Source organism: Somniosus microcephalus, chromosome 4 (genome assembly GCF_052327205.1).
Source record: "Somniosus microcephalus isolate GS21.2 chromosome 4, FLI_Smic_1.0, whole genome shotgun sequence".
NCBI lineage: Eukaryota > Metazoa > Chordata > Chondrichthyes > Squaliformes > Somniosidae > Somniosus > Somniosus microcephalus.
Window position 1 is genome coordinate 76546356 of NC_140990.1, and position 144179 is coordinate 76690534.

At 48.2% G+C, this 144179-nt stretch overlaps 2 protein-coding genes across 3 annotated transcripts; one reads left to right on the plus strand and one right to left on the minus strand.

The window, feature by feature from the left end:
- Positions 1-28124: 28124 nt before the first annotated feature.
- On the minus strand, positions 28125-73553 carry LOC147119273 (uncharacterized). Its single transcript, XM_085984063.1, has 3 exons — positions 73545-73553; positions 38501-39481; positions 28125-29801 (listed from the first exon to the last, which is right to left on the minus strand). Exons 1-3 carry the CDS (start codon positions 73551-73553, stop codon positions 28656-28658), a joined length of 2136 nt encoding a protein of 711 aa, XP_085840189.1. The 3' UTR covers positions 28125-28655.
- Positions 73176-88666, plus strand: LOC147119274 (uncharacterized). Of its 2 annotated transcripts, none has more exons than XM_085984958.1 (2): positions 73176-73868; positions 84874-88666. In XM_085984958.1, the coding sequence occupies exon 2, from the start codon at positions 85238-85240 to the stop codon at positions 85832-85834; it is 597 nt and encodes a 198-aa protein (XP_085841084.1). In that variant the 5' UTR covers positions 73176-73868; positions 84874-85237; the 3' UTR covers positions 85835-88666. The 2 variants fall into 2 exon arrangements, with proteins under 2 accessions (XP_085841084.1, XP_085841083.1); XM_085984957.1 differs by lacking the exon at positions 73176-73868 and adding an exon at positions 84211-84299.
- The last annotated feature ends 55513 nt before the right edge of the window (positions 88667-144179 follow it).

The following is a 144179-nucleotide window of genomic DNA, read 5'->3' on the forward strand; positions in this document are numbered from 1 at the left end:
TTAGGCCAAAAGTTGAGGCTAACTTGGAGGCCTTAGTCAAGAATGGAGTCCTGCAGCCTGTGAGCATGAGCAAATGGGCCACACCCATTGTTCCTGTCCTGAAAAAGGATGGATCTGTTCGAATCTGCGGGAATTTTAAAGTGACTATTAACCCAGTGCTGTCTGCGGAACAGTACCCTCTTCCCCTCATTGATGATCTTTTTACGGGCCTGGCCGGAGGGCAAATGTTCAGCAAAATAGACTTATGCCAGGCTTATCTACAAATGCATGTTGATGACAAATCAAAGGAGCTGCTGACAATTGTGACACACAAGGGGCTATACAGGTACTGCCACCTTCCATTTGGAGTTACGTCAGCCCCTGCTCTATTCCAAAGGGCAATGGATCAGATTTTGAGTGGACTGCCAGGAGTCCAGTGCTACCTGGACGACATCCTTGTCACTGGGACAAATGAGGAGGATCATCTTCTGAACTTGGATGCGACACTACAACGACTGAAAGAGTACGGACTCAGAGTTCGTAAAGACAAATGTGAATTCTTCCAGTCTTCAGTTGAGTACCTGGGGCATGTGATTGACACTACTGGTGCCGTCAAAGGTCAAGGCGATCGTGGAGGCCCCAGCACCCCAGAATGTGAGCCAGTTACGTTCATTTCTGGGGCTACTTAACTACTATGGGAAGTTTATTCCAGACTTAGCAACATTGCTGAAGCCGTTACATCAGTTGCTATGTCAAGGCAAAACATGGAAATGGACTGAACTGTGCAACGAAGCTTTCGCCCAAGCAAAGAAAGCATTGCTGAAATCGGAGGTCCTGACACACTTCGACCCAAAGCTACCCATGCAGCTAGCATGTGATGCATCACCATATGGTGTGGGAGCAGTCATATCCCATATCATGCCTTCTGGGGAAGAGAAACCTATCGCCTTCGCATCACGCACCTTGAACAAGGCCGAGAGTAACTATGCGCAGATCGAGCGCGAGGCCTTGGGAATCATTTTTGGAATTCCAAAATTTCATCAGTACCTGTTTGGGAGAAGGTTCACACTCCTGACGGACCACCGTCCATTGACTTCAATCTTCGGGCCCCACACCAGAATTCCGTCTCTCGCTGCAAGCAGGATGCAAAGGTGGGCTTTACTGTTGTCAGGACACACATACGACATCAAATATCACAAATCAGACTTGCACGGCAACACAGACGGTCTCTCGAGGCTACCCTTGCCTGTTACTCCCCCAGAGCCTCGTCAGATAGACATCTTCTACTTTAGACAAGTGGAGGGAGCACCTGTCACTGCAGTTCAGGTGTGAAGGTACACCCGCAACGATCCAGTCCTGTCTGAGGTAATGGACGATGTCATTCGAGGGAGAGCTATAGGAGATTCTCCTAGTTTGAAACCTTACGTTTCAAAAAGAAATGAGCTCTCCGTCCAGGCAGGTTGTCTTCTTTGGGGACGCCGTGTCATCATTCCGCCACCTCTGAGGGAACCTATACTGCAACAACTTCATACAGGCCACAGTGGGATGGTTCGGATGAAGGAAATGGCAAGAAGCTACTTCTGGTGGCCAGGTCTCGATGGGAATATTGAGGAGAAAGCCAAAACATGTTCCCCATGTCAAAGGGTCCGGAATGTTCCACAGCTGGCAACCCTACACCCCTGGGATTGGCCTGCAGAAGTGTGGCAGCGAGTACATGTGGACTTCGCCGGTCCTTTCGAAGAGAAGATGTTTATGGTGGCTGTAGATGCTCGTAGCAAGTGGCCGGAGGTTGCTCTGATGAGGTCTACCACGGCAGAGAAAACAATTGAGAAACTTGGTGAGATGTTCAGCAGTTATGGCTCACCGGAACAACTCGTAAGTGACAACGGTCCACAATTTGTATCACAGGAGTTTGCAACCTTCCTGCATGTGAATGGTGTCCAACACATCAGGTCTGCGCCCTATCATCCCTCTACTAACGGCCAGGCAGAAAGGTTCGTGCAAACTTTGAAGCATGCCTTGAAGGCATCGCAAGGTCAGGGCTCAATCCACCAACGTCTGAACAGCTTCCTGTTGTCCTACAGGAGCGAGCCGCATGCCACAACCAAAACTTCCCCCGCTTCGCTCATGATGAAGAGGCAGTTGCGGACATGTTTTGACTTACTCAAACCTCCAAGGGCAGAGCAGGTTGTCCATCGTCAATATCAAGCTCAAGTTGAAAAGAGAGAGAAAAGAGCCAAGGAGAGACGGTTTCACCCTGGAGAGCACGTCCTAGCTCGAAACTACAACACTGGACCGAAATGGGTTCCTGCTACGGCGATCGCGCAGACGGGCCCTGTGTCTTACACGGTTGAGACTGCTGAGGATGTCGTCTGGAGAAGACACACAGATCAACTGTTGCTAGGAGCAGAGACAGCCACAGAGGCTTCAACGGCTGGTTGGCCTGAACTGTTTCCGAATGATACCGCAAACCAGCATCCTTTGCCACAGTGCTCTTCTCCAACACAGGAAGTCAAAGAGACTGTTCCACCTGTGCAAATTCCTGACTTTCGACTGACACAGGCACCTTCTCCATCTAGGCCTGTGTCAATGCCTACTTCTGTGGAAGCCAGCGATGACCACCGGTATCCTGTCAGAGAGCGGCGGCCTCCAAGACGCTTGGCACTGTAGGCTTAGTGACTTACCCACAAGACTGGGGCAGAATAAACCCCAGGGTAAAGTCAGGGGTTGAGGCAGTCTACCTCTACCCTAGGTTCGTTGAGTGCATTGAAAGTAACTTACCTGTTGAGGAATAATGTGGACCTTCCATTTAAGAGGGGAGGAAATGTTATGTATTGTGTGTTCTATTGTGTGTTCTCCTCCCACCTGTGGTGGCGCTGTCACAGGAGATAAATGGTTGGGTGTTCTCGGTTAAGTTTAGCTCTCTTTGTTCGGAACTTTCCAGAACTTCCTTTCCTTCCAATAAAGCATTTTATGTTTGAATCTCTGAGTTCTGAGTTCTAATTGTGTCTAGGTAGAAAGGTACCGACACAACACTCTTGTATTGGAGAATCAAGGAGGAGGGAGATTTAAAACATACTATTACCGCACTTAATCGTCACATAACTATTTATTTCAAAAAATAAAGCACAGTGATTTGAAAAGGAAAGAATTGCATTTATAAAGAGGCTTCTGTGACCTCAGGATGTCCCAAATAGTTTACAGACAATGAATACTTGTGTTGTGTTACAGGGGGTCCAGGGAATTTTTATAACACAGGAGGGGCCTCAGAGAACCCCTGATCTACATTGTCCCATCAAACACTCACAGGACAGGTACAGCACGGGTTAGATACAGAATAAAGCTCCCTCTACACTGTCCCATCAAACACTCCCAGGGCAGGTACAGCACGGGTTAGATACAGAGTAAAGCTCCCTCTACACTGTCCCATCAAACACTCCCACGGCAGGTACAGCACGGGTTAGATACAGAGTAAAGCTCCCTCTACACTGTCCCATCAAACACTCCCAGGACAGGTACAGCATGGGTTAGATACAGAGTAAAGCTCCCTCTACACTGTCCCATCAAACACTCCCAGGGCAGGTACAGCACGGGTTAGATACAGAGTAAAGCTCCCTCTACACTGTCCCAGCAAACCCTCTCAGGACAGCTACAGGGGCGTGTTACCGATACCTCCCCTGGATACCAAGGCTAGGCGATGCGCCCTGGATGGTATGGGGAGCTGGGACTTGTCCATGAGAGTAACTGACCGTTTGAGAACTGAAATAATCTAGAATAATGATCTGGTGTTAGTCGTGGCTCAGTGGGAGCTCTCTCTCTCTCTCTCTCTCTGTGTCTCAGTGGGAGCACTCTCTCTCTCTCTCTCTCTCTCTTGTCTCTGAGTCAGGAAGTTGTGGGATCAAGTCCACCTCCAGAGACTTGAGAGCACAATCTAGGCCAACACTCCAATGCAGTACTGAGGGAGTGCGGCACTGAAAGAGGTGCCGTCTTCGGATGAGACGTCCAAGCGAGGCCCCATCTGCCCTCTCAAGTGGACGTAAAAGATCCCATGATGTTATTTCGAAGAGCAGGGGAGTTCTCCCTGGAGTCCTGGCCAACATTTCTCCCTGAATCAACATCACTAAAACAGATCATCCGGTCATTATCACATTGCTGTCTGTGGGACCTTGCTGTGCGCAAATTGGCTGCTGCATTTCCTACATTACAACAGTGACTGCTCTTCAAAAGTACTTCATTGGCTGTAAAGTGCTTTGGGATGTCCTGAAGTTGTGAAAGGTGCTGTATGAATACAAGTCTTTCTTTAACAAAGGAGAAAAGGCCCAAAATGGGACAGTCGGTAACAGGACATCGATTAGTCTCCTCTTATCTTAGAGACGCCAAGGACTCGATACAAAGTGTGTTTGAAACAAAGCAGATTTATTTGACTTATTTCCAGAATATTAAACTCCAGCCCAATTAGAAAGGTTACTAACATCAGCAGTCCAAAGATGTGCGGGTTAGGTTGATTGGCTATGATAAATTGACCTTAGTGTTCGGGGGATTAAATACGTGGGGTTACGGGGATAGGGTGGGATATGTGTTGGTGTAGGGGTTACGGGGATTGGGTGGGATATGTGTCGGTGCAGGCTCGATGGGCCGAAATGGCCTCTATCTGCACTGTGGCGTTTCTGTGATTCTTCTGTGATTCTGTGAAACAAACCCCAACTGTCAGAATGAACATGGTTCAGTCCTGGATGTGATTAACAGCAGAAATAACAGCAGAATCGAACCCCTGGAGTCACTTGTAAACTCGCTGGTGTCTCAGCAGGTGGGATCAATGAGTGAATCCCTTCCCACACACAGAGCAGGTGAACAGCCTCTCCCCAGTGTGAACTTGCTGGTGTCTCAGCAGGGTGGATTACTGAGTGAATCTCTTCTCACACACGGAGCAGGTGAACGGCCTCTCCCCAGTGTGAAATCGCTGGTGTCTCAGCAGCTGGGAGCTGTACAGAGCTCTGGTTAGAACCCATCTGGAGTATTGCGTTCAGATCTGGGCACCGCACCTCAGGAACGATATATTGGCCTTGGAGAGGGGTTGCGGCGCAGATTCACCAGAATGATATCGGTGCTAAAAGGGTTAAATTTCTTCAAAAAACTCAAGCAGGTTTGCAGGACGTGACACACCCCACGTAACGTCAGGAGGCGGGTCATTGTCTCCGAGGCAGCAGGGGAGTCACAACCACAAACTGAGGCGGGCAAATGGAATCTGCCGTTTGCTGCATCAATGTGTCTGGCTCTGTTCCATGGAGGAGCCGCCAGATTTCCAGTTTCACCCACCCCCGCCCTCCAATCTGCAAGCTCCCTGATAGCCCTGGTTTAGCAGTTGGACAGATGAGACCCAGCCATCAAAATGGCTTGGTCCTCTCGCCTCGGACATTTGACAGGCAGCACCATCGCACCGCTCGCCCGATGTCCACCCAGAATGAAAATCAGCCCCAAGAAGTCTAATCTCAGCAACGTCAAACACATCCAAGATCTCCGATCAGCTGCAAGAGAAGGATCGACATTCCATTCTTGCCCATGTGCCAGTTGCAATTGAGCCTTTCTTTGAAAATGAGCCTGACTGAATGATCTGCTCTGTGGTGTTTAATGGACTTGAGAAGCCAATCATATTTGGAAATATGAAACTGAACCCTGTATTTATTGAAAATATCAAATCTACCTTATTCAGCTGACTGACGCATCTCAATGGCAAGAGCATTGCGATAATAAAGGTTTGCAAATCCGAGCTGAATTTGATATCTCCAATAAAATCAACCTCAATGTTTCACAAGTCCGAGATGTTCCAAGAGTTTTCAATGCAGAGGACCAGACTGGATGATGATAAATATTTGGACATCTCCAAGCACACTGCCTGACACTAGATTGTCCTCCACATTACAAGCTGTCTTATCCTCTTCAGCAATGCACATCTTCAAATGAGAGAAAAGGTCGTCGCGTGTCTGGGTTTCTTCCTGCACAATGGACCTCCAGTTTGTTCCCATTTGCTCACTGCATGTGAAGAGATCACTGCTTTGCTGTCAGATCACAGGCCAAATGTCAGAATTAAAGCAATTGTGGTGATAAGAGTAGCTGGAACATTATTAAGGATCAGAAACAAACTATTGTCAGGAGAAATTTGCTTGGGTTGTGTTTGGAAACAGCAGGGGGTGATTTTAACCTCACGCACCCGGCGGGAAACTAATGCGATCAGATCGGCCGCTTGTTTTACACCCCGCCCGATTTCACTTTCGACTGAAATCATTGGAGAGCAAAATCGGGGAAGGTGTAAAACGGGCAGGAAAGTCAATCCCGTCAGGTGGGGGAGGTTCAAGTTACCCCCAGTATATCTGAACTAGAAGGACAACTACTAAAAATGGCCAAAAGGACAATAAAATAACGATGGAAACAGCCTGAGCAGTTCCGCAGCAACAGGAATCCCCAAATGGGAAGCTTTCTGCTTTTTAACCTCGTACACTATTTATCTACAAAGTACATCTCTAATTATCATCAACAGCAAGCTGCAATATCACTTATTGGAATATGATTGTTTGACTAAGTAAGAGTTTAGCCAAAGAACTACCTGCAGTTATTTTACAAATATAGTATTTTCTTACTTTAAGCAAATCCTTTGAATTTTCTTTTGCCGTTCACTTTTTGTTGTGTGTTTTTTTCTCTTTAGGCCCCTGCACACAACCAAGCATTCTCAGCTGAGGGAACAGGTGGGCAGCTTGCTCTGACCCTGCCGTTCTACTGTGACCCGTGGGATCTCACCCTCCAAATGTACTTCCTTGTGGGGACACGCTCACTTTCTGTTGACCCCCCTCTTCCCGACAGTCCAGTGGAGATTAAGGATTTGCAGTGTGAGGGAGAATGGGCAAAAACCCACATCCCACCATTCTTTGTTTTTTTTAAAATTCATTGATGGGATGTAGGCGTCACTGGCTAGGCCTGCATTTAGTGCCCATCCCTAATTGCCCTTGAGAAGATGGTGGTGAGCCGCCTTCTTGAACCGCTGCAGTCCATATGGTGTAGGTACACCCACAATGCTGTTAGGAAGGGAGTTCCAGGATTTTGGTCCAGCGACAGTGAAGGAACGGCGATACAGGTCCAAGTCAGGATGGTGTGTGGCTTGGAGGGGAACTTGTAGGTGGTGATGTTCCCATGCGCCTGCTGCCCTTGTCCTTCTAAGTGGTAGAGGTTGCGGGTTTGGAAGGCGCTGTTGAAGGAGCTTTGGCGAGTTGCTGCAGCGCATCTTGTAGATGGTACACACTGCAGCCACAGTGCGCCGGTGGTGGAGGGAGTGAATGTTGAAGGTGGTGGATGGAGTGCCAATCAAGCGGGCTGCTTTATCCTGAATGGTGTCAAGCTTCTTGAGTGTTGTTGGAGCTGTACTCATCCAGGCAAGTGGAGAGTATTCCATCACACTCCTGACTTGTGCCTTGTAGATGGTGGAAAGGCTTTGGGGAGTCAGGAGGTGAGACACTCGCCGCAGAATTCCCAGCCTCTGGCCTGCTCTTGTAGCCACAGTATTTATATGGCTGGTCCAGTTCAGTTTCTGATCAATGGTAACCTCCAGGATGTTGTTAGTGGGGGATTCAGCGATGGTAATGCCATTGAATGTCAAGGGGAGATGGTTAGAGTCTCGCTTGTTAGAGATGGTCATTGCCTGGCACTTGTGTGGTGTGAATGTTACTTGCCACTTGTCAGCCCAAGTCTGAATGTTGTCCAGGTCTTGCTGCATATGGACACGGACTGCGTCAGTATCTGACGAGTCTCGAATGGTGCTGAACAGTGTGCAATCATCAGCGAACATCCCCACTTCTGACCTTATGATGGAGGGAAGGTCATTGATGAAACAGCTGAAGATGGTTGGGCCTAGGACACTGCCCTGGGGAACTCCTGCAGTGATGTCATGTGATTGAGATGAATGACCTCCAACAACCACAGCCAACTTCCTTTGTGCTAGGTATGATTCCAACCAATGGAGAGTTTTCCCCTTGATTCCCATTGACTTCAGTTTTGCTAGGGCTCCTTGATGCCACACTCGATCAAATGCTGCCTTGATGTCAAGGGCAGTCACTCTCACCTAACCTCTTGAGTTCAGCTCTTTTGTCCATGTTTGGACCAAGGCTGTAATGAGGTCAGGAGCTGAGTGGCCCTGGCGGAACCCAAACTGGGCGTCAGTTAGCAGGTTATTGTTGAGTAAGTGCCACTTGATAGCACTGTCGACGACACCTTCCATCACTTTGCTGATGATTGAGAGTAGACTGATGGGACGGTAATTGGCCGGGTCGGATTTGTCCTGCTTTTTGTAGACAGGACATACTTGGGCAATTCTCCACATTGCCGGGTAGATGCCAGTGTTGTAGCTGTACTGGAACAGCTTGGCTAGGGGCGCAGCTAGTTCTGGAGCACAAGTCTTCAGTACTATTGCCGGAATGTTATCAGGGCCCATAGCCTTTGCAGTATCCAGAGTCTTCAGCTGTTTCTTGACATCACGTGGAGTGAATTGAATGGGCTGAAGACTGGCATCTGTGATGCTGGGGACCTCAGGAGGAGGCCGAGATGGATCATCCACTCAGCACTTCTGGCTGAAGATAGTTGCAAATGCTTCAGCCTTGTCTTTTGCACTCACGTGCTGGGCTCCACCATCATTGAGGATGGGGATATTTTTGGAGCCTCCTCCTCCTGTTAACTGTTTAATTGTCCACCACCACTTTGTTGAGCTGGCATGCTATGCCCATCTCCGTTAATGACTGCTGATGTTCTTCAGTTTTTTGAAGCAGAAACAGTGTCCACAAAGAGCTACTTGTGCTTCAAAAGACTCGAGCCGCTTGGCCAAACAGCCATGTGGACTTTCAGTCCAAAATATAATCCATCGATCGATCGCTCACTCATTTCATTCATTTAGTAACGGCAGATTTTACTATCTTACACCACATTCTGTGCATTTAAGATAGTATCTGAGGACTATCTGAATTGATGTTGATAAATTATTGGGAGGGTAGAAGTGGTGCGATGCTCAACACTAAGAGTCGGACTGTTTCTGATTCACCAATTGAACACTTTGCTCTCACCAACGTGCGCGGTCCCTTTAAATGTGCTGCGCGGTTTCTCTCCCAGCGGCAGGAGCTGGTGAGCGGCCTGCGCGGGGCCTCACCATTGCTGCGCCACCGTGCAGCCGCGCACCTTAGGGGCAACATTGGTGTGCGGCCCTCAACAGCTCACCACAACTTGTTAAGTGGCCCTCCAGCCCCAATCACTGCCCAGCCCTGCCTGAAACCATATTTAACGGGATTCTGCCTCCTGACGGAGCTGGGAAAGATTTTGCCATTATTACCACAATTGAGCACCTTTTTCTTTTCCAAAGATCTCTGAGCTTCTCTAATGGCTGCTTTTATCTCCCTCAATTGTGGGTAATATTTCTCTCTATTCTCCTGTAAACTGAATTCCTCTTGATCTCAACTGGGTTCAATGTAAGATAGTTCAGTGAGTCAGGCATCATTCATCCCTAGACCTACGCTGGCCAGTGAAACCCCAGTTATTTCCTTAGTAAGGATTCCACTGGTTCCTTGCCATATATTTGTCAGGATACCGAAAGCCAGCTTTCTTACAGTCCACTCCTGGAGGCTCCACTCCCTGAGCCTACAACCTTCAGCAGGGTCAGTGGTGGAGTTCCACAGCAGGAGTGAACCCAACTGTCAGAATGAACATGGTTCAGTCCTGGATATGATTAACAGCAGCATTAACAGCAGAATCCAACCACTGCAGTTACTTGTGAACTCACTGACGAATCAGTAGGTGGGATGACTGAGTGAATCCCTTCCCACACACGGAGCAGGTGAACGGTCTCTCGCCAGTGTGAACTCTCTGGTGTCTCAGCAGTCTGAATGATCAAGTGAAGCCCTTCCCACACACTGAGCAGGTGAACGACTTCTCCCCAGTGTGAACTCGCTGGTGTCTCAGTAGGTGGGTTGAATTCGTGAATCCCTTCCCACACACAGAGCAGGGGAATGGCCTCTCCCCAGTGTGAACTCGCTGGTGTGTCAGCAGATCCGTTTTGCTTTTAAAGCTCTTCTCACAGTCAGAACATTTAAAAGGTCTCACATTGGTGTGAACAAGTTGGTGTTTCAATAAGTGGGATGAAGAAGTGAATCCCTTCCCACACATGGAGCAGGGGAACATCCTCTCCCCAGTGTTAACTCGCTGGTGTGTCAGCAGATCCTTTTTGCTTTTAAAGCTCTTCTCACAGTCAGAACATTTAAAAGGTCTCATATTTTTGTGAACAAGTTGGTGTCTCTGTAGTTGGGATGACAGAGTGAGTCCCTTCCCACACACGGAGCAGGTGAACGGCCTCTCCCGAGTGTGAACTCGCTGGTGTGTCAGCAGGTCACATGACTGAGTGAATTCCTTCCCACACACGGAGCAGGTGAACGGTCTCTCCCCGGTGTGATTGTGTCGATGAATTTCCAGCTCAGATGGGTAATTGAATCCTTTCCCACAGTCCCCACATTTCCAGGGTTTCCCCCCGGTGTGACTGCGCTTGTGTTTCGCCAGGCCAGAGGATCGACTGAATCCTCGTCCACACACACAACACATGTACGGTTTCTCCCCGCTGTGAACAGTGCTTTTTGCTTCCATGTTATGTTTGATGATATTCAGGTCCTGATGAATAGAGTGACTCTGTCAGATCTTGATGTGATGTTTGAGTCTAATTTCCTGTCTACAAATCCTGCCCTTCGAATACCCTATAAAATGAATACAAAACAAGAAAAAGGGAGTGTGAGAGAGAACCCACAAAAACACAAAGACCGGTGGTGAAATTGAGCTCAATGAATCTGGGAATTTGTGGGGCCAGCACTAGAATAACAAGTAACGATAAAAGCTGCCGGATTGTCATTAAAATCCCAACTGGTTCACTAATGTCCCTCAGGGATATGGGGATTAGGCGGGAAAGTGAAGTTGAGGTCAAAGATCAGCCATGACCTTATCGAGTGGTGGAGCAGGCTCGAGGGGCCATATGGCCTACTCCTGCTCCTAATTCTTGTGTTCTTATGGAAGGGAACCTGCCACCCTACCTGTCCCACGACTTCTACCGCCTAGAAGGAAAAGGGCAGCAAGTGCATGGGAACACCATCATCTGCAAGTCACACACCATCCTGACTTGGACATAGATTGCCGTTCCTTCATTGTCACTGGTTCACAATCCTGGAACTCCCTCCCGAACAGCACTGTGGGAGCACCTTCACCACACGGACTGCAGCTGTTCAAGAAGGTGGCTCACCACCACTTTTCAATGGGCAACTAGGGATGGGTAATAGATACTGGCCTTACCAGCGACACCCACACCCCAAGAATGAATAAAAAAATCTATATCTGTAAAATAGATTAAAAGCCTTTACAGAAATACTTGTTCCTAAAACAATACTCTTTTACATTGTAGGGACAGTGTCTGTTTAACAACCTAATCTCCCCCAGAATCCACCTCCCCTGACAGTCCCACATTGGAAATTGTTGGGTCCTCCTGGGCTCAGAAGTACTGGGGGTTAAACCCAACAGCTTCTCCTCCATCTCCACTCCAGCTCAAACTGAAGCAACAAAAAGACCTACACAGGCGGCCAGGGACCGACTTCCGCATCCAGCGCCCGCCCTGATACAAGCCGGCTCTGGATTACATAAGAACATAAGAAATAGGAGCAGGAGTAGGCCAATTGGCCCCTCGAGCCTGCTCCGCCATTCAATAAGATCATGGCTGATCTGATCCTAACCGCCAATCCACTATCACAGAACCATCTCCTGAATCTAACAGAATTAGACACACGAAATAGGAGCAGGATCAGGCTACACGGCCCCTGGGCCCACTCCGCTACCCACAGGGCCATGACCGATCCGAACCTAGACTCATGTCCAAATTCCTGCCCGCTCCCCGTAACCCTTAATTCCCTTTACTTCTAGGAAACTGTCTATTTCTGTTTTAAATTTATGTAATGATGTAGCTTCTACAGCTTTTTGGGGCAGCATATTCCATGGACCTACCACCCTCTGAGTGAAGCAGTTCCTCCTCATCTCAGTTTTGAAAGAGCAGCCCCTTATTCTAAGACTATGCCCCCTAGTTCTAGTTTCACCCATCATCGGGAACATCCTCCCCGCATCCACCCGATCCAACCCCTTCACAATCTTATATGTTTCAATAAGATCGCCTCTCATTCTTCTGAACTCCAATGAGTAGAGTCCCAATCTACTCAACCTCTCCTCATATGTCCATCCCCTCATCCCCGGGATTAACCGAGTGAACCTTCTTTGTACTGACTCGAGAGCAAGTATGTCCTTTCTTAAGTATGGACACCAAAACTGTATGCAGTATTCCAGGTGCGGTCTCACCAATACCTTGTACAACTGAAGCAATACCTCCCTATTTTTATATTCTATCCCCCTAGCAATGAAAGCCAACATTCCATTGGCCTTCTTAATCACTTGCTGCACCTGCATACTAACCTTTTGAGTTTCGTGCACCAGGACCCCCAGATCCCGTTGTACTTCAGTACTTTCCAGTTTCTTGCCATTAAGATAATAACTTGCTCTACGATTTTTCCTGCCAAAGTGCATAACCTCACACTTTCCAGTATTGTATTCCATCTGCCAAATCTCTGCCCACTTACTTAGCCTGTCTATGTCCCCTTGCAGGTTTTTTATGTCCTCCTCACTCACTACTTTCCCTCCCATCTTAGTATCATCTGCAAACTTTGATATGTTACACTTGGTCCCCTCCTCCAAATCGTTAATATAGATTGTAAAGAGTTGGGGACCCAGCACTGACCCCTGCGGAACACCACTAGTTACTGATTGCCAGTCTGAGAATGAACCATTTATCCCAACTCTCTGCCTTCTGTTAGATAGCCAATCCTCTATCCATGCCAGAATATTACCCCCAATCCCGTGATTTTTTATCTTAAGCAAAATCTTTTGTGTGGCACCTTGTCAAATGCCTTTTGGAAGTCTAAATACACTACGTCCGCTGGTTCCCCTTTATCCACCCTATATGTTACTTCCTCAAAGAACTCCAGCAAATTTGTCAAACACGACTTCCCCTTCATAAAACCATGTTGACTTTGTCCTAATAAATTATGATTATCCAAATGTCCTGTTACTGTCTCCCTAATAATGGACTCCAAAATTTTACCTACCACAGATGTTAGGCTAACCGGTCTATAGTTTCCAGCCTTCTGTCTACTGCCCTTTTTAAATAAGGGTGTTACATTAGCAGTTTTCCAGTCTGCCGGGACCTTTGCCAAGTCCAGGGAGTTTTGGAAAATGATTACCAATGCATCCACAATCCCTACTGCCACTTCCCTCAAGACCCTAGGATGTAAGCCATCAGGTCCAGGTGATTTATCCGCCTTGAGTCCCATTATTTTACCGAGTACCACTTCCTTAGTGATTTTGATCATGTTTAGCTCCTCCCCCCCTTTAGCCCCCTGTTTGTCCAGTGTTGGGATATTCTTAGTGTCTTCTACTGTAAAGACTGATACAAAATATTCATTCAGTGTTTTTGCCATCTCCATATTTCCCACCATTAATTTCCCGGTCTCATCCTCTAAGGGACCAACATTTACTTTAGCCACCCTTTTTCTTTTTATATAACTATAAAAACTCTTACTATCTGTTTTTATATTTTTTGCTAATTTACTTTCATAATCTATCTTCCCTTTCTTAATCAATCTTTTTGTTATTTTTTGCTGTCTTTTAAAGTTTTCCCAATCATCTATCCTCCCACTAGATTTGGCTACCTTATATGCCCTTGTTTTTAGTCAAATACTATCCTTAATTTCTTTACTTAGCCACGGATGGCTGTCTTTTCTTTTACACCCTTTTCTTCTCAGTGGAATATATATTTTTTGGAAGTTGTAAAATAGCTCCTTAAATGTACACCACTGATCATGTATCATGTTACCCTTTAATCTATTTTCCCAATCCACCCTGCCCAATTTGATTTGTCCAATTAATATGATAGTTAAAACCCCCCCATAATTATTGATGTTCCCTTATTACAAGCCTCAACTATTTCCTGATTGATACTCCGTCCAACAGAGTTGCCACTGTTCGGAGGCCTATAGACTATGCCCACTAGTGTTTTTTTCCCCTTATTATTCCTTACCTCCACCCAAACTGTTTCATTATCCTGATCTTTTGACCCAATATCATTTCTCTGTATTAGTGATTCCTTCCTTTATTAACATAGCCACCCCACCTCCCCTTCCTTCCTGCCTGTCCTTCCTGATCGTTAAATAACCTGGTATGTTTAATTCCCAGGCATTGTCACCCTGCAGCCATGTTTCTGTAATGGCCACAAGATCATACCCATATGTAGTTATTTGTGCCATTAACTCGTCTATTTTGTTACGAATGCTACGTGCGGCTCTGCTGTGTCGATCCAGTTGTGGTTTCTCCTGTCCAGGTTTCCTGGTGCCGCACTCATCAGTCACATGACAACCCATTGTTAGCGGAAGCGCGTCATCCTCGGTCCCAGGGACCGCCTCAGGAGGAGAGAAGATGGCCGCGCATGCGCTGTGCTGCAGGGGGAACTGGTCTGTCTTTCCTCTACCAAGATGGCGGTGCATAACCCGGCCCTGTCACCGAGAAAAGCCTCACAGCTGCCGTCCGGTGGAACATAGACCGGGCCGCTGGATCTCATTCAGGCCTGAGGCCGTTCTCCAACTTTATAAACCCTGCGGCGCAGCCTACCCGCAGTTTATTAATCTCCCGACCCCGCTCCCGCCGACCTGCAGCTCCGCCCGGTGAGGGACACGTGACCCGGGCCCACGGCCTGATTGACGGGAGCTTCCGACCAATAGGGAGCGAGCGGGGCGGGGCTGGAGGAGCGAGCCGGCGGCGGGTCCTCCAACCAATCGGGGAACCCGAGGGCCGGGACTAGCGCCGACTGATTGTCTGATCCGCAGGGCAGCGAGTTTCTCCAGTCCCTTGTTCGGGGCCAGGGGAGGCTGTGGGCCTTTATTCCCCTTATTGGACACAAGGCTCTTTGTCTCACAACACACTGGCTCAGGTTTTAATAGAGACTTTTTAAATTCATGAATAAAAGCAGATAAACCCCGTGCTTCTGAAGAATAAACTTTTTAATATTTGGGAGTAAAAGAACAAGTTTTTTTCCCTCTGGGGAATTTATTAGTTTCAGGAAACAACAACAACAACCACTTGTATTTATAAAGCGCCTTTAATGTAGTAAAATGTCCCAAGGCTCTTCACAGGATCGTTATAAAACAAAATTTGACACCGAGCCACATAAGGAGATATTCGGGCAGATGACCAAAAGCTTGGTCAGAGGTAGGTTTTAAGGAGCATCTTAAAGAAGGAGAGGTAGAGAGATGGAGAGGTTTAGGGAAGGAATTCCAGAGCTTAGGGCCCAGGCAGCTGAAGGCACGGCCGCCAATGCTGGAGCGATTAAAATCGGGGATGCTCAAGAGGCCGGAATTAGAGAAGCGCAGACATCTCAGGAGGTTGTCGGGGCTGGAAGAAATTACAGAGATGGGGGGGGCGAGGCCACGGAGGGATTTGAAAACAAGGATGAGAATTTTAAGGATGAGACACTTGAGGAAAAGCAGGGAGTGGGGGAGGGTCAAGCACTTATGGGACAGGGTCGCTGATTCTGTTCTGCGACAGTTACTGGGACAGACTGTATCTCCCCCTCTCCTCCACACAGGGATTTGTGGTAGTTAAAGGGACAGTGATTCTCCTTGTTCTGTGAGATTGTAATTAAAGGGACACTACTCTGAGGTGGCTGCGAACTTTTAGTGTTGCCAGCCTTTCTAAAACATCTTCCTGTCTTTGAGGATCTGTGTGAACTCGCTGGTGACTCAGCAGGTTGGATGAACTCTGAAACCTCTTTGCACAGTCAGAACATTTAAAGGGTCTCTCATCGGTTCTGGGGCAGGAGGGATCTGGTTAACAGTGATCACAATATCAGTAGGTTTAAAGTAGTTATGGAAAGGGACAAAGAAAAATCAGTGGTGAACATACCCAGCTGGAAGAGAGCCAATTTCAGTGATTTGAGAAGGGATCGAGCACAGGTGGACTGGAAACAAAGATTGTCCAGGAAAACAGTGAATGACCAATGGCAGGCCTTCAAGGCTGAGATAGTTCGAGTACAATCCAAGCATATTCCCATAAGGAGGATAGATGGGCCATCCAAAGCTGGAGCTCCCGATGACAAAGGATGTAGAAGTTAGAATAAAACAGAAAAAGGAGGTTTACAACAAATGTCAGGTACAGAATACAGTCAAAAACCAGGCAGAATACAGAGAGTGTGGGGGAAATTGAAACAGGATATAAGAAGGGCAAAGAGACAATATGAGAAAAGATTAGCGGGTAACATAAAAGAGAACCCAAAAATCTTCTATAAACATGAAAAGTAAAAGGATAGTTAAAGGAATGATGGGGCCGATTAGGGACCAAATAGGAGCTCATCATACGGAGACAGAGGGTGTGGCTGAGGTACTGAATGAGTACTTAGCATCTGTCACAAAAGAAGAGGATGAAGTTAATGTCGCAGTAGAGGAGGGGGAGTAGAGAAATTGGATAAAAATGGATAGAAAGGAGGTGCTAAATAGGTTGTCATCACTCAAAGTTAACAAGTCACCCGGTCCAGATGGGATGCATCCTAGGTTGTTGAGGGAAGCTAGGGTGGAGATAGCAGAAGCTCCGACCACAATCTTTCAATCTCCCTCAGATATATGGGAGTGGTGCCAGAGGACTGGAGGATTGCAAATGTTACACCCTGTTTAAAAAAGGGGAGAAGGATAAACCTGGTCACTACAGGCCAATCAGTCTAATGTCAGTGATGGGTGAACGACTAGAGACCACTGTCAAGGACAAAATTAATTCTCACTTGGAGAAGCATGGGTTAATAACAGGCAGCCAGTATGGATTTGTTAAAGGTAAATCGTGTCTGACTAACCTGATTGAGTTCTTTGATGAAGTAACAGAGGGTTGATGAAGGTAGTGCAACAGATGTTGTATATATGGACTTTCTAAAGGCATTTGATAAAGTACCACACAAGAGACTTACTCGGAAAATAGAAGCACAGGGAATTAAAGGGCTGATGGTAATTTGGGTATATAATTGGCTAAGGGAGAGGAGACAGTGAGCAGTGCTGAGGGATGTTTTTCTGACTGGAGGGAAGTATGCAGTGGGTTCCCCCAGGGGTCGGGATTAGGACCATTGCTTTTCTTGTTATATATAACTGACCTGGACTTGCGTACAGGTGTACAATTTTGAAGTTTACGGATGATACAAAACTTGGCAACGTAGTAAATAGTGAGCATAGTAGTAGCAGACTTCAGGAGGACAGAGACAGACTGTGAAATGAGCAGACACAAGGCAGATGAAATTAAATGAAGATAAGTGTGAAGTGATGCACTTTGGGAGAAACAACAGGGAGAGGCCGTATAATCGAAATGGGACTATTTTGAGGGGGTGCAAGAGCAGAGGGACCTGGGGGTCCATATTCACAAATCTTTGAAAGAGCCATGGCAAGTTGGTGTGGCGGTTCAGAAAGTGTATGGGATACTTGGCTTTGTAAATAGGGCCACTGAATACAAAAACAAGGAAGTTACACTAAACCTTTACAAATCACTAGTTAGGAACATAGGACAGGAGGAGGCCATTCAGCCCCTCGAGCCGGTTCTGCCATTCAATGAGATCATGGCTGATCTGCGATCTAACTCCATACACCCGCCTTTGGCCCATATCCCTTAATACCTTTGGGTAACAAAAACCTATCAATCTCAGATTTAAAATTAACAATTGATCTCGCATCAATTGCTGTTTGCGGAAGAGAGTTCCAAACTTCTACCACCCTTTGTGTGTAGAAGTGTTTCCTAATTTCACTCCTGAAAGGTCTGGCTCTAATTTTTAGACTATGCCACCAGTCCTAGAATCCCCAACCAGCGGAAATAGTTTCTCTCTATCTACCCTATCTGTTCCCCTTAATATCCTGAAAACTACGATCAGATCACACCTTAACCTTCTAAATTCTAGGGAATACAACCCTAATTTGTGTAATCTCTCCTCGTAACTTAACCCTTGAAGTCCGGGTATCATTCTGGTAAACCTACGCTGCACTCCCTCCAAGGCCAATATATCCTTCCTAAGGTGTGGTGCCCAGAACTGCTCACAGTACTCCAGGTGTGGTCTAACCAGGGTTTGTACAGCTGCAGGGTTTTGGCCTCAGCTGGAGTCTTGTGTACAATTCTGGGCACCACACTTTAGGAAGGATGTCAAGGCCTTGGAGAGGGTGCAGAGGAGGTTGACCAGGATGGTACCAGGGATGAGGGACTTCAGTTATGTGGAGAGATTGGAGAAGCTGGGATTGTTCCCCTTACTGCAGAGAAGGTTAAGAGGAGACGTAATAGAGGTGTTCAAAATGATGAGGGGTTTTGATCGAGCAAGTAGGGAGAAACTGTTCACTCTGGCAAGTGGGTTGGTAACCAAAGGTCACAGATTTAAAATAGTTGCTAAAAGAACTAGAGGGGAATGAGGAGAATTGTTTTCACACAGAGGGTTGTTAAGATCTGGAACGCACCATCTGAAAGGATGCTGGAATCAGGTTCCACAGGAACTTTCAAACGGTAATTGGATGTGTACTTGAAGAGGACTAGTTTGCAGAGTTCTGGGGATAAAGCTGGGGTTTGGGACTAAATTGGACAGCTCTTTCAAAGAGCCGGCACAGACACGATGGGCCGAATCACCTCCTTCTGTGCTGTTAGATTCAATGATCAGTGTGAAGACGCTGGTGTCTCTTAAGGTTCTTAGAGCTTTTAAAGCTCTTCCCACAGTCAGAACACTGAAAGGGTCTCTCGTCAGTGTGAACAAGCTGGTGTGACAGGAGGGTGGATGACTCAGTGAATCCCTTCCCACACACGGAGCAGGTGAACGGTCTCTCACCAGTGTGGACGAGCCGATGTCTCTTCAGCTCCCCAGAGCTTTTAAATCTCTTCCCACAGTCAAAACATTTAAAGGGGTTCTCTCCAGTGTGAACTCGCTGATGTACCAACAGGTTGGAGGACCGAGCGAATCCCTTCCCACACATTCGATGGAATCTGGAACAGTACCCATGGATTGGAGGGTAGCTACTGTTACCCCACTATTCAAAAAAGGTGGTAGAGAGAAAACTGGGAATTATAGACCGGTAAGCCTGACATTGGTAGTGGGGAAAATGCTAGAGTCCATTCTAAAAGATGTCATAGCAGAGCACTTGGAAAACAGTGACAGGATCGCACAAAGTCAACATGGATTTACAAAAGGTAAATCGTGCTTGACTAATCTACTGGAATTTTTTGAGGATGTAACTGGTAAAATAGATAAGGGAGAACCAGTGGATGTGGTGTATTTGGACTTTCAAAAGGCTTTCGATAAGGTCCTGCATAAGAGATTAGCGTGTAAAGTTAAGGCACATGGGATTGGGGGCAAGGTATTAACTTGGATAGAGAACTGGTTGGCAGACAGAAAGCAAAGAGTTGGAATAAACGGGTCTTTTTCCGAGTGGCAGGCAGTGACTAGTGGGGTACCGCAGGGATCGGTCCTTGGACCCCAGCTATTCACAATATATATTCATGATCTGGATGAGGGAACTAGATGTAATATCTCCAAGTTTGCAGACGACACAAAGCTGGGTGGGCGTGTGTGCTGTGAGGAGGATGCCGAGAAACTCCAGTATGATTTGGACAGGTTCGGTGATTGGGCAGAAGCATGACAGATGCAATATAACGTGGATAAATGCGAGGTTATCCACTTTGGTGTCAAAAACAGGAAGGCAGATTATTATCTGAATGGCAATAGATTGGGAGAAGGGGAAGTGCAACGAGACCTGGGTGTCCTTGTGCACCAGTCGCTGAAGGTAAGCATGCAGGTGCAGCAGGCAGTTAAGAAGACAAATGGTATGTTGGCCTTCGTAGCGAGAGGGTTCGAGTACAGGAACAAGGATGTCTTGCTGCAGTTGTTCAGGGCCTTGGTGAGACCACATCTTGAGTATTGTGTGCAGTTTTGGTCGCCTTATCTGAGGAAGGATGTTCTTGCCATGGAGGGAGTGCAGCGAAGATTCACCAGGCTGATACCTGGGATGGCAGGAATGACGTATGAGGAGAGATTGTGTCGATTGGGCTTATACTCGCTGGAGTTTAGAAGAATGAGAGGGGATCTCATTGAAACTTATAAAATTCTGACAGGACTAGACAGACTAGATGCAGGAAGGATCTTCCCAATGGTCGGGGAGTCCAGAACCAGGGGTCACAGTCTAAGGATAAGGGATAAGCCATTTAGGACAGAAATGAGGAGGAATTTCTTCACCCAGAGAGTGGTGAACCTGTGGAATTCTCTACCACAGAAGGCAGTAGAGGCCAATTCATTAAATATATTCAAGAAGGAGTTGAATATATTTCTTAAGGCTAAAGGGATCAAGGGATATGGGGAGAAGGCAGGGACAGGGTACTGAATTTGGATGATCAGCCATGATCTCATTGAATGGTGAAGCAGGCTTGAGGGGCTGAATGGCCTACTGCTGCTCCTATCTTCTATGTTTCTATGAAGCAGGTGAACGGCCTCTCTCCAATGTGGAGGCGCTGGTGTCCCTTCAGCTCCCCAGGGCTTTTAAAGCTCTTCCCACAGTCAGAGCATTTAAAGGATCTCTCGTCAGTGTGAACAAGCTGGTGTGTCTGCAGGGTGGATGACTGAGTGAATCCCTTCCCACAGTCAGAACGGTTAAACGGCCTCTCATCAGTGTGAACAAGCCAGTGTTGCTTCAGATTCCTGGTGCTTTTAAAGCTCTTCCCACACTCAGAACACTGAAATGGTCTCTCATCAGTGTGAACTCGCTGGTGTCCCTTCAGATCCTGGGGGCTTTTAAAGCTCTTCCCACAGTCAGAACACTGAAATGGTCTCTCATCAGTGTGAACTCGCTGGTGTTGCTTCAGTTTCCTGAGGCTTTTAAAGCTCTTCCCACAGTCAGAACACTGAAATGGTCTCTCCCCAGTGTGAACTCGCTGGTGTGTTTGCAGGTGGGGTGAACAAACAAATCCCTTTCCACACACGGAGCAGGTGAACGGACTGTCCCTGGTGCAACTGCGGCGTTGAACTTCTATTGCAGACGGGGAACTGAATCCCTTCCCACAGTCCCCGCTTTTACCCGGTTTCTCCCCGGTGTGACGGTGCACATGTCTCGCCAGGTCAGGCGATCGGCTGAATCCGCGTCCACACACCGAACACGTGTGCGGTTTGTCATCGCTGCGATCGCTGCTTTCTCCTTCCATGTGCAAAGGCCGATGATATTCAGGTCCTGATGAATCCAGCGACTCTGTCAGATCTTGACGTGATGTTTGGTCTGAGCTTCCCGCTTCTATAACCCTGTAAATTGAGTTCAGAAAAGGATCAGAGGCAAAATGTTGTTTAACTTTCCCCTGGGTATCACAGGCGGCTGTAATACCCACAAGCCCCCACGCTGCAGAAACCGCTCTGTTGACTCTGAGTCCCGCGCATGTGGTCATGGCCCCCGCGCTCTCCCTCCTGCTCCATAATCGCCTGTCCCGATTGGTCCACAACGCGCATGCTCAGTGCACAAAACCCCGCGGTTGGAACATCGGGCGCGCATGCGGAGCCACAACATCTGGTATGCGTGCGTGGCTCAGGTGGGGGGCGAGTCGGTATTTCGCCTCAGCCGCCAGGGAGGTGCGCATGCGCAGGACGACCCAACGTTCTTCCTGTCAGCAATCACTCCCTCGTTTCTTTAATAAAAACAGAAAATGCTGGAAATACTCAGCAGGTCAGGCAGCATCTGTGGAGAGAGAAACAGAGTTAACGTTTCAGGTCGATGACCTTTCGTCAGAGCTGCTTGTTCTTTAGTGTCAGCCAGTGATTCAGTTGGTAGCACTCTCGCCTCTGAGTCAGAAAGTTGTGGGTTCAAGTCCCACTCCAGAGACTTGAGCACAAAAATCTAGGCTGACACTCCAGTGCAGTGCTGAGGGAGTGCGGCACTGTCGGAGGTGCCGATTTTTGGAGCAGACGTAAACCGAGGCCCTGTCTGCCCTCTCAGGTGGATGTCAAAGATCCTATGGCACTATTTCAAAGAAGAAAAGCAAAGAGCGGGCATGAAAAAATATTGGCAAGGAAAACAAGTGGAACCTATTCGGGACTATAAAGGTAACCTGTGTGTGGAAGCGGAAGACATGAATATGGTTCTTAATGAATACTTTGCGCCTGTTTTCACAAAAGAGAGGGACGATGCAGACATTGCAATCAGGGAGGAGGAGTGTTGCAGTGGGGAAAGAGTTAAACTGACATCGCTGGCAGTTTCACTGAATGGTGTAATAAAGACCATACTTTGCAGTAGTAAGATTTTTCTAAGTTGCTGAATTGGCAGTTGAGATAACATAGCCGGACATGGAACCATAAGAGGCCGAGAGGATGTAAGTTCTGTTCTGGCAGGAAAGTAAAACAATGAGTTGGAAGTAAAAGAGGCCGAGAGAGGCAGGAAAGGAGGACAATGAGTACCCCATCTGGCATAAACACCGGTCAGAGGTTTTACACACTGCTTGACATATACTTTTCCGATAATAAAGGTGGTACTTTCATGTAACGCGGCATAGGCAACCAATCAGTGAAGATGCATGTGGGCCAAGGTCCAATCGGGTGGCAGGAATGAATTGTGCATGAGATGGCCATGTGTATTGTAATGTATAAAAATGCAGTGTTTGCTGTACCAATTTGGAAAGGCCTGGCTAAGACAGAGCAGACTGTTTCCCCACCGGTGCAATAAAGACAACTTGACTATCGATCTAAAACCTTGTGTCGAGTGTTGGTTTAAAATACTCCACAACAATTGGCGTCACGAACAGGATTTGAACCTGTGCGGGGATAGACAGTATACATGGACCAGGGTCCCGCAGGGGTTCCACAATTGTCCAAATATATTCCACCGTGTACTGAGTCAAGCCTTAGACGAGTTAGACCTATCAAAGTACCAGAGCGCCCTACTCCAATATATCAATGACATAATGATTGCATCAGAGGATGCCAAAGGACACATGGGAGCATTACTAGCCACCCTCCGGACACTTCAGAAAGCTGGCTTTAAATTGAACCCCCGAAAAAAGGCACAGGTTGGACTGTCCAAAGTAAAGTATCTGGGGCACGAAATGAGCCAGGGGTATAAGGCCCTCCCGCAGGAAGGAAAGGCAGCCATAAAAGACATGCCAAGGCCAGTGACGGTCCGGGGAGTGAGGAAAGTGTTGGGACTGTTTAACTACTGCAGGGATTTTATATCAGACTTTGCAGGGAAAGCAGAGCCGATTCAATGGTTAGTTAAAGGGGGAGACCCGCCACTGATAAGATAGAATGGGAATCGGAGCAGGACGAGGCTTATGCAAAATTAAAAGCAGCCCTGACGTCCACACCCGCACTAGGATTGCCAAATATAGTCAAACCATTCCATATATATTATAGTATAGATGGGAACTTCTATAATGCTGTAGTCACCCAAGAGTACGGGGGAGATATGAGGCCAATTGCCTATTACTCCACCCAACAAACCCCAATGGCTAAAGGAATAGCGAGATGCGTGGCAGCCCTCGACTGCGCCGCATGGGCAGTGCGGATATGCGAGCCCGTCATTATGTCAGGACAGCTGATATTACACACACAACACACAGTGTGGACCTGCTAAACACAGGCAAAATGAAGGTTGTATCAGACAGAAGGAGGGCAGCTTGGGAAGCAGTATTGATACCCAAGGACAGATCAGTCCAGATTATAAGGGAACATAGAGTCAACCCCGCAGAGGGAATGCTATCAGAGGGTGAGGCACACGAGTGTCAGTTAGTAATCGAAGAAGAGGTCAGAGGAACCGTATCAGAATCGCCCCTTGAAAATCCCGAAAACACCTTTTATGTAGACGGATCTCGCCGATATATAAATGGGGAGCCACACACGGTTGGGCAGTAGTATCCGAGAACGGAGAAACAGTCGCAAAGGGAGGGCTTGAAGGAGGAACCTCAGCTCAGGTAGCAGAACCAGTGGCTCTCACGGAAGCATTGAAATTGGCAAAAGGAAAACGAGTAAATATATACACAGATAGTGGGTATGCGTTTGGGGTAGTGCATGATTATATGATAGCGTGGAATAGGAGAGGATATGTAACCTCCGGAGGAGGACAAATACAGCATGAGGAGGTAGTGAGAGACCTAGTAGAAGCGGTAAAAGGAGAAGAGGCAGCAGTGATTAAAATAAAGGCACACCGCAAGATAGTGAGCGAGCAACAAAAAGGAAATATGCTAGCTGATCAGGCAGCAAGAGCAGCAGGTAGAATAACAGCAGAGGAAGTGAACATTAAAAGAATCCAAGAGGAGACCGAAATGGAGGAGCAGGAGCAGTGGACAAAGAGAGGCGCAGCCAAAGGTAGAGATGGAATATGGAAAAAGGATCACAGGGTGACCGGACTGACATCATATGAACTCATGACTGGACGAACAATGTGTCTGCCGGAAGGAGTAGCATCTGGTAGCGAGGGACTAGGACCCTTAAAAGATAAAATTAGGAAATACGTACAAACATTGGATAATCAATTGAAAGAGCTCAAACAAGAAGTTAAAGAACAACAAGACATCAGAGATAAAAATACACAAAAGCAGGGGGCCTCGGAGCCCCTACCCAAGGTGGGAGAGCAGGTATTTGTTAAAATATTGCCAGAGATTGGGATTCTCACCTAGATGGACCGGACCATTTGAGGTTATCATGACCAGCGATACGTGCGCATGTATAGATATGAGGGGAAAGGGTAGATGGAAACATTGGACCCAATTAAAACGGTACAACAATAACCCATCTGATCTTAAATCCCACAGGAACAATGGAATAAACACCGGAGATAAACTAACCTCTGGTGACGACCAGACCTTTGTTTAAATTACAGATAAACATGGATCCCGTAAGATGGATTATCATAACTACCCTGATGACAGCATTTATAAGTCCAAATAACGGGCTGGAAGAAATGGACTGCAAGTTAAGATCCCCTAATGGCGACTTCACGGGAGGCTTCATCATATCACAGTTACGAGTGTGAAAAACAAGGGAAAGGATGTTACAGGTGTAACGGTACCTGGGTGAACTTGGATCAACAACCATGCGGACCCTGTAGGATGACAAATGCCAGCAATATGGTAAGATGTAATAGACACTGGCAGGTGTTGAGTCAAGTAAGGGGAGGATATGTCCTGAGCTGCGCAGACAATGTTATAAGATGGACTATTGTACACGGTGTTACAACACCTCACCCGACAACAACAAGGATCACACCACAAGGAGTAACCCTAGAACCAACAACACCCCCAATCACAACGACACCTGAAGAACGAAGGTGTCCGAAATTGACGTCTGGACCTGAAAATGGACTGGTGCTATTTACTGAGGGAGAACAATTGTATGGTAACGTGAGACACGAAATTGTACCGGTAATGAACTTAACCATGTTACAATGGCCAGGATATTGTGAAAGGTTTACTAAAACTAGAGAATTGTATGCATATATGATGAAGAATGTAATTAACCAAGCTGCTGATCCGACAGGGGCGACTAGTTTTAGGGGACATGCTGCATTCCACCAAAGGATTAAGAGGAGCTTAGGAACCGATATACTCACGGGAATAAACACGGGGACATCATTCATTAATGCCCTAGATATACAAGGAGTCCAAAGTAGTGTGAAATGACTACAAAGGGTAATACAGCAGATTTTAGAGAAGGAAACTGGTTTGGTTCGACAAGGATCAGAGTTGGGAGGACACACGATAAGGAAATTACTCGAGGGAATCAAGGTTATAGAGGACCATGCCAGCATTATCAACAAACTAAACCATAGAGATGAGGAACAGGCAAAAGACGGGGTAGGGAGAGGCTTGTGTCATGCCTATGGCCAATGGATCACCAGACAGTTAAAACATAATCTGGCACAGACACAGCGAGGCAAGGTACCAGACTGGATTAACAGCACACAGCTCTTTGGCCTGAGCGAGAATCCAGGCCCTCTGAGTGCTTGTACCCTCAAAGGGATGACCAGGAGAGAGGTAAAAAGTATTCAAGGTGTGACGTCACCACAAAACAGGTAGGTGATTGGTTGGAGTATTTCTCTCATTTTAAAACTTTAAGTCTGTGGTTTAAAATACTCCACAACACTCTGTATCTAACCCATGCTGTACAACACACCTTATTACATTAATGGGCATATAATTGGCAAATGAATTTCAACACCAACAAATGTATTACAGTTTGGTAAGAAAAATGAGGTCACATATTACTTGGAAAATAAGAATCTAAATGGAGCACAAATACACAAATCACTAAAAGTTGCGACACAGGTTAATAAGGCCATTTAAAAAAAGCAAACCAAGCACTAGGGTTTATTTCTAGAGGGATAGAATTGAAAAGTAGTGAAGTTATGCTAAACCTGTATCGAACCTTGGTTAGACCACACTTGGAGTACTGCGTACAGTTCTGGTCGCCATATTATAAAAAGGATATAGAGACACTGGAGATGGTGCAGGGAAGATTTACAAGGATGATACCAGAAATGTGAGGGTACACATATCAGGAAAGGATGAACAGGCTGTCCCATCAAACAAGAGGGGTGACCTAATAGAGGTCTTTAAAATTATGAAAAATTTTGATAGAGTGGACACAGAGAGAATGTTTCCACTTGTGGGGAAGAGCATAACTAAAGGCCATCAATATAAGACAGTCACCAAGAAATCCAATAGGGAATTCAACAGAAACTTCTTTACCCAGAGTGGTGAGAATATGGAACTCGCTACCACAGGGAGTGGTTGAAGTGAATAATTTAGATGCATTTAATGGGAGGCTAGACAAGCAGATGAGGGAGAAGGGAATAGAGGGTTATGCTGATAGATTTAGATGAGGAAAGACAGGAGGAGGCTCGAGTGGAGCATAAACACCGGCATGGACTGGTTGGGCCGAATGGCCTGTTTTTGTGCTGTATATCCTGTGTACCTGCCCTGGAAGTGTTTGATGGGACAGTGTAGAGGGAGCTTTACACTGTATCTAACCCGTGCTGCACCTGCCCTGTGAGTGTTTGATGGGACAGTGTAGAGGGGGCTTTACTCTGTATCTAACCCGTGCTGTATCTGCCCTGGGAGTGTTTGATGGGACAGTGCAGAGGGAGCTTTACTCTGTATCTAACCCGTGCTGTACCTGCCCTGGGAATGTTTGATGGGACAGTGTAGAGGGAGCTTTACTCTGTATCTAACCCGTGCTGTACCTGCCCTGGGAGTGTTTGATGGGACAGTGTAGAGGGAGCTTTACTCTGTATCTAACCCGTGCTGTACCGGCCCTGGGAGTGTTTGATGGGACAGTGTAGAGGGAGCTTTACACTGTATCTAACCCGTGCTGTACCTGCCCTGGGAGTGTTTGATGGGACAGTGTAGAGGGAGCTTTGCTCTGTATCTAACCCGTGCTGTACCGGCCCTGGGAGTGTTTGATGGGACAGTGTAGAGGGAGCTTTACACTGTATCTAACCCGTGCTGCACCTGCCCTGTGAGTGTTTGATGGGACAGTGTAGAGGGAGCTTTACTCTGTATCTAAAATTTTCCATTCCTCCACAATAACATCCAGAACCTCAAGGACAATAAAACTTCACTCATAAAGTAACAGAAAACCATCAGCTTCTCTCCTGGACACACATATTGAGGACAGGGAATGTCTGTAACAAGTCATCAAGTAGTTCTCGTCTTATCTTAGAAACAAGGACTCAATAGACTGGGTGCTTCAAACAAAGCTGATTTATTTATACAGAATATTAAAACCCTAATAACTGGGCTGGATTTTAACATTAACAAGCCCCAGTAGCCTGAATTAACATGGTTCAGTCCTGGATGTGATTAAAGGCATCGGAAACAGTGGAATCGACCCACCGCAGTCACACTGTGGACACTCTGGTGTGTCAGCGGGTGGGATACACCAGGGAATCCCTTTCCACACACTGAGGTTGACTCTAAAGATTGGGAGTCCCAGGATTTCGGATACCAGATAATCAAGCTCACAGGAACACAAATTGTCTCTCCAGGCTTTATTAAGAGCGCTGCATAACACAGATCGGGTGATAATTCCCTCAATCTGGAGAATAGAAGTACAGTGGATTAAGTGGCCTGTTCTTATACACAAGCTTGGTTACTGCGAGAAGGATACGCTGATAGGGTTAACTGAAGTAGGGTGGGAGGAGGCTCGTGTGGAGCATAAACACTGGCATGGACCAGTTGGGCCGAATGGCCTGTTTCTGTGCTGTACATTCTATGTAACACCATGAACAGTCAAATCAAGGGAATCATTAGCACAACAGTTTGAAAGATTAAACAGCAGTACAAAATTTATAAAACATTCATCTATTCCACATTCATGTCACCCCAGCTGTCTCAGGGCCTTGCGTTACAGAACAGTGTGAACAAGCTTGTGTCTCAGCAGGGTAGATGACAGTGCGAATCCCTTCCCACACACGGAGCAGGTGAATAGTGTCTCCTCAGTGTGAACTTGCTGGTGTATCGTCAGATCCCGGGGGCTTTTAAAGCTCTTCCCACAGTCAGAACATTTAAATGGACTCTCTACTGTGAACAAGCTGGTGTGCCTGTAGGTTGGATAACCGAACAAATCCCTTCCCACATGCGGAGCAGGTGAATGGCCTCTCTTCAGTGTGAGCTCGCTGGTGTACCCGCAGGCTGTATGACTGAGCAAATCCTGTCCCGCACACGGAACAGGTGAACGGTCTCTCCCCAGTGTGAACTCGCTGGTGTGCCAGCAGATTCGAGGACACAGCGAATCCCTTCCCACACACGGAGCAGGTGAACGGCCTCTCTCCAGTGTGAACTCGCTGGTGTATGCGCAGGTTGTATGACTGAGCGAATCCCTTCCCACACACGGAGCAGGTGAACGGCCTCTCTTCAGCATGTAGGGGCTGGTGTTGCTTCAGCTTCTGAGAGCTTTTAAAGCACTTCCCGCAGGCAGAACATTTAAACGGTTTCTCATCAGTGTGAACAAGCTGGTGTCTCAGCAGGCTGGATGACACAGCGAATCCCTTCCCACACACGGAGCAGGAGAACGCCTTCTCGCCAGTGTGAACTTGCTGGTGTGTCCGCAGGCGGAACGAATAAGCAAATCTCTTCCCACATACGGAGCAGGTGAATGGCCTCTCCCCTGTGTGTATTCGCTGGTGTATCAGCAGGTTGGATGACTGAGTGAAATGCTTCCCACACATGGAGCAGGTGAACGGTCTCTCTCCAGTGTGAGTACGCTGGTGTTTCATCAGATCCCGGGTACTTTTAAAGCTCTTCCCACAGTCATAACAGTTAAACGGTGTCTCATCAGTGTGAACAAGCTGGTGTGTCCGCAGTTGGGATGGATAAAGAAATCCCTTCCCACACACGGAGCAGGTGAACGGACTGTCCCTGGTGTGACTGCGCCGATGAACTTTCAACAAACATGGGGAACTTAATCTCTTCCCGCCGACCCTACCTTTACCCGGTTTCTCCCCGGTGTGACGCTGCACGTGTCTCGCCAGGTCAGGCGATCGGCTGAATCCAAGTCCACACATGGAACACGTGTGCGGTTTGTCCACACTGCGATCGCTGCTCTCTCCTTCCATGTGCAAAGGCCGATGATATTCAGGTCCTGATGAATCGAATGACTGTCTGATTTTGAGGTGATGTTTGGTTTGAGCTTCCTGTCTGTAAATGCTCCAGTTCTAAAACCCTGTAAAAGGAGTTAAGGGGGTAAGAGGGAGAATGTTGTCCCATGTCGCCCTTTCCCAGCCCAGGGGCAGTGAAGCTGATTTTCAGGCCCCAGCTGCTGCACAGAGTGGTTGAAAGGATCAAGAGTAATGGTGGCTGCACTCCCCACAAGCCCCCGCGCTCCAGAAAGCACTCCGGCCGCCGCGCTGAGTTGTGGCTGACACCGCGCATGCGCCCCATGGCCCCGCCCTCTCCTGCTCCACAGGCGCCCGGCCCGCACCGCGTATGCTCAGCACACCCCCCGCCCGAGAGTCCGGATCACCGGCGGAAAGTGAGTTTTATCAGGATTTTTTAATATATAGCGGAGAGAAGCGCGGGCGGGGAGATAAATAAAAAGAAAACACAAACCGGGCCGTCCCAGCGTCCTCCCGGCACCGAGCGCAGCAGATTGAGCGGCCGCAGACCCTTGTCTTCTGCAGGGAGCCGAACTGGGGCACGTGATCAACACCACGCCGGTGACTGACGGGAGCTCCGACCAATAGGGAGTGGGCGGAGCTTGGAGGACTGAGGTAGCGGCGGGTCCTCCAACCAATCGGGGTGCCCGAGGGGCGGGACTTCCGCCGCCTGCTTCTCCCGCTGCTGAGACAAGTGGAATGCAGCAGAGGGCGCTCTTCTGAGTTTGGGGCTCAGGCATGTTAGTGGAGCAGTGCAGAGGGAACTATACTCTGCACTGGGTTTTACTCCCTCAGTACTGCACTGGAGGGGCAGCACAGAGTTTTAGACTCGAGTCTCTGCAGTGGGACTTCAACCCACAACCTTCTGACTCAGAGGAGAGAGCGCTGCCGCCTGAGCCACGGCTGACACTCTGTATTTAACCCGTGCTGTACCTGCCCTGGGAGTGCTTAAGAACATAAGAAATATAGAAGATAGGAGCAGGAGTAGGCCATTCGGCCCCTCAAGCCTGCTCCGCTATTCAGTTACAGACCGGTAAGCCTGACATCGGTAGTGGGGAAAATGCTAGAGCCTATTATAAAAGATGTAATAGCAGAACACTTGGAAAGCAGTGACAGGATCGGACAAAGTCAACATGGATTTACAAAAGGTAAATCGTGCTTGACTAATCTACTGGAATTTTTTGAGGATGTAACTGGTAAAATAGATAAGGGAGAACCGGTGGATGTGGTGTATTTGGACTTTCAAAAGGCTTTCGATAAGGTCCCGCACAAGAGATTAGCATGTAAAGTTAAGGCACATGGGATTGGGGGCAAGGTATTGACTTGGATAGAGAACTGGTTGGCGGACAGAAAGCAGAGAATAGGAATTAATGGGTCTTTTTCTGAGTGGCAGGCAATGACTAGTGGGGTACCGCAGGGATCGGTCCTTGGATCCCAGCTATTCACAATATACATTAATGATCTAGATAAGGGAACTAGATGTAATATCTCCAAGTTTGCAGACGACACAAAGCTGGGTGGGCGTGTGTGCTGCGAGGAGGATACCGAGAAACTCCAGGATGATTTGAACAGGTTGGGTGATTGGGCAGAAGCGTGGCAGATGCAATATAACATGGATAAATGCGAGGTTATCCACTTTGGTGTCAAAAACAGAAAGGCAGACTATTATCTGAATGGCAATAGATTGGGAGAAGGGGAAGTGCAACGAGACCTGGGTGTCCTTGTGCACCAGTCGCTGAAGGTAAGCATGCAGGTGCAGCAGGCGGTGAAGAAGGCAAATGGTATGTTGGCCTTCATAGCAAAAGGGTTTGAGTACAGGAGCAAGGATGTCCTGCTGCAGTTGTACAGGGCCTTGGTGAGACCACACCTTGAGTATTGTGTGCAGCTTTGGTCACCTTATCTGAGGAAGGATGTTCTTGCCATGGAAGGAGCTCAGCGAAGATTCACAAGGCTGATCCCTGGGATGGCTGGAATGACGTATGAGGAGAGATTGGGTCGATTGGGCTTATACTCGCTGGAGTTTAGAAGAATGACAGGGGATCTCATCGAAACTTATAAAATTCTGACAGGTCTGGACAGACTAGATGCAGGAAGGATGTTCCCGATGGTCGGAGAGTCCAGAACCAGGGGTCATAGTCTAAGGATAAGGGGTAGGCCATTTAGGACAGAGATGAGGAGGAATTTCTTCACCCAGAGAGTGGTGAACCTGTGGAATTCTCTACCACAGAAGGCGGTTGAGGCCAAGTCTTTAAATATATTCAAGAAGGAGTTAGATATATTTCTTAGAGCTAAAGGGATCAAGGGATATGGGGAGAAAGCAGGGACAGGGTACTGAGTTTGGATGATCAGCCATGATCTCATCGAATGGCGGAGCAGGCTCGAGGGGCCGAATGGCCTACTCCTGCTCCTATCTTCTATGTTTCTATGTTTCAATAAGATCATGGCTGATCTTCTACCTCATATCCACTTTCCTGCACTATCCCATATCACTTAATATTTAAAAATCTATTGATCTCTGTCTTGAATATACTCAACGACTGAGCCTCCACCGCCCTGTGGGGTAGAGAATTCCAAAGATTCACCGCCCTCTGACTGAAGAAATTTCTCTTCCTCTCAGTCCTAAATGGCCAACCCCTCATTCTAAGACTGTGACCCCTGGTTCTAGACTCCCCAGCCATCCTCCCTGCATCTACCCTGTCAAGTCCTGTAAGAATTCTGTATGTTTCAATGAGATCACCTTTCATTCTTCTAAACTCTAGAGAATATAGGCCGTGTCTACTCAATCTCTCCTCAGAGGACAATCCCCCATCCCAGGAACCAGTCTGGTGAACCTTCTTGCACTCCCTGGGTTACCTGGGCTGGAGCGCTTCAGCTATGAAGAGAGACTGGACAGGCTGGGGTTGTTTTCCTTGGAGCAGAGAAGGCTGAGGGGGGACCTGATTGAGGTGTACAAAATTATGAGGGGCATAGATAGGGTAGATAGAAAATAACTTTTCCCCTTAGTAGAGGGGTCAATAACCAGGGGGCATAGATTCAAGGTAAGGGGCAGGAGGTTTAGAGGGGATTTGAGGAAAAACATTTTCACCCAGAGGGTGGTTGGAATCTGGAACTCACTGCCAGAAAGGGTGGGAGAGGCAGGAACCCTCACAACATTCAAGAAGCATTTAGATGAGCACTTGAAACGCCATAGCACACAAGGCTACGGACCAAGTGCTGGAAAATGGGATTAGAATAGACAGGGCTTGATGGCCGGCGTGGGCTTGATGGCCGGCGTGGACACGATGGGCCGAAGGGCCTCTTTCTGTGCTGTATAACTCGATGACTCTATGGCTATGATTCCCTCTATGGTAAGTATATCCTTCCTAAGATAAGTTTGATGGGACAGTGTAGAGGGAGCTTTACTCTGTATCTAACCAGTGCTGTACCTGCCCTGGGAGCGTTTGACGGGACAGTGTAGAGGGAGCTTTACTCTGTATCTAACCCGTGCTGTACCTGCCCTGGGAGTGTTTGATGGGACAGGGTAGAGGGAGCTTTACTCTGTATCTAACCCATGCTGTACCTGCCCTGGGAGTGTTTGATGGGACAGTGTAGAGGGAGCTTTACTCTGTATCTAACCCGTGCTGCACCTGCCCTGGGGGTGTTTGATGGGACAGTGTAGAGGGAGCTTTACTCTGTATCTAACCAGTGCTGTACCTGCCCTGGGAGTGTTTGATGGGACAGTGTAGAGGGAGCTTTACTCTGTATCTAACCCGTGCTGTACCTGCCCTGGGAGTGTTTGATGGGACAGTGTAGAGGGGGCTTTACTCTGTATCTAACCCGTGCTGTACCTGCCCTGGGAGTGTTTGATGGGACAGTGTAGAGGGAGCTTTACTCTGTATCTAACCCGTGCTGTACCTGCCCTGGGAGTGTTTGATGGGACAGTGTAGAGGGAGCTTTACTCTGTATCTAACCAGTGCTGTACCTGCCCTGGGAGTGTTTGATGGGACAGTGTAGAGGGAGCTTTACTCTGTATCTAACCAGTGCTGTACCTGCCCTGGGAGCGTTTGATGGGACAGTGTAGAGGGAGCTTTACTCTGTATCTAACCAGTGCTGTACCTGCCCTGGGAGTGTTTGATGGGACAGTGTAGAGGGAGCTTTACTCTGTATCTAACCCGTGCTGTACCTGCCCTGGGAGTGTTTGATGGGACAGTGTAGAGGGAGCTTTACTCTGTATCTAACCCGGGCTGTACCTGACCTGGGAGCGTTTGATGGGACAGTGTAGAGGGAGCTTTACTCTGTATCTAACCCGGGCTGTACCTGACCTGGGAGTGTTTGATGGGACAGTGTAGAGGGAGCTTTACTCTGTATCTAACCCGTGCTGTACCTGCCCTGGGAGCGTTTGATGGGACACTGTAGAGAGAGCTTTACTCTGTATCTAACCCGTGCTGTACCTGCCCTGGGAGCGTTTGATGGGACAGTGTAGAGGGAGCTTTACTCTGTATCTAACCAGTGCTGTACCTGCCCTGGGAGCGTTTGATGGGACAGTGTAGAGGGAGCTTTACTCTGTATCTAACCCGTGCTGTACCTGCCCTGGGAGTGTTTGATGGGACAGTGCAGAGGGAGCTTTACTCTGTATCTAACCCGGGCTGTACCTGACCTGGGAGCGTTTGATGGGACAGTGTAGAGGGAGCTTTACTCTGTATCTAACCCGGGCTGTACCTGACCTGGGAGTGTTTGATGGGACAGTGTAGAGGGAGCTTTACTCTGTATCTAACCCGTGCTGTACCTGCCCTGGGAGTGTTTGATGGGACAGTGTAGAGGAAGCTTTACTCTGTATCTAACCCGTGCTGTACCTGCCCTGGGAGTGTTTGATGGGACAGTGTAGAGGGAGCTTTACTCTGTATCTAACCCGTGCTGTACCTGCCCTGTGAGTGTTTGATGGGACAGTGTAGAGGAAGCTTTACTCTGTATCTAACCAGTGCTGTACCTGCCCTGGGAGCGTTTGATGGGACAGTGTAGAGGAAGCTTTACTCTGTATCTAACCAGTGCTGTACCTGCCCTGGGAGCGTTTGATGGGACAGTGTAGAGGGAGCTTTACTCTGTATCTAACCCGTGTTGCACCTGCCCTGGGGGTGTTTGATGGGACAGTGTAGAGGGAGCTTTACTCTGTATCTAACCCGTGCTGTACCTGCCCTGGGAGTGTTTGATGGGACAGTGTAGAGGGAGCTTTACTCTGTATCTAACCCGTGTTGCACCTGCCCTGGGGGTGTTTGATGGGACAGTGTAGAGGGAGCTTTACTCTGTATCTAACCATTGCTGTACCTGCCCTGGGAGTGTTTGATGGGACTTCGTGTTCCGTTCTGGGCACCGCTCCTCAGGAATGATATACTGGCCTTGGAGGGACGCAGCACAGATTCACCAGAATGATACCGGAGCTGAAAGGGTTAAATTATGAGGACAGGTTGCACAGACCAGAAACATAGAAACATAGAAGATAGGAGCAGGAGTAGGCCATTCGGCCCCTCGAGTCTGCTCCGCCATTTAATGAGATCATGGCTGGTCATCCAAATTCAGTACCCTGTCCCTGCCTTCTCCCCATACCCCTTGATCCCTTTAGCCTCAAGAAATATATCCAACTCCTTCTTGAATATATTTAATGAATTGGCCTCAACTGCCTTCTGTGGTAGAGAATTCCACAGGTTCACCACTCTCTGGGTGAAGAAATTCCTCCTCATCTCTGTCCTAAATGGCTTACCCCTTATCCTTAGACTATGACCCCTGGTTCTGGACTCCCCGACCATCGGGAACATCCTTCCTGCATCTAGTCTGTCTAGTCCTGTTAGAATTTTATAAGTTTCATTGAGATCCCCTCTCATTCTTCTAAACTCCAGTGAATATAAGCCCAATCGACCCAATCTCTCCTCATATGTCATTCCTGCCATCCCAGGCATCAGCCTGGTGAATCTTCGCTGCACTCCCTCCATGGCAAGAACATCCTTCCTCAGATAAGGTGACGAAAACTGCACACAATACTCAAGGTGTGGTCTCACCAAGGCCCTGTACAACTGCAGCAATACATCCTTGCTCCTGTACTCAAACCCTCTCGCTATGAAGGCCAACATACCATTTGCCTTCTTAACCGCCTGCTGCACCTGCATGCTTACCTTCAGCGACTGGTGCACAAGGACACCCAGGTCTCATTGCACTTCCCCTTTTCCCAATCTATTGTCGTTCAGATAATAATCTGCCTTCCTGTTTTTGCCATCAAAGTGTATAACCTCGCATTTATCCACATTATATTGCATCTGCCATGCATCTGCCCAATCACCCAACCTGTCCAAATCATACCGGAGTTTCTCTGCATCCTCCTCACAGCACACACGCCCACCCAGCTTTGTGCTGTCTGCAAACTTGGAGATATTACATCTAGTTCCCTCGTCTAGATCATTAATATATATTGTGAATAGCTGGGGTCCGAGGACCGATCCCTGCGGCACCCCACGAGTCACTGCCTGCCACTCAGAAAAAGACCCGTTTATTCCAACTCTTTGCTTCCTGTCTGCCAACCAGTTCTCTATCCAAGTCAGTACCTTACCCCCAATCCCATGTGCTTTAACTTTACACGCTAATCTCTTATGCACGACCTTATCGAAAGCCTTTTGAAAGTCCAAATATATCACATCCACTGGTTCTCCCTTATCTATTTTACCAGTTACATCCTCAAAAAATTCCAGTAGATTAGTCAAGCATGATTTACCTTTTGTAAATCCATGTTGACTTTGTCCGATCCTGTCACTGTTTTCCAAGTGCTCTGCTATTACATCTTTTATAATAGACTCTAGCATTTTCCCCACAACCGATGTCAGGCTTACCAGTCTATAATTCCCCGTTTTCTCTCTACCACCTTCTTTGAATAGAGGGGTTATATTAGCTACCCTCCAATCCATGGGAACTGTTCGAGAGTCCATAGAAATTTGGAAGATGACCAGCAATGCATCTACCATTTCGAGGGCCACTTCCTTAAGTACCCTAGGATGTAGATTATCAGGCCCTGGGGATTTATCGGCCTTCAATCACGTCAATTTCCCTAACACCATTTCCCTACAAATACTGATTTCATTCAGTTCCTCCGTTTCATTAGAACCTATGTTCCCCGACATCTCTGGGAGGTTATTTGTGTCCTCCTTTGTGAAGACAGAACCAAAGTATGTATTTAATTGGTCTGCCATTTCTTTGTTCCCCATTATAAATTCCCCTGATTATGACGGCAAGGGACCTACGCTTGACTTCACCAATCTTTTTCTCTTCACATATCTATAGAAGCTTTTACAGTCAGTTTTTATGTTCCCTGCAAGCTTACTCTCATACTCTATTTGCCCCCTCTTAATTAATCCTTTAATCCTCCTTTGCTGAATCCTAAACTGCTCCCAATCCTCAGGTTTGCTGCTTTTTCTGGCCAATTTATATGTCCTCTCCTTGGATCTTATGCTATCCCTAATTTCCCTTGGACTAGGCTGGTATTCCCTCGAGTATAGGAGATTAAAGGGGTGATCTAACTGAGGTGTTTAAGATGATTAAAGGATCTGATAGGGTAGAGAGAGAGAAACTATTTCCTCTGGTGGAGCTGTGGGGAGTCCAGAACAAGGGGGCAGAACCTTAAAATTAGAGCTCGACCGTTCAGGGGTGATGTCAAGAAGCACTTCTTCACACACAGGGTAGTGGAAATCTGGATCACACTCCCACAAAAAGCTGTTGAGGCTGGGGGTCAATTGAAAATATCAAAACGGAGATTGATAGATTTTTGTTGGGGATGGGTGGTGAGGCTTATGGAACCAAGGTGGGTAGATGGAGTGAGATACGGATTAGCCGTGAGCTGATTAAATGGCGGAATAGGCTCGAGGGGCTGAATGGCCCCGTCCTGTTCCTTCCCCACCCTGTGCAGATTGTGAATCTCTATCACCTGTTGTAGAGGTGAGTAAAAGGGATTTTGTCCATCTGTGACCAGACTATAACCACAAGCCCGTCTGGGTATCACACCTATACGGTCCGTGAGGTTATTATTAGATTCACACCCAGATGTTGTGCCTTTACTTGTCTGGCACTTCATCCCATAACACGGGTACAGGGGCTCAGTAATGTTTCATTCATCAGAAAAAGACAAAATACAACATACTGGTCAGTTTAACAGAATCTCATCATAGTTATGGGGCCATAAATATAAGACAGTCACTAATAAATCCAATAGGGAATTCAGGAGAAACCTCTTTACCCAGGGAGTGGTGAGAATGTGGAACTCGCTACCACAAGGAGCAGTTGAGGTGAACGGCATAGATGTATTTAAGGAGAAGCCAGATAAACATAGGAGGATATGTCGGAAGAGGCTCGCGTGCAGCATAAACCCTGGCATGGACCAGTTGGGCCGAATGGCCTGTTTCTGTGCTGTACATTCGATGTAATAACATGAACAGTCCACCGGCACACTCGAGGCCTTCTGTGACCGGTGGGTACCGGAGGGACTGGCGTGCATCATCACCACCGAAAATAGAATTTTAATTTAATTTAAGTTTCCTTTAAACTTTTGTTGTTATGGTACAGGTTTTATTGGTTGTGATAGGCAATTGCCTGTGATAAGGGGAAAAAGAACATTAACAGTCAAATCAAGGGAATCATCAGCACAACAGATTGAAAGATTAAACAATAGTACAACATTTATAAAACATTCATCCATTCCATGTTCATGTCACCCCAGCTGTCTGCAGGGCCCTGCGCTACAGAACAGTGTGAACTCGCTGGTGTCTCAGCAGGTGATTGGAGTGTTTAAAGCTCTTCCCACAGTCAGAACATGTAAAGGGTCTCTCATCAGTGTGAACTCGCTGGTGTTTCAGCAGTTTATTGGAGTGTTTAAAGCTCTTCCCACAGTCAGAACATGTAAACGCTCTCTCATCAGTGTGAACAAGCTGGTGTCTCAGTAGGTTGGAGGACAGCAAGAATCCCTTTCCACACACGGAGCAGGGAAAACGCTTCTCCCCAGTGTGAACTCGCTGGTGTCTGGTCAGAGCCCCAGAGATTTTAAAGCTCTTCCCACAGTCAGAACATTTAAAGGGTCTCTCATCAGTGTGAACAAGCTGGTGTTGCTTCAGGTCCCCGGTGCATTTAAAGCTCTTCTGACAGACAGAACATTGAAATGCTCTCTCATCAGTGTGAACTCGTTGGTGTGTGGTCAGAGCCCCAGATCTTTTAAAGCTCTTCCCACAGTCAGAACATTTAAAGGGTCTCTCATCAGTGTGAACAAGCTGGTGTGTCAGCAGGGTAGATGAATCAGTGAATCCCTTCCCACACACAGAGCAGGGAAATGGCCTCTCCCCAGTGTGAACACACTGGTGTCTGGTCAGAACCCCTGAGCTTTTAAAACTCTTCCCACAGTCAGAACACTGAAATGGTTTCTCATCAGTGTGAACAAGCTGGTATCTCAGCAGGTGAGATGGATAAACAAATCCCTTCCCACACACGGAGCAGGTGAACGAGCTGTCCCTGGTGCGACTGCCCCAATGAATTTTCAACACAGATAGGGAACTGAATCCCTTCCCGCTGTCCCCACCTTTACCCGGTTTCTCCCCGGTGTGACGGTGCACGTGTCTCGCCAGATCAGGTGATCGGCTGAATCCGAGTCCATACACAGAACATGTGTGCGGTTTGTCATCGCTGCGATCGCTGCTTTCTCCTTCCAAGATATTCAGGTCCTGATGAATCGAGCAACTCTGTCAGATCTTGAGGTGATGTTTGGTTTGAGCTTGCTGTCTGTAAATGCTCCACTTCTAAAACCCTGTAAAAGGAGTTGAGAAAGGGGGTAAGAGGGAGAATGTTGTCCCATGGCGCCCTTTCCCAGCCCAGGAGCAGTGAAGCTGATTTTCAGGCCCCAGCTGCTGCACATGTTGGTTGAAAGGATCAGCAGTAATGGCGGCTGCAATCCCCACAAGCCCCCGCACTCCAGAAAGCGCTCCGGCCGCCACGCTGAGTTGTGGCTGACACCACGCATGTGCCCCATGGCCCCGCCCTCTCCTGCTCCACAGGCGCCCGGCCCGCACCGCACATGCTCAGCACACACCCCGCCTGAGAGTCCGGATCACTGGTGGAAAGTGAGTTTTATGAGTTTTTTTTTATATATAGCGGAGAGAAGCGCGGGCGGGGAGATAAATAAAAAGAAAATACAAACCGCACCGTCCCAGTGCCCTCCCGGCACCGAGCGGAGCGGATTGAGCGGCCGCAGCCCCTTGTCTTCTGCAGGGAGCCGGACTGGGGCACGTCATCAACTCCACGGCGGTGACTGACGGGAGCTCCGACCAATAGGGAGAGATCGGACGGCGCTCGGAGGACTAAGGTGGCAGCGGGACCTCCAACCAATCGGGGTGCCCGAGGGGCGGGACTTCCGCCGCCTGTTTCTCCCGCTGCTGAGACAAGTGGAATGCAGCAGAGGGCGCTCTTCTGAGTTTGGGGCTCAGGCATGTTAGTGGAGCAGTGCAGAGGGAACTTTACTCTGCACTGGGCTTTACTCCCTCAGCACTGCACTGGAGGGGCAGCACAGAGTTTTACACTCGAGTCTCTGGAGTGGGACTTCAACCCACAACCTTCTGACTCAGAGGAGAGAGTGCTGCCGCCTGAGCCACGGCTGACACTCTGTATCTAACCTGTGCTGTACCTGCCCTGGGAGTGTTTGATGGGACAGTGTAGAGGGAGCTTTACTCTGTATCTAACCCATGCTGTACCAGGCCTGAGAGTGTTTGATGGGACAGTGTAGAGGGAGCTTTACTCTGTATCTAACCCGTGCTGTACCTGCCCTGGGAGTGTTTGATGGGAGTGTAGAGGGAGCTTTACTCTGTATCTAACCCGTGCTGTACCTGCCCTGGGAGTGTTTGATGGGACAGTGTAGAGGGAGCTTTACTCTGTATCTAACCCATGCTGTACCTGCCCTGGGAGTGTTTGATGGGACAGTGTAGAGGGAGCTTTACTCTAACATAAGAACATAAGAAATAGGAGCAGGAGTAGGCCAGTCGGCCCCTCGAGCCTGCTCCGCCATTCAATAAGATCATGGCTGATCTGATCCTAACCGGCAATCCACTATCACAGAACCATCTCCTGAATCTAACAGAATTAGACACACGAAATAGGAGCAGGATCAGGCTACACGGCCCCTGGGCCCGCTCCGCTACCCACAGTGCCATGACCGATCCGAACCTAGACTCTCATGTCCAAATTCCTGCCCGCTCCCCATAACCCTTAATTCCCTTTACTTCTAGGAAACTGTCTATTTCTGTTTTAAATTTGTGTAATGATGTAGCTTCTACAGCTTTTTGGGGCAGCATATTCCATGGACCTACCACCCTCTGAGATACTCTGTATCTAACCCGTGCTGTACCTGCCCTGGGAGTGTTTGATATTGACACCAGGTGCTGAGAATGTTAAAATGTTCCTTTCCCCATAATGACATCCGGAACCTCGATGAGCAGAAAAATTCACCCCACGAAAGTAACAGAAGCTTCTCCCCTGGACACGGACATTGAGAGGACAGGGAATGTCTGTAACAAGTCATCAATTAGCTCTCGGCTTACCTTAGAAACAAGGACTCAATCGACCGTGTGTTTCAAACAAAGCTGATTTATTTATACAGAGTTTTAAAATCCAGTCCAGTTATTGGGGCTTTAATATCCATGAAATATAAGATGGCCACTAATAAATCCAGGAGGGAATTCAGGAGAAACTTGTTTACCCAGAGAGTGGTGAGAATGTGGAACTCGCCACCACAAAGAGTAGTTGAGGCTAAAAGCACAGATGCATTTAAGGGGAAGCCACATGAGTGTGTAAGGAATAGGAGGATATGTTGATCGGGTTAATTGAAGTAGGGTGGGTGTGGAGCATAAACACCGGCATGGACCAGTTGGATTGAATGTCCTGATTCTGTGCTGTACATTCTATGTAACACCAAGAACAGTCAAAAGAAGGGAATCATCAGAATAACAGTTATATAATTTTTTGGATATATATAAATGACCTGGATATTGGAATACAGTGTAGAATTTCTAAATTTGCTGATGGCACCAAACTTGGGGGTGTGGCAAACAGTGAGCATGATACCAATCGACTGCAACAGGACATAGAAAGGCTAGCAGAATGGGCAGACAAGTGGCAGATGGAATTTAATACAGAGAAGTGTGAGGTGATGCATTTTGGCAGAAGGAACAGGGAGAGGCAATATACACTTAATGGCACAGTTTTAAAGAGTGTGCAGGGACAGAGGAGCCTGGGAGGTAATGTGCATAGGCCCCTGAAGGTGGCGGGACATATTGAGAGTGGGTAACAAAGCATATGGGATCTTGGGCTTCATAAATAGAGGTATTGAGTACAAAAGTAGAGAAGTTATGCTGAACCTTTATAAAGCGCTGGTTAGGCCACAACTGGAGTTTTGCGTCCAGTTCTGGTCACCATACTTTAGGAAGGATGTGAAGGCCCTCGAGAGGGTGCAGAGGAGATTTACCAGAATGGTTCTGGGGATGGGGGATCTTAGCTACAAGGACAGGTTGGAGAAGCTGGATCTGTTTTCATTAGAGCAAAGGAGGTTGAGAGGTGATTTGATAGAGGTGTACAAGATTATGACGGGTTTGGATAGGCTAGACGGGGAAAGGCTGTTCACACTAGTTGATGGTACAAGGACTAGGGGACACAGAATTAAGGTTTTGGGCAAGAGATGCAGGGGTATGTGAGGAGAAACTTTTTTACACAGCGAGTGGCGAGGACCTGGAACTCGCTGCCGTCGGAAGTGGTGGAAGCGGAGACACTAAATGTTTTCAAGGGGAGACTGGATAGGCACTTGAGGGAAATAAACTTGCAGGGCTACGGGGATAGAGCCGGCACGGACTCGATGGGCCGAATGGCCTCCTTCTGTGCCTCTATGACTCTATGTGGTTGCTAAGGATCACACTGGGGTCCACCAGCTCCCACATGCTACAGCTGCAACACATCACTTGCCCAGCCATCTCTATTGTATTTTATTTAACTGATTAGGTTTTCAAGTTTTGAAATACCCAATTGTCTATTAATAGTTTTTAATCTAGGTAATAGAAACATAGAAGATAGCAGCAGGAGTAGGCCATTCGGCCCCTCGAGCCTGCTCCGCCATTCAATGCGATCATGGCTGATCATCCAAATTCAGTACCCTGGCCCTGCTTTCTCCCCAAATCCCTTGATCCCTTTAGCCTTAAGAAATATATCTAACTCCTTCTTGAATATATTTAATGAATTGGCCTCAACTGCCTTCTGTGGTAGAGAATTCCACAGGTTCACCACTCTCTGGGTGAAGAAATTCCTCCTCATCTCTGTCCTAAATGGCTTACCCCTTATTCTTAGACTGTGACCCCTGGTTCTGGACTCCCCGGCCATCGGGAACATCCTTCCTGCATCTAGTCTGTCCAGTCCTGTTAGAATTTTATAAGTTTCAAATATGATATCCTTGTTTAATTTATTAAATGTAGTTATAGGTCTTTACTGTAACTTAGCCCACAGTCCTAATTAAACCCTAGTTGTTTATATATTTTTTAATGTATCAAGCAGCACCTCTCACCCCCACCTCATCGAATTCGCTCACTCACCCAATTCCCAAGTTAAGTACTCTGTAGAAGCAGTACCCCGTAGAACTGGACTCCATGCTACTTACCTCCCAAACATTTCTCCTTCCACACTGAAAAGGCCGATGAATTTCAGGTCCTGATGAATGGAGTGACTCTCTGAGATCTTGATGTAAAGTTTGGTTTGAGTTTCCCCGTCTGTCAATCCTGCCCTTCTCACAGCCTGTGAAAGGAGTTTACAAAAGCCATCACTGAGAGTCCAGGACAGAAATTCCCAACATTCTCTCCTCCTGCTCCCTGGCCCAAGGGGGCCGCGCATGCACCCCGCTGCACACTCGGCCTCTCAAGATGGCGGCCGTTGAGCCGGTCCTGTCACCGGGAGAAAGCCTCGCAGCCGCCGCCCTGCTCGGGGCAAACGCGGGACCCGTAGGTTTTTATTCGGGGGCTTGAGGCCTACACCAGGTGTTTATAAAGCCTCCCCGCCGGTTCCATTACTCCCCTGCGCCCCTCCGCCTCCCCGCTCCGGAATCTTCTCTCCGCCTTCCGCCGCCATCAGCCGATTGGCAGCACTGACTGCGCATGCACAGGACCCGCCCGACCTCAACCCGCGCCTGCGCACCAGGCCCCTGCAGCATTGATAGGGCTTATTCTACCACACGGAGCATTCTGGGGAAGAGCCACCGCCATTGTCTCAGCCGGCTGAGGAGCGCAGAGATACATTTAGAGCAAGCAATAGGAGGAAGAGGAGAAAATCAATGGAAGTTGATTTCAGACACCGGGATGAGCCGCGCGGCGTCCATTGGAGCAATGCTTGGATACACTTAGCACATGGGCAACTAGCACAATTTTAGAAAGAGTTAGAAGATGAGATTAAATTGTTAAAGTTGATTATTCTATTAAAAAAATTAAGTGGATGATTAGCATGGGCTAGATACAGATTAAGACTCCCATTGTCCCATTAAACACTCCCAGGACAGGTACAGCAGGGATGAGATACAGAATACAGATACAGAATACAGCTCCCTCTACATTCATGGGATGTGGGCGTCGCTGGCAAGGCCAGCATTTATTGCCCATCCCTAATTACCCTTGAGCAGGTGGTGGTGAGCCGCCTTCTTGAACCGCTGCAGTCCTTGTGGTGAAGGTACTCCCACAGTGCTGTTAGGGAGGAAGTTCCAGGATTTTGATCCAGTGGCGATGAAGGGTCGGCGATACATTTCCAAGTCAGGATAGAGTGTGACTTGGAGGGGAACTTACAGGTGGTGGTGTTCCCATGCACCTGCTGCCCTTGTCCTTCTAAGTGGTAGAGGTCGTGGGTTTGGGAGGTGTTGCCGAAGAAGTATTGGCGAGTTGCTGTAGTGCATCTTGTAGATGGAACACACTGCAGCCACAGTGCGCCGGTGGTGCAGCGAGTGAATATTTAAGGTGGGGTGCCAATCAAGCGGGCTGCTTTGTCCTGGATAGTGTCGAGCTTCTTGAGTGTTGTTGGAGCTGCACTCATCCAGGCAAGTGGAGAGTATTCCATCACACTCCTAACTTGTGCCTTGTAAATGGTGGCAAGGCTTTGGGGAGTCAGGAGGTGAGACACTTGCCACAGGATACCCAGCCTCTGAACTTTGGAATTCTCTTCCCCAGAGAGCTGTGGAGGCTGGGTCATTGAATGTGTTTAAGGTGGAGATAGACAGATTTTTGAACGATAAGGGAGTCAAGGGTTATGGGGAACGGGCAGGGAAATGGAGTTCAGGCCAAGATCAGATCAGCCATGATCTTACTGAATGGCGGAGCAGGCTCGAGCGGCCAAATGACCTACTCCTGCGTCATATGTTCTTGTGTCTCTGATGCTGCGCTTGCGCCCTAGGGCCCCGCCCTCTCCTGCTCCACAGGCGCCCGGCCTGCACCGCGCATGCTCAGCACCCACCCTGGGCCCCTGTCAATTATCCTCCCCTGCGCCTGCGCGCTGGGCCCGAGCTCCAGGCTGCCGCGCGGGGCTTTCTTTGTTAAGTCAGTGTTGGTGAAGAGCCGCAGTCAGTGAGGGAAAGTGAGTTTTGCGAGGGGGTGGAGTGAACCGCAGCATGTGATCGCGGAGCCTGTGAATGACGGGAGCTCTGACCAATAGGAAGAGCGTGGGCGGAGCCGACTGGCGGCGGGTCCTCCAACCAATGGCGGCGTGGCAAGGGGGCGGGGCCTCCTCTCCAGCTCAGGTGCGCTGGGGCCGATTGTGACGCGCTGTCCCCAGGTGAGAGCAGCTCAGTCAGCACAGAGCTGGGGCTGGAATCTGGGAGAGGGGCCGCAGGCAGTGGGCCTGGCAAAGGGACAATCACTGATTGAATAATGAACAGGGGTAAGGGGACACTAACCTCACATCAGATATATATTAATGAATACTTTACATCTGTTTTCACAAAAGGGACGATGCAGACATCGCAATCAGGGAGGAGTGTGAAATATTAGATGAAATAAACATAGTGAAAGAGGAAGTATTAAGGGGTTTAGTATCTTTGAAAGTGGTTCATAGAAACTTGAAACATAGAAGATAGGAGCAGGAGTAGGCCATTCGGCCCCTCGAGCCTGCTCCGCCATACAATGCGATCATGGCTGATCATTCAAATTCAGTACCCTGTCCCTGCCTTCTCCCCATATCCCTTGATCCCTTTAGCCTAAAGAAATATATCCAACTCCTTCTTGAATATATTTAATGAATTGGCCTCAACTGCCTTCTGTGGTAGAGAATTCCACAGGTTCACCACTTTTTGGGTGAAGAAATTCCTCCTCATCTCAGTCCTAAATGGCTTATCCTTAGACTGTGACCCCTGGTTCTGGACTCCCCAGCCATTGAGAACATCCTTCCTGCATCTAGTCTGTCTAGTCCTGTTAGAATATTATAGGTTTCAATGAGATCCCCTCTCATTCTTCTAAACTCCAGTAAGTATAAGCCCAATCGACCCAATCTCTCCTCATACGTCATTCCTGCCATCCCAGATATCAGTCTGATGAATCTTCGCTGCACTCCCTCCATGGCAAGAACATCCTTCCTCAGATAAGGCGACCAAAACTGCACACAATACCCAAGGTGTGGTCTCACCAAGGCCCTGTACAACTGCAGCAAGACATCCTTGTTCTTGTACTTGAATCCTCTCGCTACGAAGGCCAACTTTGCCTTCTTAACCGCCTGCTGCACCTGCATGCTTACCTTCAGCGACTGAAGCACAAGGACACCCAGTTCTCGTTGCACTTCCCCTTCTCCCAATCTATTGCTGTTCAGATAATAATCTGCCTTCCTGTTTTTGCCACTAAAGTGGATAACCTCGCATTTATCCACATTATACTGCATCTGCCATGCTTCTGCCCAATCACCCAACCTGTCCAAATCATACTGGAGTTTCTTGGCATCCTCCTCACAGCACACACGCCCACCCAGCTTTGTGTCGCCTGCAAACTTGGAGATATTACATCTAGTTCCCTCGTCTAGATCATTAATACATATTGTGAATAGCTGGGGTCCTAGGACCGATCCCTGCGGTACTCCAGTAGTCACTGCCCACCACTCGGAAAAAGACCTGTTTATTCCAACTCTTTGCTTCCTGTCTGCCAATCAGTTCTCTATCCAAGTCAGTGCCTTGCCCCCAATCCCATGTGCCTTAACTTTACACGCTAATCTCTTAAGCGGGACCTTATCGAAAGCCTTCTGAAAGTCCAAATACACCACATCCACTTGTTCTCCCTTATCTATTCTACCAGTTACCTCCTCAAAAAATTCCAGTAGATTAGTCAAGCACAATCCCCAGGCCCGGATGAAATGTATCCCAGACTGTTAAGAGAAGTAAGAGAGGAAATAGCAGAGGTTCTGACCATTATTTTCCAATCCTCTCTGGCTACAGGTGTGGTGCCGGAGAACTGGAGGACTGCTACCGGGGTACCATTGATTAAAAAGAGAGAAAGGGATAGACTGAGTAATTACAGGCCAGTCAGCCTAACCTCGGTGGTGGGAAAATTACTGGAAAAAGTTCTGAGGGACAGGATAAATCTTCATTTAGAAAGACACGGATTAATCAGGGACAGTCAGCATGGATTTGTTAAGGGAAGGTCGTGTCTGACTAACCTGATTGCATTTTTTGAGGAGGTAAGGAGGGTAGATGAGGGGAGTGCGTTTGATGTTGTCTATATGGATTTTAGCAAGGCTTTTGATAAGGTCCCACATGGCAGACTGGTCACGAAAGTAAAAGCCAATGGGATCCAAGGCAAAGTGGCAAGTTGGATCCAAAATTGGCTCAGAGGCAGGAAACAAAGGGAATGGTCGAAGGGTGTTTTTGTGACTGGAAACTGTTTCCAATGGGGTTCCGCAGGGCTCAGTACTGGGTCCTTCGCTTTTTGTGGTATAATTCAATGATTTGGACTTGAACGTAGGAAGTATGATTAAGAAGTTTGCAGATGATGCAAAAGTTGGCCGTGTGGTTGATAATGAAGAAGAAAGCTGCAGACTGCAGGAAGATATCAATGGACTGGTCAGGTGGGCAGAACAGTGGCAAATGGAATTCAATCTGGAGAAGTGTGAGGTAATGCATTTGGGGAGGGCTAACAAGGCAAGGAAATACACTATAAATGGTAGGACACTGAGAAGTGCAGAAGATCAGAGGGACCGTGGAGTGCATGTCCACAGATTCCTGAAGGTAGCAGGACAGGTAGATAAGTTGGTTAAGAAGGCATACGGGATACTTGCCTTTATTAGCTATGGCATAGAATATAAGAGCAGGGAGGTTATGCTTGAACTGTATAAAACACTAGTTAGGCCGCAGCTAGAACACTGCGTACAGTTCTGGTCACCACATTACAGTAAGGATGTGATTGCACTAGAGTGGGTGTAGAAGAGATTTACGAGGATGTTGCCTGGTTTGGGGAATTTTATATATAAGCAGAGATGGCTGGGGTTGTTTTCTTTGGAACGGAGGAGGCTGAGGAGAGACCTAATTGAGGTGTATAAAATTATGAGGGGCCTAGATAGAGTGTATAGGAAGGACCTATTTCCCTTAGCAGAAGGGCCAATAACCAGGGCGCATAGATTTAAAGTAATTGGTCAGAAGTTTAGAGGGGATTTGAGGAGAAATGTTTTCACCCAGAGGGTGGTGGGGGTCTGGAACTCACTGCCTGAAAGGGTGGTAGAGGCAGAGAACCTCATCACATTTAAAAAGTACTTGGATATGCACTTGAAATGCCGAAACCTACAAGGCTACGGACCAAGTGCTGGAAAGTGGGATTAGGGTGAATAGCTCTTTGTTGGCCGGCACGGAGAAGATGGGCCGAATGGCCTCCTTCTGTGCTGTAAATTTCGATAATTCATTGATCATCCCATTCCCAAGCTGACTCTGTGTTAACACCTCAGACGAGCCGTCCCACGTAGGGTGACTCCCTCAACCTGTTCTCCCGGTTACAGAACCAGTTTGTCTCTCTCAGGAATGCCCATGGCTCTGTTGTCTGTGCACCAACTCACTCGTGACCTCACATGTTGCAACAAGTCTGCTGCCTGAGCAGTTTGCAGTGTTATTAGGTCTGTGGGTCTCTTAGCAACCACCTCCCTTATCTAGGCAAAGGGCTCATCTCCTGACTTTTGGTGTTATCATTCCAAACTTCAGCATTCTCTGTCTTTTAGCTTCAACCTGTCTGTGTCCACCCAGTGACAACACTGAGCTCCTCCCTCCAACCACTGACACTCGCCCTCTTGCTGAGAAAGAAAGACTTGCATTTATATAGCGTCTTTCACAACCTCAGGACGTCCCAGAGTGCTTTACAGCCAATGAAGAACTTCTGAAGTGTAGTCACTGTTGTATTGTAGGAAACGTGACAGCCAATTGGTGCACAGCAAGCTCCCACAAACAGCAATGTGACAATGACCAGATAATGTATTTCAGTGATGTTGATTGAGGGATAAATATTGGCCCCAGGACACCGGGGAGAACTCCCCTGCTCTTCTTCAATGTAGTGCCATGGGATCATTTACATCCACCTGAAAGAGCAGACGGGGGCCTCGGTTTAACATCTCATCCGAAAGACGGCACCTCTGACAGCGCAGCACTCTCTCAGTACTGGAGTGTCAGCCTAGATTTTTATGCTCAAGTCTCTGAACTGGGACTTGAACCCACGACCTTCTGACTCAGAGGTGAGAGTGCTGCCCACTGAGCTAAAGTGCCTGGCGCTAAGCCAGCTGGGATACTTGACATAGGATTACATCAGAATACGGCACAGAAACAGGCCATTCGGCCCAACCAGTCCATGCCGGTGTTTATGCTCCACTCGAGCCTCCTCCCGTCATTCCTCATCTAAATCTATCAGCATAACCCTCTATTCCCTTCTCCCTCATCTGCTTGTCCAGCCTCCCCTTAAATGCATCGATACTGTTCGCTTCAACCACTCCCTGTGGTAGCGAGTTCCACATTCTCACCACTCTCTGGGTAAAGAAGTTTCTTCTGAATTCACCATTGGATTTCTTGGTGACTATCTTATATTGATGGCCTCTAGTTATGCTCTTCCCCACAAGTGGAAACATTCTCTCTGTATTCACTCTATCAAAACCTTTCATAATTTTAAAGACCTCTAGTAGGTCACCCCTCAGCTTTCTTTTTTGAAGAGAAAAGAGACCCAGCCTGTTCATCCTTTCCAGATATGTGTACCCTCGCATTTTCTGGTATCATCCTTGTAAATCTTCTCTGCACCCTCTCCAGTGTCTCTATATCCTTTTTATAATATGGCGACCAGAACTGTACGCAGTACTCTAAGTGTGGTCTAACCAAGGTTCGATACAGGTTTAGCATAACTTTACTACTTTTCAATTCTATCCCTCTAGAAATAAACCCCAGTGCTTGGTTTGCTTTTTTATGGCCTTGCTAACCTGTGTTGCAACTTTTAGTGATTTGTGTATTTGTACTCCGAGATCCCTTTGTTCCTCTACCCCACCTCGACTCGCACCCTCCAAGTGATAAGTGACCTCCCCATTCTTCCGACCAAAATGTAATATCTCACACTTATCTGTTCAGCCTTGGTCACTCTGCAAAAACTCTGAAATGTTTAATAATGAAATCAGGGAGTCAAAAAAGCTCAGGTGAGGCAGTTTAAAAAGACAGTCCCTGACCAGAGATTGCTGGATGCTGACACTCGGTGCTCACGAGGATAATGTCCCATTCCCCAGGCACGGACATCCAGCACCTCGATCACAGCAAAAATTCACAAAACACTGGCAATATAACTTGGAGCAGAGACGGTTAAGTGGAGCTGTGATCGAGGTGCTCAAAATTATGAGGGGATTTGATTGAGCAAACAAGGAGAAGCTATTGTCACTGGCAGGAGGGTCGGTAACGCGAGGACACAGATTTCAGATCATTGACAAAAGAATCTAGAGAGGAAATGAGGAGACTTTTTTTTACACAGCGAATTGTGATGATCTGGAATGCGCTGCCTGAATGGGAGGTGGAAGCAGATTCAATAGTAACTTTCAAAAGGGAATTGGATAGATACTAAAAGCAGAAATTTGCAGGGCTGTGGGGAAAGAGCAGGGCAGTGGGACTAATTGTATCGCTCTTTCAGAGAGCCGGCACCAGCACGATGGGCCAAAAGGCATCCTACTGTGCTCTATGATTCTATAACATCAGCTTCTCTCTGCTCACTAGCACTGAGAGAACAGGGAATAATTTTTAAATCAAGCCCAGTTATTGGGGGCTCTTAACATTAACAAGCCCCAGTTGCCTGAATTAACATGGTTCAGTCCTGGATGTGATTAAAGGCATCAGAAACAGTGGAATCGACCCACCGCAGTCACACTGTGGACACTCTGGTGTGTCAGCGGGTGGGATACACCAGGGAATCCCTTTCCACACACTGAGGTTGACTCTAATGATCAGGAGTCCTAGGCCTAGAAATTCAGTTGGGCACGCCAGCCGTTAGCGCCTTAGGAGGAGTAGATCTCGAGCGCTAGGCGCTTAGCGCCCGGGCGCAGCGCGATCTGCGCCTCGCCCCAACTTCAGTACACATTTAGCGCCGGCGCAAAGTCTTAGCGCGCGCCCTGCTGCGCGCGCAGATCATGACGTCATTTCGGCGTGCAACGCCCTTTGTGCGCCCCGAACTGGAACTTCACTCGCGCCGGCCTATTGTGCGCCGGGCGGCCCTAACGACTGTGAAGTGGAACGGTACACAGCCGAGGCGGGCCGCGGGGAGCGCTAATTAAAGGGCACTTACCCTGCACTATAAAGGCCAGCCATTTTGCAGCATTCACTCTTGTGCAACGGTTTTTTGGAGAGAGACCAAGGAGGAGAGCTTACTGGTTTGGACCAACACTAGGACAGGTATTTTTGGCTCAGGCCAGAGCTTAGCAATTATCTTTGCCTTCATTGAGAGCTCAGTGTTTGCCAGCATATAATGGGGGCTGCATTGGGTGCCAACACTGACTTTCAGCCTTATGCCAGAAGGGCTTACAGACGCTGTGAGAGAGTGGCAGCCCTGGCTAGACGCAGAGGGGGCAACAGGCGTCGCCAACTGAGGCCTTACCCACCCAGGGTATACCGCCAGCAGTCCTCCTATCTGACCACGTCTGCCGCGATGTGTGTTAGGAGGCTGCGATTCAGAAGGGAGGTGGTTGCAGACATCTGCCAGCTGCTTCACAGAGATCTGCAGCCACAGCTGATGCGCAGGACGTCTCTGTCGGTGGCAGTGAAGGTGACGGTGGCTCTCAACTTCTATGCCACCGGCTCCTTCCAATCCGCTGCTGGGGACATCGCTAACATCTCCCAGTTCGCCGTGCATTGCTGCATCCGCCAGGTGACCGAAGCCCTTTTCAGAAGGAGACATCAATTCATCTCCTTCCCCATGACCCTGGACAAGCAGCAGCAGCGTGCAGTGGGATTTGCAAGAATAGCGGGCTTCCCCATGGTGCAGGGCGCCATTGACTGCATGCATGTGGCTTTGCGGGCACCTCTGGAGCATGCCGAGGATTACCGCAACCGGAAGGGCTACCATTCCCTCAACGTACAGCTGGTGTGTGACCACAGGCAGCGCATCCTAGCTGTCAATGCCCGCTTTCCAGGCAGCAGCCACGATGCCTTTATCCTGCGACAGACAACTGTGGCTGACATGTTCCAGGCACAGCCTCACCCAAGAGGATGGCTTATCGGAGACAAAGGCTATCCTTTGTGTACCTGGCTCATGACCCCGCTCCGCGCGCCCACGACCCCTGCTGAAGAGGCATACAACGAGAGCCATCAAGCGACGAGGAACATCATAGAACAAACAATCGGCGTCCTCAAGCAACGGTTCCGCTGTCTCGATCGCTCCGGGGGAGCCCTCCAGTATTCGCAGGAGCGAGTCTCCCAATTCGTCGTCGTTTGCTGCATGCTGCACAACCTGGCTATCCGCAGGACTCAGGCACTGCCACCTCACGTTGGACCACCACCTCAGGAGGAGGAGCAGGAGGAGCATGAGGAGGAGGAGGACGAGGAGTACCAGCCCAGGAGGGAGGCACAAGGTCCAAGGGCCGCCCGTCGGCGGCTTATTGAACGTCACTTCTAGGCCCCCTGTCAGGGAATGGCTTGTGCCAATGAAAGAACATGATTGCAGCCGCTCCGCAAGCCCTCAGCCGGTTAAGGCAACAAACACTTCAAAGATCAAACATGGACAATGTTAATAAATAAAATGCTTTATTGTACAAACTCAGGGCCCTTCCCACGTGAAAACCAAAAACAGACGAAACCCCCAAAAAACACTCAAACACATTACTCGCTCCCACAACCTGGAGAGGATTAACAAAACAGTGCAACTAAAATGGCCGTCATCCTCGGCCTTCGTAAAAAACAAACATCACATCCTCGGCCTTCAAAAAACAGACATCCAATTCTCGGCCTTCAAAAAACAAACATCCAATTCTCGGCCTCAAAAAACAAACATCCAATTCTCGGCCTCAAAAAACAAACATCCAATTCTCGGCCTTCAAAAAACAAACATCCAATTCTCGGCCTCAAAAAACAAACACAACTGGCCACACATTTGACTTTTTGGCCCGCTAGGGCGATGCCTTGGCCATCTTTGTGTGGCCCCTGCCCGCCCTGCTGCTCCTCCTCAAAGTAAGGCCATTGGCTGCTGCAAGGCTGGGGGCAGGCTCCAGAGGGGCACATGTCGTGACGGCAGATGCCCTTGGGGGTCGGCCTAGTCGAGGTCTGGCCGTCGAGCGGGCGGCTGTTGAATGCTGCAGCTGTGGCTGGCCAGCATCAGTCGCTGCAGCAGCTCCTGGCAGCTCCACTGGGGGAGTGGCAGTGGCGGCTGGAGGAATGGGGGCAAGCTGGCGGATGGCAGGCGCTCGCTGGTCGCCTGAGACACTGGCACTCGCCCGGGCCAGCACTGCAGCATGCGCACCAATCTGCCGAGGGACAGACCGCTGTGCTGCTGCAGCGCGCCGGGTGCCCTGGCGATGCCTGGCTGACACAGCGAGTGTGGCAGCAGTGAGTGCCCATGTTGACCTGTTCAGTGACCTCATCAGAGCACCCAGTGACTGCATGGCACCACTGATCAGCTGCCCACTCGCTGCCTGAGCTGCCCCGAATGCCGCCCGACTCGCTGCCTGCTCTGCCCCGAATTCCGCCAAACTGATGGCCTGTGAGGCCCCGACGTCGGTCACACTCCGAGAGAGGGACTCGATGGCCTCAGGCAACCGTGCCACTACCCCCATGAGCTCCGTGTGCCGGCGCTCCGAGTCCGCGGACAAGTCCTCGAGGCGTTCCATCTCCTCGGCGAAGACCATCTCCGGACTGGAGGCCGGACTCTCCCTCTGGGGAGAAGGCCGCCGAGCTGGCGACCCTTCCTGCGTTGCTGGACGCCGCTGGGCCCAGCAATTGGACTCCCCTCCGACCCTTCCCCCCTCTGGGGAGAAGGCCGCCGAGCTGGCCGACCCTTCCTGCATTGCTGGACGCCGCTGGGCCCAGCAATTGGACTCCCCTCCGACCCTTCCCCCCTCTGGGGAGAAGGCCGCTGAGCTTCCACCCCCCTCCCGCGTTTCTGCAGGCCGCAGGTCCCATGAGCTCCCCTCCCCTCCGACACTTCCGCCACGCTCCCCTCCAGGGAAGACGTGTCCCCTACATTCGCATGGGTTGCCGCGGCTGAGGGTTCCCCTGATGGGCCGCCTTCCTCTTGCTCCTCCTCCTCCTCCTCTTCTGAGGGTCTGTCACTGGCAAGTTCAGGGACCTCCTCCTCACCATCTGAAAGCAGGAAGGCACAAGCTTTAGAGTGAGGAGAGGGCGTCAGCGAGGGATGCATGAGTGGTGGCATTCAGCGCATTGGTCGGACAGTGGCAAAGGATGTAGATCTGATGCGCAAGTGGGACGAGAGAGGTCCAGAAGGTGATGTCCTTACCATTGGTGCCCAGAACAGGGTCGGCATCTCCACATGCAACGGGGCCAATCACCCGGCCACCCATGATGCGCTCCACGCGATGTTGCAGCTCGGTGAGCGGCTGGATCTGGGGTCGGCCTCCCCCGGTCGCAGTCCGGCTCTTCTTATTATTGGCCAGCTTGGCCTGCAAGAGAAAGGACGGCCTCTAAGTACAGTGTGTAGCCCTGATCTTGTGTGCACTGCCTCCCATGGTGGAATAGCCTGGCCAGTGTGTCACCCTGATCTTGTGTGCACTGCCTCCCATGGTGGAATAGCCTGGCCAGTGTGTCGCCCTGATCTTGTGTGCACTGCCTCCCATGGTGGAATAGCCTGGCCAGTGTGTCGCCCTGATCTTGTGTGCACTGCCTCCCATGGTGGAATAGCTTGGCCAGTGTGTTAAGTGCAGAATGTGCAATTGATGTTCATGCCTGTCCCATAGCTGCTGGATGAGGGCTGGCCATTAGGGCTTTCAGGTCCCTTTGCCCATAATGTGAGGTGCACATGCAAGGATGAGGAGGTCACTGGAAAGGGTACTCACCCTGACAATCCGCGTGAGGTCATTAAACTTTTTGCGGCATTGGACACCGGTCCTGGGGACCTCGCTGTTGGCTGACACCTTGCTGGCGACATGCCTCCAGGCTCTCCGGTAGACGCGGATCGGCGCCTTCCTGCCATTGTCCGGGTACAAAATATGGCGCCTCTTCTCCACACCACCAACCAGCACACTCAGATCACGCTCTGAGAAGCGTTGCGCACGTTCACGGGCCTTCTGCATGGCTTCAGGCGCTATTTGGGTCCAGCAGCAGTGTTCAGGCCTAGCTGGAGGGCTCCACTATCCAGGGCGTGGCAGCAGACCAAGTCGACCCTTCCCCCTTAAGAGCTGGCCGGCGCCAGGGTGTCTGCTGTCAATCACGAGATGGCTGCACCTGCGCTGCGCCCGGCCTCGGCGCTATCGATCACCACCTCCGGCTTAGCGCCCAAAGAGAGGCGTCCAGCAGCAGTTTTAGCGCTCGCCCGAACTCCTAGGGCGAAGCTAATGAATACTGGAGAAGTGGCCTCGATTTGGCGCCGGGCGCAAACTTTAGCGGCCGCCCGACTTTACCGCCCCAAAAGTGGCTACAATGAATTTCTAGGCCCTAGGGTTTCAGATACCAGATAATCAAGCTCACAAGAACACAAATTGTCTCTCCAGGCTTTATTAAGAGCGCTGCATAACACAGATCGGGCGATAATTCCCTCAATCTGGAGAATAGAAGTACAGTGGATTCACGCGCGATCTTCTCGAGTCTGTTCCAACTGACAACGGCTTAAGTGGCCTGTTCTTATACACAAGCTTGGTTACCGCTCAGGAAATGGGATTGTTTGGACCCGTCTGTTGACGGCCTCCTGAACTCCTGCTAATTCAGGGAATTTAGTCCATCTGTGACCAGACTATAACCACAAGCCCGTCTGGTTATCACACCTATACGGTCCATGAGATTATTATCAGATTCACACCCAGACGCTGTGCCTTCAGTTGTCTGGCACTTCATCCCATAACACGGGTACAGGGGCTCAGTAATGTTTCATTCATCAGAAAAAGACAAAGTACAACAACATACTGGTCAGCTTAACAGAATCTCATCATTTTTATGGGGCCATAAATATAAAAGTCACTAATAAATCCAGGAGGGAATTCAGAAGAAAGTTTTTTACCCAGAGAATGGTGAGAATGGGGAACTCACTACCGCAAGGAGTGGTTGAGGTGAACAGCACAGGTGGATTTATGGGGAAGCCACACAAGGGAGAAAGGAATGGGAGGAGATGTTGATCGGGTTAATTGAAGTAGGGTGGGTGTGGGGCATAAACACCGGCATGGACCAGTTCGGCCGAATGGCCTGTTTCTGTGCTGTACATTCTATGTAACACCATCTAAGGATAAGGGGTAAGCCAGTTAGGACAGAGATGAGGAGGAATTTCTTCACCCAGAGAGTGGTGAACCTGTGGAATTCTCTACCACAGAAGGCAGCGGAGGCCAATTCATTAAATATATTCAAGAAGGAGTTAGATATATTTCTTAAGGCTAAAGGGATCAAGGGATATGGGGAGAAGGCAGGGACAGGGTACTGAATTTGGATGATCAGCCATGATCTCATTGAATGGCGGAGCAGTCTCGAGGGGCCGAATGGCCTACTCCTGCTCCTATCGTCTATGTTTCTATGAACAGTGAAACAAAGGGAATCATCAGCACAACAATCTTAAAGTTTAAACAGCAGTACAAGAATTTATAAAACATTCATCCATTCCATGTTCATGTCACCCCAGCTGCCTACAGGGCCCTGCACTACAGAACAGTGTGAACTCGCTGGTGTTTCAGCAGATTCGAGGACCGAGTGAATCCCTTCCCACACACGGAGCAGGTGAACGGTCTCTCCCCGGTGTGAACTCGCTGGTGTCCGTTCAGATTCCTGGAGCTTTTAAAGCTCATCCCACAGACAGAACATGTAAGTGGCCTCTCCCCAGTGTGAACTTGCTGGCGTCCACTCAGATTCCAGGAGCTTTTAAAGCTCATCCCACAGACAGAACATTTAAACGGTCTCTCATCAGTGTGAACTCGCTGGTGTTGCTTCAGATCCTCAGAGGTTTTAAAGCTCTTCCCACAGGCAGAACAGTTAAATGGTCTCTCATCAGTGGGAACTCACTGGTGTGTCAGTAGGTGGGATGACCAAGTGAATCCCTTCCCCCACACGGAGCAGGTGAACGGCCTCTTTCCTGCTCTCTCCAGCTGGTGTCCCTTCAGCTCTTGGGACATTTGAAAGCTTTTCCCATAGTCGGAATGTTTCACCGGCCTCTCCCCAGTGTGAACTCGTTGGTGTGCCAGCAGACTCGAAGACCGAGTGAATCTCTTCCCACACACGGAGCAGATGAGCGGTCTCTCCCCAGTGTGAACTCGCTGGTGTCCGCTCAGATTCCTGGAGCTTTTAAAGCTCATCCCACAGTCAGAACATTTAAACGGCCTCTCATCAGTGTGAACTCGCTGGTGTGTCAATAGGTGAGATGACTGAGTGAATCCCTTCCCATACACGGAGCAGGTGAATAGCCTCTCTCCAGTGTGAACTCGTTGGTGTCTGCTCAGATTCCTGGAGCTTTTAAAGCTCATCCCACAGACAGAACATGTAAATGGTCTCTGATCGGAGTGAACTCGCTGGTGTTGCTTCAGATCCTCAGAGGTTTTAAAGCTCATCCCAAAAACAGAACATTTAAATGGTCTCTCATCAGTGTGATATCGCTGGTGTGTCAGTAGGTGGGATGACCAAGTGAATACCTTCCCACACACACAGCAGGTGAATGGCCTCTTTCCTGCTCTCTCCAGCTGGTGTCGCTTCAGCTCCTGGGACATTTGAAAGCTTTTCCCACAGTCGGAATGTTTCACCGGCCTCTCCCCAGTGTGAACTCGCTAGTGTGCCAGCAGATTCGAGGACCAAGTGAATCTCTTCCCACACATGGAGCAGGGGAACGGCCTCTCCCCAGTGTGAACTTGCTGGTGTCTGCTCAGATTCCTGGAGCTTTTAAAGCTCATCCCACAGACAGAACATGTAAATTGCCTCTGATCGGAGTGAACTCGCTGGTGTCCACTCAGATTCCAGGACCTTTTAAAGCTCATCCCACAGTCAGAACATTTAAATGCTAGTACGATAGCAAAATACTGCAGATGTTGGAAATCCGAAATTTCAACAGAAAATGCTGGAAAAACTCAGCAGGTCAGGCAACATCCGTGGAGAGAAATTTGAGTTGACGTTTCGGGTCGAACCCTTCCTCAAAACTGGAAAGAAAATACAATAGATCGAAGGCAGGGCTGCGATCGGACAAAAGAAGTAACAGAAACAAAAGTAGTGAAAAAGACAATAAAAGGTATTCAAAGCTAGACGAGATGGTAATAGGCTGAGATTAGGTGTGCAGTGTACTGGCAGGGCAAGAGATAGCTGCCAGGTGTGAGAGAGAAACAAAAGGAAAGGGGGGGGGGAAAGGAGTGGAAAAATTACGAGAAACAATGTAATAGGGGCCGAGGTTATGATCTGAAATTGTTGAACTCGATATTGAGTCCGGAAGGCTGCAGAGTGCCTAATCGGAAGATGAGGTGCTGTTCCTCGAGTTTACGTTGAGCTTCCGTGGAACAATGCAAGAGGCCAAGGACGGTGAGGTCCGAGTGGGAATGGAGCGGTGAATTATAATAACAGGTGACCGGAAGCTCGGGGTCACCCTTACGGACTGAACGGAGGTGTTCCGCAAAGCGGTCACCCAATCTGTGTTTGGTCTCCCCAATGCAGAGACCGCATCGCGAGCAGCGAATACAGTATACTAGATTGCGAGAAGTACAAGTAAATCGCTGTTTCACCTGGAAGGGGTGTTTGGGGCCCTGGACAGTGGGAAGGGGGGAGGTATAGGGGCAGGTGTTACATCTCCTCCGCTTGCACGGGAAGGTGCCAGACAAAGGGGAAGGGCTGTTTGGGGTGATAGAGGAGTGGACTCGGGTGTCTCGGAGGGCGCGGTCCCTACGGAATGCTGAAAGGGGAGGGGAATATACGTTTGGTGGTGGGATCACTTTGGAGGTAGCGGAAATGCCGGAGGATGATCCGTTGAATGTGGAGGCTGGTGGGGTGAAAGGTGAGGACAAGGGGAACCCTATTGTGGTTCCGGGAGGGAGGGGCAGGGGTGAGGGCAGAAGTGTGGGAGATAGAACTGACACGGTCGAGGGCAGTGTCAACCACGGTAGAGGGGAATCCTCGGTTGCGGAAAAAGGAAGACATGTCTGAAGCACTGGTGTGGAAGGTGGCATCGTCGGAGCAGATACGGCAGAGACGGAGAAACTGGGAGAATGGAATAGAGTCCTTACAGGAAGCAGGGTGGGAGGAAGTGTAGTCCAGGTAGCTGTGGGAGTCAGTGGGCTTGTAGTGAATATTGGTCCACTCATATCCTCCAAATCAAAGGTGTTGCCATGGGTACCCGCATGGGTCCTAGTTATGCCTGCATTTTCGTGGGCTATGTAGAACAATCTTTGTTCCAGTCCTACTCGGGTCCCCTCCCTCACCTCTTTTTCCGATACATTGATGACTGTATCGGTGCCATTTCCTGCTCTCGCCCTGAACTAGACAATTTCATTCACTTTGCCTCCAATTTCCACCCTTCCCTCACCTTCACATGGTCCATCTCTGACTCTTCCCTTCCCTTCCTCGACTTCTCCGTCTCCATCTCTGGGGATAGGTTATCGACCAATATTCACTACAAGCCCACTGACTCCCACAGCTACCTGGACTACACTTCCTCCCACCCCGCTTCCTGTAAGGACTCTATTCCATTCTCCCAGTTTCTCCATCTCCGCCGTATCTGCTCCGACGATGCCACCTTCCACACCAGTGCTTCAGACATGTCTTCCTTTTTCCGCAACCGAGTCCCCTCTACCATGGTTGACACTGCCCTCGACCGTGTCAGTTCTATCTCCCGCACTTCTGCCCTCACCCCTGCCCCTCCCTCCCGGAACCACGATAGGGTTCCCCTTGTCCTCACCTTTCACCCCACCAGCCTCCACATTCAACGGATCATCCTCTGGCATTTCCGCTACCTCCAAAGTGATCCCACCACCAAACGTATCTTCCCCTCCCCTCCCCTTTCAGCATTCCGTAGGGACCGCTCCCTCTGAGACACCCTAGTCCACTCCTCTATCACCCCAAACAGCCCTTCCCCTTCACCTGGCACCTTCCCGTGCAAGCGCAGGAGATGTAACACCTGCCCCTATACCTCCCCCCTTCCCACTGTCCAGGGCCCCAAACACCCCTTCCAGGTGAAACAGCGATTTACTTGTACTTCTTGCAATCTAGTATACTGTATTCGCTGCTCATGATGCGGTCTCCTCTACATTGGGGAGACCAAACGCAGATTGGGTGACCGCTTTGCGGAACACCTCCGTTCAGTCCGTAAGGGTGACCCCGAGCTTCCGGTTGCCTGTCATTTTAATTCACCGCTCCATTCCCACTCGGACCTCACTGTCCTTGGCCTCTTGTATTGTTCCACGGAAGCTCAGCGTAAACTTGAGGAACAGCACCTCATCTTCCGATTAGACACTCTGCAGCCTTCCGGACTCAATATCGAGTTCAACAATTTCAGATCATAACCTCGGCCCCTATTACATTTTTTCTCGTAATTTTTCCACTCCTTTCCCCCCCCCCTTTCCTTTTGTTTCTCTCTCACACCTGGCAGCTATCTCTTGCCCTGCCAGTGCACTTCACACCTAATCTCAGCCTATTACCATCTCGTCTAGCTTCAAATACCTTTTATTGTCTCTTTTAACTTTTGTTTCTTTTACTTCTTTTGTCCGATCACAGCCCTGCCTTCAATCTATTGTATTTTCTTTCCAGTTTTGAAGAAGGGTTCGACCCAAAACGTCAACTCAAATTTCTCTCCACGGATGTTGCCTGACCTGCTGAGTTTTTCCAGCATTTTCTGTTGTTATTTCAGAACATTTAAATGGTCTCTCATCAGTGTGAACTTGCTGGTGTGTCAATAGGTGGGATGACTGAGTGAATCCCTTCCCACACACGGAGCAGGTGAACGGCCTCTCCCCAGTGTGAACTCGCTGGTGTCTCAGTAGGTGGGATGGCTGAGCGACTCCCTTCCCACACACAGAGCAGGTGAAAGGCCTCTTTCCTGCTCTCTCCAGCTGGTGTCCCTTCAGCTCCTGGAACATTTGAAAGCTTTTCCCACAGTCGGACTGTTTCACCGGCCTCTCCCCAGAGTGAACACGCTGGTGTGCCAGCAGATTCGAGGAATGCGTGAATCTCTTCCCACACACTGAGCAGGTGAACAGAATCTCTCCTGCTCTCTCCAGCTGGTGTCTCTTCAGAACCTGGGACCTTTTAAATCTCTTTCCACAGTCAGAACATTTAATCGGTCTCTCATCACTGTGAACAAACTGGTGTCTCAGGAGGGTGGCAGAATGAGAGAATCGCTTCAAAAACACAGAGCAGGTCAACGGTCTCACATCTGTGTGGACAAGCTGGTGTCTCAGCAGCACAGAGGGTGCAATTAATCCCTTCCCACACACGGAGTGGGTTAAAGGTCTCTCCCTAGTGTGAATTTGCTGGTGTATCATCGGAGCGGATGACTGAGTGAATCCCTTCCCACACACGGGCTCTCCTCAGTGTGTAGCCACTGGTCTCTCTTTGGGTACTTGTAGATTTTGAAGCTCTTCCCACACTCAGAACATTTAAAATGTCTCTCATTAGTGTGAACTCTCTGGGGTGCCAGCAGATTGGAGGAGCGATTGAATCAGGTCCTGATGAATCGAGTGAGTCTGTCTGTTCTTGACGTGATGTTTGGTCTGAGCTTCCCGTCTGTAAATGCTCCACTTCTAAAACCCTGTAAAAGGAGTGTAGATAAAATTCAATACAGAAAAGTGTGAGCTGATACATTTTACTAGGATGAGGAGAGAAAATACCTGCTAAATGGTACAATTTTAAAGGGGGATGCTACAAGGGAGCTCGTGTACAATTCTTTAAAGGTGACAGGACAGGTTAACAAAGCAGTTAATAAGGCTTATGGGATTCTGGGCTTTATAAATAGAGGCATAGAGTACAGAAGCCAGGAAGTTATGCTAAACTTTTATAAAACACGAGTTCAGCCCCAGGGGAATATTGTGTCCAATTCTGGGCAGCACACTTTAGGAAGGATGTGAAGGCTTTGGAGAGGGTGCAGAGATATTTACTAGAATGGTTCCAGGGATGAGGGATGACAGTTACGCGGATAGACTGGAGAAGCTGGGGTTGTTCTCCTGAGTGTGGAGATGCCGGAGTTGGACTGGGGTGGACAAATGTAAGAAGTCACACAACACTAGGTTATAGTCCAACAGCTTTATTTGAAGTCACAAGCTTTCGGAGCGCTGCTCCTTCGTCAGGTGAAGTGGAGAGATGCATAAAGACACAGCTTATATAGTCAGAGAATAATGTCAGATGTTTACAGGTAATCTTTCTAACTGCCATTTATCACACCTCGGCAGAGAGATAATCACAGCAATCAAAGGTGTGAATGGTGTCCAAACAGGTCAGTCAGGAAAACATTACATCAAAGAACAATGAGGTGGGGTCACAAGGGGTCAAATGTTGCAGATGCTGGGGTCTGTATGAAAAACAAAAAAAGACAAAAAACATTTTTTTTGCTGGAAATCACAGCAGGTCCGGCCGCATCTGTGTAGAGAGAACAAGCCAACGACGACTCGAGTCTGGATGACCCTACATCAGGTGGGGTTACATGTAGCGTGACATGAACCCAAGATCCCGGTTCAGGCCATCCTCATGGGTGCGGAACTTGGCTATCAGTTTCTGCTCGACGATTTTGCGTTGTCGTGTGTCTCGAAGGCCACCTTGGAGAATGCTTACCCGAATGTCCTTGACTGCTGAAGTGTTCCCTGACTGGGAGGGAACACTCCTGCCTGGCGATTGTTGCGCGGTGTCCGTTCACCCGTTGTCGCAGTGTCTGCATGGTCTCGCCGATGTACCATGCTCCGGGGCATCCTTTCCTGCAACATATGAGGTAGACAAAGTTGGCCGAGTCACATGAGTATGTACCATGTACCTGGTGGGTGGTGTCCTCACGTGTGATGATGGTATCTGTGTTGATGATCTGGCATGTCTTGCAGAGGTTGCTGTGGCAGGGTTGTGTGGTGTCGTGGTCGCTGTTCTCCTGAAAGCTGGGTAATTTGCTGCGAATGATAGTTTGTTTGAGGTTAGGCGGCTGCTTGAAGGCAAGTAGTGGAGGCGTGGGGATGGCCTTGGCGAGGTGTTCGTCGTCATCGATGACATGTTGAAGGCTGCGAAGAACATGGCGTAGTTTCTCTGCTCCGGGGAAGTACTGGACGATGAAGGGTACTCTGTTGGTTGTGTCCCATGTTTGTCTTCTGAGGAGGTCTATACGATTTTTCGCTTGTGGCCCGTCGGAACTGTCGATCGACGAGTCGAGCATGATATCCTGTTCTTACGAGGGCGTCTTTCAGCGTCTGTAGGTGTCCATCGCGTTCCTCCTCATCTGAGCAGATCCTGTGTATTCGCAGGGCTTGTCCATAGGGGATGGCTTCTTTAACATGGTTAGGGTGGAAGCTGGAGAAGTGGAGCATCGTGAGGTTGTCCCTGGGCCCCTGTCAATCACTCTCCCCCGCGCCTCCGCGCTGGGCCCCTGAGCTCCAGGCTGCCGCGCGGGGCTTTCTTTGTAAAGTCGGCGTTGGTTAAGAGCTGCAATCAGTGAGGGAAACATAGAAACATAGAAGATAGGAGCAGGAGTAGGCCATTCAGCCCCTCGAGCCTGTTCCGCCATTTAATGAGATCATGGCTGATCATCCAAATTCAGTACCCTGTCCCTGCTTTCTCCCCATACCCCTTGATCCCTTTAGCCTTAAGAAATATATCTAACTCCTTCTTGAATATATTTAATGAATTGGCCTCCACTGCCTTCTGTGGTAGTGAATTCCACAGGTTCACCACTCTCTGGGTGAAGAAATTCCTCCTCATCTCTGTCCTAAATGGCTTACCCCATATCCTTAGACTGTGACCCCTGGTTCTGGACTCCCCAGCCATCGGGAACATCCTTCCTGCATCTAGTCTGTCTAGTCCTGTTAGAATTTTATAAGTTTCAATGAGATCCCCTCTCATTCTTCTAAACTCCAGCGAGTATAAGCCCAATCGACCCAATCTCTCCTCATACGTCATTCCAGCCATCCCAGGTATCAGTCTGGTGAATCTTCACTGCACTCCTTCCATGGCAAGAACATCCTGCCTCAGATAAGGCGACCAAAACTGCACACAATACCCAAGATGTGGTCTCACCAAGGCCCTGTCAAACTACAGCAAGACATCCTTGTTCCTGTATTCAAACCCTTTCGCTATGAATGCCAACATACCATTTGCCTTCTTAACCACCTGCTGCACCTGCATGCTTACCTTTAGTGACTGGTGCACAAGATCACCCAGGTCTCGTTGCACTTCCCCTTCTCCCAATCTATTGCTGTTCAGATAATAATCTGCCTTCCTGTTTTTGCCACCAAAGTGGATAACCTCGCATTTATCCACATTATACTGCATCTGCCATGCTTCTGCCCAATCACACTGGAGTTTCTCGGCATCCTCCTCACAGCACACACGCCCCCCCAGCTTTGTGTCGTCTGCAAACTTGGAGATATTACATCTAGTTCTCTCGTCTAGATCATTTATATATATTGTGAATAGCTGGGGTCCTAGGACTGATCCCTGCAGTACCCCACTAATCACTGCCTGCCACTCGGAAAAAGAGCCGTTTATTCCAACTCTTTGCCAACCAGTTCTCTATCCAAGTCAGTACCTTGCCCCCAATCCCATGTGCCTTAACTTTACACGCTAATCTCTTATGTGGGACATTATCGAAAGCCTTATGAAAGTCCAAATACACCACATCCACTGGTTCTCCCTTATCTATTCTACCAGTTACATCCTCAAAAAATTCCAGTAGATTAGTCAAGCACGATTTACCTTTTGTAAATCCATGTTGACTTTGTCTGATCTGGTCACTGTTTTCCAAGTGCTCTGCTACTACATCTTCTATAATGGACTCTAGCATTTTCCCCACTACTGATGTCAGGCTTACCGGTCTATAATTCCCCGTTTTCTCTCTACCACCCTTTTTGAACAGTGGGGTAACATTATCTACCCTCCAATCCATGGGAACTGTTCCAGAGTCTATCGAATTTTAGAAGATGACCAGCAATGCATCTACTATCTCTAGGGTCACTTCCTAGTATGCTGAGGGAAGTGAAGGAAGCAATTGCGGAGTACTGGCCATAATCTTCCAATCCTCCTAGAAATGGGGGTGGTGCCAGAGGACTGGAGAATTGCAAATGTTACACACTTGTTCAAACCCAGCAACCACGGGCCAGTCAGTTTGACCTCGGTAGTGGGGAAGCTTTTAGAAACAAAAATCAGGGACAAAATTAACAGTGTGGATTAATTAAGGAAAGCCAGCACGGATTTGTTAAAGGCAAATTGTGTTTAACCAACTTGATGGAGTTTTTTGATGAGGTAACAGAGAGGGTTGATGAGGGCAATGCGGTTGATGTGGTGTGCATTTGACAAAGTGCCACATAATAGGCTTACCAGCAAAGTTGAAGCCCATGGAGTAAAAGGGACAGTGGCTGCATGGATACCAAATTGGCTAAGTGACAGGAAACAGAGAGTAGTGGTGAACAGTTGTTTTTCGGACTGGAGGAAGGTACACAGTGGTGTTCCCCAGGGGTCGGTTCTAGGACCACTGCTTTTCTTGATATATATTAATGACTTAGACTTGGGTGTACAGGGCACAATTTCAAAATTTGCAGACGACACAGAACTTGGAAGTATAGTGAACAGTGAGGAGGAGAGTGATAGACTTCAAGTGCACATAGACAGGCTGGTGGAATGGGCGGACATGTGGCAGATTAAATTTAATGCAGAAAAATGTGAAGTGATACATTTTGGTAGAAAGAATGAGGAGAGGTAATATAAACTAAAGGGTACAATCCTAAAGTGGGTGCATGAACAGAGAGACCTGGGGGTATATGTGCACAAATCATTGAAGGTGGCAGGGCAGGTTGAGAAAGTAGTTTAAAAAGCTTACGGGAACCTGGGCTTCATGAATACAGGTATAGAGTCCAAAAGTGTGAAATTATGATGAACCTTAATAAAACACTGGTTCGGCCTCAACTGGAGTATTGTGTCCAATTCTGGGCACCGCACTTTAGGAAGGATGTGAAGGCCTTAGAGATGGTGCAGAAAAGATTTACGAGAATGATTCCAGGGATGAGGGACTTCAGTTACATTGATAGACTGGAGAAGCTGGGGTTGTTCTCCTTGGAGCAGAGAAGATTGAGAGGAGATTTGATAGAGGTGTTCAAAATCAAGAGGGGTCTGGACAGAGTAGAGAGAGAGAAACTGTTCCCATTGGTGGAAGGGTCAAGAACCAGAGGACACAGATTTAAGGGGATTGACAGAAGAACCAAAGGCGACATGAGGAAAAACTTTTTTACGCAGCGAGTGGTTAGGATCTGGAATGCACTGCCTGAAAGGGTGGTGGAGGCAGATTCAATCACGGCTTTCAAAAGGGAATTGGATAAGTATCTGAAAGAGAAATATTGCAGGACTTCAGATTCCTGGGGCAGGAGGGACCAGTTCTGGGGCAGGAGGGACCTGTCCAAGGTGGACAGGTTGCACCTCAACAGAGCTGGGACCAATGTCCTCATGGGACGGTTAACTAGTGCTGTGGGGGAGGGTTTAAATTAATTTGACAGGGGGATGGGCACCAGGATGAAACATTAGAGAGGAGAAACAAGGTGCAGGGAGGACTGGGAGAGACAAGTAGCACTCGAGGGACAGAATTGCTGGTCATCTTCCAAAATTCGATAGACTCTGGAACAGTTCCCATGGATTGGCGGGTAGCTAATGTTACCCCACTATTCAAAAAAGGTGGTAGAGAGAAAATGGGGAATTATAGACCGGTAAGCCTGACATCGGTAGTGGGGAAAATGCTAGAGTCCATTATAAAAGATGTAATAGCAGTGCACTTGGAAAACAGTGACAGGATCGGACAAAGACAACATGGATTTACAAAAGGTAAATCGTGCTTGACTAATCTACTGGAATTTTTGCAGGATGTAACTGGTAGAATAGATAAGGGAGAACCAGTGGATGTGGTGTATTTGGACTTTCAGAAGGCTTTCGATAAGGTCCCGCATAAGAGATTAGCGTGTAAAGTTAAGGCACATGGGATTGGGGGCAAGGTACTGACTTGGAAAAAGAACTGGTTGGCAGACAGGAAGCAAAGAGTTGGAATAAACGGCTCTTTTTACATAAGAACATAAGAAGTAGGAGCAGGAGTAGGCCATACGGCCCCTCGGGCCTGCTCCGCCATTCAATAGGATCATGGCTGATCCGAATCTAGACTCACGTCCACTTCCCTGCCCTCTCCCCGTAACCCCTAATTCCCTTATCTACAAGGAAACTGTCGATCTCCATTTTAAATTTATTTAATGTTGCAGCTTCCACAGCTCTCTGGGGTAGCAAATTCCATAGATTTACTACCCTCTGAGTGAAGACGTTTCTCCTCATCTCAGTTTTGAAAGGGCAGCCCCTTATTCTAAGATTATGCCCCCTAGTTCTAATCTCACCCATCAGTGAAAACATCCTCCCCGCATCCACCCGATCAAGCCCCCTCACAATCTTATATGTTTCGATAAGATCGCCTCTCATTCTTCTGAACTCCAATGAGTAGAGTCCCAACCTACTCAACCTTTCCTCATACATCAACCCCCTCATCTCCGGAATCAACTGAGTGAACCTTCTCTGAACCGCCTCGAGAGAAAAGTATATCTTTTCTTAAATATGGAAACCAAAACTGCACGCAGTATTCCAGGTGTGGCCTCACCAATACCCTGTATAACTGCAGCAAGACTTCCCTGTTTTTATACTCCATCCCCCTTGCAATAAAAGCCAAGATTCCATTGGCCTTCCTGATCACCTGCTGCACCTGCATACTAACTTTTTGTGTTTCATGCACCAGGACCCCCAGATCCCTTTGTACTGTAGCACTTTGCAGTTTCTCTCCATTTAGATAACTTGCTCTTTGATTTTTTCTGCCAAAGTGCATAACCTCACACTTTTCAACATTATATTGCATCTGCCAAATCTCTGCCCACTCACTTAGCCTGTCTATGTCCTTTTGCAGGTTTTTTATGTCCTCCTCACTCACTGCTTTCCCTCCCATCTTTGTATCGTCGGCAAACTTGGATATGTTGCACTCGGTCCCTTCCTCCAAATCGTTAATATAGATTGTAAAGAGTTGGGGTCCCAGCACTGACCCCTGTGGAACACCACTAGTTACTGATTGCCAGCCCGAGAATGAACCATTTATCCCAACTCTTTGTTTTCTGTTAGATAGCCAATCTTCCACCCATGCCAGTATATTACCCCCAATCCCGTGATTTCTCATCTTGATCAATAATCTTTTGTGTGGAACTGTGTCAAATGTCTTTTGGAACTCCAAATACACTACATCCACTGGTTCCCCTTTATCCACCCTGTATGTTACATCCTCAAAGAATTTGAGCAAATTTGTCAAACATGACTTCCCCTTCATAAAACCATGCTGACTCTGTCCTATTAAATTATGTTTATCCAAATGCTCTGTTACTGTTTCCTTAATAATGGACTCCAACATTTTTCCAACCACAGATGTTAGGCTAACTGGTCTATAGTTTCCAGCTTTTTGTCTACTTCCCTTCTTAAATAAGGGTGTTACATTAGCAGTTTTCCAATCTGCCGGGACCTTTCCTGAGTCCAGGGAGTTCTGGAAAATAATCACCAATGCATCTACAATCCCTACCGCCACTTCTCTCAAGACCCTAGGATGTAGGCCATCAGGTCCGGGGGATTTATCCGCCTTAAGTCCCATTATTTTACTGAGTACCATCTCCTTAGTGATTTTAATCATTTTTAGCTCCTCCGCCCCCCCCCCCCCCCATTGCCCCCTGTTTATCCAGTGTTGGGATATTTTTAGTGTCTTCTACTGTACAAAATATTTGTTCAGCGTCTTTGCCATCTCCATGTTCCCCACCACTAGTTTTCCGGTCCCATCCTCTAAGGGACCAACGTTCACTTTAGCCACCCTTTTTCTTTTTATATAGCTGTAGAAACTCTTGCTATCTGTTTTTATATTTTTTGCTAGTTTACTTTCATAATCTATCTTCCCTTTCTTAATTAAACTTTTAGTGATTGTTTGCTGGCTTTTAAATGCTTCCCAATCTTTTATCCTCCCACTAGATTTGGTTACTTTATATGCCCTTGTTTTCAGTCGGATACTATCCTTTATTACTTTACTAAGCCACGGATGGCTGTCTTTTCTTTTACTCCCCTTTTTCCTCAGTGGAATATATTTATCTTGAAAGATGTGAAATATCTCCTTGAATGTAGACCACTGCTCTTGTACCGTCTTACACTTTAATCCGAGTGGCAGACAGTGACTAGTGGGGTACCGCAGGGATCGGTCCTAGGACCCCAGCTATTCACAATATATATAAATGATCTAGACGGGGGAACTAGATGTAGTATCTCCAAGTTTGCAGACGACACAAAGTTCGGTGGGCGTGTGTGCTGTGAGGAGCTTGCCGAGAAACTCCAGTATGATTTGGACAGGTTGGATGATTGGGCAGAAGCATGGCAGATGCAGTATAATGTGGATAAATGCGAGGTTATCCACTTTGGTGGCAAAAAGAGGAAGGCAGATTATTATCTGAACGGCAATAGATTGGGAGAATGGGAAGTTTAACGAGACCTGGGTGTCCTTGTGCACCAGTCGCTGAAGGTAAGCATGCAGGTGCAGCAGGCGGTTAAGAAGGCAAATGGTATGTTGGCCTTCGTAGCGAGAGGGTTCGAGTACAAGAACAAGGATGTCTTGTTGCAGTTGTACAGGGCCTTGGTGAGAACACACCTTGAGTATTGTGTGCAGTTTTGGTCGCCTTATCTGAGGAAGGATGTTCTTGCCATGGAGGGAGTGCAGCGAAGATTCACCAGACTGATACCTGGGATGGCAGGAATGACGTATGAGGAGAGATTGGGTCGATTGGGCTTATACTCACTGGAGTTTAGAAGAATGAGAGGGGATCTCATTGAAACTTATAAAATTCTAACAGGGCTGGACAGACTGGATCCAGGAAGGATGTTCCCGATGGCCGGGGAGTCCAGAACCAGGGGTCACAGTCTAAGGATAAGGAGTAAGCCATTTAGGACAGAGATGAGGAGGAATTTCTTCACCCAGAGAGTGGTGAACCTGTGGAATTCTCTACCACAGAAGGCAGTGGAGGTCAATTCATTAAATATATTCAGGAAGGAGTTGGATATATTTCTTAAGGCTAAAGGGATCAAGGGATATGGGGAGAAGGCAGGGACAGGGTACTGAGTTTGGATGATCAGCCATGATCGCATTGAATGGCGGAGCAGGCTCGAGGGGCCGAATGGCTTGATCCTGCTCCTATCTTCTATGTTTCTATGAACCCCAGGACCAGGCCCCTATAGGGAATAGGTATGCAGATCTAGCTGCAAAACTAGCTGCGGAAGAAATGCAACCAGAGGATGCGTTGAAAAACAAAATAAATATGGTCATGATAGTCAGTGGGGTACAGGAAGTGAATATAATGGAGCTACAAGAAAATACTAGTAAAGAGCAAAAGGAGAAATGGAGACAAGCTGGCGCGCAATTACAAGATGGAATTTGGAAATGGGGCCCACGTAACCAGGTGGTGGCACCGGAATGTTGTAGACAACAACTGATGGCGCTATACCATGGTGTAACACATACTGGCAGAAGTAACATGTTGCACCTACTGGTGGCCAAAGATGCGTCAGGAAGTAGCGAAATATTGCCACCACTGTGTAATATGCACAAGAATAATGTAGGACAGAGATGTAGAGTTAGAGTAGCAAACCAACCCAGGCCCCAAGGACCCTGGGAAAACTTACCAATTGACTTTACCGGCCCCTTAGCGCAGGACCGGGGGAAGAAATATTGTCTGGTAATAATTGATCAATTTACCAGGTGGGTGGAAGCCTTTGCCACCTGAGACTGCTCTGCAAAAACATTTGCACTAATATTGGCTACCGAGGTTATACCCCGTTGGGGAGTGCCTCTGCAAATTGACTCAGACAACGGCACTCATTTCACCAGCAAAATAATGAAAGAAATCTGTAAGCTGCTACATGTGACACAAAAATATCACGTACCATATCACCCCCGGAGCTCGGGGATGGTAGAAAGAATGAATAGGACACTGAAAAACGCGCTGACAAAAGCCATCCAAGAAACAGGGAAGGGATGGTCGGAATTATTACCCAGCATACTAATGAGGCTGCGAGCCACCTCAGGACGAACGACCGGACTGATCCCGTATGAATTAATGACAGGATGAGCTATGAGACTACCAGAGGATTTGGCTGGAGGGGTGGGAGAACCAGGACCAGTGCAAGATAAAGGCGATACTTAGTACAACTAGATCAGGAGGTACAAGCACTAAATAAAGAAGTGAGGAACCAACAACAGATTAAAGATCTAGAAAGGCAGAATGCTGGACTTAAACCAGACGAGTTGCCCAGAATAGGTCAACAAGTAATGACGCAAGTTATCGGAAGAAAGGGAATGGGGCCCGTTGGATGGGGCCATGTACTGTATTAATGACAAGTGATACGTGTGTTTGTCTACAGGAACCGATGGGTATGCGATGGAAGCACTGGACCCAGGTGAAACCATTTAACACTAAAGACCCCCATTCTACCCTCTCCTCTGGGGAAAGAGCTCGGAAGACGACCAGACCTCTGTTTAAATTACAGATAAACATGGATCCAGTCGACCCTTTATATCAGAGGGTCCGTCTCGGGGAGAAGAAGCTCTCCCGGTTTACCCTTACACCTGAGAACTCATTTTTAATGTGGAAGCAAGTCATCCTCGGTTCCGAGGGACTGCCTAAGAAGAAAGAAGAAGATATAATTGGAGTAAGACTTCTTTACTCCTGTATTCAAATCCTCTTGTAATGAAGGCCAGCATACCATTTGCCTTCTTAACTGCCTTTCACGACCACCAGACGTCCCAAAGTGCTTTACAACCAATGAAGTACTTTTGAAGTGTATTCACTGTTGTACTGTGGGAAATGCAGCAGCCAATTTGCGCACAGCAAGCTCCCACAAACAGCAATGTGATAATGACCACATAATCTGTTTTTTCGTCATGTTGATTGAGGGATAAATATTGGGCTCAAAACACCGGGGATAACTTCTTCGAAATAGCACCACGGGATCTTTTACATCCACCTGAGGGGGCAGACGGGGGCCTCGGTTTAACGTCTCATCCGTAGGACGGCACCTCCGACAATGCAGCTCTCCCTCAGTACTGCCCCTCCGACAGTGCGGCTCTCCCGCAGCACTGTCCCTCCGACAGTGCAGCGCTCCCTCAGTACTGCCCCTCAGATGGAGCAGCGCTCCGAGCACTGCCCGACAGTGCAGCACTCCCTCAGTACTGCCCCTCCGACAGTGCGGCACTCCCTCAGTACTGCACCTCCGACAGTGCGGCACTCCCTCAGTACTGCCCCTCCGATGGAGCAGCGCTCCCTGAGCACTGCCCCTCCGACAATGTAGCGCTCCCTCAGTACTGACCCTCCGACAGTGCAGCGCTCCCTCAGTACTGACCCTCCGACAATGTAGCGCTCCCTCAGTACTGTCCCTCCGACAGTGCAGCGCTCCCTCAGTACTGACCCTCCGACAGTGCGGCGTTCCCTCAGCACCGCACTGGAGTGTCAGCCTCGCTTTATATGCTCAAGTCCCTGGAGCGGGATTTGAACCCACAACCTTCTGACTCTGCTATCCACTGAGCCACAGCTGACTCCAGTCTTTTACAGTTTCATCATAACTTCCTTGTGTTTGCACTCTACGCCTCTGCAAAAGCAGGGGAGTTATGATGAATTGTTAAACAGTTTTTTTTGCAGAGTGACCAAGGCTGTCTGTAGGAAACAATTTTGCATTTGAAAGAAGCTTGTATTGTGAAGCTTGTGCGCCTTTGCCAGGCCCGCTGCCTGCGGCCCCTTTCCCAGATTACAGCCCCAGCTCTGTGCTGACTGAGCAGCTCTCACCTGGGGACAGCGCGTCACAATCGACCCAGCGCACCTGAGCTGGAGAGGAGACCCCGCCCCCTTGCCGCGCCGCCATTGGTTGTTGGACCAGGCCGCCCAGTTCAGTCTACCCACCTCAGCCATCGTTCTATTGGTCAGAGCTCCCGTCAGTCACAGGCCCGGGTGGGGCCTCCATCCACCTGATTGGGCCTCTTCCTGTGATGACGTCACAATCGGGCCCCAGCCTCAGTTCCGGGGAGGGAAGGTCCCACCCCCTTGCCGCGCCGTCATTGGTTGGAGGGCCAGGCCGCTCAGTTCAGTCCTCCCAGCTCAGCCCTCTTCCTATTGGTCAACGCTCCCGTCAGTCAGAATCACATTGCTCCGGCTCACTCCGTCACACCGCGCGGATCAATCCGCTCCGTTCGGCGTCCGCGGAGGTCCCGCCCGCCCGACTCTCAGGTTTGGTTTTTCTCGTATTTTACTTTATAATCTCGCTCTCCGCGCCCCCCTTCACCTCGATTTAAATCGATTCCCCAACACTTTACTTTACCCCGGCCGCTGATTCCGCCTCTTCCCCGGGCTCGGCCTTCCGGAGGCCCCGCGCAGGCGCACTGGCAGCCTCATGGTGTGGTGAGGCTGAATGAGGATGCGTGGCCCCGCCTCTCCACATTTAAAGGGACACCCACCCCTTCCATATTTAAAGGGACACCCACCCCTCCATATTTAAAGGGACACCACCCCCTCCGCATTTAAAGGGACACCACCCCCTCCGCATTTAAAGGGACACCCAGCCCCTCTGCATTTAAAGGGACACCCACCCCCTCCACATTAAAAGGGACACCCACCCCCTCCACATCTAAAGGGACTCCCACCCCCTCCACATTTAAAGGGACAACCACCCCCTCCACATTTAAAGGGGCACCCACTCCCATCACATTTAAAGGGACTCCCACCCCTCCACATTTAAAGGGACTCTCACACCCTCCACATTTAAAGGGACATCCACCCCCTCCACATTTAAAGGGACACACACCTCCTCCACATTTAAAGGGACTCCCTCCCTCCTCTCATGTCCTCTACTGTGGAGGAGGAATTCCTGGAGTGTTTACGGGATGGTTTCCTGGACCAATATGTCGAGGAACCAACCAGAGATCAGGCCATCTTAGACTGGGTATTATGTAACGAGAAAGGATTAATTAGCAATCTTGTTGTACGAGGCCCCTTGGGTCGAAGTGATCATAATATGATCGAATTCTTCATTAAGATGGAGAATTAAGTTGTTGACTCAGAGACTAGGGTCCTAAATTTAAATAAAGGAAACTACGATGGTCTGAGGAGCGAGTTGGGTAGGATTGATTGGGGAATGTCACTCAAAGGGTTGACGGTGGATAGGCAATGGCAAACATTCAAAGACCGCATGGATGAGCTACAGAATTTGTTCATCCCAGTTTGGCATAAAAATAAAACAAAAAAGGTGACTCAACCCGTGGCTAACAAGTGAAATTAGGGATAGCATAAGATCCAAGGAGAGGACATATAAATTGGCCAGAAAAAGCAGTAAACCTGAGGATTGGGAGCAGTTTAGGATTCAACAAAGGAGGACAAAGGGATTAATTAAGAAGGGGAAAATAGAATATGAGAGTAAGCTTGTAGGGAACATAAAAACTGACTGTAAAAGCTTTTATAGATATGTGAAGAGAAAAAGAACATAAGAACATAAGAAGTAGGAGCAGAAGTAGGCCATACGGCCCCTCGGGTCTGCTCCACCATTCAATAGGATCATGGCTGATCCGAACCTAGACTCACGTCCACTTCCCTGCCCGCTCCCCATAACCCCTAATTCCCTTATCAGTTAGGAAACTGTTTATCTCCGTTTTAAATTTATTTAATGTTGCAGCTTCCACAGCTATCTGAGGTAGCATATTCCATAGATTTACCACCCTCTGAGTGAAGAAGTTTCTCCTCATCTCAGTTTTGAAACGGCAGCCCCTTATTTTAAGATTATGCCCCCTAGTTCTAGTCTCACCCATCAGTGGAAACATCCTCCCCGCATCCACCCGATCAAGCCCCCTCACAATCTTCACACACACACAGAATCACACAGAAACCCCACAGTGCAGATAGAGGCCATTTCGGCCCATCGAGCCTGCACCGACACATATCCCACCCGATCCCCGTAACCCCCACACCAACACATATCCCACCCTATCCCTGTAACCCCACGTATTTAATCCCCCTAACACTAAGGGTCAATTTATCATAGCCAATCAACCTAACCCGCACATCTTTGGACTGTGGGAGGAAACCGGAGCACCTGGAGAAAACCCACGCAAACACGGGGAGAATGTGCAAACTCCACACAGACAGTTGCCCGAGGCCAGATTCGAACCCAGGTCTGTGGCGCTGTGAGGCAACAGTGCTAACCACTATGCCACCGTTCAATAAGATCGCCTCTCATTCTTCTGAATTCCAATGAGTATAGGCCCAACCTACTCAACCTTTCCTCATAAGTCAACCCCCTCATCTCCGGAATCAACCGAGTGAACCTTCTCTGAACTGCCTCGAGAGCAAGTATATCTTTTCTTAAATATGGAAACCAAAACTGTACGCAATATTCCAGGTGTGGCCTCACCAGTACCCTGTATAACTGAAGCAGACTTCCCTGCTTTTATACTCCATTGTAGGAACGGAGGTTCCTATCTGAATAAGGTATTCGACTCGATGAATCAAATCAACAGTTTTTAATGAACAACGAAGTTAACAGGGAAACTACAGGAGAAACGGTACACAGGTCTATTCAGCTTGCTGGGCACTCGACGACTACTGGAAGATTCTGGAAGCTGATGTCATGACGTCATCGCGTTCTTCGCGCCATTGGTGGTCACGTGATTGGCGTCATGACGTCATCACGTGGAGTGCAGGAAAACACAATACAGTAGTTAACAGGCAGTTTAAAGGTGCAGTCCGCGGCTGCACTACACTGTAGTTAAAGGGATTATTACTAATTGTTCTGAGACCCTTGGTGGCTCCGCCACACCATCCCCCTTGCAATAAAAGCCAAGATTCCATTGGCCTTCCTGATCACCTGCTGTACCTGCATACTAACCTTCTGTGTTTCATGTACCAGGACCCCCAGATCCCTTTGTACTGTAGCACTTTGCAGTTTCTCTCCATTTAGATAATAACTTGCTCTTTGATTTTTTCTGCCAATGTGCATAACCTCACACTTTCCAACATTATATTCCATCTGCCAAATTTCTGCCCACTCACTTAGCCTGTCTATGTCCTTTTGCAGGTTTTTTATGTCCTCCTCACTCACTGCTTTCCTTCCCATCTTTGTATCGTCGGCAAACTTGGATATGTTGCACTCGGTCTCCTCCTCCAAATCGTTAATATAGATTGTAAAGAGTTGGGGTCCCAGCACTGACCCCTGCGGAACACCACTAGTTACTGATTGCCAACCCGAGAATGAACCATTTATCCCAACTCTCTGTTTTCTGTTAGATAGCCAATCTTCCACCCATGCCAGTATATTACCCCCAATCCCGTGATTTTTTATCTTGTGCAATAATCTTTTGTGTGGCACCTTGTCAAATGCCTTTTGGAAGTCCAAATACACCACATCCACTAGTTCCCCTTTATCCACCCTGTTTGTTACATCCTCAAAGAATTCGAGCAAATTTGTCAAACATGACTTCCCCTTTATAAAACCATGCTGACTCTGTCCGATTAAATTATGCTTATCCAAATGTCCTGTTACTGCTTCCTTAATAATGGACTCCAACATTTTACCAACCACAGATGTTAAGCTAACTGGTCTATAGTTTCCAGCCTTTTGTCTACCTCCCTTTTTAAATAAGGGCGTTACATTAGCAGTTTTCCAATCTGCTGGGACCTTGCCTGAATTCAGGGAGTTTTGGAAAATTACCACCAATGCATCCGCAATCCCCACCGCTACCTCTCTCAAGACCCTAGGATGTAAACCATCAGGTCCAGGGGATTTATCCGCCTTAAGTCCCATTATCTTACCGAGTACCATCTCCTTAGTGATTTTAATCGTGTTTAGCTCCTCCCCCCCTATAGCCCCCTGTTTGTCCAGTGTTGGGATATTTTTAGTGTCCTCTACTGTAAAGACTGATACAAAATATTTGTTCAGCGTTTTTGCCATCTCCATGTTCCCCACTACTAATTTCCCGGTCTTGTCCTCTAAGGGACCAACATTCACTTTAGCCACCCTTTTTCTTTTTATATAACTGTAGAAACTCGTGCTATCTGTTTTTATATTTTTTGCTAGTTTACTTTCATAATCTATCTTCCCTTTCTTAATTAATCTTTTAGTTATTCTTTGCTGGCTTTTAAATGCTTCCCAATCTTCTATCCTCCCACTAGATTTTGCTACTTTATATGCCCATGTTTTCAATCGGATACTATCCTTTATTACTTTACTTAGCCACGGATGGCTGTCTTTTCTTTTACGCCCCTTTTTCCTCAGTGGAATATATTTTTCTTGAAAGTTGTGAAACATCTCCTTGAATGTACACCACTGCTCATGTACCGTCTTACACCTTAATCTATTTTCCCGGTCCACTTTAGTCAACTCTACTCTCATACCTTCATAGTCTCCTTTATTTAAGCTTAGTACGCTGGTTTGAGATCCAACTCTCTCACCCTCAAACTGAATTTGGAATTCAACCATGTTATGGTCACTCATTCCAAGGGGATCCTTTACTAGGACATTTTTTATTAATCCTGTCTCATTACACAGGACCAGATCTAAGATTGCCTGCTCCCTGGTTGGTTCAGTAACATACTGCTGAAGGAACCCATCCCTAATGCACTCTATGAACTCTTCCTCAAGGCTGCCCTGCCCAATTTGATTTGTCCAGTCAATATGAAAGTTAAAATCCCCCATGATTATAGCTGTTCCCTTATTACAAGCCCCAACTATTTCCTGATTTATACTCCGATCAACAGAGTTGCAACTGTTAGGAGGCCTATAGACTACGCCCACTAGTGACTTTTTCCCCTTATTATTCCTTATCTCCACCCAAACTGTTTCACTATACTGATCCTTTGACCCAATATCATTTCTCACTATTGCAGTGATTCCATCCTTTATTAACATAGCCACCCCACCTCCCTTTCCTTTCTGTCTGTCCTTCCTAATTGTCAAATACCCCTGGATGTTTAGTTCCCAGTCATGGTCACCTTGCAGCCATGTTTCTGTAATGGCCACCAGATCATACCCATATGTAGTTATTTGCACCGTCAACTCGTCTATTTTGTTACGAATGCTGCATGCATTCAGATAAAGAACTTGTAAATATGTTTTGTGACAATTTATTCCTGCTTTTACCCCCTTTACTACTTTACCTTTATCTTTATACATTCTGTCCCTTCCTGACACGCTCTGGTTTTTAATTCCCGCACTGCTACCTTGCTCTCTTGCCTTCTCCGCTGACATTTTTATTTTTTGCTCTCTTGAAACCTCCCCCCCACTAATTAGTTTAAAGCCCTCTCTACAGCCCTAGTTATTCGATTCGCCAGGACTCTAGTCCCAGCACTGGCCAAGTGAAGCCCGTCGCGACGGAACAGCTCTCTCCTGTCCCAGCACTGGTGCCAGTGTCCCAAGAAGCAAAACCCATTTCTCCCACACCAGTCTTTGAGCCACGCATTTAACTCTCTGATTTTATTTACCCTAGTCAAATTTGCTCGTGGCTCAGGTAATAATCCAGCGATTATTACCCTAGTGGTTCTGTTTTTCAATTTGGCCCCTAGCTGCTCGTACTCTCTCAGCAGAACCTCTTTCCCTGTCCTATCTATGTCGTTGGTACCAACATGGACCACGACAACTGGATCCTCCCCCTCCCACTCCAAGTTTCTCTCCAGCCCAGAGGAGATGTCCTTAACCCTGGCACCGGGCAGGCAACACAGCCTTCGGGACTCTCGCTCTCGGCTGCAAAGAACCCTATCTATCCCCCTAATGATACTATCCCCTACCACTACAACATTTCTTTTTACTCCCCCCACTTGAATGGCCCCCCGTTCCACGGTGCTGTGGCCAGGTTGCTCATCCTCCCTGCAGTCCCTGTTCCGTCCCCACAGGGAGTAAGAGCCTCGAACCTGTTGGACAAGAGCAAGGGCTGCGGCTCCTCAAACACTACCTCCTGGATCCCCATACCTGCTTCACTCATAGTCACACCCTCCTGTCCCTGACCACGGACTACATCTGAATTAGTTAATCTAATTGGTGTGACTACTTCCTGGAACACAGAGTCCAGGTAACTCTCCCCCTCCCTGATGTGTCGCAGTGTTTGAAGCTCGGACTCCAGCTCATCAACACGGAGCCGGAATTCCTCGAGCAGCCAACAATTACTGCAAATGTGATCACTGTGAACATCAATGGTGTCCACCAGCTCCCACATATTGCAGCAGTAACACATCACCTGCTCTGCCATTCTATGTAATTAATTAAATTTATTATTATTATTTTTAAATGATATATTTAAGGGCCCTGGTTTACAAACTGTCCCGCTACACCACAGAGACCTTAAAAACTATAAACCACAGAGTTAAAGTTTTTATAAAGAAATACTCACCAACCAATCACTTACCTGCTTTGTGGTGACGTCACACCTCGATTACTTTTTACTTCTCTCCCTCTGAGATTGGAGATTAGTAAACCTTCCCGCGCCTTGGGCTTACCTTTTATAGGTCGCTGCCGCTCGGACTCCTCCCGCCGCCGCTCTGAGGCCTACCCATTGCTCGGGCTTATCTTTTATAGGTTGCTGCCGCTCGGATTCCCGCCGCCGCCACTCTGAGGCCTACCCACGCTCGGGCTTACCTTTTATAGGTCGCTGCCGCTCGAGTTCCCGCCGCTGCTGCACTGAGGCCTACCCGCGCTCGGGCTTACCTTTTATAGGTCACTGCCGCTCGAGTTCCCGCCGCTGCTGCACTGAGGCCTACCCGCGCTCGGGCTTACCTTTTATACTCACCACCGCTCGAGTTCCTGCCGCTGCCGCTCTGAGGCCTACCCACGCTCGGGCTCACCTTTTATACTCACCAGTGCTCGAGTTCCCGCCGCTGCCGCTCTGAGGCCTACCCACGCTCGGGCTCACCTTTTATACTCACCACCGCTCGAGTTCCCGCCGCTGCCGCTCTGAGGCCTCCCCGCGCTCGGGCTCACCTTTTATACTCACCACCACTCGAGTTCCCGCCGCTGCCGCTCTGAGGCCTCCCCGCGCTCGGGCTCACCTTTTATACTCACCACCGCTCGAGTTCCTGCCGCTGCCGCTCTGAGGCCTAACCAAATTACCATCATCCCTTTAATACCATGTGCTTCTCTTTTCCGAGGAAGTCTCTTATGCGGTACTTTATCAAATGCCTTTTCAAAGTCCATATATACAACATCTACTGCAATACCTTCATCAACCCTCTGTTACTTCATCAAATAACTCAATCAGGTTAGTCAGACACGATTTACCTTTAACAAACCCACACTGGCTGCCCCTTATTAACCCATGCTTCTCCAAATGAGAATTAATTTTGTCCTTGACAATAGTCTCTAGTCGTTCACCCACCACTGACATTAGACTGATTGGTCTGTAGTGACCAGGTTTATCCCTCTCCCCTTTTTTAAACAGGGGTGTAACATTTGCAATCCTCCAGTCCTCTGGCACCACTCCCATATATCTGAGGGAGATTGAAAGACTGTGGTCGGAGCTTCTGCTATCTCCACCCTAGCTTCCCTCAGCAATCTAGGATGCGTCGCATCTGGACCGGGTGACTTGTTAACTTTGAGTGATGACAACCTATTTAGCACCTCCTTTCTATCCATTTTTATCCAATTTCTCTACTCCCCCCTCCTCTACTGCGACATTAACTTCATCCTCTTCTTTTGTGGAGACAGATGCTAAGTACTCATTCAGTACCTCAGCCACGCCCTCTGCCTCCGTATGATCATAATACAGACAAGCAGAGTCAGCATGGTTTTATGAAAGGGAAATCATGTTGACAAATTTGCTGGAGTTCGCTGAGGGTGTAACAAGTAGGGTGGATAAAGGTGAACCAGTGGATGTGGTGTATTTGGATTTCCAGAAGGTATTCGATGAGGTGCCACATAAACGGTTACTGCACACGATAAGAGCTCATGGGGTTGGGGGTAATATATTAGCATGGATAGAGGATTGGCAAACTAACAGAAAACAGAGAGTCGGGATAAATGGGTCAAATGCAGGAAGGATGTTCCCGATGGCGGGGGAGTCCAGAACCAGGGGTCACAGTCTAAGGATAAGGGGTAGGCCATTTAGGACAGAGATGAGGAGGAATTTCTTCACCCAGAGAGTGGTGGACCTGTGGAATTCTCTACCACAGAGGGCGGTGGAGGCCAATTCATTAAATATATTCAAGAAGAAGTTGGGTATATTTCTTAAGGCTAAAGGGATCCAGGGATATGGGGAGAAGGCAGGGACCGGGTACTGAATTTGGATGATCAGCCATGATCTCATTGAATGGCGGAGCAGGCTCGAGGGGCCGAATGGCCGACTCCTGCTCCTATCTTCTATGTTTCTATGTATTTTCAGGTTGGCAAACTGTAAGAAAAATAAAAAAGCAAATTATTATTTAAATGGAGAGAGATTACAAAATGCTGCAGTACAGAGGGACCTGGGGGTCCTTGTTCATGAAACATAAAAAATTTGCATGCAGGTACAGCAAGTAATCAGGAAGGCAAATGGAATGTTGGCCTTTATTGGAAGGGGGCTGGAGTATAAAAGCAGGGAAATCCTGCTGCAACTGTACAGGGTATTGGTGAGACCACACCTGGAGTACTGCGTACAGTTTTGGTCTCCTTATTTAAGGAAGGATATAATTGCATTGGAGGCAGTTCAGAGATGATTCACTAGATTAATTCCAGAGAGGAGGGGTTGACTTATGAGGAAAGGTTGAACAAGTTGGGCCTATACGCATTGGAGTTTAGAAGAATGAGAGGTGATCTTATTGAAACATATAAAAGATACTGAGGGGGTTGGACAAGGTGGATGCAGAGAGGATGTTTCCCCTCGTGGGGAAATCTAGAACTCGGGGGCACAGTTTCAGAATAAAGGGTCGTCCTTTTAGAACTGAGATGAGGAGGAATTTCTTCTCTCAGAGGGTCGTAAATCTGTGGAGTTCTCTGCCCCAGAGAGCTGTGGAGGCCGGGTCATTGAATACATTTAAGGTGGAGAGAGACAGATTTTGACCAATAAGGGAGTGAAGGGTTATAGGGAGCGGGCAGGGAAGTGGAGCTGAGCCCAAGATCAGATCAGCCATGATCTCATTAAATGGCGGAGCAGGCTCGAGGGGCCAAGTGGCCGACTCCTGCTCCTATTTCTTATGTTCTTATGATGAGCTCCTATTTGGTCCCTAGTCGGCCCCACCATTCCTTTAACTATCCTTTTATTGTTCATTTGTTTATAGAAGATTTTTGGGTTCCCTTTTATGTTACCCGCTAATCTTTTCTCATATTGTCTCTTTGCCCTTCTTATATCCTGTTTCAATTTCCCCCGCACTCTCTGTATTCTCCTGGTTTTTGACTGTATTTTCACCACTGATTTTTCTTTGTCCCTTTCCATAACTACTTTAAACCTACTGATATTGTGATCACTGTTAACCAGATCCCTCCTGCCCCAGAACCGATGAGAGACCCTTTAAATGTTTTGACTGTGCAAAGAGGTTTCAGAGTTCATCCAACCTGCTGAGTCACCAGCGAGTTCACACAGATCCACAAAGACAGGAAGATGTTTTAGAAAGGCTGGTGACACTAAAAGTTCGCAGCCATCTCAGAGTAGTGTCCCTTTAATTACAATCTCACAGAACAAGGAGAATCGCTGTCCCTTTAACGACCACAAGTCCCTGTGTGGAGGAGAGGGGGAGATACAGTCTGTCCCAGTAACTGTCGCAGAACAGAATTAGCGACCCTGTCCCATAAGGGCTTGACCCTCCCCACTCCCTGCTTTTCCTCAAGTGTCTCATCCTTAAAATTCTCATCCTTGTTTTCAAATCCCTCCGTGGCCTCGCCCCTCCCTATCTCTGTAATCTCTTCCAGCCTCTACAACCTTCTGAGATATTTGCGCTTCTCTAATTCCGGCCTCTTCAGCATCCCCAATTTTAATCGCTCCACCATTGGTGGCCGTGCCTTCAGCTGCCTGGGCCCTAAGCTCTGGAATTCCTTCCCTAAACCTTTCCATCTCTCTGCTTCCTGCTCCTTCTTTAAGATGCTCCTTAAAACCTACCTCTTTGACCAAGCTTTTGGTCGTCTGCCCGACTATCTCCTTATGTGGCTCGGTGTCAAATTTTGTTTTATAACGCTCCTGTGAAGCGCCTTGGGAGGTTTTACTACATTAAATGTGGTTGTTGTTGTTTCCTGAAACTAATAATAAATTCCCCAGAGGGAAAAAAACTTGTCCTTTTACTCCCAAATATTAAAAAGTTTGTGCCACAGAAGCACAGGGTTTATCTGCTTTTATTCATGAATTTAAAAATCTGAATTGCAATCTGAGCCGGTGGGTTGTGAGACAAAGAGCCTTGTGTCCAATGAGGGGAATAAAGGCCCACCGCCTCCCCTGGCCCCAGGCCCTGAACAAGGGACTGGAGAAACTCGTTGCCTTGCGGATCAGACAATCGGCCGGCGCTAGTCCCGCCCCTCAGGCTCCCCGATTGGTTGGAGGACCTGCCGCCGGCTCGCTCCTGCAGCCCCGCCCCGCTCGCTCCCTATTGGTCGGAAGCTCCCGTCAATCAGGCCCTGGGCCCGGGTCACGTGTCCCTCACCGACTTTACAAAGAAAGCCCCGTGCGGCTGCCGGGCGGAGCTGCTGGTCGGTGGGAGCTGGATCGGGAGATTAATAAACTGCAGGTAGGCCACGCCGCAGGCTTTATAAAGTTGGAAAACGGCCTCAGGCCCGAATGAGATCCAGCGGCCCGGTCTATGCTCCATCGGACGGCAGCTGTGAGGCTTTTTCTCGGTGACATGCCCGGGTTACGCGCCGCCATCTTGGTGGAGGAAAGACAGACCGGTTCCACAGGAACAAAGAGTGGGCGGGGCTTCAGGGACCCCGTGACCAGGAGAGACAATCATTGACTCATTGATTTTATTCTCACTCTGCACACAGCGGGTGGAGAACTGAACCCAACCAGAGCAGAGGGAGGGGGAAAACTGGGAGTGGAGGAAAGAAATGTTGCAGATGGTGCGATGGGTTTGGATTTCAGCACAGGGAGGAGGAAGAGTGTGTGGGACGGGGATTTACAGCTTTGGGGGAACAAGAGAGGAAACATAGAAGATAGGAGCAGGAGTAGGCCATTCGGCCCCTCGAGCCTGCTCCGCCATTCAATGAGATCATGGCTGAGAATGTTCTACAGAAACTAGAATTGTCTGTTCTGGATTTCTATCCTATACTTACAGTGATGACTTTTGTAAACTCCTTTTACAGGGTGTTGGAAGGGCAGGATTTGCAGACGGGAAACTCAAACCAAACATCACCTCAACATCTGAGCGAGTCACTCAATTCATCAGGACCTAAATATCATCAGCCTTTGAATGTGGAAGGAGAAATGTTTGTGTGTTCTGTCTGTGGGAAAAGATTTCAAACATCAGTGTGACTGGAAAAGCACCGAGACACACACACCCGAGTGAGAGTGTTCCAGTGCACTGACTGGAAGGAGCTTTAACCAGTTACACAGCCTGAAAAAACATCATACCATTCACAGCGGGGAGAAACCATACACGTGTTCTGTGTGTGTGGACTAGGCTTCAACTGATCATCCAACCTGGAGAGACACAAGGACACCCGCACCATGGAGAAACGTGAGGACTGTAAATGTGGGGACTGTGGGAAAGGATTCAATTACCAATCAGATCTGGAAAAACATCGACGCAGTCACACCGGGGAGAGGCCGTTCACCTGCTCCGTGTGTGGGGAGGGATTCACTCAGAGATGCAACCTTCTCAGACACCAGCGAGTTCACACTGGGGAGAGGTCGTTCACCTGCTCTGTGTATCAGGAGGGATTCGCTCAGTCATCCGACCTTCTGAAACACCAGCGAGCTCACACTGGGGAGAAACCGTTCAACTGCTCCATGTGTGGGAAGGGATTCACTCAGAGATGCAACCTTCTCAGACACCAGCGAGTTCACACTGGGGAGAGGTCGTTCACCTGCTCTGTGTATCAGGAGGGATTCGCTCAGTCATCCGACCTTCTGAAACACCAGCGAGCTCACACTGGGGAGAAACCGGTCAACTGCTCCGTGTGTGGGAAGGCATTCACTCATTCATCCAACATGTTGAAACACCAGCGAGTTCACACTGGGGAGAAACCGTTCAACTGCTCCGTGTGTGGGAAGGCATTCACTCATTCATCCAACATGTTGAAACACCAGCGAGTTCACAAGTGACTGCAGGGGTTGGATTCTGCTGTTTTTGCTGCTGTTAATGACATCCGGGACTGAACCATGTTCATTCTGACAGTTGGGGATTGTTTCTGCTGATGTTAATAACCCTATAACTGTCTGAAGTTTAATATTCTGGATGTATAGCTGATTGACTTGTTGGGGCTGCAGTGTCCCTTTAAGAACCGCAGTCTGTGATCTTTCCCCTTAATTCAGGGACTCTCATCAGAAATTTGTTTGCAATAAATTTATGAACTTTTACTTCAAACCTAAATTGATCTTTGGTACAAAATCTACAATTCAGTGTCGGAAAGATTCCATTGATGAACATCTCCAATTAGAAATTGCTGATTAATCCTCGCTGACAATTCTTACTGACTTGCACAGTACACACAGTGGCACCTCCATTATCCGCCAGAAAGAAGGGGAATGGGAATTGGTGGAGAATCGAGAGTCCCCAAATGTTGCCCCTCCCGTCTGGTACAGCAATCCCCCTCGGCACAGGAATGGGGACAAGTCCAATCCAAGTAACGGGCTGAGTTTAATCTTTCTGGGACTGTGGGGCTGGTTTATATCAGACAGGAGGAGATTGGTGTCAGTGACTGTGGGGTTGGTTTATATCAGATAGGAGGAGATTGGTGTCAGTGACTGTGGGGTTGGTTTATATCAGACAGGAGGAGATTGGTGTCAGTAACTGTGGGGTTGATTTATATCAGACAGAAGGAGATTGATGTCAGTGACGGGTTGGTTTATATCAGACAGGAGGAGATTGGTGTCAGTGACTGTAGGGTTGGTTTATATCAGACAGGAGGAGATAGGTGTCGGTGACTGTGGGGTTGGTTAAATCAGACAGGAGGAGATTGGTGTCAGTGACTGGGGTTGGTTTATATCAGACAGAAGGAGATTGATGTCAGTGACGGGTTGGTTTATATCAGACAGGAGGAGATTGGTGTCAGTGACTGTAGGGTTGGTTTATATCAGACAGGAGGAGATAGGTGTCAGAGACTGTGGGGCTGGTTTATATCAGACAGGAGGAAATTGGTGTCAGTGACTGTGGGATTGGTTTATATCAGACAGGAGGAGATTGGTGTCAGTGACTGTGGGGCTGGTTTATATCAGACAGAAGGAGATTGGTGTCAGTGACTGGGGTTGCTTTATATCAGACAGGAGGAGATTGGTGTCAGTGACTGTGGGATTGGTTTATATCAGACAGGAGGAGATTGGTGTCAGTGACTGGGGCTGGTTTATATCAGACAGGAGGAGATTGGTGTCAGTGTCTGGGATTGGTTTATATCAAACAGGAGGAGATTGGTGTCAGTGAATGTGGGGTTGGTTTATATCAGACAGGAGGAGATTGGTGTCAGTGACTGTGGGGTTGGTTTATATCAGACAGGAGGAGATTGGTGTCAGTGACTGTGGGGTTGGTTTATATCAGACAGGAGGAGATTGGTGTCAGTGACTGGGCTTGGTTTATATCAGACAGGAGGAGATAGGTGTCGGTGACTGTGGGGTTGGTTAAATCAGACAGGAGATTGGTGTCAGTGACTGGGGTTGGCTTAAATCAGACAGGAGGAGATTGGTGTCGGTGACTGTGGGGTTGGTTTATATCAGACAGGAGGAGATTGGTGTCAGTGACTGGGGCTGGTTTATATCAGACAGGAGGAGATTGGTGTCAGTGACTGGGGTTGGTTTATATCAGACAGGAGGAGATTGGTGTCAGTGACTGTGGGGCTGGTTTATATCAGACAGGAGGAGATTGGTGTCGGTGACTGGGGTTGGTTTATATCAGGCAGGAGGAGATTGGTGTTGGTGACTGTGGGGTTGGTTTATATCAGACAGGAGGCGGTTGGTGTCAGTGACTGGGGTTGGTTTATATCAGACAGAGGGAGATTGGTGTCAGTGACTGTGGGGTTGGTTTATATCAGACAGAAGGAGATTGGTGTCGGTGACTGTGGGGTTCGTTTATATCAGACAGGTGGAGATTGGTGTCAGTGACTGTGCGGTTGGTTTATATCAGACAGAAGGAGATTGGTGTCAGTGACTGTGGGGCTGGTTTATATCAGACAGGTGGAGACTGGTGTCAGTGACTGTGGGGTTGGTTTATATCAGACAGAAGGAGATTGGTGTCAGTGACTGTGGGGTTGGTTTATATCAGACAGAAGGAGATTGGTGTCGGTGACTGTGGGGTTGGTTTATATCAGACAGAAGGAGATTGGTGTCAGTGACTGTGGGGTTGGTTTATATCAGACAGGAGGAGATTGGTGTCGGTGACTGTGGGGTTGGTTTATATCAGACAGGTGGAGATTGGTGTCAGTGACTGGGGCTGGTTTATATCAGACAGGAGGAGATTGGTGTCTGACTGGGCTTGGTTTATATCAGACAGGAGGAGATAGGTGTCGGTGACTGTGGGGTTGGTTAAATCAGACAGGAGGAGATTGGTGTCAGTGACTGGGGTCGGCTTAAATCAGACAGGAGGAGATTGGTGTCGGTGACTGTGGGGTTGGTTTATATCAGACAGGAGGAGATTGGTGTCAGTGACTGGGGCTGCTTTATATCAGACAGGAGGAGATAGGTGTCGGTGACTGGGGCTGGTTTATATCAGGCAGGAGGAGATTGGTGTCAGTGACTGTGCGGTTGGTTTATATCAGACAGGAGGAGATTGGTGTCGGTGACTGGGGTTGGTTTATATCAGGCAGGAGGAGATTGGTGTTGGTGACTGTGGGGTTGGTTTATATCAGACAGGACGAGGTTGGTGTCAGTGACTGAGGTTGCTTAAATCAGACAGGAGGAGATTGATGTCAGTGACTGGGGTTGGTTTATATCGGACAGGAGGAGATTGGTGTCAGTGACTGTGGGGTTGGTTTATATCAGACAGAAGGAGATTGGTGTCAGTGACTGTGGGATTGGTTTATATCGGACAGGAGGAGATTGGTGTCTGACTGGGGTTGGTTTATATCAGACAAGGAGATTGGTGTCACTGACTGTGGGGCTGGTTTATATCAGACAGGAGGAGATTGGTGTCAGTGACTGTGGGGTTGGTTTATATCAGACAGGAGGAGATTGGTGTCAGTGACGGGCTGGTTTATATCAGACAGGAGGAGATTGGTGTCGGTGACTGGGGTTGGTTTATATCAGACAGAAGGAGATTGGTGTCGGTGACTGTGGGATTGGTTTATATCAGACAGGAGGAGATTGGTGTCAGTGACTGTGGGGTTGGTTTATATCAGACAGGAGGAGATTGGTGTCAGTGACTGGGGCTGCTTTATATCAGACAGGAGGAGATAGGTGTCGGTGACTGTGGGGTTGGTTAATTCAGACAGGAGGAGATTGGTGTCAGTGACTGGGGTTGGTTTATATCAGACAGGACGATATTGGTGTCAGTTACTGGGGTTGGTTTATATCAGACAGGAGGAGCTTGGTGTCAGTGACTGTGGGGCTGGTTTAAATCAGGCAGGAGGAGATTGGTGTCAGTGACTGTGCGGTTGGTTTATATCAGACAGGAGGAGATTGGTGTCAGTGACTGTGGGGTTGGTTTATATCAGACAGAAGGAGGTTGGTGTCAGTGACTGTGAGGTTGCTTAAATCAGACAGGAGGAGATGTCAGTGACTGTGGGGTTGGTTTATATCGGACAGGATGAGATTGGTGTCAGTGACTGTGGGGTTCGTTTATATCAGACAGAAGCAGATTGGTGTCAGTGACTGTGGGGTTGGTTTATATCAGACAGGATGAGATTGGTGTCAGTGACTGTGGGATTGGTTTATATCGGACAGGAGGAGATTGGTGTCAGTGACTGTGGGGTTGGTTTATATCAGACAGAAGGAGATTGGTGTCAGTGACTGTGGGGTTGGTTTATATCAGACAGAAGGAGATTGGTGTCGGTGACTGTGGGGTTCGTTTATATCAGACAGGTGGAGATTGGTGTCAGTGACTGTGGGGTTGGTTTATATCAGACAGAAGGAGATTGGTGTCAGTGACTGTGGGGCTGGTTTATATCAGACAGGTGGAGATTGGTGTCAGTGACTGGGGTTGGTTTATATCAGACAGAAGGAGATTGGTGTCAGTGACTGTGGGGTTCGTTTATATAAGACAGAAGGAGATTGGTGTCGGTGACTGTGGGGTCGCTTTATATCAGACAGGAGGAGATAGGTGTCGGTGACTGTGGGGTTGGTTAAATCAGACAGGAGGAGATTGGTGTCAGTGACTGGGGTTGGTTTATATCAGACAGAAGGAGATTGATGTCAGTGACGGGTTGGTTTATATCAGACAGGAGGAGATTGGTGTCAGTGACTGTAGGGTTGGTTTATATCAGACAGGAGGAGATAGGTGTCGGTGACTGTGGGGTTGGTTAAATCAGACAGGAGGAGATTGGTGTCAGTGACTGGGGTTGGTTTATATCAAACAGAAGGAGATTGATGTCAGTGACGGGTTGGTTTATATCAGACAGGAGGAGATTGGTGTCAGTGACTGTAGGGTTGGTTTATATCAGACAGGAGGAGATAGGTGTCAGAGACTGTGGGGCTGGTTTATATCAGACAGGAGGAAATTGGTGTCAGTGACTGTGGGATTGGTTTATATCAGACAGGAGGAGATTGGTGTCAGTGACTGTGGGGCTGGTTTATATCAGACAGAAGGAGATTGGTGTCAGTGACTGGGGTTGCTTTATATCAGACAGAAGGAGATTGGTGTCAGTGACTGGGGTTGGTTTATATCAGACAGAAGGAGATTGGTGTCGGTGACTGTGGGGTTGGTTTATATCAGACAGAAGGAGATTGGTGTCAGTGACTGTGGGGTTGGTTTATATCAGACAGGAGGAGATTGGTGTCGGTGACTGTGGGGTTGGTTTATATCAGACAGGTGGAGATTGGTGTCAGTGACTGTGGGGTTGGTTTATATCAGACAGAAGGAGATTGGTGTCAGTGACTGTGGGGCTGGTTTATATCAGACAGGAGGAGATTGGTGTCAGTGACTGGGGTTGGTTTATATCGGACAGAAGGAGATTGGTGTCACTGACTGTGGGGCTGGTTTATATCAGACGGGAGGAGATTGGTGTCAGTGACTGTGGGGTTGGTTTATATCAGACAGGAGGAGATTGGTGTCAGAGACTGGGGCTGGTTTATATCAGACAGGAGGAGATTGGTGTCGGTGACTGTGGGGTTGGTTTATATCAGACAGGAGGAGATTGGTGTCGGTGACTGTGGGATTGGTTTATATCAGACAGGAGGAGATTGGTGTCAGTGACTGTGGGGTTGGTTTATATCAGACAGGAGGAGATTGGTGTCGGTGACTGTGGGGTTGGTTTATATCAGACAAGAGCAGATTGCAGTCAGTGACTGTGAGGTTGGTTAAATCAGACAGGAGGAGATTGGTGTCGGTGACTGTGGAGTTGGTTTATATCAGACAGGTGGAGATTGGTGTCAGTGACTGGGGTTGGTTTATATCAGACAGAAGGAGATTGGTGTCGGTGACTGTGGGGTTGGTTTATATCAGACAGGAGGAGATTGGTGTCAGTGACTGTGCGGTTGGTTTATAACAGACAGGAGGAGATTGGTGTCGGTGACTGGGGTTGGTTTATAACAGACAGGAGGAGATTGGTGTCAGTGACTGTGGGGTTGGTTTATATCAGACAGGAGGAGATTGGTGTCAGTGACTGCGGGGTTGGTTTATATCAGACAGGAGCAGATTGCAGTCAGTGACTGTGAGGTTGGTTAAATCAGACAGGAGGAGATTGCTGTCAGTGACTGTGAGGTTGGTTAAATCAGAGAGGAGGAGATTGGTGTCAGTGTCTGTTCGGATGGTTTATATCAGACAGGAGGAGATTGGTGTCAGAGACTGTGGGGTTGGTTTATATCAGACAGGAGGAGATTGGTGTCAGTGACTGTGGGGTTGGTTTATATCAGACAGGAGGAGATTGGTGTCGGTGACTGTGGGGTTGGTTAAATCAGACAGGAGGAGATTGGTGTCAGTGACTGGGCTTGGTTTATATCAGACAGGAGGAGGTAGGTGTCGGTGACTGTGGGGTTGGTTAAATCAGACAGGAGGAGATTGGTGTCAGTGACTGGGGTTGGCTTAAATCAGACAGGAGGAGATTGGTGTCGGTGACTGTGGGGCTGCTTTATATCGGACAGGAGGAGATAGGTGTCGGTTACTGTGGGGTTGGTTAATTCAGACAGGAGGAGATTGGTGTCAGTGACGGGTTGGTTTATATCAGACAGGAGGAGGTTGGTGTCAGTGACTGTGGGGCTGGTTTATATCAGACAGGAGGAGATTGGTGTCAGTGACTGTGCGGTTGGTTTATATCAGACAGGATGAGATTGGTGTTAGTGACGGGTTGGTTTATAACAGACAGGAGGAGATTGGTGTCGGTGACTGGGGTTGGTTTATATCAGGCAGGAGGAGATTGGTGTTGGTGACTGTGGGGTTGGTTTATATCAGACAGGAGGAGGTTGGTGTCAGTGACTGTGAGGTTGCTTAAATCAGACAGGAGGAGATTGATGTCAGTGACTGTGGGGTTGGTTTATATCGGACAGGAGGAGATTGGTGTCAGTGACTGTGGGGTTGGTTTATATCAGACAGAAGGAGATTGGTGTCAGTGACTGTGGGATTGGTTTATATCGGACAGGAGGTGATTGGTGTCAGTGACTGTGGGATTGGTTTATATCAGACAGAAGGAGATTGGTGTCAGTGACTGTGGGGTTGGTTTATATCAGACACGTGGAGATTGGTGTCAGTGACTGTGGGGTTGGTTTATATCAGACAGAGGGAGATTGGTGTCAGTGACTGTGGGGTTGGTTTATATCAGACAGAAGGAGATTGGTGTCGGTGACTGTGGGGTTCGTTGATATCAGACAGGTGGAGATTGGTGTCAGTGACTGGGGTTGGTTTATATCAGACAGAAGGAGATTGGTGTCAGTGACTGTGGGGCTGGTTTATATCAGACAGGTGGAGATTGGTGTCAGTGACTGTGGGGTTGGTTTATATCAGACAGAAGGAGATTGGTGTCAGTGACTGTGGGGTTGGTTTATATCAGACAGAAGGAGATTCGTGTCGGTGACTGTGGGGTTGCTTTATATCAGACAGGTAGAGATTGGTGTCAGTGACTGTGGGGTTGGTTTATATCAGACAGAAGGAGATTGGTGTCAGTGACTGTGGGGTTGGTTTATATCAGACAGAAGGAGATTGGTGTCGGTGACTGTGGGGTTGGTTTATATCAGACAGGTGGAGATTGGTGTCAGTGACTGTGGGGTTGGTTTATATCAGACAGAAGGAGATTGGTGTCAGTGACTGTGGGGCTGGTTTATATCAGACAGGAGGAGATTGATGTCAGTGACTGTGGGGTTGGTTTATATCAGACAGAAGGAGATTGGTGTCACTGACTGTGGGGCTGGTTTATATCAGTCAGGAGGAGATTGGTGTCAGTGACTGTGGGGTTGGTTTATATCAGACAGGAGGAGATTGGTGTCAGTGACTGGGGCTGGTTTATATCAGACAGGAGGAGATTGGTGGCAGTGACTGTGGGATTGGTTTATATCAGACAGGAGGAGATTGGTGTCAGTGTCTGTGGGGTTGGTTTATATCAGACAGGAGGAGATTGGTGTCGGTGACTGTGGAGTTGGTTTATATCAGACAGGTGGAGATTGGTGTCAGTGACTGGGGTTGGTTTATATCAGACAGGAGGAGATTGGTGTCAGTGACTGTGCGGTTGGTTTATAACAGACAGGAGGAGATTGGTGTCAGTGACTGGGGCTGGTTTATATCAGACAGGAGGAGATTGGTGGCAGTGACTGTGGGATTGGTTTATATCAGACAGGAGGAGATTGGTGTCAGTGACTGTGGGGTTGGTTTATATCAGACAGGAGGAGATTGGTGTCGGTGACTGTGGAGTTGGTTTATATCAGACAGGTGGAGATTGGTGTCAGTGACTGGGGTTGGTTTATATCAGACAGAAGGAGATTGGTGTCAGTGACTGTGAGGTTGGTTAAATCAGAGAGGAGGAGATTGGTGTCAGTGTCTGTTCGGATGGTTTATATCAGACAGGAGGAGATTGGTGTCAGAGACTGTGGGGTTGGTTTATATCAGACAGGAGGAGATTGGTGTCAGTGACTGTGGGGTTGGTTTATATCAGACAGGAGGAGATTGGTGTCGGTGACTGTGGGGTTGGTTAAATCAGACAGGAGGAGATTGGTGTCAGTGACTGGGCTTGGTTTATATCAGACAGGAGGAGGTAGGTGTCGGTGACTGTGGGGTTGGTTAAATCAGACAGGAGGAGATTGGTGTCAGTGACTGGGGTTGGCTTAAATCAGACAGGAGGAGATTGGTGTCGGTGACTGTGGGGCTGCTTTATATCGGACAGGAGGAGATAGGTGTCGGTTACTGTGGGGTTGGTTAATTCAGACAGGAGGAGATTGGTGTCAGTGACGGGTTGGTTTATATCAGACAGGAGGAGATTGGTGTCAGTGACTGGGGTTGGTTTATATCAGACAGGAGGAGGTTGGTGTCAGTGACTGTGGGGCTGGTTTATATCAGACAGGAGGAGATTGGTGTCTGACTGTGCGGTTGGTTTATATCAGACAGGATGAGATTGGTGTTAGTGACGGGTTGGTTTATAACAGACAGGAGGAGATTGGTGTCGGTGACTGGGGTTGGTTTATATCAGGCAGGAGGAGATTGGTGTTGGTGACTGTGGGGTTGGTTTATATCAGACAGGAGGAGGTTGGTGTCAGTGACTGTGAGGTTGCTTAAATCAGACAGGAGGAGATTGATGTCAGTGACTGTGGGGTTGGTTTATATCGGACAGGAGGAGATTGGTGTCAGTGACTGTGGGGTTGGTTTATATCAGACAGAAGGAGATTGGTGTCAGTGACTGTGGGATTGGTTTATATCGGACAGGAGGTGATTGGTGTCAGTGACTGGGATTGGTTTATATCAGACAGAAGGAGATTGGTGTCAGTGACTGTGGGGTTGGTTTATATCAGACAGGTGGAGATTGGTGTCAGTGACTGTGGGGTTGGTTTATATCAGACAGAGGGAGATTGGTGTCAGTGACTGTGGGGTTGGTTTATATCAGACAGAAGGAGATTGGTGTCGGTGACTGTGGGGTTCGTTGATATCAGACAGGTGGAGATTGGTGTCAGTGACTGGGGTTGGTTTATATCAGACAGAAGGAGATTGGTGTCAGTGACTGTGGGGCTGGTTTATATCAGACAGGTGGAGATTGGTGTCAGTGACTGTGGGGTTGGTTTATATCAGACAGAAGGAGATTGGTGTCAGTGACTGTGGGGTTGGTTTATATCAGACAGAAGGAGATTCGTGTCGGTGACTGTGGGGTTGCTTTATATCAGACAGGTAGAGATTGGTGTCAGTGACTGTGGGGTTGGTTTATATCAGACAGAAGGAGATTGGTGTCAGTGACTGTGGGGTTGGTTTATATCAGACAGAAGGAGATTGGTGTCGGTGACTGTGGGGTTGGTTTATATCAGACAGGTGGAGATTGGTGTCAGTGACTGTGGGGTTGGTTTATATCAGACAGAAGGAGATTGGTGTCAGTGACTGTGGGGCTGGTTTATATCAGACAGGAGGAGATTGATGTCAGTGACTGTGGGGTTGGTTTATATCAGACAGAAGGAGATTGGTGTCACTGACTGTGGGGCTGGTTTATATCAGTCAGGAGGAGATTGGTGTCAGTGACTGTGGGGTTGGTTTATATCAGACAGGAGGAGATTGGTGTCAGTGACTGGGGCTGGTTTATATCAGACAGGAGGAGATTGGTGGCAGTGACTGTGGGATTGGTTTATATCAGACAGGAGGAGATTGGTGTCAGTGACTGTGGGGTTGGTTTATATCAGACAGGAGGAGATTGGTGTCGGTGACTGTGGGGTTGGTTTATATCAGACAAGTGCAGATTGGTGTCAGTGACTGGGGTTGGTTTATATCAGACAGGAGGAGATTGGTGTCAGTGACTGTGCGGTTGGTTTATAACAGACAGGAGGAGATTGGTGTCGGTGACTGGGGTTGGTTTATATCAGACAGGAGGAGATTGCTGTCAGTGACTGTGAGGTTGGTTAAATCAGACAGGAGGAGATTGGTGTCAGTGACTGTGAGGTTGGTTAAATCAGACAGGAGGAGATTGGTGTCAGTGTCTGTTGGGATGGTTTACATCAGACAGGAGGAGATTGGTGTCAGTGACTGGGGTTGGTTTATATCAGACAGGAGGAGATTGGTGTCAGTGACTGTGGTGTTGGTTTATATCAGACAGGAGGAGATTGGTGTCAGTGACTGGGGTTGGTTTATATCAGACAGAAGGAGATTGGTGTCAGTGACTGGGGTTGGTTTATATCAGACAGAAGGAGATTGGTGTCGGTGACTGTGGGGTTGCTTTATATCAGACAGGTAGAGATTGGTGTCAGTGACTGTGGGGTTGGTTTATATCAGACAGAAGGAGATTGGTGTCAGTGACTGTGGGGTTGGTTTATATCAGACAGAAGGAGATTGGTGTCGGTGACTGTGGGGTTCGTTTATATCAGACAGAAGGAGATTGGTGTCAGTGACTGGGGTTGGTTTATATCAGACAAGAGGAGATTGGTGTCGGTGACTGTGGGGTTGGTTTATATCAGACAGGTGGAGATTGGTGTCAGTGACTGTGGGGTTGGTTTATATCAGACAGAAGGAGATTGGTGTCAGTGACTGTGGGGCTGGTTTATATCAGACAGGAGGAGATTGGTGTCAGTGACTGTGGGGTTGGTTGATATCAGACAGAAGGAGATTGGTGTCACTGACTGTGGGGCTGCTTTATATCAGACAGGAGGAGATTGGTGTCAGTGACTGTGGGGTTGGTTTATATCAGACAGGAGGAGATTGGTGTCAGTGACTGGGGCTGGTTTATATCAGACAGGAGGAGACTGGTGTCGGTGACTGTGGGATTGGTTTATATCAGACAGGAGGAGATTGGTGTCAGTGACTGTGGGGTTGGTTTATATCAGACAGGAGGAGATTGGTGTCGGTGACTGTGGGGTTGGTTTATATCAGACAGGAGGAGATTGGTGTCAGTGACTGGGGCTGGTTTATATCAGACAGGAGGAGATTGGTGTCGGTGACTGTGGGGTTGGTTTATATCAGACAGGAGGAGACTGGTGTCGGTGACTGTGGGATTGGTTTATATCAGACAGAAGGAGATTGGTGTCAGTGACTGTGCGGTTGGTTTATATCAGACAGGAGGAGATTGGTGTCGGTGACTGTGGGGTTGGTTTATATCAGACAGGAGGAGATTGGTGTCAGTGACTGTGCGGTTGGTTTATAACAGACAGGAGGAGATTGGTGTCGGTGACTGGGGTTGGTTTATATCAGACAGGAGGAGATTGGTGTCAGTGACTGTGGGGTTGGTTTATATCAGACAGGAGGAGATTGGTGTCAGTGACTGCGGGGTTGGTATATATCAGACAGGAGAAGATTGCTGTCAGTGACTGTGAGGTTGGTTAAATCAGACAGGAGGAGATTGCTGTCAGTGACTGTGAGGTTGGTTAAATCAAACAGGAGGAGATTGATGTCAGTGTCTGTTGGGTTGGTTTATATCAGACAGGAGGAGATTGGTGTCAGTGACTGTGGGGCTGGTTTATATCAGACAGGATGAGATTGGTGTCAGTGACGGGTTGGTTTATATCAGACAGAAGGAGATTGGTGTCAGTGACTGGGATTGGTTTATATCGGACAGGAGGAGATTGGTGTCAGTGACTGTGGGGTTGGTTTATATCAGACAGAAGGAGATTGGTGTCAGTGACTGTGGGGTTGGTTTATATCAGACAGGTGGAGATTGGTGTCAGTGACTGTGGGGTTGGTTTTTATCAGACAGAGGGAGATTGGTGTCAGTGACTGTGGGGTTGGTTTCTATCAGACAGAAGGAGATTGGTGTCGGTGACTGTGGGGTTCGTTTATATCAGACAGGTGGAGATTGGTGTCGGTGACTGTGGGGCTGGTTTATATCAGACAGGAGGAGATTGGTGTCAGTGACTGTGGGGTTGGTTGATATCAGACAGAAGGAGATTGGTGTCGGTGACTGTGGGGTTGGTTTATATCAGACAGAAGGAGATTGGTGTCAGTGACTGTGGGGTTGGTTTATATCAGACAGGAGGAGATTGGTGTCGGTGACTGTGGGGTTGGTTTATATCAGACAGGTGGAGATTGGTGTCAGTGACTGGGGTTGGTTTATATCAGACAGAAGGAGATTGGTGTCAGTGACTGTGGGGCTGGTTTATATCAGACAGGAGGAGATTGGTGTCAGTGACTGTGGGGTTGGTTTATATCAGACAGAAGGAGATTGGTGTCACTGACTGTGGGGCTGGTTTATATCAGACAGGAGGAGATTGGTGTCAGTGACTGTGGGGTTGGTTTATATCAGACAGGAGGAGATTGGTGTCAGAGACTGGGGCTGGTTTATATCAGACAGGAGGAGATTGGTGTCGGTGACTGTGGGGTTGCTTTATATCAGACAGGAGGAGATTGGTGTCGGTGACTGTGGGATTGGTTTATATCAGACAGGAGGAGATTGGTGTCAGTGACTGTGGGGTTGGTTTATATCAGACAGGAGGAGATTGGTGTCGGTGACTGTGGGGTTGGTTTATATCAGACAAGAGCAGATTGCAGTCAGTGACTGTGAGGTTGGTTAAATCAGACAGGAGGAGATTGGTGTCGGTGACTGTGGAGTTGGTTTATATCAGACAGGTGGAGATTGGTGTCAGTGACTGTGGGGTTGGTTTATATCAGACAGAAGGAGATTGGTGTCGGTGACTGTGGGGTTGGTTAAATCAGACAGGAGGAGATTGGTGTCAGTGACTGGGGTTGGCTTAAATCAGACAGGAGGAGATTGGTGTCGGTGACTGTGGGGTTGGTTTATATCAGACAGGAGGAGATTGGTGTCAGTGACTGGGGCTCCTTTATATCAGACAGGAGGAGATAGGTGTCGGTTACTGTGGGGTTGGTGAATTCAGACAGGAGGAGATTGGTGTCAGTGACGGGTTGGTTTATATCAGACAGGAGGAGATTGGTGTCAGTGACTGGGGTTGGTTTATATCAGACAGGAGGAGCTTGGTGTCAGTGACTGTGGGGCTGGTTTATATCAGACAGGAGGAGATTGGTGTCAGTGACTGCGGTTGGTTTATATCAGACAGGATGAGATTGGTGTTCATGACTGTGGGGTTGGTTTATAACAGACAGGAGGAGATTGGTGTCGGTGACTGGGGTTGGTTTATATCAGGCAGGAGGAGATTGGTGTTGGTGACTGTGGGGTTGGTTTATATCAGACAGGAGGAGGTTGGTGTCAGTGACTGTGAGGTTGCTTAAATCAGACAGGAGGAGATTGATGTCAGTGACTGTGGGGTTGGTTTATATCGGACAGGAGGAGATTGGTGTCAGTGACTGTGGGGTTGGTTTATATCAGACAGAAGGAGATTGGTGTCAGTGACTGTGGGATTGGTTTATATCGGACAAGAGGTGATTGGTGTCAATGACTGTGGGATTGGTTTATATCAGACAGAAGGAGATTGGTGTCAGTGACTGTGGGGTTGGTTTGTATCAGACAGGTGGAGATTGGTGTCAGTGACTGTGGGTTTGGTTTATATCAGGCAGAGGGAGATTGGTGTCAGTGACTGTGGGGTTGGTTTATATCAGACAGAAGGAGATTGGTGTCGGTGACTGTGGGGTTGGTTTATATCAGACAGAAGGAGATTGGTGTCAGTGACTGTGGGGCTGGTTTATATCAGACAGGTGGAGATTGGTGTCAGTGACTGTGGGGTTGGTTTATATCAGACAGAAGGAGATTGGTGTCAGTGACTGTGGGGTTGGTTTATATCAGACAGAAGGAGATTGGTGTCGGTGACTGTGGGGTTGCTTTATATCAGACAGGCAGAGATTGGTGTCAGTGACTGTGGGGTTGGTTTATATCAGACAGAAGGAGATTGGTGTCAGTGACTGTGGGGTTGGTTTATATCAGACAGAAGGAGATTGGTGTCGGTGACTGTGGGGTTGGTTTATATCAGACAGGTGGAGATTGGTGTCAGTGACTGTGGGGTTGGTTTATATCAGACAGGAGGAGATTGGTGTCAGTGACTGTGGGGTTGGTTTATATCAGACAGAAGGAGATTGGTGTCACTGACTGTGGGGCTGGTTTATATCAGACAGGAGGAGATTGGTGGCAGTGACTGTGGGATTGGTTTATATCAGACAGGAGGAGACTGGTGTCGGTGACTGTGGGATTGGTTTATATCAGACAGGAGGAGATTGGTGTCAGTGACTGTGGGGCTGGTTTATATCAGACAGGAGGAGATTGGTGTCGGTGACTGTGGGGTTGGTTTATATCAGACAGGAGGAGATTGGTGTCAGTGACTGTGCGGTTGGTTTATAACAGACAGGAGGAGATTGGTGTCGGTGACGGGTTGGTTTATATCAGACAGGAGGAGATTGGTGTCAGTGACTGTGGGGTTGGTTTATATCAGACAGGAGGAGATTGGTGTCAGTGACTGCGGGGTTGGTTTATATCAGACAGGAGGAGATTGCTGTCAGTGACTGTGAGGTTGGTTAAATCAGACAGGAGGAGATTGGTGTCAGTGACTGTGAGGTTGGTTAAATCAGACAGGAGGAGATTGGTGTCAGTGTCTGTTGGGATGGTTTACATCAGACAGGAGGAGATTGGTGTCAGTGACTGTGGGGTTGGTTTATATCAGACAGGAGGAGATTGGTGTCAGTGACTGTGGTGTTGGTTTATATCAGACAGGAGGAGATTGGTGTCAGTGACTGGGGTTGGTTTATATCAGACAGAAGGAGATTGGTGTCAGTGACTGGGGTTGGTTTATATCAGACAGAGGGAGATTGGTGTCGGTGACTGTGGGGTTGCTTTATATCAGACAGATAGAGATTGGTGTCAGTGACTGTGGGGTTGGTTTATATCAGACAGAAGGAGATTGGTGTCAGTGACTGTGGGGTTGGTTTATATCAGACAGAAGGAGATTGGTGTCAGTGACTGTGGGGTTGGTTTATATCAGACAGGTGGAGATTGGTGTCAGTGACTGTGGGGTTGGTTTTTATCAGACAGAGGGAGATTGGTGTCAGTGACTGTGGGGTTGGTTTATATCAGACAGAAGGAGATTGGTGTCGGTGACTGTGGGGCTGGTTTATATCAGACAGGAGGAGATTGGTGTCAGTGACTGTGGGGTTGGTTTATATCAGACAGAAGGAGATTGGTGTCACTGACTGTGGGGCTGGTTTATATCAGACAGGAGGAGATTGGTGTCAGTGACTGTGGGGTTGGTTTATATCAGACAGGAGGAGATTGGTGTCAGAGACTGGGGCTGGTTTATATCAGACAGGAGGAGATTGGTGTCGGTGACTGTGGGGTTGGTTTATATCAGACAGGAGGAGATTGGTGTCGGTGACTGGGATTGGTTTATATCAGACAGGAGGAGATTGGTGTCAGTGACTGTGGGGTTGGTTTATATCAGACAGAAGGAGATTGGTGTCGGTGACTGTGGGGTTGGTTAAATCAGACAGGAGGAGATTGGTGTCAGTGACTGGGGTTGGCTTAAATCAGACAGGAGGAGATTGGTGTCGGTGACTGTGGGGTTGGTTTATATCAGACAGGAGGAGATTGGTGTCAGTGACTGGGGCTCCTTTATATCAGACAGGAGGAGATAGGTGTCGGTTACTGTGGGGTTGGTGAATTCAGACAGGAGGAGATTGGTGTCAGTGACGGGTTGGTTTATATCAGACAGGAGGAGATTGGTGTCAGTGACTGGGGTTGGTTTATATCAGACAGGAGGAGCTTGGTGTCAGTGACTGTGGGGCTGGTTTATATCAGACAGGAGGAGATTGGTGTCAGTGACTGCGGTTGGTTTATGTCAGACAGGATGAGATTGGTGTTCATGACTGTGGGGTTGGTTTATAACAGACAGGAGGAGATTGGTGTCGGTGACTGGGGTTGGTTTATATCAGGCAGGAGGAGATTGGTGTTGGTGACTGTGGGGTTGGTTTATATCAGACAGGAGGAGGTTGGTGTCAGTGACTGTGAGGTTGCTTAAATCAGACAGGAGGAGATTGATGTCAGTGACTGTGGGGTTGGTTTATATCGGACAGGAGGAGATTGGTGTCAGTGACTGTGGGGTTGGTTTATATCAGACAGAAGGAGATTGGTGTCAGTGACTGTGGGATTGGTTTATATCGGACAAGAGGTGATTGGTGTCAATGACTGTGGGATTGGTTTATATCAGACAGAAGGAGATTGGTGTCAGTGACTGTGGGGTTGGTTTGTATCAGACAGGTGGAGATTGGTGTCAGTGACTGTGGGTTTGGTTTATATCAGGCAGAGGGAGATTGGTGTCAGTGACTGTGGGGTTGGTTTATATCAGACAGAAGGAGATTGGTGTCGGTGACTGTGGGGTTGGTTTATATCAGACAGAAGGAGATTGGTGTCAGTGACTGTGGGGCTGGTTTATATCAGACAGGTGGAGATTGGTGTCAGTGACTGTGGGGTTGGTTTATATCAGACAGAAGGAGATTGGTGTCAGTGACTGTGGGGTTGGTTTATATCAGACAGAAGGAGATTGGTGTCGGTGACTGTGGGGTTGCTTTATATCAGACAGGCAGAGATTGGTGTCAGTGACTGTGGGGTTGGTTTATATCAGACAGAAGGAGATTGGTGTCAGTGACTGTGGGGTTGGTTTATATCAGACAGAAGGAGATTGGTGTCGGTGACTGTGGGGTTGGTTTATATCAGACAGGTGGAGATTGGTGTCAGTGACTGTGGGGTTGGTTTATATCAGACAGGAGGAGATTGGTGTCAGTGACTGTGGGGTTGGTTTATATCAGACAGAAGGAGATTGGTGTCACTGACTGTGGGGCTGGTTTATATCAGACAGGAGGAGATTGGTGGCAGTGACTGTGGGATTGGTTTATATCAGACAGGAGGAGACTGGTGTCGGTGACTGTGGGATTGGTTTATATCAGACAGGAGGAGATTGGTGTCAGTGACTGTGGGGCTGGTTTATATCAGACAGGAGGAGATTGGTGTCGGTGACTGTGGGGTTGGTTTATATCAGACAGGAGGAGATTGGTGTCAGTGACTGTGCGGTTGGTTTATAACAGACAGGAGGAGATTGGTGTCGGTGACGGGTTGGTTTATATCAGACAGGAGGAGATTGGTGTCAGTGACTGTGGGGTTGGTTTATATCAGACAGGAGGAGATTGGTGTCAGTGACTGCGGGGTTGGTTTATATCAGACAGGAGGAGATTGCTGTCAGTGACTGTGAGGTTGGTTAAATCAGACAGGAGGAGATTGGTGTCAGTGACTGTGAGGTTGGTTAAATCAGACAGGAGGAGATTGGTGTCAGTGTCTGTTGGGATGGTTTACATCAGACAGGAGGAGATTGGTGTCAGTGACTGTGGGGTTGGTTTATATCAGACAGGAGGAGATTGGTGTCAGTGACTGTGGTGTTGGTTTATATCAGACAGGAGGAGATTGGTGTCAGTGACTGGGGTTGGTTTATATCAGACAGAAGGAGATTGGTGTCAGTGACTGGGGTTGGTTTATATCAGACAGAGGGAGATTGGTGTCGGTGACTGTGGGGTTGCTTTATATCAGACAGATAGAGATTGGTGTCAGTGACTGTGGGGTTGGTTTATATCAGACAGAAGGAGATTGGTGTCAGTGACTGTGGGGTTGGTTTATATCAGACAGAAGGAGATTGGTGTCAGTGACTGTGGGGTTGGTTTATATCAGACAGGTGGAGATTGGTGTCAGTGACTGTGGGGTTGGTTTTTATCAGACAGAGGGAGATTGGTGTCAGTGACTGTGGGGTTGGTTTATATCAGACAGAAGGAGATTGGTGTCGGTGACTGTGGGGCTGGTTTATATCAGACAGGAGGAGATTGGTGTCAGTGACTGTGGGGTTGGTTTATATCAGACAGAAGGAGATTGGTGTCACTGACTGTGGGGCTGGTTTATATCAGACAGGAGGAGATTGGTGTCAGTGACTGTGGGGTTGGTTTATATCAGACAGGAGGAGATTGGTGTCAGAGACTGGGGCTGGTTTATATCAGACAGGAGGAGATTGGTGTCGGTGACTGTGGGGTTGGTTTATATCAGACAGGAGGAGATTGGTGTCGGTGACTGGGATTGGTTTATATCAGACAGGAGGAGATTGGTGTCAGTGACTGTGGGGTTGGTTTATATCAGACAGGAGGAGATTGGTGTCGGTGACTGTGGGGTTGGTTTATATCAGACAAGAGCAGATTGCAGTCAGTGACTGTGAGGTTGGTTAAATCAGACAGGAGGAGATTGGTGTCGGTGACTGTGGAGTTGGTTTATATCAGACAGGTGGAGATTGGTGTCAGTGACTGTGGGGTTGGTTTATATCAGACAGGAGGAGATTGGTGTCAGTGACTGTGCGGTTGGTTTATAACAGACAGGAGGAGATTGGTGTCGGTGACTGGGGTTGGTTTATAACAGACAGGAGAAGATTGGTGTCAGTGACTGTGGGGTTGGTTTATATCAGACAGGAGGAGATTGGTGTCAGTGACTGCGGGTTTGGTTTATATCAGACAGGAGCAGATTGCAGTCAGTGACTGTGAGGTTGGTTAAATCAGACAGGAGGAGATTGCTGTCAGTGACTGTGAGGTTGGTTAAATCAGACAGGAGGAGATTGGTGTCAGTGTCTGTTCGGATGGTTTATATCAGACAGGAGGAGATTGGTGTCAGAGACTGTGGGGTTGGTTTATATCAGACAGGAGGAGATTGGTGTCAGTGACTGTGGTGTTGGTTTATATCAGACAGGAGGAGATTGGTGTCAGTGACTGTGGGGTTGGTTTATATCAGACAGGAGGAGATTGGTGTCGGTGACTGTGGGGTTGGTTAAATCAGACAGGAGGAGATTGGTGTCAGTGACTGGGCTTGGTTTATATCAGACAGGAGGAGATAGGTGTCGGTGACTGTGGGGTTGGATAAATCAGACAGGAGGAGATTGGTGTCAGTGACTGGGGTTGGCTTAAATCAGACAGGAGGAGATTGGTGTCGGTGACTGTGGGGTTGGTTTATATCAGACAGGAGGAGATTGGTGTCAGTGACTGGGGCTGCTTTATATCAGACAGGAGGAGATAGGTGTCGGTTACTGTGGGGTTGGTTAATTCAGACAGGAGGAGATTGGTGTCAGTGACGGGTTGGTTTATATCAGACAGGAGGAGATTGGTGTCAGTGACTGGGGTTGGTTTATATCAGACAGGAGGAGCTTGGTGTCAGTGACTGTGGGGCTGGTTTATATCAGACAGGAGGAGATTGGTGTCAGTGACTGCGGTTGGTTTATATCAGACAGGATGAGATTGGTGTTCATGACTGTGGGGTTGGTTTATAACAGACAGGAGGAGATTGGTGTCGGTGACTGGGGTTGGTTTATATCAGGCAGGAGGAGATTGGTGTTGGTGACTGTGGGGTTGGTTTATATCAGACAGGAGGAGGTTGGTGTCAGTGACTGTGAGGTTGCTTAAATCAGACAGGAGGAGATTGATGTCAGTGACTGTGGGGTTGGTTTTTATCGGACAGGAGGAGATTGGTGTCAGTGACTGTGGGGTTGGTTTATATCAGACAGAAGGAGATTGGTGTCAGTGACTGTGGGATTGGTTTATATCGGACAGGAGGTGATTGGTGTCAATGACTGTGGGATTGGTTTATATCAGACAGAAGGAGATTGGTGTCAGTGACTGTGGGGTTGGTTTGTATCAGACAGGTGGAGATTGGTGTCAGTGACTGTGGGTTTGGTTTATATCAGGCAGAGGGAGATTGGTGTCAGTGACTGTGGGGTTGGTTTATATCAGACAGAAGGAGATTGGTGTCGGTGACTGTGGGGTTCGTTTCTATCAGACAGGTGGAGATTGGTGTCAGTGACTGTGGGGTTGGTTTATATCAGACAGAAGGAGATTGGTGTCAGTGACTGTGGGGCTGGTTTATATCAGACAGGTGGAGATTGGTGTCAGTGACTGTGGGGTTGGTTTATATCAGACAGAAGGAGATTGGTGTCACTGACTGTGGGGCTGGTTTATATCAGACAGGTGGAGATTGGTGTCAGTGACTGTGGGGTTGGTTTATATCAGACAGAAGGAGATTGGTGTCGGTGACTGTGGGGTTGCTTTATATCAGACAGGCAGAGATTGGTGTCAGTGACTGTGGGGTTGGTTTATATCAGACAGAAGGAGATTGGTGTCAGTGACTGTGGGGTTGGTTTATATCAGACAGAAGGAGATTGGTGTCGGTGACTGTGGGGTTGGTTTATATCAGACAGGTGGAGATTGGTGTCAGTGACTGTGGGGTTGGTTTATATCAGACAGGAGGAGATTGGTGTCAGTGACTGTGGGGTTGGTTTATATCAGACAGAAGGAGATTGGTGTCACTGACTGTGGGGCTGGTTTATATCAGACAGGAGGAGATTGGTGTCAGTGACTGTGGGGTTGGTTTATATCAGACAGGAGGAGATTGGTGTCAGTGACTGGGGCTGGTTTATATCAGACAGGAGGAGATTGGTGGCAGTGACTGTGGGATTGGTTCATATCAGACAGGAGGAGACTGGTGTCGGTGACTGTGGGATTGGTTTATATCAGACAGGAGGAGATTGGTGTCAGTGACTGTGGGGTTGGTTTATATCAGACAGGAGGAGATTGGTGTCGGTGACTGTGGGGTTGGTTTATATCAGACAAGGGCAGATTGGTGTCAGTGACTGGGGTTGGTTTATATCAGACAGGAGGAGATTGGTGTCAGTGACTGTGGGGCTGGTTTATATCAGACAGGAGGAGATTGGTGTCGGTGACTGTGGGGTTGGTTTATATCAGACAGGTGGAGATTGGTGTCAGTGACTGTGGGGTTGGTTTATATCAGACAGAAGGAGATTGGTGTCGGTGACTGTGGGGTTGGTTTATATCAGACAGGAGGAGATTGGTGTCAGTGACTGTGCGGTTGGTTTATAACAGACAGGAGGAGATTGGTGTCGGTGACGGGTTGGTTTATATCAGACAGGAGGAGATTGGTGTCAGTGACTGTGGGGTTGGTTTATATCAGACAGGAGGAGATTGGTGTCAGTGACTGCGGGGTTGGTTTATATCAGACAGGAGGAGATTGCTGTCAGTGACTGTGAGGTTGGTTAAATCAGACAGGAGGAGATTGGTGTCAGTGACTGTGAGGTTGGTTAAATCAGACAGGAGGAGATTGGTGTCAGTGTCTGTTGGGATGGTTTACATCAGACAGGAGGAGATTGGTGTCAGTGACTGTGGGGTTGGTTTATATCAGACAGGAGGAGATTGGTGTCAGTGACTGTGGTGTTGGTTTATATCAGACAGGAGGAGATTGGTGTCAGTGACTGGGGTTGGTTTATATCAGACAGAAGGAGATTGGTGTCAGTGACTGGGGTTGGTTTATATCAGACAGAAGGAGATTGGTGTCGGTGACTGTGGGGTTGCTTTATATCAGACAGATAGAGATTGGTGTCAGTGACTGTGGGGTTGGTTTATATCAGACAGAAGGAGATTGGTGTCAGTGACTGTGGGGTTGGTTTATATCAGACAGAAGGAGATTGGTGTCGGTGACTGTGGGGTTCGTTTATATCAGACAGAAGGAGATTGGTGTCAGTGACTGTGGGGTTGGTTTATATCACACAGGAGGAGATTGGTGTCGGTGACTGTGGGGTTGGTTTATATCAGACAGGTGGAGATTGGTGTCAGGGACTCTGGGGTTGGTTTATATCAGACAGAAGGAGATTGGTGTCAGTGACTGTGGGGCTGGTTTATATCAGACAGGAGGAGATTGGTGTCAGTGACTGTGGGGTTGGTTTATATCAGACAGAAGGAGATTGGTGTCACTGACTGTGGGGCTGCTTTCTATCAGACAGGAGGAGATTGGTGTCAGTGACTGGGGTTGGTTTATATCAGACAGGAGGAGATTGGTGTCAGTGACTGGGGCTGGTTTATATCAGACAGGAGGAGACTGGTGTCGGTGACTGTGGGATTGGTTTATATCAGACAGGAGGAGATTGGTGTCAGTGACTGGGGCTACTTTATATCAGACAGGAGGAGATTGGTGTCGGTGACTGTGGGGTTGGTTTATATCAGACAGGAGGAGATTGGTGTCGGTGATTGTGGCGTTGGTTTATATCAGAGAAGGGCAGATTGGTGTCAGTGACTGTGGTGTTGGTTTATATCAGACAGGAGGAGATTGGTGTCAGTGACTGTGGGGCTGCTTTATATCAGACAGGAGGAGATTGGTGTCGGTGACTGTGGGGTTGGTTTATATCAGACAGGTGGAGATTGGTGTCAGTGACTGTGGGGTTGGTTTATATCAGACAGAAGGAGATTGGTGTCGGTGACTGTGGGGTTGGTTTATATCAGACAGGAGGAGATTGGTGTCAGTGACTGCGGTTGGTTTATAACAGACAGGAGGAGATTGGTGTCGGTGACTGGGGTTGGTTTATATCAGAGAGGAGGAGATTGGTGTCAGTGACTGTGGGGTTGGTTTATATCAGACAGGAGGAGATTGGTGTCAGTGACTGCGGGGTTGGTTTATATCAGACAGGAGGAGATTGCTGTCGGTGACTGTGAGGTTGGTTAAATCAGACAGGAGGAGATTGCTGTCAGTGACTGTGAGGTTGGTTAAATCAAACGAGGAGATTGGTGTCACTGTCTGTTGGGATGGTTTATATCAGACAGGAGGAGATTGGTGTCAGTGACTGTGGGGTTGGTTTATATCAGACAGGAGGAGATTGGTGTCAGTGACTGTGGTGTTGGTTTATATCAGACAGGAGGAGATTGGTGTCAGTGACTGGGGTTGGTTTATATCAGACAGGAGGAGATTGGTGTCGGTGACTGTGGGGTTGGTTAAATCAGACAGGAGGAGATTGGTGTCAGTGACTGGGCTTGGTTTATATCAGACAGGAGGGGATAGGTGTCGGTGACTGTGGGGTTGGTTAAATCAGACAGGAGGAGATTGGTGTCAGTGACTGGGGTTGGCTTAAATCAGACAGGAGCAGATTGGTGTCGGTGACTGTGGGGTTGGTTTACATCAGACAGGAGGAGATTGGTGTCAGTGACTGGGGCTGCTTTATATCAGACAGGAGGAGATAGGTGTCGGTGACTGTGGGGTTGGTTAATTCAGACAGGAGGAGATTGGTGTCAGTGACGGGTTGGTTTATATCAGACAGGAGGAGATTGGTGTCAGTGACTGGGGTTGGTTTATATCAGACAGGAGGAGCTTGGTGTCAGTGACTGTGAGGCTGGTTTATATCAGACAGGAGGAGATTGGTGTCAGTGACTGCGGTTGGTTTATATCAGACAGGAGGAGATTGGTGTTAGTGACTGGGGGGTTGGTTTATAACAGAGAGGAGGAGATTGGTGTCGGTGACTGGGGTTGGTTTATATCAGGCAGGAGGAGATTGGTGTTGGTGACTGTGGGGTTGGTTTATATCAGACAGGAGGAGATAGGTGTCGGTGACTGTGGGGTTGGTTAATTCAGACAGGAGGAGATTGATGTCAGTGACTGTGGGGTTGGTTTATATCGGACAGGAGGAGATTGGTGTCAGTGACTGTGGGGTTGGTTTATATCAGACAGAAGGAGATTGGTGTCAGTGACGGTGGGATTGGTTTATATCGGACAGGAGGAGATTGGTGTCAGTGACTGTGGGGTTGGTTTATATCAGACAGAAGGAGATTGGTGTCAGTGACTGTGGGGTTGGTTTATATCAGACAGGAGGAGATAAGTGTCGGTGACTGTGGGTTTGGTTAATTCAGACAGGAGGAGATTGGTGTCAGGGACTGCGGGGTTGGTTTATATCAGACAGGAGGAGATTGGTGTCAGTGACTGTGGGGTTGGTTTATATCAGACAGGAGGAGATTGGTGTCAGTCACTGTGGGGTTGATTTATATCAGACAGAAGGAGATTGGTGTCAGAGACTGTGGGGCTGGTTTATATCAGACAGGAGGAGATTGGTGTCAGTGACTGTGGGATTGGTTTATATCAGACAGGAGGAGATTGGTGTCAGTGACTGTGGGATTGGTTTATATCAGACAGGAGGAGATTGGTATCAGTGACTGGTGTTGGTTTATATCAGACAGGAGGAGATTGGTGTCAGTGACTATGTGGTTGGTTTATATCAGACAGAAGGAGATTGGTGTCAGTGACTGGGGTTGGTTTATATCAAACAGGAGGAGATTGGTGTCAGTGACTGTGGGATTGGTTTATATCAGACAGGAGGAGATTGGTGTTAGTGACTGTGGGGTTGGTTTATATCAGACAGGAGGAGATTGGTGTCAGTGACTGTGGGGTTGGTTTATATCAGACAGGAGGAGATTGGTGTCAGTGACTGGGCTTGGTTTATATCAGACAGGAGGAGATAGGTGTCGGTGACTGTGGGGTTGGTTAAATCAGACAGGAGGAGATTGGTGTCAGTGACTGGGGTTGGCTTAAATCAGACAGGAGGAGATTGGTGTCGGTGACTGTGGGGTTGGTTTACATCAGACAGGAGGAGATTGGTGTCAGTGACTGGGGCTGCTTTATATCAGACAGGAGGAGATAGGTGTCGGTGACTGTGGGGTTGGTTAATTCAGACAGGAGGAGATTGGTGTCAGTGACGGGTTGGTTTATATCAGACAGGAGGAGATTGGTGTCAGTGACTGGGGTTGGTTTATATCAGACAGGAGGAGCTTGGTGTCAGTGACTGTGAGGCTGGTTTATATCAGACAGGAGGAGATTGGTGTCAGTGACTGCGGTTGGTTTATATCAGACAGGAGGAGATTGGTGTTAGTGACTGGGGGGTTGGTTTATAACAGAGAGGAGGAGATTGGTGTCGGTGACTGGGGTTGGTTTATATCAGGCAGGAGGAGATTGGTGTTGGTGACTGTGGGGTTGGTTTATATCAGACAGGAGGAGATAGGTGTCGGTGACTGTGGGGTTGGTTAATTCAGACAGGAGGAGATTGATGTCAGTGACTGTGGGGTTGGTTTATATCGGACAGGAGGAGATTGGTGTCAGTGACTGTGGGGTTGGTTTATATCAGACAGAAGGAGATTGGTGTCAGTGACGGTGGGATTGGTTTATATCGGACAGGAGGAGATTGGTGTCAGTGACTGTGGGGTTGGTTTATATCAGACAGAAGGAGATTGGTGTCAGTGACTGTGGGGTTGGTTTATATCAGACAGGAGGAGATAAGTGTCGGTGACTGTGGGTTTGGTTAATTCAGACAGGAGGAGATTGGTGTCAGGGACTGCGGGGTTGGTTTATATCAGACAGGAGGAGATTGGTGTCAGTGACTGTGGGGTTGGTTTATATCAGACAGGAGGAGATTGGTGTCAGTAACTGGGGTTGATTTATATCAGACAGAAGGAGATTGGTGTCAGAGACTGTGGGGTTGGTTAAATCAGACAGGAGGAGATTGGTGTCAGTGACTGGGCTTGGTTTATATCAGACAGGAGGAGATAGGTGTCGGTGACTGTGGGGTTGGTTAAATCAGACAGGAGGAGATTGGTGTCAGTGACTGGGGTTGGCTTAAATCAGACAGGAGGAGATTGGTGTCGGTGACTGTGGGGTTGGTTTATATCAGACAGGAGGAGATTGGTGTCAGTGACTGGGGCTGCTTTATATCAGACTGGAGGAGATAGGTGTCGGTTACTGTGGGGTTGGTTAATTCAGACAGGAGGAGATTGGTGTCAGTGACGGGTTGGTTTATATCAGACAGGAGGAGATTGGTGTCAGTGACTGCGGTTGGTTTATATCAGGCAGGAGGAGATTGGTGTTGGTGACTGTGGGGTTGGTTTATATCAGACAGGAGGAGGTTGGTGTCAGTGACTGTGAGGTTGCTTAAATCAGACAGGAGGAGATTGATGTCAGTGACTGTGGGGTTGGTTTTTATCGGACAGGAGGAGATTGGTGTCAGTGACTGTGGGGTTGGTTTATATCAGACAGAAGGAGATTGGTGTCAGTGACTGTGGGATTGGTTTATATCGGACAGGAGGTGATTGGTGTCAATGACTGTGGGATTGGTTTATATCAGACAGAAGGAGATTGGTGTCAGTGACTGTGGGGTTGGTTTGTATCAGACAGGTGGAGATTGGTGTCAGTGACTGTGGGTTTGGTTTATATCAGGCAGAGGGAGATTGGTGTCAGTGACTGTGGGGTTGGTTTATATCAGACAGAAGGAGATTGGTGTCGGTGACTGTGGGGTTCGTTTCTATCAGACAGGTGGAGATTGGTGTCAGTGACTGGGGTTGGTTTATATCAGACAGAAGGAGATTGGTGTCAGTGACTGTGGGGCTGGTTTATATCAGACAGGTGGAGATTGGTGTCAGTGACTGGGGTTGGTTTATATCAGACAGAAGGAGATTGGTGTCAGTGACTGTGGGGTTGGTTTATATCAGACAGAAGGAGATTGGTGTCGGTGACTGTGGGGTTGCTTTATATCAGACAGGCAGAGATTGGTGTCAGTGACTGTGGGGTTGGTTTATATCAGACAGAAGGAGATTGGTGTCAGTGACTGTGGGGTTGGTTTATATCAGACAGAAGGAGATTGGTGTCGGTGACTGTGGGGTTGGTTTATATCAGACAGGTGGAGATTGGTGTCAGTGACTGTGGGGTTGGTTTATATCAGACAGGAGGAGATTGGTGTCAGTGACTGTGGGGTTGGTTTATATCAGACAGAAGGAGATTGGTGTCACTGACTGTGGGGCTGGTTTATATCAGACAGGAGGAGATTGGTGTCAGTGACTGTGGGGTTGGTTTATATCAGACAGGAGGAGATTGGTGTCAGTGACTGGGGCTGGTTTATATCAGACAGGAGGAGATTGGTGGCAGTGACTGTGGGATTGGTTCATATCAGACAGGAGGAGACTGGTGTCGGTGACTGTGGGATTGGTTTATATCAGACAGGAGGAGATTGGTGTCAGTGACTGTGGGGTTGGTTTATATCAGACAGGAGGAGATTGGTGTCGGTGACTGTGGGGTTGGTTTATATCAGACAAGGGCAGATTGGTGTCAGTGACTGGGGTTGGTTTATATCAGACAGGAGGAGATTGGTGTCAGTGACTGTGGGGCTGGTTTATATCAGACAGGAGGAGATTGGTGTCGGTGACTGTGGGGTTGGTTTATATCAGACAGGTGGAGATTGGTGTCAGTGACTGTGGGGTTGGTTTATATCAGACAGAAGGAGATTGGTGTCGGTGACTGTGGGGTTGGTTTATATCAGACAGGAGGAGATTGGTGTCAGTGACTGTGCGGTTGGTTTATAACAGACAGGAGGAGATTGGTGTCGGTGACGGGTTGGTTTATATCAGACAGGAGGAGATTGGTGTCAGTGACTGTGGGGTTGGTTTATATCAGACAGGAGGAGATTGGTGTCAGTGACTGCGGGGTTGGTTTATATCAGACAGGAGGAGATTGCTGTCAGTGACTGTGAGGTTGGTTAAATCAGACAGGAGGAGATTGGTGTCAGTGACTGTGAGGTTGGTTAAATCAGACAGGAGGAGATTGGTGTCAGTGTCTGTTGGGATGGTTTACATCAGACAGGAGGAGATTGGTGTCAGTGACTGTGGGGTTGGTTTATATCAGACAGGAGGAGATTGGTGTCAGTGACTGTGGTGTTGGTTTATATCAGACAGGAGGAGATTGGTGTCAGTGACTGGGGTTGGTTTATATCAGACAGAAGGAGATTGGTGTCAGTGACTGGGGTTGGTTTATATCAGACAGAAGGAGATTGGTGTCGGTGACTGTGGGGTTGCTTTATATCAGACAGATAGAGATTGGTGTCAGTGACTGTGGGGTTGGTTTATATCAGACAGAAGGAGATTGGTGTCAGTGACTGTGGGGTTGGTTTATATCAGACAGAAGGAGATTGGTGTCGGTGACTGTGGGGTTCGTTTATATCAGACAGAAGGAGATTGGTGTCAGTGACTGTGGGGTTGGTTTATATCACACAGGAGGAGATTGGTGTCGGTGACTGTGGGGTTGGTTTATATCAGACAGGTGGAGATTGGTGTCAGTGACTGTGGGGTTGGTTTATATCAGACAGAAGGAGATTGGTGTCAGTGACTGTGGGGCTGGTTTATATCAGACAGCAGGAGATTGGTGTCAGTGACTGTGGGGTTGGTTTATATCAGACAGAAGGAGATTGGTGTCACTGACTGTGGGGCTGCTTTCTATCAGACAGGAGGAGATTGGTGTCAGTGACTGGGGTTGGTTTATATCAGACAGGAGGAGATTGGTGTCAGTGACTGGGGCTGGTTTATATCAGACAGGAGGAGACTGGTGTCGGTGACTGGGATTGGTTTATATCAGACAGGAGGAGATTGGTGTCAGTGACTGGGGCTACTTTATATCAGACAGGAGGAGATTGGTGTCGGTGACTGTGGGGTTGGTTTATATCAGACAGGAGGAGATTGGTGTCGGTGATTGTGGCGTTGGTTTATATCAGAGAAGGGCAGATTGGTGTCAGTGACTGTGGGGTTGGTTTATATCAGACAGGAGGAGATTGGTGTCAGTGACTGTGGGGCTGCTTTATATCAGACAGGAGGAGATTGGTGTCGGTGACTGTGGGGTTGGTTTATATCAGACAGGTGGAGATTGGTGTCAGTGACTGTGGGGTTGGTTTATATCAGACAGAAGGAGATTGGTGTCGGTGACTGTGGGGTTGGTTTATATCAGACAGGAGGAGATTGGTGTCAGTGACTGCGGTTGGTTTATAACAGACAGGAGGAGATTGGTGTCGGTGACTGGGGTTGGTTTATATCAGAGAGGAGGAGATTGGTGTCAGTGACTGGGGTTGGTTTATATCAGACAGGAGGAGATTGGTGTCAGTGACTGCGGGGTTGGTTTATATCAGACAGGAGGAGATTGCTGTCGGTGACTGTGAGGTTGGTTAAATCAGACAGGAGGAGATTGCTGTCAGTGACTGTGAGGTTGGTTAAATCAAACGAGGAGATTGGTGTCACTGTCTGTTGGGATGGTTTATATCAGACAGGAGGAGATTGGTGTCAGTGACTGTGGGGTTGGTTTATATCAGACAGGAGGAGATTGGTGTCAGTGACTGTGGTGTTGGTTTATATCAGACAGGAGGAGATTGGTGTCAGTGACTGGGGTTGGTTTATATCAGACAGGAGGAGATTGGTGTCGGTGACTGTGGGGTTGGTTAAATCAGACAGGAGGAGATTGGTGTCAGTGACTGGGCTTGGTTTATATCAGACAGGAGGGGATAGGTGTCGGTGACTGTGGGGTTGGTTAAATCAGACAGGAGGAGATTGGTGTCAGTGACTGGGGTTGGCTTAAATCAGACAGGAGGAGATTGGTGTCGGTGACTGTGGGGTTGGTTTACATCAGACAGGAGGAGATTGGTGTCAGTGACTGGGGCTGCTTTATATCAGACAGGAGGAGATAGGTGTCGGTGACTGTGGGGTTGGTTAATTCAGACAGGAGGAGATTGGTGTCAGTGACGGGTTGGTTTATATCAGACAGGAGGAGATTGGTGTCAGTGACTGGGGTTGGTTTATATCAGACAGGAGGAGCTTGGTGTCAGTGACTGTGAGGCTGGTTTATATCAGACAGGAGGAGATTGGTGTCAGTGACTGCGGTTGGTTTATATCAGACAGGAGGAGATTGGTGTTAGTGACTGGGGGGTTGGTTTATAACAGAGAGGAGGAGATTGGTGTCGGTGACTGGGGTTGGTTTATATCAGGCAGGAGGAGATTGGTGTTGGTGACTGTGGGGTTCGTTTATATCAGACAGGAGGAGATAGGTGTCGGTGACTGTGGGGTTGGTTAATTCAGACAGGAGGAGATTGATGTCAGTGACTGTGGGGTTGGTTTATATCAGACAGGAGGAGATTGGTGTCAGTGACTGTGGGGTTGGTTTATATCAGACAGAAGGAGATTGGTGTCAGTGACGGTGGGATTGGTTTATATCGGACAGGAGGAGATTGGTGTCAGTGACTGTGGGGTTGGTTTATATCAGACAGAAGGAGATTGGTGTCAGTGACTGTGGGGTTGGTTTATATCAGACAGGAGGAGATAAGTGTCGGTGACTGTGGGTTTGGTTAATTCAGACAGGAGGAGATTGGTGTCAGGGACTGCGGGGTTGGTTTATATCAGACAGGAGGAGATTGGTGTCAGTGACTGTGGGGTTGGTTTATATCAGACAGGAGGAGATTGGTGTCAGTCACTGTGGGGTTGATTTATATCAGACAGAAGGAGATTGGTGTCAGAGACTGTGGGGCTGGTTTATATCAGACAGGAGGAGATTGGTGTCAGTGACTGTGGGATTGGTTTATATCAGACAGGAGGAGATTGGTGTCAGTGACTGTGGGATTGGTTTATATCAGACAGGAGGAGATTGGTATCAGTGACTGGTGTTGGTTTATATCAGACAGGAGGAGATTGGTGTCAGTGACTATGTGGTTGGTTTATATCAGACAGAAGGAGATTGGTGTCAGTGACTGGGGTTGGTTTATATCAAACAGGAGGAGATTGGTGTCAGTGACTGTGGGATTGGTTTATATCAGACAGGAGGAGATTGGTGTTAGTGACTGTGGGGCTGGTTTATATCAGACAGGAGGAGATTGGTGTCAGTGTCTGGGATTGGTTTATATCAAACAGGAGGAGATTGGTGTCAGTGAATGTGGGATTGGTTTGTATCAGGCAGGAGGAGATTGGTGTCAGTGACTGTGGGGTTGGTTTATATCAGACAGGAGGAGATTGGTGTCAGTGACTGTGGGGTTGGTTTATATCAGACAGGAGGAGATTGGTGTCAGTGACTGGGCTTGGTTTATATCAGACAGGAGGAGATAGGTGTCGGTGACTGTGGGGTTGGTTAAATCAGACAGGAGGAGATTGGTGTCAGTGACTGGGGTTGGCTTAAATCAGACAGGAGGAGATTGGTGTCGGTGACTGTGGGGTTGGTTTACATCAGACAGGAGGAGATTGGTGTCAGTGACTGGGGCTGCTTTATATCAGACAGGAGGAGATAGGTGTCGGTGACTGTGGGGTTGGTTAATTCAGACAGGAGGAGATTGGTGTCAGTGACGGGTTGGTTTATATCAGACAGGAGGAGATTGGTGTCAGTGACTGGGGTTGGTTTATATCAGACAGGAGGAGCTTGGTGTCAGTGACTGTGAGGCTGGTTTATATCAGACAGGAGGAGATTGGTGTCAGTGACTGCGGTTGGTTTATATCAGACAGGAGGAGATTGGTGTTAGTGACTGGGGGGTTGGTTTATAACAGAGAGGAGGAGATTGGTGTCGGTGACTGGGGTTGGTTTATATCAGGCAGGAGGAGATTGGTGTTGGTGACTGTGGGGTTGGTTTATATCAGACAGGAGGAGATAGGTGTCGGTGACTGTGGGGTTGGTTAATTCAGACAGGAGGAGATTGATGTCAGTGACTGTGGGGTTGGTTTATATCGGACAGGAGGAGATTGGTGTCAGTGACTGTGGGGTTGGTTTATATCAGACAGAATGAGATTGGTGTCAGTGACGGTGGGATTGGTTTATATCGGACAGGAGGAGATTGGTGTCAGTGACTGTGGGGTTGGTTTATATCAGACAGAAGGAGATTGGTGTCAGTGACTGTGGGGTTGGTTTATATCAGACAGGAGGAGATAAGTGTCGGTGACTGTGGGTTTGGTTAATTCAGACAGGAGGAGATTGGTGTCAGGGACTGCGGGGTTGGTTTATATCAGACAGGAGGAGATTGGTGTCAGTGACTGTGGGGTTGGTTTATATCAGACAGGAGGAGATTGGTGTCAGTAACTGTGGGGTTGATTTATATCAGACAGAAGGAGATTGGTGTCAGAGACTGTGGGGCTGGTTTATATCAGACAGGAGGAGATTGGTGTCAGTGACTGTGGGATTGGTTTATATCAGACAGGAGGAGATTGGTGTCAGTGACTGTGGGATTGGTTTATATCAGACAGGAGGAGATTGGTATCAGTGACTGGTGTTGGTTTATATCAGACAGGAGGAGATTGGTGTCAGTGACTATGTGGTTGGTTTATATCAGACAGAAGGAGATTGGTGTCAGTGACTGGGGTTGGTTTATATCAAACAGGAGGAGATTGGTGTCAGTGACTGTGGGATTGGTTTATATCAGACAGGAGGAGATTGGTGTTAGTGACTGTGGGGCTGGTTTATATCAGACAGGAGGAGATTGGTGTCAGTGTCTGGGATTGGTTTATATCAAACAGGAGGAGATTGGTGTCAGTGAATGTGGGATTGGTTTGTATCAGGCAGGAGGAGATTGGTGTCAGTGACTGTGGGGTTGGTTTATATCAGACAGGAGGAGATTGGTGTCAGTGACTGTGGGGTTGGTTTATATCAGACAGGAGGAGATTGGTGTCAGTGACTGGGCTTGGTTTATATCAGACAGGAGGAGATAGGTGTCGGTGACTGTGGGGTTGGTTAAATCAGACAGGAGGAGATTGGTGTCAGTGACTGGGGTTGGCTTAAATCAGACAGGAGGAGATTGGTGTCGGTGACCGTGGGGTTGGTTTATATCAGACAGGAGGAGATTGGTGTCAGTGACTGGGGCTGCTTTATATCAGACAGGAGGAGATAGGTGTTGGTTACTGTGGGGTTGGTTAATTCAGACAGGAGGAGATTGGTGTCAGTGACTGGGGTTGGTTTATATCAGACAGGAGGAGATTGGTGTCAGTGACTGGGGTTGGTTTATATCAGACAGGAGGAGCTTGGTGTCAGTGACTGGGGCTGGTTTATATCAGACAGGAGGAGATTGGTGTCAGTGACTGCGGTTGGTTTATATCAGACAGGAGGAGATTGGCGTTAGTGACTGTGGGGTTGGTTTATAACAGACAGGAGGAGATTGGTGTCGGTGACTGGGGTTGGTTTATATCAGGCAGGAGGAGATTGGTGTTGGTGACTGTGGGGTTGGTTTATATCAGACAGGAGGAGGTTGGTGTCAGTGACTGTGAGGTTGCTTAAATCAGACAGGTGGAGATTGATGTCAGTGACTGTGGGGTTGGTTTAAATCGGACAGGAGGAGATTGGTGTCAGTGACTGTGGGGTTGGTTTATATCAGACAGAAGGAGATTGGTGTCAGTGACTGTGGGATTGGTTTATATCGGACAGGAGGAAATTGGTGTCAGTGACTGGGATTGGTTTATATCAGACAGAGGGAGATTGGTGTCAGTGACTGTGGGGTTGGTTTATATCAGACAGAAGGAGATTGGTGTCGGTGACTGTGGGGTTCATTTATATCAGACAGGTGGAGATTGGTGTCAGTGACTGTGGGGTTGGTTTATATCAGACAGAAGGAGATTGGTGTCAGTGACTGTGGGGTTGGTTTATATCAGACAGAAGGAGATTGGTGTCCGTGACTGTGGGGTTGCTTTATATCAGACAGGTGGAGATTGGTGTCAGTGACTGTGGGGTTGGTTTATATCAGACAGAAGGAGATTGGTGTCAGTGACTGTGGGGTTGGTTGATATCAGACAGAAGGTGATTGGTGTCGGTGACTGTGGCGTTGGTTTATATCAGACAGAAGGAGATTGGTGTCAGTGACTGTGGGGTTGGTTTATATCAGACAGGAGGAGATTGGTGTCGGTGACTGTGGGGTTGGTTTATATCAGACAGGTGGAGATTCGTGTCAGTGACTGGGGCTGGTTTATATCAGACAGGAGGAGATTGGTGTCAGTGACTGGGCTTGGTTTATATCAGACAGAAGGAGATTGGTGTCACTGACTGTGGGGCTGGTTTATATCAGACAGGAGGAGATTGGTGTCAGTGACTGTGGGGTTGGTTTATATCAGACAGGAGGAGATTGGTGTCAGTGACTGGGGCTGGTTTATATCAGACAGGAGGAGATTGGTGGCAGTGACTGTGGGATTGGTTCATATCAGACAGGAGGAGACTGGTGTCGGTGACTGTGGGATTGGTTTATATCAGACAGGAGGAGATTGGTGTCAGTGACTGTGGGGTTGGTTTATATCAGACAGGAGGAGATTGGTGTCGGTGACTGTGGGGTTGGTTTATATCAGACAAGGGCAGATTGGTGTCAGTGACTGGGGTTGGTTTATATCAGACAGGAGGAGATTGGTGTCAGTGACTGTGGGGCTGGTTTATATCAGACAGGAGGAGATTGGTGTCGGTGACTGTGGGGTTGGTTTATATCAGACAGGTGGAGATTGGTGTCAGTGACTGTGGGGTTGGTTTATATCAGACAGAAGGAGATTGGTGTCGGTGACTGTGGGGTTGGTTTATATCAGACAGGAGGAGATTGGTGTCAGTGACTGTGCGGTTGGTTTATAACAGACAGGAGGAGATTGGTGTCGGTGACGGGTTGGTTTATATCAGACAGGAGGAGATTGGTGTCAGTGACTGTGGGGTTGGTTTATATCAGACAGGAGGAGATTGGTGTCAGTGACTGCGGGGTTGGTTTATATCAGACAGGAGGAGATTGCTGTCAGTGACTGTGAGGTTGGTTAAATCAGACAGGAGGAGATTGGTGTCAGTGACTGTGAGGTTGGTTAAATCAGACAGGAGGAGATTGGTGTCAGTGTCTGTTGGGATGGTTTACATCAGACAGGAGGAGATTGGTGTCAGTGACTGTGGGGTTGGTTTATATCAGACAGGAGGAGATTGGTGTCAGTGACTGTGGTGTTGGTTTATATCAGACAGGAGGAGATTGGTGTCAGTGACTGGGGTTGGTTTATATCAGACAGAAGGAGATTGGTGTCAGTGACTGGGGTTGGTTTATATCAGACAGAAGGAGATTGGTGTCGGTGACTGTGGGGTTGCTTTATATCAGACAGATAGAGATTGGTGTCAGTGACTGTGGGGTTGGTTTATATCAGACAGAAGGAGATTGGTGTCAGTGACTGTGGGGTTGGTTTATATCAGACAGAAGGAGATTGGTGTCGGTGACTGTGGGGTTCGTTTATATCAGACAGAAGGAGATTGGTGTCAGTGACTGTGGGGTTGGTTTATATCACACAGGAGGAGATTGGTGTCGGTGACTGTGGGGTTGGTTTATATCAGACAGGTGGAGATTGGTGTCAGTGACTGTGGGGTTGGTTTATATCAGACAGAAGGAGATTGGTGTCAGTGACTGTGGGGCTGGTTTATATCAGACAGGAGGAGATTGGTGTCAGTGACTGTGGGGTTGGTTTATATCAGACAGAAGGAGATTGGTGTCACTGACTGTGGGGCTGCTTTCTATCAGACAGGAGGAGATTGGTGTCAGTGACTGGGGTTGGTTTATATCAGACAGGAGGAGATTGGTGTCAGTGACTGGGGCTGGTTTATATCAGACAGGAGGAGACTGGTGTCGGTGACTGTGGGATTGGTTTATATCAGACAGGAGGAGATTGGTGTCAGTGACTGGGGCTACTTTATATCAGACAGGAGGAGATTGGTGTCGGTGACTGTGGGGTTGGTTTATATCAGACAGGAGGAGATTGGTGTCGGTGATTGTGGCGTTGGTTTATATCAGACAGGAGGAGATTGGTGTCAGTGACTGTGCGGTTGGTTTATAACAGACAGGAGGAGATTGGTGTCGGTGACGGGTTGGTTTATATCAGACAGGAGGAGATTGGTGTCAGTGACTGTGGGGTTGGTTTATATCAGACAGAAGGAGATTGGTGTCAGTGACTGTGGGGTTGGTTTATATCAGACAGAAGGAGATTGGTGTCAGTGACTGTGGGGCTGGTTTATATCAGACAGGAGGAGATTGGTGTCAGTGACTGTGGGGTTGGTTTATATCAGACAGAAGGAGATTGGTGTCACTGACTGTGGGGCTGCTTTCTATCAGACAGGAGGAGATTGGTGTCAGTGACTGGGGTTGGTTTATATCAGACAGGAGGAGATTGGTGTCAGTGACTGGGGCTGGTTTATATCAGACAGGAGGAGACTGGTGTCGGTGACTGTGGGATTGGTTTATATCAGACAGGAGGAGATTGGTGTCAGTGACTGGGGCTACTTTATATCAGACAGGAGGAGATTGGTGTCGGTGACTGTGGGGTTGGTTTATATCAGACAGGAGGAGATTGGTGTCGGTGATTGTGGCGTTGGTTTATATCAGAGAAGGGCAGATTGGTGTCAGTGACTGTGGGGTTGGTTTATATCAGACAGGAGGAGATTGGTGTCAGTGACTGTGGGGCTGCTTTATATCAGACAGGAGGAGATTGGTGTCGGTGACTGTGGGGTTGGTTTATATCAGACAGGTGGAGATTGGTGTCAGTGACTGTGGGGTTGGTTTATATCAGACAGAAGGAGATTGGTGTCGGTGACTGTGGGGTTGGTTTATATCAGACAGGAGGAGATTGGTGTCAGTGACTGCGGTTGGTTTATAACAGACAGGAGGAGATTGGTGTCGGTGACTGGGGTTGGTTTATATCAGAGAGGAGGAGATTGGTGTCAGTGACTGTGGGGTTGGTTTATATCAGACAGGAGGAGATTGGTGTCAGTGACTGCGGGGTTGGTTTATATCAGACAGGAGGAGATTGCTGTCGGTGACTGTGAGGTTGGTTAAATCAGACAGGAGGAGATTGCTGTCAGTGACTGTGAGGTTGGTTAAATCAAACGAGGAGATTGGTGTCACTGTCTGTTGGGATGGTTTATATCAGACAGGAGGAGATTGGTGTCAGTGACTGTGGGGTTGGTTTATATCAGACAGGAGGAGATTGGTGTCAGTGACTGTGGTGTTGGTTTATATCAGACAGGAGGAGATTGGTGTCAGTGACTGGGGTTGGTTTATATCAGACAGGAGGAGATTGGTGTCGGTGACTGTGGGGTTGGTTAAATCAGACAGGAGGAGATTGGTGTCAGTGACTGGGCTTGGTTTATATCAGACAGGAGGGGATAGGTGTCGGTGACTGTGGGGTTGGTTAAATCAGACAGGAGGAGATTGGTGTCAGTGACTGGGGTTGGCTTAAATCAGACAGGAGCAGATTGGTGTCGGTGACTGTGGGGTTGGTTTACATCAGACAGGAGGAGATTGGTGTCAGTGACTGGGGCTGCTTTATATCAGACAGGAGGAGATAGGTGTCGGTGACTGTGGGGTTGGTTAATTCAGACAGGAGGAGATTGGTGTCAGTGACGGGTTGGTTTATATCAGACAGGAGGAGATTGGTGTCAGTGACTGGGGTTGGTTTATATCAGACAGGAGGAGCTTGGTGTCAGTGACTGTGAGGCTGGTTTATATCAGACAGGAGGAGATTGGTGTCAGTGACTGCGGTTGGTTTATATCAGACAGGAGGAGATTGGTGTTAGTGACTGGGGGGTTGGTTTATAACAGAGAGGAGGAGATTGGTGTCGGTGACTGGGGTTGGTTTATATCAGGCAGGAGGAGATTGGTGTTGGTGACTGTGGGGTTGGTTTATATCAGACAGGAGGAGATAGGTGTCGGTGACTGTGGGGTTGGTTAATTCAGACAGGAGGAGATTGATGTCAGTGACTGTGGGGTTGGTTTATATCGGACAGGAGGAGATTGGTGTCAGTGACTGTGGGGTTGGTTTATATCAGACAGAAGGAGATTGGTGTCAGTGACGGTGGGATTGGTTTATATCGGACAGGAGGAGATTGGTGTCAGTGACTGTGGGGTTGGTTTATATCAGACAGAAGGAGATTGGTGTCAGTGACTGTGGGGTTGGTTTATATCAGACAGGAGGAGATAAGTGTCGGTGACTATGGGTTTGGTTAATTCAGACAGGAGGAGATTGGTGTCAGGGACTGCGGGGTTGGTTTATATCAGACAGGAGGAGATTGGTGTCAGTGACTGTGGGGTTGGTTTATATCAGACAGGAGGAGATTGGTGTCAGTCACTGTGGGGTTGATTTATATCAGACAGAAGGAGATTGGTGTCAGAGACTGTGGGGCTGGTTTATATCAGACAGGAGGAGATTGGTGTCAGTGACTGTGGGATTGGTTTATATCAGACAGGAGGAGATTGGTGTCAGTGACTGTGGGATTGGTTTATATCAGACAGGAGGAGATTGGTATCAGTGACTGGTGTTGGTTTATATCAGACAGGAGGAGATTGGTGTCAGTGACTATGTGGTTGGTTTATATCAGACAGAAGGAGATTGGTGTCAGTGACTGGGGTTGGTTTATATCAAACAGGAGGAGATTGGTGTCAGTGACTGTGGGATTGGTTTATATCAGACAGGAGGAGATTGGTGTTAGTGACTGTGGGGTTGGTTTATATCAGACAGGAGGAGATTGGTGTCAGTGACTGTGGGGTTGGTTTATATCAGACAGGAGGAGATTGGTGTCAGTGACTGGGCTTGGTTTATATCAGACAGGAGGAGATAGGTGTCGGTGACTGTGGGGTTGGTTAAATCAGACAGGAGGAGATTGGTGTCAGTGACTGGGGTTGGCTTAAATCAGACAGGAGGAGATTGGTGTCGGTGACTGTGGGGTTGGTTTACATCAGACAGGAGGAGATTGGTGTCAGTGACTGGGGCTGCTTTATATCAGACAGGAGGAGATAGGTGTCGGTGACTGTGGGGTTGGTTAATTCAGACAGGAGGAGATTGGTGTCAGTGACGGGTTGGTTTATATCAGACAGGAGGAGATTGGTGTCAGTGACTGGGGTTGGTTTATATCAGACAGGAGGAGCTTGGTGTCAGTGACTGTGAGGCTGGTTTATATCAGACAGGAGGAGATTGGTGTCAGTGACTGCGGTTGGTTTATATCAGACAGGAGGAGATTGGTGTTAGTGACTGGGGGGTTGGTTTATAACAGAGAGGAGGAGATTGGTGTCGGTGACTGGGGTTGGTTTATATCAGGCAGGAGGAGATTGGTGTTGGTGACTGTGGGGTTGGTTTATATCAGACAGGAGGAGATAGGTGTCGGTGACTGTGGGGTTGGTTAATTCAGACAGGAGGAGATTGATGTCAGTGACTGTGGGGTTGGTTTATATCGGACAGGAGGAGATTGGTGTCAGTGACTGTGGGGTTGGTTTATATCAGACAGAAGGAGATTGGTGTCAGTGACGGTGGGATTGGTTTATATCGGACAGGAGGAGATTGGTGTCAGTGACTGTGGGGTTGGTTTATATCAGACAGAAGGAGATTGGTGTCAGTGACTGTGGGGTTGGTTTATATCAGACAGGAGGAGATAAGTGTCGGTGACTGTGGGTTTGGTTAATTCAGACAGGAGGAGATTGGTGTCAGGGACTGCGGGGTTGGTTTATATCAGACAGGAGGAGATTGGTGTCAGTGACTGTGGGGTTGGTTTATATCAGACAGGAGGAGATTGGTGTCAGTAACTGTGGGGTTGATTTATATCAGACAGAAGGAGATTGGTGTCAGAGACTGTGGGGTTGGTTAAATCAGACAGGAGGAGATTGGTGTCAGTGACTGGGCTTGGTTTATATCAGACAGGAGGAGATAGGTGTCGGTGACTGTGGGGTTGGTTAAATCAGACAGGAGGAGATTGGTGTCAGTGACTGGGGTTGGCTTAAATCAGACAGGAGGAGATTGGTGTCGGTGACTGTGGGGTTGGTTTATATCAGACAGGAGGAGATTGGTGTCAGTGACTGGGGCTGCTTTATATCAGACTGGAGGAGATAGGTGTCGGTTACTGTGGGGTTGGTTAATTCAGACAGGAGGAGATTGGTGTCAGTGACGGGTTGGTTTATATCAGACAGGAGGAGATTGGTGTCAGTGACTGGGGTTGGTTTATATCAGACAGGAGGAGCTTGGTGTCAGTGACTGTGGGGCTGGTTTATATCAGACAGGAGGAGATTGGTGTCAGTGACTGCGGTTGGTTTATATCAGGCAGGAGGAGATTGGTGTTGGTGACTGTGGGGTTGGTTTATATCAGACAGGAGGAGGTTGGTGTCAGTGACTGTGAGGTTGCTTAAATCAGACAGGAGGAGATTGATGTCAGTGACTGTGGGGTTGGTTTTTATCGGACAGGAGGAGATTGGTGTCAGTGACTGTGGGGTTGGTTTATATCAGACAGAAGGAGATTGGTGTCAGTGACTGTGGGATTGGTTTATATCGGACAGGAGGTGATTGGTGTCAATGACTGTGGGATTGGTTTATATCAGACAGAAGGAGATTGGTGTCAGTGACTGTGGGGTTGGTTTGTATCAGACAGGTGGAGATTGGTGTCAGTGACTGTGGGTTTGGTTTATATCAGGCAGAGGGAGATTGGTGTCAGTGACTGTGGGGTTGGTTTATATCAGACAGAAGGAGATTGGTGTCGGTGACTGTGGGGTTCGTTTCTATCAGACAGGTGGAGATTGGTGTCAGTGACTGTGGGGTTGGTTTATATCAGACAGAAGGAGATTGGTGTCAGTGACTGTGGGGCTGGTTTATATCAGACAGGTGGAGATTGGTGTCAGTGACTGTGGGGTTGGTTTATATCAGACAGAAGGAGATTGGTGTCAGTGACTGTGGGGTTGGTTTATATCAGACAGAAGGAGATTGGTGTCGGTGACTGTGGGGTTGCTTTATATCAGACAGGCAGAGATTGGTGTCAGTGACTGTGGGGTTGGTTTATATCAGACAGAAGGAGATTGGTGTCAGTGACTGTGGGGTTGGTTTATATCAGACAGAAGGAGATTGGTGTCGGTGACTGTGGGGTTGGTTTATATCAGACAGGTGGAGATTGGTGTCAGTGACTGTGGGGTTGGTTTATATCAGACAGGAGGAGATTGGTGTCAGTGACTGTGGGGTTGGTTTATATCAGACAGAAGGAGATTGGTGTCACTGACTGTGGGGCTGGTTTATATCAGACAGGAGGAGATTGGTGTCAGTGACTGTGGGGTTGGTTTATATCAGACAGGAGGAGATTGGTGTCAGTGACTGGGGCTGGTTTATATCAGACAGGAGGAGATTGGTGGCAGTGACTGTGGGATTGGTTCATATCAGACAGGAGGAGACTGGTGTCGGTGACTGTGGGATTGGTTTATATCAGACAGGAGGAGATTGGTGTCAGTGACTGTGGGGTTGGTTTATATCAGACAGGAGGAGATTGGTGTCGGTGACTGTGGGGTTGGTTTATATCAGACAAGGGCAGATTGGTGTCAGTGACTGGGGTTGGTTTATATCAGACAGGAGGAGATTGGTGTCAGTGACTGTGGGGCTGGTTTATATCAGACAGGAGGAGATTGGTGTCGGTGACTGTGGGGTTGGTTTATATCAGACAGGTGGAGATTGGTGTCAGTGACTGTGGGGTTGGTTTATATCAGACAGAAGGAGATTGGTGTCGGTGACTGTGGGGTTGGTTTATATCAGACAGGAGGAGATTGGTGTCAGTGACTGTGCGGTTGGTTTATAACAGACAGGAGGAGATTGGTGTCGGTGACGGGTTGGTTTATATCAGACAGGAGGAGATTGGTGTCAGTGACTGTGGGGTTGGTTTATATCAGACAGGAGGAGATTGGTGTCAGTGACTGCGGGGTTGGTTTATATCAGACAGGAGGAGATTGCTGTCAGTGACTGTGAGGTTGGTTAAATCAGACAGGAGGAGATTGGTGTCAGTGACTGTGAGGTTGGTTAAATCAGACAGGAGGAGATTGGTGTCAGTGTCTGTTGGGATGGTTTACATCAGACAGGAGGAGATTGGTGTCAGTGACTGTGGGGTTGGTTTATATCAGACAGGAGGAGATTGGTGTCAGTGACTGTGGTGTTGGTTTATATCAGACAGGAGGAGATTGGTGTCAGTGACTGGGGTTGGTTTATATCAGACAGAAGGAGATTGGTGTCAGTGACTGGGGTTGGTTTATATCAGACAGAAGGAGATTGGTGTCGGTGACTGTGGGGTTGCTTTATATCAGACAGATAGAGATTGGTGTCAGTGACTGTGGGGTTGGTTTATATCAGACAGAAGGAGATTGGTGTCAGTGACTGTGGGGTTGGTTTATATCAGACAGAAGGAGATTGGTGTCGGTGACTGTGGGGTTCGTTTATATCAGACAGAAGGAGATTGGTGTCAGTGACTGTGGGGTTGGTTTATATCACACAGGAGGAGATTGGTGTCGGTGACTGTGGGGTTGGTTTATATCAGACAGGTGGAGATTGGTGTCAGTGACTGTGGGGTTGGTTTATATCAGACAGAAGGAGATTGGTGTCAGTGACTGTGGGGCTGGTTTATATCAGACAGCAGGAGATTGGTGTCAGTGACTGTGGGGTTGGTTTATATCAGACAGAAGGAGATTGGTGTCACTGACTGTGGGGCTGCTTTCTATCAGACAGGAGGAGATTGGTGTCAGTGACTGGGGTTGGTTTATATCAGACAGGAGGAGATTGGTGTCAGTGACTGGGGCTGGTTTATATCAGACAGGAGGAGACTGGTGTCGGTGACTGGGATTGGTTTATATCAGACAGGAGGAGATTGGTGTCAGTGACTGGGGCTACTTTATATCAGACAGGAGGAGATTGGTGTCGGTGACTGTGGGGTTGGTTTATATCAGACAGGAGGAGATTGGTGTCGGTGATTGTGGCGTTGGTTTATATCAGAGAAGGGCAGATTGGTGTCAGTGACTGTGGGGTTGGTTTATATCAGACAGGAGGAGATTGGTGTCAGTGACTGTGAGGCTGGTTTATATCAGACAGGAGGAGATTGGTGTCAGTGACTGGGCTTGGTTTATATCAGACAGGAGGAGATAGGTGTCGGTGACTGTGGGGTTGGTTAAATCAGAAAGGAGGAGATTGGTGTCAGTGACTGGGGTTGGCTTAAATCAGACAGGAGGAGATTGGTGTCGGTGACTGTGGGGTTGGTTTACATCAGACAGGAGGAGATTGGTGTCAGTGACTGGGATTGCTTTATATCAGACAGGAGGAGATAGGTGTCGGTGACTGTGGGGTTGGTTAATTCAGACAGGAGGAGATTGGTGTCAGTGACTGGGGTTGGTTTATATCAGACAGGAGGAGCTTGGTGTCAGTGACTGTGAGGCTGGTTTATATCAGACAGGAGGAGATTGGTGTCAGTGACTGCGGTTGGTTTATATCAGACAGGAGGAGATTGGTGTTAGTGACTGGGGGGTTGGTTTATAACAGAGAGGAGGAGATTGGTGTCGGTGACTGGGGTTGGTTTATATCAGGCAGGAGGAGATTGGTGTTGGTGACTGTGGGGTTGGTTTATATCAGACAGGAGGAGATAGGTGTCGGTGACTGTGGGGTTGGTTAATTCAGACAGGAGGAGATTGATGTCAGTGACTGTGGGGTTGGTTTATATCGGACAGGAGGAGATTGGTGTCAGTGACTGTGGGGTTGGTTTATATCAGACAGAAGGAGATTGGTGTCAGTAACGGTGGGATTGGTTTATATCGGACAGGAGGAGATTGGTGTCAGTGACTGTGGGGTTGGTTTATATCAGACAGAAGGAGATTGGTGTCAGTGACTGTGGGGTTGGTTTATATCAGAAAGGAGGAGATTGGTGTCAGTGACTGTGGGGTTGGTTTATATCAGACAGGAGGAGATTGGTGTCAGTGACTGGGCTTGGTTTATATCAGACAGGAGGAGATAGGTGTCGGTGACTGTGGGGTTGGTTAAATCAGAAAGGAGGAGATTGGTGTCAGTGACTGGGGTTGGCTTAAATCAGACAGGAGGAGATTGGTGTCGGTGACTGTGGGGTTGGTTTACATCAGACAGGAGGAGATTGGTGTCAGTGACTGGGGCTGCTTTATATCAGACAGGAGGAGATAGGTGTCGGTGACTGTGGGGTTGGTTAATTCAGACAGGAGGAGATTGGTGTCAGTGACGGGTTGGTTTATATCAGACAGGAGGAGATTGGTGTCAGTGACTGGGGTTGGTTTATATCAGACAGGAGGAGCTTGGTGTCAGTGACTGTGAGGCTGGTTTATATCAGACAGGAGGAGATTGGTGTCAGTGACTGCGGTTGGTTTATATCAGACAGGAGGAGATTGGTGTTAGTGACTGGGGGGTTGGTTTATAACAGAGAGGAGGAGATTGGTGTCGGTGACTGGGGTTGGTTTATATCAGGCAGGAGGAGATTGGTGTTGGTGACTGTGGGGTTGGTTTATATCAGACAGGAGGAGATAGGTGTCGGTGACTGTGGGGTTGGTTAATTCAGACAGGAGGAGATTGATGTCAGTGACTGTGGGGTTGGTTTATATCGGACAGGAGGAGATTGGTGTCAGTGACTGTGGGGTTGGTTTATATCAGACAGAAGGAGATTGGTGTCAGTGACGGTGGGATTGGTTTATATCGGACAGGAGGAGATTGGTGTCAGTGACTGTGGGGTTGGTTTATATCAGACAGAAGGAGATTGGTGTCAGTGACTGTGGGGTTGGTTTATATCAGACAGGAGGAGATTGGTGTCAGTGACTGTGGGATTGGTTTATATCAGACAGGAGGAGATTGGTGTCAGTGACTGTGGGATTGGTTTATATCAGACAGGAGGAGATTGGTATCAGTGACTGGTGTTGGTTTATATCAGACAGGAGGAGATTGGTGTCAGTGACTATGTGGTTGGTTTATATCAGACAGAAGGAGATTGGTGTCAGTGACTGGGGTTGGTTTATATCAAACAGGAGGAGATTGGTGTCAGTGACTGTGGGATTGGTTTATATCAGACAGGAGGAGATTGGTGTTAGTGACTGTGGGGCTGGTTTATATCAGACAGGAGGAGATTGGTGTCAGTGTCTGGGATTGGTTTATATCAGACAGAAGGAGATTGGTGTCGGTGACTGTGGGGTTGGTTTATATCAGACAGGAGGAGATTGGTGTCAGTGACTGCGGTTGGTTTATAACAGACAGGAGGAGATTGGTGTCGGTGACTGGGGTTGGTTTATATCAGAGAGGAGGAGATTGGTGTCAGTGACTGTGGGGTTGGTTTATATCAGACAGGAGGAGATTGGTGTCAGTGACTGCGGGGTTGGTTTATATCAGACAGGAGGAGATTGCTGTCGGTGACTGTGAGGTTGGTTAAATCAGACAGGAGGAGATTGCTGTCAGTGACTGTGAGGTTGGTTAAATCAAACGAGGAGATTGGTGTCACTGTCTGTTGGGATGGTTTATATCAGACAGGAGGAGATTGGTGTCAGTGACTGTGGGGTTGGTTTATATCAGACAGGAGGAGATTGGTGTCAGTGACTGTGGTGTTGGTTTATATCAGACAGGAGGAGATTGGTGTCAGTGACTGGGGTTGGTTTATATCAGACAGGAGGAGATTGGTGTCGGTGACTGTGGGGTTGGTTAAATCAGACAGGAGGAGATTGGTGTCAGTGACTGGGCTTGGTTTATATCAGACAGGAGGGGATAGGTGTCGGTGACTGTGGGGTTGGTTAAATCAGACAGGAGGAGATTGGTGTCAGTGACTGGGGTTGGCTTAAATCAGACAGGAGGAGATTGGTGTCGGTGACTGTGGGGTTGGTTTACATCAGACAGGAGGAGATTGGTGTCAGTGACTGGGGCTGCTTTATATCAGACAGGAGGAGATAGGTGTCGGTGACTGTGGGGTTGGTTAATTCAGACAGGAGGAGATTGGTGTCAGTGACGGGTTGGTTTATATCAGACAGGAGGAGATTGGTGTCAGTGACTGGGGTTGGTTTATATCAGACAGGAGGAGCTTGGTGTCAGTGACTGTGAGGCTGGTTTATATCAGACAGGAGGAGATTGGTGTCAGTGACTGCGGTTGGTTTATATCAGACAGGAGGAGATTGGTGTTAGTGACTGGGGGGTTGGTTTATAACAGAGAGGAGGAGATTGGTGTCGGTGACTGGGGTTGGTTTATATCAGGCAGGAGGAGATTGGTGTTGGTGACTGTGGGGTTGGTTTATATCAGACAGGAGGAGATAGGTGTCGGTGACTGTGGGGTTGGTTAATTCAGACAGGAGGAGATTGATGTCAGTGACTGTGGGGTTGGTTTATATCGGACAGGAGGAGATTGGTGTCAGTGACTGTGGGGTTGGTTTATATCAGACAGAAGGAGATTGGTGTCAGTGACGGTGGGATTGGTTTATATCGGACAGGAGGAGATTGGTGTCAGTGACTGTGGGGTTGGTTTATATCAGACAGAAGGAGATTGGTGTTAGTGACTGTGGGGTTGGTTTATATCAGACAGGAGGAGATAAGTGTCGGTGACTGTGGGTTTGGTTAATTCAGACAGGAGGAGATTGGTGTCAGGGACTGCGGGGTTGGTTTATATCAGACAGGAGGAGATTGGTGTCAGTGACTGTGGGGTTGGTTTATATCAGACAGGAGGAGATTGGTGTCAGTCACTGTGGGGTTGATTTATATCAGACAGAAGGAGATTGGTGTCAGAGACTGTGGGGCTGGTTTATATCAGACAGGAGGAGATTGGTGTCAGTGACTGTGGGATTGGTTTATATCAGACAGGAGGAGATTGGTGTCAGTGACTGTGGGATTGGTTTATATCAGACAGGAGGAGATTGGTATCAGTGACTGGTGTTGGTTTATATCAGACAGGAGGAGATTGGTGTCAGTGACTATGTGGTTGGTTTATATCAGACAGAAGGAGATTGGTGTCAGTGACTGGGGTTGGTTTATATCAAACAGGAGGAGATTGGTGTCAGTGACTGTGGGATTGGTTTATATCAGACAGGAGGAGATTGGTGTTAGTGACTGTGGGGCTGGTTTATATCAGACAGGAGGAGATTGGTGTCAGTGTCTGGGATTGGTTTATATCAAACAGGAGGAGATTGGTGTCAGTGAATGTGGGATTGGTTTGTATCAGGCAGGAGGAGATTGGTGTCAGTGACTGTGGGGTTGGTTTATATCAGACAGGAGGAGATTGGTGTCAGTGACTGTGGGGTTGGTTTATATCAGACAGGAGGAGATTGGTGTCAGTGACTGGGCTTGGTTTATATCAGACAGGAGGAGATAGGTGTCGGTGACTGTGGGGTTGGTTAAATCAGACAGGAGGAGATTGGTGTCAGTGACTGGGGTTGGCTTAAATCAGACAGGAGGAGATTGGTGTCGGTGACTGTGGGGTTGGTTTACATCAGACAGGAGGAGATTGGTGTCAGTGACTGGGGCTGCTTTATATCAGACAGGAGGAGATAGGTGTCGGTGACTGTGGGGTTGGTTAATTCAGACAGGAGGAGATTGGTGTCAGTGACGGGTTGGTTTATATCAGACAGGAGGAGATTGGTGTCAGTGACTGGGGTTGGTTTATATCAGACAGGAGGAGCTTGGTGTCAGTGACTGTGAGGCTGGTTTATATCAGACAGGAGGAGATTGGTGTCAGTGACTGCGGTTGGTTTATATCAGACAGGAGGAGATTGGTGTTAGTGACTGGGGGGTTGGTTTATAACAGAGAGGAGGAGATTGGTGTCGGTGACTGGGGTTGGTTTATATCAGGCAGGAGGAGATTGGTGTTGGTGACTGTGGGGTTGGTTTATATCAGACAGGAGGAGATAGGTGTCGGTGACTGTGGGGTTGGTTAATTCAGACAGGAGGAGATTGATGTCAGTGACTGTGGGGTTGGTTTATATCGGACAGGAGGAGATTGGTGTCAGTGACTGTGGGGTTGGTTTATATCAGACAGAAGGAGATTGGTGTCAGTGACGGTGGGATTGGTTTATATCGGACAGGAGGAGATTGGTGTCAGTGACTGTGGGGTTGGTTTATATCAGACAGAAGGAGATTGGTGTCAGTGACTGTGGGGTTGGTTTATATCAGACAGGAGGAGATAAGTGTCGGTGACTGTGGGTTTGGTTAATTCAGACAGGAGGAGATTGGTGTCAGGGACTGCGGGGTTGGTTTATATCAGACAGGAGGAGATTGGTGTCAGTGACTGTGGGGTTGGTTTATATCAGACAGGAGGAGATTGGTGTCAGTAACTGTGGGGTTGATTTATATCAGACAGAAGAAGATTGGTGTCAGAGACTGTGGGGCTGGTTTATATCAGACAGGAGGAGATTGGTGTCAGTGACTGTGGGATTGGTTTATATCAGACAGGAGGAGATTGGTGTCAGTGACTGTGGGATTGGTTTATATCAGACAGGAGGAGATTGGTATCAGTGACTGGTGTTGGTTTATATCAGACAGGAGGAGATTGGTGTCAGTGACTATGTGGTTGGTTTATATCAGACAGAAGGAGATTGGTGTCAGTGACTGGGGTTGGTTTATATCAAACAGGAGGAGATTGGTGTCAGTGACTGTGGGATTGGTTTATATCAGACAGGAGGAGATTGGTGTTAGTGACTGTGGGGCTGGTTTATATCAGACAGGAGGAGATTGGTGTCAGTGTCTGGGATTGGTTTATATCAAACAGGAGGAGATTGGTGTCAGTGAATGTGGGATTGGTTTGTATCAGGCAGGAGGAGATTGGTGTCAGTGACTGTGGGGTTGGTTTATATCAGACAGGAGGAGATTGGTGTCAGTGACTGTGGGGTTGGTTTATATCAGACAGGAGGAGATTGGTGTCAGTGACTGGGCTTGGTTTATATCAGACAGGAGGAGATAGGTGTCGGTGACTGTGGGGTTGGTTAAATCAGACAGGAGGAGATTGGTGTCAGTGACTGGGGTTGGCTTAAATCAGACAGGAGGAGATTGGTGTCGGTGACCGTGGGGTTGGTTTATATCAGACAGGAGGAGATTGGTGTCAGTGACTGGGGCTGCTTTATATCAGACAGGAGGAGATAGGTGTTGGTTACTGTGGGGTTGGTTAATTCAGACAGGAGGAGATTGGTGTCAGTGACTGGGGTTGGTTTATATCAGACAGGAGGAGATTGGTGTCAGTGACTGGGGTTGGTTTATATCAGACAGGAGGAGCTTGGTGTCAGTGACTGGGGCTGGTTTATATCAGACAGGAGGAGATTGGTGTCAGTGACTGCGGTTGGTTTATATCAGACAGGAGGAGATTGGCGTTAGTGACTGTGGGGTTGGTTTATAACAGACAGGAGGAGATTGGTGTCGGTGACTGGGGTTGGTTTATATCAGGCAGGAGGAGATTGGTGTTGGTGACTGTGGGGTTGGTTTATATCAGACAGGAGGAGGTTGGTGTCAGTGACTGTGAGGTTGCTTAAATCAGACAGGTGGAGATTGATGTCAGTGACTGTGGGGTTGGTTTAAATCGGACAGGAGGAGATTGGTGTCAGTGACTGTGGGGTTGGTTTATATCAGACAGAAGGAGATTGGTGTCAGTGACTGTGGGATTGGTTTATATCGGACAGGAGGAAATTGGTGTCAGTGACTGGGATTGGTTTATATCAGACAGAAGGAGATTGGTGTCAGTGACTGTGGGGTTGGTTTATATCAGACAGGTGGAGATTGGTGTCAGTGACTGTGGGATTGGTTTATATCAGACAGAAGGAGATTGGTGTCGGTGACTGTGGGGTTCGTTTATATCAGACAGGTGGAGATTGGTGTCAGTGACTGTGGGGTTGGTTTATATCAGACAGAAGGAGATTGGTGTCAGTGACTGTGGGATTGGTTTATATCAGACAGGTGGAGATTGGTGTCAGTGACTTTGGGGTTGGTTTATATCAGACAGAAGGAGATTGGTGTCAGTGACTGTGGGGTTGGTTTATATCAGACAGGTGGAGATTGGTGTCAGTGACTGTGGGGTTGGTTTATATCAGACAGAAGGAGATTGGTGTCAGTGACTGTGGGGTTGGTTTATATCAGACAGAAGGAGATTGGTGTCAGTGACTGTGGGGTTGGTTTATATCAGACAGAAGGAGATTGGTGTCAGTGACTGTGGGGTTGGTTTATATCAGACAGGAGGAGATTGGTGTCAGTGACTGTGGGGTTGGTTTATATCAGACAGAAGGAGATTGGTGTCAGTGACTGTGGGGTTGGTTTATATCAGACAGAAGGAGATTGGTGTCAGTGACTGTGGGGTTGGTTGATATCAGACAGAAGGTGATTGGTGTCGGTGACTGTGGCGTTGGTTTATATCAGACAGGAGGAGATTGGTGTCGGTGACTGTGGGGTTGGTTTATATCAGACAGGTGGAGATTCGTGTCAGTGACTGGGGCTGGTTTATATCAGACAGGAGGAGATTGGTGTCAGTGACTGGGCTTGGTTTATATCAGACAGGAGGAGATTGGTGTCGGTGACTGTGGGGTTGGTTAAATCAGACAGGAGGAGATTGGTGTCAGTGACTGGGGTTGGCTTAAATCAGACAGGAGGAGATTGGTGTCGGTGACTGTGGGGTTGGTTTATATCAGACAGGAGGAGATTGGTGTCAGTGACTGGGGCTGCTTTATATCAGACAGGAGGAGATAGGTGTCGGTGACTGTGGGGTTGGTTAATTCAGACAGGAGGAGATTGGTGTCAGTGACTGGGGTTGGTTTATATCAGACAGAAGGAGATTGGTGTCAATGACTGTGGGGTTGGTTTATAACAGACAGGAGCAGATTGGTGTCGGTGACTGGGGTTGGTTTATATCAGACAGGAGGAGATTGGTGTCAGTGAATGTGGGTTTGGTTTATATCAGGCAGGAGGAGATTGGTGTCAGTGACTGTGGGGTTGGTTTATATCAGACAGGAGGAGATTGGCGTCAGTGACTGGGGTTGGTTTATATCAGACAGGAGGAGATAGGTGTCGGTGACTGTTGGGTTGGTTAAATCAGACAGGAGGAGATTGGTGTCGGTGACTGTGGGGTTGGTTTATATCAGACAGGAGGAGATTGGTGTCAGTGACTGGGGCTGCTTTATATCAGACAGGAGGAGATTGGTGTCGGTGACTGTGGGGTTGGTTTATATCAGACAGGAGGAGATTGGTGTCAGTGACTGGGGTTGGTTTATATCAGACAGGAGGAGCTTGGTGTCAGTGACTGTGGGGCTGGTTTATATCAGACAGGAGGAGATTGGTGTCACTGACTGTGCGGTTGGTTTATATCAGACAGGAGGAGATTGGTGTTAGTGACTGTGGGGTTGGTTTATAACAGACAGGAGGAGATTGGTGTCGGTGACTGGGGTTGGTTTATATCAGGCAGGTGGAGATTCGTGTCAGTGACTGGGGCTGGTTTATATCAGACAGGAGGAGATTGGTGTCAGTGACTGGGCTTGGTTTATATCAGACAGGAGGAGATTGGTGTCGGTGACTGTGGGGTTGGTTAAATCAGACAGGAGGAGATTGGTGTCAGTGACTGGGGTTGGCTTAAATCAGACAGGAGGAGATTGGTGTCGGTGACTGTGGGGTTGGTTTATATCAGACAGGAGGAGATTGGTGTCAGTGACTGGGGCTGCTTTATATCAGACAGGAGGAGATAGGTGTCGGTGACTGTGGGGTTGGTTAATTCAGACAGGAGGAGATTGGTGTCAGTGACTGGGGTTGGTTTATATCAGACAGAAGGAGATTGGTGTCAATGACTGTGGGGTTGGTTTATAACAGACAGGAGCAGATTGGTGTCGGTGACTGGGGTTGGTTTATATCAGACAGGAGGAGATTGGTGTCAGTGAATGTGGGTTTGGTTTATATCAGGCAGGAGGAGATTGGTGTCAGTGACTGTGGGGTTGGTTTATATCAGACAGGAGGAGATTGGCGTCAGTGACTGGGGTTGGTTTATATCAGACAGGAGGAGATAGGTGTCGGTGACTGTTGGGTTGGTTAAATCAGACAGGAGGAGATTGGTGTCGGTGACTGTGGGGTTGGTTTATATCAGACAGGAGGAGATTGGTGTCAGTGACTGGGGCTGCTTTATATCAGACAGGAGGAGATTGGTGTCGGTGACTGTGGGGTTGGTTTATATCAGACAGGAGGAGATTGGTGTCAGTGACTGGGGTTGGTTTATATCAGACAGGAGGAGCTTGGTGTCAGTGACTGTGGGGCTGGTTTATATCAGACAGGAGGAGATTGGTGTCACTGACTGTGCGGTTGGTTTATATCAGACAGGAGGAGATTGGTGTTAGTGACTGTGGGGTTGGTTTATAACAGACAGGAGGAGATTGGTGTCGGTGACTGGGGTTGGTTTATATCAGGCAGGAGGAGATTGGTGTCAGTGACTGTGAGGTTGCTTAAATCAGACAGGAGGAGATTGATGTCAGTGACTGTGGGGTTGGTTTATAACAGACAGGAGGAGATTGGTGTCGGTGACTGTGGGGTTGGTTTATATCAGACATGAGGAGGTTGGTGTCAGTGACTGTGAGGTTGGTTTATATCAGACAGAAGGAGATTGGTGTCGGTGACTGTGGGGTTGCTTTATATCAGACAGGTGGAGATTGGTGTCAGTGACTGTGGGGTTGGTTTATATCAGACAGAAGGAGATTGGTGTCAGTGACTGTGGGGTTGGTTTATATCAGGCAGGAGGAGATTGGTGTTGGTGACTGTGGAGTTGGTTTATATCAGACAGGAGGAGATAGGTGTCGGTGACTGTGGGGTTGGTTAATTCAGACAGGAGGAGATTGATGTCAGTGACTGTGGGGTTGGTTTATATCGGACAGGAGGAGATTGGTGTCAGTGACTGTGGGGTTGGTTTATATCAGACAGAAGGAGATTGGTGTCAGTGACGGTGGGATTGGTTTATATCGGACAGGAGGAGATTGGTGTCAGTGACTGTGGGGTTGGTTTATATCAGACAGAAGGAGATTGGTGTCAGTGACTGTGGGGTTGCTTTATATCAGACAGGAGGAGATAAGTGTCGGTGACTGTGGGTTTGGTTAATTCAGACAGGAGGAGATTGGTGTCAGGGACTGCGGGGTTGGTTTATATCAGACAGGAGGAGATTGGTGTCAGTGACTGTGGGGTTGGTTTATATCAGACAGGAGGAGATTGGTGTCAGTAACTGTGGGGTTGATTTATATCAGACAGAAGGAGATTGGTGTCAGAGACTGTGGGGCTGGTTTATATCAGACAGGAGGAGATTGGTGTCAGTGACTGTGGGATTGGTTTATATCAGACAGGAGGAGATTGGTGTCAGTCACTGTGGGATTGGTTTATATCAGACAGGAGGAGATTGGTATCAGTGACTGGTGTTGGTTTATATCAGACAGGAGGAGATTGGTGTCAGTGACTATGTGGTTGGTTTATATCAGACAGAAGGAGATTGGTGTCAGTGACTGGGGTTGGTTTATATCAAACAGGAGGAGATTGGTGTCAGTGACTGTGGGATTGGTTTATATCAGACAGGAGGAGATTGGTGTTAGTGACTGTGGGGCTGGTTTATATCAGACAGGAGGAGATTGGTGTCAGTGTCTGGGATTGGTTTATATCAAACAGGAGGAGATTGGTGTCAGTGAATGTGGGATTGGTTTGTATCAGGCAGGAGGAGATTGGTGTCAGTGACTGTGGGGTTGGTTTATATCAGACAGGAGGAGATTGGTGTCAGTGACTGTGGGGTTGGTTTATATCAGACAGGAGGAGATTGGTGTCAGTGACTGGGCTTGGTTTATATCAGACAGGAGGAGATAGGTGTCGGTGACTGTGGGGTTGGTTAAATCAGACAGGAGGAGATTGGTGTCAGTGACTGGGGTTGGCTTAAATCAGACAGGAGGAGATTGGTGTCGGTGACCGTGGGGTTGGTTTATATCAGACAGGAGGAGATAGGTGTTGGTTACTGTGGGGTTGGTTAATTCAGACAGGAGGAGATTGGTGTCAGTGACTGGGGTTGGTTTATATCAGACAGGAGGAGATTGGTGTCAGTGACTGGGGTTGGTTTATATCAGACAGGAGGAGCTTGGTGTCAGTGACTGGGGCTGGTTTATATCAGACAGGAGGAGATTGGTGTCAGTGACTGCGGTTGGTTTATATCAGACAGGGGGAGATTGGCGTTAGTGACTGTGGGGTTGGTTTATAACAGACAGGAGGAGATTGGTGTCGGTGACTGGGGTTGGTTTATATCAGGCAGGAGGAGATTGGTGTTGGTGACTGTGGGGTTGGTTTATATCAGACAGGAGGAGGTTGGTGTCAGTGACTGTGAGGTTGCTTAAATCAGACAGGTGGAGATTGATGTCAGTGACTGTGGGGTTGGTTTAAATCGGACAGGAGGAGATTGGTGTCAGTGACTGTGGGGTTGGTTTATATCAGACAGAAGGAGATTGGTGTCAGTGACTGTGGGATTGGTTTATATCGGACAGGAGGAAATTGGTGTCAGTGACTGGGATTGGTTTATATCAGACAGAAGGAGATTGGTGTCAGTGACTGTGGGGTTGGTTTATATCAGACAGGTGGAGATTGGTGTCAGTGACTGTGGGATTGGTTTATATCAGACAGAGGGAGATTGGTGTCAGTGACTGTGGGGTTGGTTTATATCAGACAGAAGGAGATTGGTGTCGGTGACTGTGGGGTTCGTTTATATCAGACAGGTGGAGATTGGTGTCAGTGACTGTGGGGTTGGTTTATATCAGACAGAAGGAGATTGGTGTCAGTGACTGTGGGGCTGGTTTATATCAGACAGGTGGAGATTGGTGTCAGTGACTGTGGGGTTGGTTTATATCAGACAGAAGGAGATTGGTGTCAGTGACTGTGGGGTTGGTTTATATCAGACAGAAGGAGATTGGTGTCCGTGACTGTGGGGTTGCTTTATATCAGACAGGTGGAGATTGGTGTCAGTGACTGTGGGGTTGGTTTATATCAGACAGAAGGAGATTGGTGTCAGTGACTGTGGGGTTGGTTGATATCAGACAGAAGGTGATTGGTGTCGGTGACTGTGGCGTTGGTTTATATCAGACAGAAGGAGATTGGTGTCAGTGACTGTGGGGTTGGTTTATATCAGACAGGAGGAGATTGGTGTCGGTGACTGTGGGGTTGGTTTATATCAGACAGGTGGAGATTCGTGTCAGTGACTGGGGCTGGTTTATATCAGACAGGAGGAGATTGGTGTCAGTGACTGGGCTTGGTTTATATCAGACAGGAGGAGATTGGTGTCGGTGACTGTGGGGTTGGTTAAATCAGACAGGAGGAGATTGGTGTCAGTGACTGGGGTTGGCTTAAATCAGACAGGAGGAGATTGGTGTCGGTGACTGTGGGGTTGGTTTATATCAGACAGGAAGAGATTGGTGTCAGTGACTGGGGCTGCTTTATATCAGACAGGAGGAGATAGGTGTCGGTGACTGTGGGGTTGGTTAATTCAGACAGGAGGAGATTGGTGTCAGTGACTGGGGTTGGTTTATATCAGACAGGAGGAGATTGGTGTCAGTGACTGGGGTTGGTTTATATCAGACAGGAGGAGCTTGGTGTCAGTGACTGTGGGGCTGGTTTATATCAGACAGGAGGAGATTGGTGTCAGTGACTGTGGGGTTGGTTTATAACAGACCGGAGGAGATTGGTGTCGGTGACTGGGGTTGGTTTATATCAGGCAGGAGGAGATTGGTGTTGGTGACTGTGGGGTTGGCTTATATCAGACAGGAGGAGGTTGGTGTCAGTGACTGTGAGGTTGCTTAAATCAGACAGGAGGAGATTGATGTCAGTGACTGTGGGGTTGGTTTATATCAGACAGGTGGAGATTGGTGTCAGTGACTGTGGGGCTGGTTTATATCAGACAGGAGGAGATTGGTGTCAGTGACTGTGGGGCTGGTTTATATCAGACAGGAGGAGATTGGTGTCGGTGACTGTGGGGTTGGTTTATATCAGACAGGAGGAGATTGGTGTCAGTGACTGGGGCTGCTTTATATCAGACAGGAGGAGATTGGTGTCGGTGACTGTGGGGTTGGTTTATATCAGACAGGAGGAGATTGGTGTCAGTGACTGGGGTTGGTTTATATCAGACAGGAGGAGCTTGGTGTCAGTGACTGTGGGGCTGGTTTATATCAGACAGGAGGAGATTGGTGTCACTGACTGTGCGGTTGGTTTATATCAGACAGGAGGAGATTGGTGTTAGTGACTGTGGGGTTGGTTTATAACAGACAGGAGGAGATTGGTGTCGGTGACTGGGGTTGGTTTATATCAGGCAGGAGGAGATTGGTGTCAGTGACTGTGAGGTTGCTTAAATCAGACAGGAGGAGATTGATGTCAGTGACTGTGGGGTTGGTTTATAACAGACAGGAGGAGATTGGTGTCGGTGACTGTGGGGTTGGTTTATATCAGACATGAGGAGGTTGGTGTCAGTGACTGTGAGGTTGGTTTATATCAGACAGAAGGAGATTGGTGTCGGTGACTGTGGGGTTGCTTTATATCAGACAGGTGGAGATTGGTGTCAGTGACTGTGGGGTTGGTTTATATCAGACAGAAGGAGATTGGTGTCAGTGACTGTGGGGTTGGTTTATATCAGACAGAAGGTGATTGGTGTCGGTGACTGTGGGGTTGGTTTGTATCAGACAGGAGGAGATTGGTGTCAGTGACTGGGGCTGCTTTATATCAGACAGGAGGAGATAGGTGTCGGTGACTGTGGGGTTGGTTAATTCAGACAGGAGGAGATTGGTGTCAGTGACTGGGGTTGGTTTATATCAGACAGGAGGAGATTGGTGTCAGTGACTGGGGTTGGTTTATATCAGACAGGTGGAGATTGGTGCCAGTGACTGTGGGGCTGGTTTATATCAGACAGGAGGAGATTGGTGTTAGTGACTGTGGGGTTGGTTTATAACAGACAGGAGGAGATTGGTGTCGGTGACTGGAGTTGGTTTATATCAGGCAGGAGGAGATTGGTGTTGGTGACTGTGGCGTTGGTTTATATCAGACAGGAGGAGGTTGGTGTCAGTGACTGTGAGGTTGCTTAAATCAGACAGGACGAGATTGATGTCAGTGACTGGGGTTGGTTTATATCAGACAGGAGGAGATAGGTGTCGGTGACTGTTGGGTTGGTTAAATCAGACAGGAGGAGATTGGTGTCACTGACTGTGCGGTTGGTTTATATCAGACAGGAGGAGATTGGTGTTAGTGACTGTGGGGTTGGTTTATAACAGACAGGAGGAGATTGGTGTCGGTGACTGGGGTTGGTTTATATCAGGCAGGAGGAGATTGGTGTCAGTGACTGTGAGGTTGCTTAAATCAGACAGGAGGAGATTGATGTCAGTGACTGTGGGGTTGGTTTATAACAGACAGGAGGAGATTGGTGTCGGTGACTGTGGGGTTGGTTTATATCAGACATGAGGAGGTTGGTGTCAGTGACTGTGAGGTTGCTTAAATCAGACAGGAGGAGATTGATGTCAGTGACTGTGGGGTTGGTTTATATCAGACAGGAGGAGATTGGTGTCAGTGACTGTGGGGTTGGTTTATATCAGACAGAAGGAGATTGGTGTCAGTGACTGTGGGATTGGTTTATATCGGACAGGAGGAGATTGGTGTCAGTGACTGTGGGGTTGGTTTATATCAGACAGAAGGAGATTGGTGTCAGTGACTGTGGGGTTGGTTTATATCAGACAGGTGGAGATTGGTGCCAGTGACTGTGGGGTTGGTTTATATCAGGCAGGTGGAGATTGGTGTCAGTGACTGTGGAGTTGGTTTATATCAGACAGAAGGAGATTGGTGTCAGTGACTGTGGGGCTGGTTTATATCAGACAGGTGGAGATTGGTGTCAGTGACTGTGGGGTTGGTTTATATCAGACAGAAGGAGATTGGTGTCAGTGACTGTGGGATTGGTTTATATCAGACAGAAGGAGATTGGTGTCGGTGACTGTGGGGTTCGTTTATATCAGACAGGTGGAGATTGGTGTCAGTGACTGTGGGGTTGGTTTACATCAGACAGGAGGAGATTGGTGTCAGTGACTGGGGCTGGTTTATATCAGACAGGAGGAGATTGGTGTCGGTCACTGTGGGGTTGGTTTATATCAGACAGGAGGAGATTGGTGTCAGTGGCTGTGGGATTGGTTTATATCAGACAGGAGGAGATTGGTGTCAGTGACTGTGGGGCTGGTTTATATCAGAGAGGAGGAGATTGGTGTCAGTGACTGGGGCTGCTTTATATCAGACAGGAGGAGATTGATGTCAGTGACTGGGGTTGGTTTATATCAGACAGGAGGAGATTGGTGTCAGTGACTGTGGGGTTGGTTTATATCAGACAGAAGGAGATTGGTGTCAGTGACTGTGGGATTGGTTTATATCGGACAGGAGGAGGTTGGTGTCAGTGACTGTGGGGTTGGTTTATATCAGACAGGTGGAGATTGGTGTTAGTGACTGTGGGGCTGGTTTATATCAGACAGGTGGAGATTGGTGTCAGTGACTGGGGCTGCTTTATATCAGACAGGAGGAGATAGGTGTCGGTGACTGTGGGGTTGTTTAATTCAGACAGGAGGAGATTGGTGTCAGTGACTGGGGTTGGTTTTTTCAGACAGGAGGAGATTAGTGTCAGTGACTGGGGTTGGTTTATATCAGACAGGAGGAGCTTGGTGTCAGTGACTGTGGGGCTGGTTTATATCAGACAGGAGGAGATTGGTGTCAGTGACTGTGGGATTGGTTTATAACAGACAGGAGGAGATTGGTGTCAGTGACTGTGAGGTTGCTTAAATCAGACAGGAGGAGATTGATGTCAGTGACTGTGGGGTTGGTTTATATCGGACAGGAGGAGATTGGTGTCAGTGACTGTGGGGTTGGTTTATA

Excerpts from the sequence above, each read along its gene's own strand:
- LOC147119273 (XM_085984063.1), bottom strand. Across the intron at positions 29,802-38,500 it reads GACACCAGCGAGTTCACACT|TGGAGCATTTACAGACAGGA; the intron begins GTTCTGTAGCGC and ends GGGTTTTAGAAC.
- LOC147119274 (XM_085984958.1), top strand. The coding sequence starts at position 85,238 with ATGGAGAAACGTGAGGACTGTAAATGTGGGGACTGTGGGAAAGGATTC.